This window comes from Patella vulgata, chromosome 9 (assembly GCF_932274485.2).
Source record: "Patella vulgata chromosome 9, xgPatVulg1.2, whole genome shotgun sequence".
NCBI lineage: Eukaryota > Metazoa > Mollusca > Gastropoda > Patellidae > Patella > Patella vulgata.
Genome location: NC_065887.2, coordinates 30,090,795 through 30,234,973, shown reverse-complemented (window position 1 = coordinate 30,234,973; position 144,179 = coordinate 30,090,795). Strand labels below are relative to the sequence as shown.

The 144,179-nt window shown below is 34.8% G+C and overlaps 8 protein-coding genes across 12 annotated transcripts in view; 5 read left to right on the top strand and 3 right to left on the bottom strand.

The window, feature by feature from the left end:
* LOC126831636 (uncharacterized) overlaps positions 1 to 5,379 on the bottom strand; it is a 12,008-nt gene extending 6,629 nt beyond the window's left edge. Inside the window, exons 1-2 of one of the 2 annotated variants that reach the window (XM_050562226.2) lie at positions 5,044 to 5,379; positions 1 to 4,753 (exon numbers count right to left, since the gene is read on the bottom strand). The exon at positions 1 to 4,753 is cut by the window's left edge and continues 1,966 nt beyond it. In XM_050562226.2, coding sequence (XP_050418183.1) covers positions 1 to 4,202 — 4,202 coding nt within the window. In that variant the 5' untranslated portion in view covers positions 4,203 to 4,753; positions 5,044 to 5,379. The other variant, XM_050562227.1, reaches the window with a different exon arrangement.
* Positions 5,380 to 20,699: 15,320 nt separating this feature from the next.
* Positions 20,700 to 44,406, top strand: LOC126831652 (beta-1,3-galactosyltransferase 1). Of its 2 annotated transcripts, none has more exons than XM_050562266.1 (2): positions 20,700 to 20,794; positions 41,981 to 44,406. In XM_050562266.1, the coding sequence occupies exon 2, from the start codon at positions 42,103 to 42,105 to the stop codon at positions 43,192 to 43,194; it is 1,092 nt and encodes a 363-aa protein (XP_050418223.1). In that variant the 5' UTR covers positions 20,700 to 20,794; positions 41,981 to 42,102; the 3' UTR covers positions 43,195 to 44,406. The 2 variants fall into 2 exon arrangements, with proteins under 2 accessions (XP_050418223.1, XP_050418218.2); XM_050562261.2 differs by lacking the exon at positions 20,700 to 20,794 and adding an exon at positions 20,937 to 21,043.
* Positions 44,407 to 53,984: 9,578 nt separating this feature from the next.
* LOC130010313 (beta-1,3-galactosyltransferase 1-like) lies at positions 53,985 to 56,398 on the top strand. The gene has a single exon (XM_050562269.2). The coding sequence runs from the start codon at positions 54,095 to 54,097 to the stop codon at positions 55,184 to 55,186; it is 1,092 nt and encodes a 363-aa protein (XP_050418226.1). The 5' UTR covers positions 53,985 to 54,094; the 3' UTR covers positions 55,187 to 56,398.
* A 2,217-nt stretch (positions 56,399 to 58,615) lies between these two features.
* Positions 58,616 to 79,549, bottom strand: LOC126831649 (formimidoyltransferase-cyclodeaminase). The gene is made up of 13 exons (XM_050562257.2): positions 79,385 to 79,549; positions 73,327 to 73,510; positions 71,761 to 71,889; positions 71,474 to 71,568; positions 70,638 to 70,817; positions 70,233 to 70,370; positions 69,570 to 69,701; positions 68,639 to 68,827; positions 67,742 to 67,903; positions 66,191 to 66,234; positions 65,313 to 65,451; positions 63,570 to 63,665; positions 58,616 to 63,009 (listed from the first exon to the last, which is right to left on the bottom strand). Exons 1-13 carry the CDS (start codon positions 79,436 to 79,438, stop codon positions 62,923 to 62,925), a joined length of 1,629 nt encoding a protein of 542 aa, XP_050418214.1. The 5' UTR covers positions 79,439 to 79,549; the 3' UTR covers positions 58,616 to 62,922.
* A 50-nt stretch (positions 79,550 to 79,599) lies between these two features.
* Positions 79,600 to 105,318, top strand: LOC126831646 (zinc finger MYND domain-containing protein 11). The gene is made up of 14 exons (XM_050562253.2): positions 79,600 to 79,721; positions 81,313 to 81,550; positions 82,360 to 82,430; positions 84,269 to 84,418; positions 87,184 to 87,264; positions 89,074 to 89,260; positions 90,121 to 90,179; positions 91,785 to 91,862; positions 93,565 to 93,757; positions 94,703 to 94,944; positions 95,973 to 96,077; positions 96,715 to 96,900; positions 97,135 to 97,320; positions 98,396 to 105,318. The coding sequence occupies exons 2-14, from the start codon at positions 81,337 to 81,339 to the stop codon at positions 98,516 to 98,518; spliced, it is 1,875 nt and encodes a 624-aa protein (XP_050418210.1). The 5' UTR covers positions 79,600 to 79,721; positions 81,313 to 81,336; the 3' UTR covers positions 98,519 to 105,318.
* A 3,736-nt stretch (positions 105,319 to 109,054) lies between these two features.
* LOC126831647 (uncharacterized protein C10orf67, mitochondrial) lies at positions 109,055 to 125,579 on the bottom strand. 2 transcript variants are annotated; one of them, XM_050562254.2, is made up of 19 exons: positions 125,422 to 125,579; positions 123,054 to 123,174; positions 122,562 to 122,653; positions 122,333 to 122,384; positions 121,813 to 121,887; positions 121,160 to 121,339; positions 120,565 to 120,600; positions 118,784 to 118,925; positions 118,281 to 118,339; positions 117,885 to 117,950; positions 115,132 to 115,197; positions 114,156 to 114,263; positions 112,898 to 112,989; positions 112,684 to 112,749; positions 112,274 to 112,361; positions 111,560 to 111,622; positions 111,110 to 111,248; positions 110,396 to 110,480; positions 109,055 to 109,738 (listed from the first exon to the last, which is right to left on the bottom strand). In XM_050562254.2, the coding sequence occupies exons 1-19, from the start codon at positions 125,544 to 125,546 to the stop codon at positions 109,663 to 109,665; spliced, it is 1,731 nt and encodes a 576-aa protein (XP_050418211.1). In that variant the 5' UTR covers positions 125,547 to 125,579; the 3' UTR covers positions 109,055 to 109,662. The 2 variants fall into 2 exon arrangements, with proteins under 2 accessions (XP_050418211.1, XP_050418212.1); XM_050562255.2 differs by lacking the exon at positions 120,565 to 120,600.
* Positions 125,580 to 125,640: 61 nt separating this feature from the next.
* On the top strand, positions 125,641 to 127,794 carry LOC126831654 (60S ribosomal protein L17). Its single transcript, XM_050562271.2, has 2 exons — positions 125,641 to 125,820; positions 127,307 to 127,794. Exons 1-2 carry the CDS (start codon positions 125,709 to 125,711, stop codon positions 127,750 to 127,752), a joined length of 558 nt encoding a protein of 185 aa, XP_050418228.1. The 5' UTR covers positions 125,641 to 125,708; the 3' UTR covers positions 127,753 to 127,794.
* An 8,380-nt stretch (positions 127,795 to 136,174) lies between these two features.
* Positions 136,175 to 143,568, top strand: LOC126831638 (uncharacterized). Of its 2 annotated transcripts, none has more exons than XM_056103134.1 (2): positions 136,175 to 136,233; positions 136,396 to 143,568. In XM_056103134.1, the coding sequence occupies exon 2, from the start codon at positions 136,829 to 136,831 to the stop codon at positions 142,946 to 142,948; it is 6,120 nt and encodes a 2,039-aa protein (XP_055959109.1). In that variant the 5' UTR covers positions 136,175 to 136,233; positions 136,396 to 136,828; the 3' UTR covers positions 142,949 to 143,568. The 2 variants fall into 2 exon arrangements, 1 of the variants encoding a protein (XP_055959109.1); XR_008789194.1 differs by lacking the exon at positions 136,175 to 136,233 and having other exon boundaries at positions 136,240 to 143,110; positions 143,273 to 143,568.
* Positions 143,569 to 144,179: the final 611 nt, after the last annotated feature.

Here is a 144,179-nt window from a genome sequence, read left to right as displayed (position 1 = left end):
TCTTTAACTTTACTGAGCAATATTGCTTTAAATCTTAAACATAAGGCTATCACTCGTTTGGCTTTAAACCAGTCTGAAATGTGATTCAAACGAGAAAGTTCAAAACATGGTTTTGCATTTGTAGCTAAACTCTGTACCTTCTTAAGTTCAGGATCATCAGAAGATATATTTACATGCATTTCTTCAGGATTGTCAGATGTACTAGGTAATTGTGATTTCCATAAAAAGTCTGGTCCGATGAACCATTTAGTCGCATTGAGCTCTTCTGCAGTAACGCCCCTTGATGCTAGATCTGCTAAATTATCTTTCGATTTAATGTACCTCCACTGAGTAGGATTACTTGACTCTCGTATCTGCTGTATACGATTCGCAACGAACATTTGAAATCTTCTTGCATCATTGTTAATATAACCTAACACTACTTTACTATCTGACCAAAATACTTCAGTTAAATTACTATAGTTCAATTCACGTCTTAACTGCAAACTAACTCTTACCGACACTAAAGCTGCAGCTAATTCTAAACGGGGAATTGTTATTGGTTTAAGAGGTGTCACTCGAGATTTACTCATTACTAATGAACAAGATACATTGCTATTATTGTCAATCAATCTCAAATACGAACATTGTCCGTAACCGAACGTTGACGCGTCTGAAAAATGATGTAATTCATTTACCACAATATCACCAAAGTCTTTGGGTTTATAACAACGTTCTATTTTCACGTCTGCAAGTTGAGATAAGCTAGATCTCCATTTTTCCCATCGGAATCTCAATATATCCGGAATGTCACTGTCCCAATCGTTATGAGCTCTACAGAGTTCCTGCAAGATTTGTTTACCAACTAAAATAACTGGCGAAATAAGTCCTAACGGATCATAGATCGAGGAAACAGTTGACAAAATTCCACGTCTGGTGAGTGGCTGATCTTTGAGACATATACGAAACTGAAAAGTGTCGGATTCAATGCACCACTGTAAACCAAGACATCTCTCAATAGGTGAATCTTCGAAGAAAAGGTCATGATTCTGAAGAACCTTTGCACGATCCACAACCGGAACTGATTCGATCACTGTGTTAGAATTTGACAAAAATTTATGAAGTCTCAATCCGCACTTGGCTAACAGTTTTTTGGTATTTTCAATCAGCGAAATTGCTTCTTCGTCAGTTTTGACTGACAACAAACCATCATCAACATAGAAATTATTTCGCACGAAATTAGCAGCTTCTGATCCAAATTCCATTTCAAAATCATTTGCAGCTTGCTTTAGCCCAAAGTTCGCACAACCTGGTGACGAGGTAGCACCAAATAAATGCACAGTCATTCTGAAATCGGCAGGCTTATCATCTCCCTTATTCCACCATAAAAATCTGAGAAAATCACGATCTTGTTTTTCCACATTAAACTGGTAGAACATTTGCTCAATATCACACATAATGGCTACATTCTCCATTCTAAATCGACATAATACACCGAACAAACTATTGGTTAGATCGGGCCCCTTTAACAAATGATCATTAAGCGAAACATCCTTAAATTTCGAATTACAGTCGAAAACGACTCGAATTTTACCAGGCTTTTTTGCATGATAAACTGCATGATGTGGTATATACCAAATCTGTCCAATATTACAAAGTTCATGCGCAGAAATCGGTTCGGCGTAATTCTTTTCGATAATCTCATTCATGAATTTACTGTAATCTTGCTTAAAATTTATGTCTTTTGTAAAACGATTTACCAAAGGTGTCAAACGATTTTCTGCCACAATGCGATTATTCGGAAGCGTTGGTTTAGATCCACGGAAAGGTAAAGGCATTTCATAATGACTGTTTTCATTTAAGCGAATTGATGAGTTCATCTTAAGTACAAATTGATTATCTTCATGAGAACAACCAGAGTCATTATTATTACGATCACTGAAGTCTATCTCCATCATTTTCAGTATGTCAACAGGATTAATAATTTCTCGGATGTGTGTTTTAAAGGAAACAACAATATCACTTGAAGTTAGTGATTGTTCTGATTTATTATTACATGATGTTCGAACTTGAAATGTCTGACTACTACAGCCTATTGAATCCAAATTTTCTGACGCACATTGATCTATAATGCCAACTACACCCCATCCTAAGTCAGTTCTCTGGGCGTAAGGACCATTTCCCGAATGAGGTATTACTTCTCTAGGTGTAAGAGCTTTAGGACAATTATAACCTATTAAAAGGGCAATCTCGCAATTCAGAATAGGAGGAAGTTGATCTGCTATACAGTGTAAGTGAGGCCAACGTCTAGCCATGTCGGAATTAGGAATATGACTTCTATTCGCCGGCATTATTCTTCTGGAATAAACTGGAGGTAGATTGATGATTATATTACTGTCATATCCTCGAACACACAAACCCGGAACTTTACAGCTATTTATTATCTGATTTTCAGCAGTCATTGTTGAAAGTGAAAGCTGGATTTGTTGTCCATCAACACCAAGAGAATCTAACAAAGTGTCTAAAACAAAAGTATTGTCCGACTGAGTATCAAGCAATGCATAAACTAAACGTTCTCTGTCTTCAAAGGATATCCACACGGGTACAATCATTGCGCTTTTATTACCAACGTCGTACCAGTCAACTTTAATACTATGCGCAACGGAAGACCTTGCAACTAGATCGTTTCTTTCCGGAACATCACCATGAAGAGAAGTTGGGTGCCTTTTATGACAGATATTACACCACAATCTGCCTCGACAAAATACTGACATGTGACCCGAGCTTAAACAGCCAAAACACAGGCGATTATTTGCAATGTACTCCTTTCTATCTTTCAAATTCTTCTTTAAAAATTCAGAACATGTGTCCAAGTGATGCTGACCTTTACAAACGGTACACGGTTTTCGTTCGGAGCGATTAAACTGACGATTTTCACGAGTTTCCAAAGCATGAGCCGTTGCAGCTCTCCTAGGTTCATATGGATTACTTCGATTTGAGTTTGACTTATAACTACAGGACGTAACTGGATCGCAAGCGATATCTGCCTCTCTTGATAAATATTTTACAAATTCCCTAAAGGGAGGAAACTGCTGATATTTCTGCTTATAGTCGTGCACGATACGAGCCCAACAATTGACTAAATAATCTGGTAACTTAATCAAAAGTTTCTTATTTTCTCGTGGATCATCGAGAACTTTAAGACTATCAATAGAGTTCATACCAGATTCACACTGTCTGAGAAAGTCTGCAAATTTTCGAAGTGCCAAACCATCGCGAGGATATATCTTCGGCCAACTTTCTAGCTTGTCGCGAAAAGCTTGCGAAATAATAAAGGGATTACCGAATCTTTCTTCTAATAAGGACTTTGCATCTTCAAAGGCGTTATCAGTTTGTAATAAAAAGTAACTCTCAACGGATTCACGTGCAACACCACTTAAATATTTTTTAAGATAAAACATTTTTTCGACCGGTTGAATATTCTTGTGTTCTATCAAAGAACGAAACCCAGATTTCCATGTTGGATACTTCAATGGATCGCCAGAAAATATTATAGGTTCAGGAGCTGGCAATTTACTTAAATTAACTTGTTCTGCAAACATTTTAGCAATTGATGATAAAGTTTCATTGTTACTAATGTTACCACCACAATTTTCCACTGAAACTTCAGTTGGCGAATATCTTGAGTCAGGAATGTTATTAATGTAACTTTGAACATATTGATTTACATCTTGATTAGCAGCAGGTAGAGGTACATGTACAAAATTACGTTGACGATCTTGACGCGCATTAATTTCAGGAGCATTGTGACTACATGTATTATGACGGCTTTTATCAGATTCACTACTGTCAGTCAAGACACAACTGTCTTCTCTTTCAACTTGATCTAAGGCTTGAAGTTTAGCTTCCGCCATATCCAAATCTCGTATCATCTGAATACGTGTAAGTTCTGACTGTTTCCTGGTTTCTTCCTCTAGATATTTGAGTTTTACTTTAAGTGCAGCAGCTTCAATAGCTATGTCAGCTTTTACAGAGTGCGACCGCGATGCAGCACTTCGTGTTTGAAGAGATCTCTTTGATGAAGAATGATGAGATGATTTTATCTTGTAGGTATCATTACCACCGGATGCCATTGTACTTGTATATAATTTATCCGAAATCGAAATCACCGATAATATACTGCTTATTAGAAATATTGTCAATGGTAAAGTTGCTGAATACATAACACCAGTCTCTTCTCAGTATGCGATATGAAGTGTCTACTCATATAACGCAAATGAATTAAAAGTTCGCCTACTTATAAACGAATGTGAATAAAGTTTTCACTGTAACAGCATGCCTCTATCGCTGAAGCAGCCAAATAATATTGACAGAGGAATGATGCTCTGCGGACGAATACTCTGAAGTCAATGCTTTCTACACTGAAACATTTAGCGAAATATAAACAACGACGTGTAGTTCTTCAATGTAATAAACTTTATATATTAAATAACAGCTACAAATATAAACAGTTCACACATCAGCTTACACAAATCAGGTCGCATACGCATGGGCCTACATAGCCTAATGAGAGAATTCGAATACGGATGAATTCCTCTTTTAATTCTGATTATAATCAACGTGCTACATATTATACTGAAGACATCATGGCTGAATATTACTCATTACTGACGATGCTGAATAATACTTGATTACATGCTGAATATTATATTCTGAAGCTTTCACTGAATATTACATGTACATTCTGAAGATTTCACTAAACATTACGTGAAAACTGAAATAAGAAAAATACATCGGATTACCATGCAGTACTGATTGACTAACTTTAATGACAACAATGAACACAACGTAAACAATACGTAGCCCTGTTCAAAGGCCAAGGACGATGACACTGACAGACGACAGCGGACGACAGCGCTGTCTCCACGAATTATAAACCTGACTTAATATGACTAAAACATTGCCTGGCAAAGCACACAATAATACTGACATGTACTTAAACATACAATAAACATATTAGCATACTATAAATATATAAATTATGTGTTTATAAAACGTAATAACCTTTTTGACTTCACCCCTTTCCCGATTTCATGCATTTGGCTGCCATGATGATCTACGAAAGACCACGTATTTTGAGGGAAGCTTATTAGGTAAACATAATAAACTTAACTAAATGCCTATAATCATAATTTGATTCCCTGAATAAATATCTACATATTTAATACTCAAACTAATAATATATAAACTATGATATTATACAAGCTTAAGACGTAAAGGCAAAATTAAAGAGAAACAACAAACAACATCAATTAATTCTCCCTTTAATAGGAAATTAGCCGACAAACAGCCAGTAGACAAAGTTAGCAATCGGAACACTTCGTCTATCGCACGACTACCGTTACAGTTAGTAAAAGGCCCCAGCCTGTAAAAAAAGATTGCATGTCGTGTAAATATTTATTTTGGTTTTTTTGTAGGTCATTTTCAAATAAATTCATCAGCATATTATTCGTTTTAAATAAATATAAAACTTTTATGAGAAACGATGATTATCAAAGAACCGTAAGTGCAACTAATGTTTTATCGTTTGGTTGAGCCTTTTACTAACTGTAAGGCTGGGGCTATTTGCCACATGTGGTAAGACAATACGGAGACTATTTGCCACATATGACAAGTCTCATTTCATGTGGCACGGCTACAGACCACAATTATCAACCGATTTCAATGAAACTTACAGATTATAATAAGAGTATTGATATCTCAAACTAGCTTTCGGCCACTTCCGGTTAACGGTTTCCGAGATATTAGGTTACCACACATTTCATGTGGCACGGCTACAGACCATAATTATCAACCGATTTCAATGAAACTTACAGATTATAATAAGAGTATTAAGAGCTCAAACTAGCCAAAATTTCGGCCACTTCCGGTTAGCGGTTTACGAGATATCAGGTTACCACACATTTCATGTGGCACGGCTACAGACCACAATTATCAACCGATTTCAATGAAACTTACAGATTATAATAAGAGTATTAAGAGCTCAAACTAGCCAAAATTTCGGCCACTTCCGGTTAGCGGTTTCCGAGATATCAGGTTACCACACATTTCATGTGGCACGGCTACAGACCACAATTATTAACTGATTTCAATGAAACTTACAGATTATAATAAGAGTATTAATATCTCAAACTAGCCAAAATTTCGGCCACTTCCGGTTAACGGTTTCCGAGATATCAGGTTACACACATTTCATGTGGCACGGCTACAGACCACAATAATCAACCGATTTCAATGAAACTTACAGATTATAATAAGAGTTTTAAGAGCTCAAACTAGCCAAAATTTCGGCCACTTCCGGTTAGCGGTTTCCAAGATATCAGGTTACCACACATTTCATGTGGCACGGCTACAGACCACAATTATCAACCGATTTTAATGAAACTTACAGATTATAATAACATTAATATCTCAAACTAGCCAAAATTTCGGCCACTTCCGGTTAGCGGTTTACGAGATATCAGGTTACCACACATTTCATGTGGCACGGCTACAGACCACAATTATCAACCGATTTTAATGAAACTTACAGATTATAATAAGAGTATTACGAGCTCAAATTAGCCAAAATTTCGGCCACTTCCGGTTAGCGGTTTACGAGATATCAGGTTACCACACATTTCATGTGGCACGGCTACAGACCACAATTATCAACCGATTTCAATGAAACTTACAGATTATAATAAGAGTATTAATATCTCAAACTAGCCAAAATTTCGGCCACTTCCGGTTAGCGGTTTACGAGATATCAGGTTACCACACATTCCATGTGGCACGGCTACAGACCACAATTATCAACCGATTTCAATGAAACTTACAGATTATAATAAGAGTATTAAGGGCTCAAACTAGCCAAAATTTCGGCCACTTCCGGTTAGCGGTTTACGAGATATCAGGTTACCACACATTTCATGTGGCACGGCTACAGACCACAATTATCAACCGATTTCAATGAAACTTAGAGATTATAATAAGAGTATTAATATCTCAAACTAGCCAAAATTTCGGCCACTTCCGGTTAGCGGTTTCCAAGATATCAGGTTACCACACATTTCATGTGGCACGGCTACAGACCACAATTATCAACCGATTTTAATGAAACTTACAGATTATAATAACATTAATAATATCTCAAACTAGCCAAAATTTCAGCCACTTCCGGTTAGCGGTTTACGAGATATCAGGTTACCACACATTTCATGTGGCACGGCTACAGACCACAATTATCAACCGATTTCAATGAAACTTACAGATTATAATAAGAGTATTAATATCTCAAACTAGCCAAAATTTCGGCCACTTCCGGTTAGCGGTTTACGAGATATCAGGTTACCACACATTTCATGTGGCACGGCTACAGACCACAATTATCAACCGATTTCAATGAAACTTACAGATTATAATAAGAGTATTACGAGCTCAAATTAGCCAAAATTTCGGCCACTTCCGGTTAGCGGTTTACGAGATATCAGGTTACCACACATTTCATGTGGCACGGCTACAGACCACAATTATCAACCGATTTCAATGAAACTTACAGATTATAATAAGAGTATTAAGAGCTCAAACTAGCCAAAATTTCGGCCACTTCCGGTTAGCGGTTTCCGAGATATCAGGTTACCACACATTTCATGTGGCACGGCTACAGACCACAATTATTAACTGATTTCAATGAAACTTACAGATTATAATAAGAGTATTAATATCTCAAACTAGCCAAAATTTCGGCCACTTCCGGTTAACGGTTTCCGAGATATCAGGTTACCACACATTTCATGTGGCACGGCTACAGACCACAATTATCAACCGATTTTAACGAAACTTACAGATTATAATAAGAGTATTAATATCTCAAACTAGCAAAAATTTCGGCCACTTCCGGTTAGCGGTTTCCGAGATATCAGGTTACCACACATTTCATGTGGCACGGCTACAGACCACAATTATCAACCGATTTCAATGAAACTTAGAGATTATAATAAGAGTATTAATATCTCAAACTAGCCAAAATTTCGGCCACTTCCGGTTAGCGGTTTACGAGATATCAGGTTACCACACATTTCATGTGGCACGGCTACAGACCACAATTATCAACCGATTTCAATGAAACTTACAGATTATAATAAGAGTATTAAGAGCTCAAACTAGCCAAAATTTCGGCCACTTCCGGTTAGCGGTTTCCGAGATATCAGGTTACCACACATTTCATGTGGCACGGCTACAGACCACAATTATCAACTGATTTCAATGAAACTTACAGATTATAATAAGAGTATTAATATCTCAAACTAGCCAAAATTTCGGCCACTTCCGGTTAACGGTTTCCGAGATATCAGGTTACCACACATTTCATGTGGCACGGCTACAGACCACAATAATCAACCGATTTCAATGAAACTTACAGATTATAATAAGAGTTTTAAGAGCTCAAACTAGCCAAAATTTCGGCCACTTCCGGTTAGCGGTTTCCGAGATATCAGGTTACCACACATTTCATGTGGCACGGCTACAGACCACAATTATCAACCGATTTTAATGAAACTTACAGATTATAATATCATTAATAATATCTCAAACTAGTCAAAATTTTGGCCACTTCCGGTTAGCGGTTTCCGAGATATCAGGTTACCACACATTTCATGTGGCACGGCTACAGACCACAATTATCAACCGATTTCAATGAAACTTACAGATTATAATAAGAGTATTAAGAGCTCAAACTAGCCAAAATTTCGGCCACTTCCGGTTAGCGGTTTACGAGATATCAGGTTACCACACATTTCATGTGGCACGGCTACAGACCACAATTATCAACCGATTTCAATGAAACTTACAGATTATAATAAGAGTATTAAGAGCTCAAACTAGCCAAAATTTCGACCACTTTCAGTTAGCGGTGTCCGAGATATCAGGTTACCACACATTTCATGTGGCACGGCTACAGACCACAATTATCAACCGATTTTAACGAAGCTTACAGATTATAATAACATTAATAATATCTCAAACTAGCCAAAATTTCGGCCACTTCCGGTTAGCGGTTTCCGAGATATCAGGTTACCACACATTTCATGTGGCACGGCTACAGACCACAATTATCAACCGATTTCAATGAAACTTACAGATTATAATAAGAGTATGATTATCTCAAACTAGCCAAAATTTCATGTGGCACGGCTACAGACCACAATTATCAACCGATTTCAATGAAACTTACAGATTATAATAAGAGTATTATTATCTCAAACTAGCCAAAATTTCGGCCACTTCCGGTTAGCGGTTTCCGAGATATCAGGTTACCACACATTTCATGTGGCACGGCTACAGACCACAATTATCAACCCATTTTAACGAAACTTACAGATTATAATAACATTAATAATATCTCAAACTAGCCAAAATTTCGGCCATTTCCGGTTAGCGGTTTCCGAGATATCAGGTTACCACACATTTCATGTGGCACGGCTACAGACCACAACTATCAACCGATTTCAATGAAACTTACAGATTATAATGAGAGTATTATTATCTCAAACTAGCCAAAATTTCGGCCACTTCCGGTTAGCGGTTTTCGAGATATCAGGTTACCACACATTTCATGTGGCACGGCTACAGACCACAATTATCAACCGATTTTAATGAAACTTACAGATTATAATAACATTAATAATATCTCAAACTAGCCAAAATTTCGGCCACTTCCGGTAAGCGGTTTCCGAGATATCAGGTTACCACACATTTCATGTGGCACGGCTACAGACCACAATTATCAACCGATTTTAACGAAACTTACAGATTATAATACGAGTATTAATATCTCAAACTAGCCAAAATTTCGGCCACTTCCGGTTAACGGTTTTCGAGATATCAGGTTACCACACATTTCATGTGGCACGGCTACAGACCACAATTATCAACCGATTTCAATGAAACTTAGAGATTATAATAAGAGTATAAATATCTCAAACTAGCCAAAATTTCGGCCACTTCCGGTTAACGGTTTCCGAGATATCAGGTTACCACACATTTCATGTGGCACGGCTATAGACCACAATTATCAACCGATTTCAATGAAACTTACAAATTATAATAAGAGTATTAAGAGCTCAAACTAGCCAAAATTTCGGCCACTTCCGGTTAGCGGTTTACGAGATATCAGGTTACCACACATTTCATGTGGCACGGCTACAGACCACAATTATCAACCGATTTTAATGAAACTTACAGATTATAATAAGAGTATTACGAGCTCAAATTAGCCAAAATTTCGGCCACTTCCGGTTAGCGGTTTACGAGATATCAGGTTACCACACATTTCATGTGGCACGGCTACAGACCACAATTATCAACCGATTTCAATGAAACTTACAGATTATAATAAGAGTATTAATATCTCAAACTAGCCAAAATTTCGGCCACTTCCGGTTAGCGGTTTACGAGATATCAGGTTACCACACATTCCATGTGGCACGGCTACAGACCACAATTATCAACCGATTTCAATGAAACTTACAGATTATAATAAGAGTATTAAGGGCTCAAACTAGCCAAAATTTCGGCCACTTCCGGTTAGCGGTTTACGAGATATCAGGTTACCACACATTTCATGTGGCACGGCTACAGACCACAATTATCAACCGATTTCAATGAAACTTAGAGATTATAATAAGAGTATTAATATCTCAAACTAGCCAAAATTTCGGCCACTTCCGGTTAGCGGTTTCCAAGATATCAGGTTACCACACATTTCATGTGGCACGGCTACAGACCACAATTATCAACCGATTTTAATGAAACTTACAGATTATAATAACATTAATAATATCTCAAACTAGCCAAAATTTCAGCCACTTCCGGTTAGCGGTTTACGAGATATCAGGTTACCACACATTTCATGTGGCACGGCTACAGACCACAATTATCAACCGATTTCAATGAAACTTACAGATTATAATAAGAGTATTAATATCTCAAACTAGCCAAAATTTCGGCCACTTCCGGTTAGCGGTTTACGAGATATCAGGTTACCACACATTTCATGTGGCACGGCTACAGACCACAATTATCAACCGATTTCAATGAAACTTACAGATTATAATAAGAGTATTACGAGCTCAAATTAGCCAAAATTTCGGCCACTTCCGGTTAGCGGTTTACGAGATATCAGGTTACCACACATTTCATGTGGCACGGCTACAGACCACAATTATCAACCGATTTCAATGAAACTTACAGATTATAATAAGAGTATTAAGAGCTCAAACTAGCCAAAATTTCGGCCACTTCCGGTTAGCGGTTTCCGAGATATCAGGTTACCACACATTTCATGTGGCACGGCTACAGACCACAATTATTAACTGATTTCAATGAAACTTACAGATTATAATAAGAGTATTAATATCTCAAACTAGCCAAAATTTCGGCCACTTCCGGTTAACGGTTTCCGAGATATCAGGTTACCACACATTTCATGTGGCACGGCTACAGACCACAATTATCAACCGATTTTAACGAAACTTACAGATTATAATAAGAGTATTAATATCTCAAACTAGCAAAAATTTCGGCCACTTCCGGTTAGCGGTTTCCGAGATATCAGGTTACCACACATTTCATGTGGCACGGCTACAGACCACAATTATCAACCGATTTCAATGAAACTTAGAGATTATAATAAGAGTATTAAGATCTCAAACTAGCCAAAATTTCGGCCACTTCCGGTTAGCGGTTTACGAGATATCAGGTTACCACACATTTCATGTGGCACGGCTACAGACCACAATTATCAACCGATTTCAATGAAACTTACAGATTATAATAAGAGTATTAAGAGCTCAAACTAGCCAAAATTTCGGCCACTTCCGGTTAGCGGTTTCCGAGATATCAGGTTACCACACATTTCATGTGGCACGGCTACAGACCACAATTATCAACTGATTTCAATGAAACTTACAGATTATAATAAGAGTATTAATATCTCAAACTAGCCAAAATTTCGGCCACTTCCGGTTAACGGTTTCCGAGATATCAGGTTACCACACATTTCATGTGGCACGGCTACAGACCACAATAATCAACCGATTTCAATGAAACTTACAGATTATAATAAGAGTTTTAAGAGCTCAAACTAGCCAAAATTTCGGCCACTTCCGGTTAGCGGTTTCCGAGATATCAGGTTACCACACATTTCATGTGGCACGGCTACAGACCACAATTATCAACCGATTTTAATGAAACTTACAGATTATAATATCATTAATAATATCTCAAACTAGTCAAAATTTCGGCCACTTCCGGTTAGCGGTTTCCGAGATATCAGGTTACCACACATTTCATGTGGCACGGCTACAGACCACAATTATCAACCGATTTCAATGAAACTTACAGATTATAATAAGAGTATTAAGAGCTCAAACTAGCCAAAATTTCGGCCACTTCCGGTTAGCGGTTTACGAGATATCAGGTTACCACACATTTCATGTGGCACGGCTACAGACCACAATAATCAACCGATTTCAATGAAACTTACAGATTATAATAAGAGTATTAAGAGCTCAAACTAGCCAAAATTTCGACCACTTTCAGTTAGCGGTGTCCGAGATATCAGGTTACCACACATTTCATGTGGCACGGCTACAGACCACAATTATCAACCGATTTTAACGAAGCTTACAGATTATAATAACATTAATAATATCTCAAACTAGCCAAAATTTCGGCCACTTCCGGTTAGCGGTTTCCGAGATATCAGGTTACCACACATTTCATGTGGCACGGCTACAGACCACAATTATCAACCGATTTCAATGAAACTTACAGATTATAATAAGAGTATGATTATCTCAAACTAGCCAAAATTTCATGTGGCACGGCTACAGACCACAATTATCAACCGATTTCAATGAAACTTACAGATTATAATAAGAGTATTATTATCTCAAACTAGCCAAAATTTCGGCCACTTCCGGTTAGCGGTTTCCGAGATATCAGGTTACCACACATTTCATGTGGCACGGCTACAGACCACAATTATCAACCCATTTTAACGAAACTTACAGATTATAATAACATTAATAATATCTCAAACTAGCCAAAATTTCGGCCATTTCCGGTTAGCGGTTTCCGAGATATCAGGTTACCACACATTTCATGTGGCACGGCTACAGACCACAACTATCAACCGATTTCAATGAAACTTACAGATTATAATGAGAGTATTATTATCTCAAACTAGCCAAAATTTCGGCCACTTCCGGTTAGCGGTTTTCGAGATATCAGGTTACCACACATTTCATGTGGCACGGCTACAGACCACAATTATCAACCGATTTTAATGAAACTTACAGATTATAATAACATTAATAATATCTCAAACTAGCCAAAATTTCGGCCACTTCCGGTAAGCGGTTTCCGAGATATCAGGTTACCACACATTTCATGTGGCACGGCTACAGACCACAATTATCAACCGATTTTAACGAAACTTACAGATTATAATAAGAGTATTAATATCTCAAACTAGCCAAAATTTCGGCCACTTCCGGTTAACGGTTTCCGAGATATCAGGTTACCACACATTTCATGTGGCACGGCTACAGACCACAATTATCAACCGATTTCAATGAAACTTAGAGATTATAATAAGAGTATAAATATCTCAAACTAGCCAAAATTTCGGCCACTTCCGGTTAACGGTTTCCGAGATATCAGGTTACCACACATTTCATGTGGCACGGCTATAGACCACAATTATCAACCGATTTCAATGAAACTTACAAATTATAATAAGAGTATTAAGAGCTCAAACTAGCCAAAATTTCGGCCACTTCCGGTTAGCGGTTTACGAGATATCAGGTTACCACACATTTCATGTGGCACGGCTACAGACCACAATTATCAACCGATTTCAATGAAACTTACAGATTATAATAAGAGTATTAATATCTCAAACTAGCCAAAATTTCGGCCACTTCCGGTTAGCGGTTTACGAGATATCAGGTTACCACACATTTCATGTGGCACGGCTACAGACCACAATTATCAACCGATTTCAATGAAACTTACATATTATAATAAGAGTATTAAGAGCTCAAACTAGCCAAAATTTCGGCCACTTCCGGTTAGCGGTTTCCGAGATATCAGGTTACCACACATTTCATGTGGCACGGCTACAGACCACAATTATCAACTGATTTCAATGAAACTTACAGATTATAATAAGAGTATTAATATCTCAAACTAGCCAAAATTTCGGCCACTTCCGGTTAGTGGTTTCGGAGATATCAGGTTACCAAACATTAAAATCTTTATCCCCATAGGATTTCAGTTTAGCTTGTGGCACAACTAATGAGTGTGTATTTTGTGAGCGAAGTGGTCGATCTGTTTGATATGATTGAATGAGATCCGTGGGGTAAGGTGGAGAAAGGTCATGTTGACGCATACAGTATACACCAATGTTAAAATCTTGAAAGTTATCCGGGCTCCTATTGGTAACTCATGTAAGGATTTTAGGATTGGAGTCATGTGAGAGTATTTTTGTGTTCTTATTATTATTCTGGCGGCGGTGTTTTGAAATTATTTTGAGTTTTGCAGACGGGTTTTTGGGAACTCTATTCAAAACACTGTTACAGTAATCGAACCTCAAGATGTGTGTATTGAAAATTAGCAGTAAAATTTGTTTTAAGCGATCGTGGCGTAATGGCAGAACCTATGAAGATCGCAAGTGGTTCTGAAGTTTGGATTTGATGTTGATCAGTGATAGAATCTTTGTTAATGGTCTATTAAAAGTTGATAATGGAGTTTTGACATGACTAATAGTTATTGTTGTCTTTGGTGATCACACACAGATGTCTCTGAAATAAATAACACAGTATTTAGTAATCTTTTGTACCATTGTGTTCTAATTAGCTCTTATTTGTGCCATCAATAATAGTCTACAAACCAAAACAAAGTTTAAGCAGATACATTATGCGCAGATCCTATTCTAATCCTCGCGCAAATAAACTATAGAACCAATGCTGCCTAACTTTTCATTGTCTTTTATAGGGGTAATCTTAATATTTTGGAGTCCGTTATACCTCAGCCATTTGTTTTGAATGCGTATTATACATGTAAAATGTGCATTATTATGAAAAGTTATTCCGATTAGTATGTAAGGTGTTGTAAGAACGTTTATGCTAATCGGAATATCTTCATAGTGTAAGTTGTTCATGTTACATGCATGTGGTTGATATATTAAAAATGGTGGTGGTTGTTGTTTCCAAATACGCCTGATACTTAATTTTGTCGTGCAATTCGGACACGGCTTATCCGTTTCACTGCCCAACTGATGCCATGTTTCTAAACTTTTGAGAAAAGCCGAGTCATTGGGGGAGGGGAATGGTTTTATTGCCACTGCAGTCTTTCCGTCAACAAATTGTTGAACAAAATTACAATCGGGTTGAGAGCAAGAAAATATTTCTGTAGTTTGAAACATGAAAGTGAACTTCGAAATAAATATTTCATATTCACTTCCATACAAATCAACTGATATTTGGCTAGAGTCATGTTTTCCAAAGAAATGATACTTACCCTCAAAATCCAAACCTTTAGAGAGCAACTCAACGCTTTTAAGCAACCTCTGTATTACAGCCTGGTTCGTCTCTTCAAGTTCGAAAGATGAGAAGTCAGTCATAACTTTAAAAAAACATGCCCTGTTACACAAAAATATGGCAAGAAAATTATCAATAGTACAAGTGTTGGACAAATGAATCAATTGATTCCATTCATTTACCCCTCTCCCTCCCCAAGAAGGCAGATTCCCAGTCGACTCCTTAGTAATGAACCCAAAGTCAGATGGAGATGGGTAGTTTGGCATACTTTCTGGAACTGCCGGCACAAGCTTGTTAAGGGGGGTTATGCTGATATGTCGAAAACCGCTAACCGGAAGTGGCCGAAATTTTGGCTAGTTTGAGATATTATTAATGTTATTATAATCTTTAAGTTTTATTGAAATCGGTTGATAATTGTGGTCTGTAGCCGTGCCACATGAAATGTGTGGTAACCTGATATCTCAGAAACCGCTAACCGGAAGGGGCCGAAATTTTGGCTAGTTTGAGATATTATTAATGTTATTATAATCTGTAAGTTTCATTGAACTCGGTTGATAATTGTGGTCTGTAGCCGTGCCACATGAAATATGTGGTAACCTGATATCTCGGAAACCGCTAACCGGAAGTGGCCGAAATTTTGGCTAGTTTGAGATATTAAGACTCTTATTATAATCTGTAAGTTTCATTGAAATCGGTTGATAATTGTGGTCTGTAGCCGTGCCACATGAATTGTGTGGTAACCTGATATCTCCGAAACCGCTAACCGGAAGTGGCCGAAATTTTGGCTAGTTTGAGATATTATTAATGTTATTATAATCTGCAAGTTTCATTGAAATCGGTTGATAATTGGGGTCTGTAGCCGTGCCACATGAAATGTGTGGTAACCTGATATCTCGGAAACCGCTAACCGGAAGTGGCCGAAATTTTGGCTATTTTGAGATATTAATAATGTTATTATAATCTGTAAGTTTCATTGAAATCGGTTGATAATTGTGGTCTGTAGCCGTGCCACATGAATTGTGTGGTAACCTGATATCTCCGAAACCGCTAACCGGAAGTGGCCGAAATTTTGGCTATGCTGAGATATTATTAATGTTATTATAATCTGTAAGTTTCATTGAAATCGGTTGATAATTGTGGTCTGTAGCCGTGCCACATGAATTGTGTGGTAGCCTGATATCTCCGAAACCGCTAACCGGAAGTGGCCGAAATTTTGGCTAGTTTGAGATATTACTAATGTTATAATAATCTGTAAGTTTCATTAAAATCAGTTGATAATTGTGGTCTGTAGCCGTGCCACATGAAATGTGTGGTAACCTGATATCTCGGAAACCGCTAACCGGAAGTGGCCGAAATTTTGGCTAGTTTGAGATATCATTAATGTTATTATAAGCTGTACGTTTCATTGAAATCGGTTGATAATTGTGGTCTGTAGCCGTGCCACATAAAATGTGTGGTAACCTGATATCTCGGAAACCGCTAACCGGAAGTGGCCGAAAGTTTGGCTATTTTGAGATATTATTAATGTTATTATAATCTGTAAGTTTCATTGAAATCGGTTAATAATTGTGGTCTGTAGCCGCAGGGCTATTTTGACATTCTTGCTTACCACATGTGGCAAATAGCCACTGCCTTTTTTACAAGCCCCTAGAAATTGTTAACGATAATCCGTGAGCTGCACGTTGACATGCTTGTCGTAGATGGCAATACCAATTGATAAATTAGTGCGTACAAGGCAAAGTTTTTTTGTGGAAAATATAAGAAATGGCAACGAACAAAGCGGGATAATTAAAGCTGATTAACTGATAATCCCAATGTTATTACAGTATGTTCAAAGAAACCTAACGGTTCTTTGGTGGATGAGGAAAAACGTGAGTTGTCAATCATCGAGAATGGCGGCCGTGTGTTGATTGCAGTTATACCGTTTCACGAAAAATCATTAGCAGTGGTCGGTCAATCAAGCTCGTTTACTATTTATAACGCAAATTTTTCGTTTCGGTTAAAACAAAATATACGTCCATTTTAATTGGCCGAAGGATGTGTGACTAACAGAAATATGACGGGCGGACAAACTGACCAAACAGTATATTTCGAGGTATTTGAGGTAAGCTAATTTAATATTATATCATAACTGCATGTGCATACTTGTGTTTCTGTGTGATTAAATATTCAAAAAATCATTCTTAGGATACAGCCTCGACACCAGTCCGCCTTGAATTGCAATGTTTGTTTTGTGTTCTGGGCGCCATTTTGAAAAAAACTGACATGACCTATATAATACAATCCAGCGACAGTGCAGTCAATTTCCTTTAAAAGGGAATCCGAATTTGTTAATTTTCTGCAATATCACTTCGGCGGTAGCGGACGTTAAATAAAGCTATTTCACGTACAAAGACCTACAATAAATTCCAGGTGAATTGGGAAAAATATTCATGTATTTTCTTGATGAAGAGTAGCTATTTCAATTTGTAAATGCCCAGTCATCTTAGACAAATAATAATTCCAACTTCAAATCAGTTGTATTTATTCAAATCATACTATGAATAATTGTATTTTTCCACTTGCATAATAAAAACTTGACTTTTATTATTTTATTTCTTCAGGCCAAGAACATGGAAAATTGGTAATTGCCTTGTATCACTGCTAACTATAAGGCACAGGGAGCCTTGGGCAGAAATGATAATAATATGGTTCTCAGATATGTTACTGTGTACAGACTGAACAAAAAATATAAATACACTTGCTATTACATGTACATTGTATCATTGGCAATAATAAGATCCAATTTTACTTTTTAGTTACACTGTTAACCACCAATAGATGACAATAAATCATAAAATGTATTCAGCTCGACGTAAGACTTAAATAAATAGTTACAGTTGGTTTAACTTGAATAGAAGTTTTAATTATCTATGCTGCTAATATGCATATATCACCTTGTAGCTGAATCACATTACATATCTTTTTAGTTGATGTTCATATCGTCTTACGTATTTGTCAACATCAAGGTGACCTTGTTCTATGTCACATTAGCCTTTTCAGACTTGTTACCACGAATTTACTCACCACACCCTCGCATAGTTATGAATTTATTGTTTCACTTGACTAAAGAAACATTTTGTAGGAATGTATGCTTTTATAGATTGGACACTTGTTTGCAATATCATTGTCGGTGGAAACTGGCACTATACTTAAAGAATGACTGAACAAATAGCGGAGACGGGGTTTCAGCCGGCTGATTTAAATTATTTCTTTAAATACAGTAAAGCTTGAAATATGTCAGTTTTCACTCTTTAGAATGTTTTTGTAAATAAGTTTTTATTGTAGTTTCCGTGGCGTATTCCCAATAAGCGTTAGAAACAAAGATATACACCCTTAATCCCGGTGCCGATAAATGTTGGGTTGTGTGGAACATGCTAACAAATCTCGGGTACGATATATGTTTGATTCTGGTTGAAAACAGCATGAGAGCAACATGATTGTTTTCATTGGAGATGAGACGCAAATATTCAAAGGGGTCAGACAAACTCTAAACCAACCGCGTTCCCTTCACTGAGTCCCTTCAAAGGAGGCCCTGTCTGTCTACCTGTGGAATAACATGCATTTGTATCTGTTAAATTTTTGTGGTAGACAGATTGATATTATTTATATAACGTCTTACCCCAAACAAATTGCAAAAGAAACCATGAAGTTTCTGAGAGCGATATTTCGTAATTAGTGTGCTTTAATGGTGGGAGAATAAATAATTTCTTTTTAAATTTTTCAAACACAAACTGGTCATATATAAAATAGCATTTTCTGACAAGACCAGCGATAATCTCGTAAGATATGACTTTTACTATGTCTATTAAATGGTTTTCCACGTCTCTTCAAGGTCACCGTCTTGCGCCAAAGTCGTGAAACGCACCGTCTGGGGAGTTGTTGGGGCCTGTCTCCCCCAGAAAAATTTCTAGAAATTTCAAGTCGGTCTTGCCTGGCCGTGAATACGGCAACCTGAAAGTGGTCGATTTTAATGTAGACATCTGAACTCCAATCAACAAATCAATCAACCAGGCTGTTGTCGTTGCATTCACATGACACCAGACGTGTCACCGATGAAACAAATATGCCTGAAACAAATGTCGCTGTTAGTGCGACCCATTTGTGACAATTTCAAGGTCCCAAATAATAGTCCTTTTTTACTATTAATAGTAATTCAATCAGTAAGTGCTATTTATCTTATAATAGTCGTCTTGGCTTTTACCCGACATTACACAAAACACCAATGGTAACTGTCGGGTGGTCTCTCCTGCAGTCTTAATGAAGGCGTGGATGGAAAACAGCTGTGACCATGGCTTGTTCACCACCCGAAAAGTTGCATCCATATACCAAGTTTTTGCGCGTGCGAGTAGTTGCATCTGTCTATCAGTACAAAAAATGTGATGGCGCCTTTCCCCAACTTTTACTCTTTTTTGATAAAATCCCGGTGCACTATGATCGATGAAATCTTCGTCAAGCTAAAACAAAAAATAAATAAAAAAGCACATTTAATTACATGTTAATAAATAAATAAAATTGTACATTTAATTACATGTTAATAAATTCTTATATACATGGGTATTTAATTGCATGAGTACTTACGCTTGACGACACGTCAGTGGGATCTTTTGGTCGCAGAGTCTGTCGGGTTCTTTGTAGCGACCTTACAAGTGCTGCCATGGGTGGTCTGCTATGAATGGCATGTTTTATGCAATGCGTCTATTCAGAGTAACATACCAATCTGACGTTTCTTTTGCTGCTTAGTATATTTGGGGAATTGCAGGTGAAGGTAAAGTTACACTAAATATTGAATATAACTATGACAACACTTTCGACTAAGAACGTCTGGCTGTGCCATCGCCTGTTTGGCACATGGACCAAGCAGGCGATGGCACAGTCAGGCATCCCTAGTCGATATTGTTGGCATACATGTAGTTATATTCAATGACACCGTTGACTTAATTTGCAATGCACAACACTAGTATTGACAACTCTGAGAAGTGTTATATAACTTACATATTGCACGCGCCCGGATAATAATAAAATTATTAAGTAGGCGAATGTGCAGCTACAAAGGCAACTCATATGTAACCAACTGCAGTAATATATACATATATGGTGGATACGTGAACAGGTATATTCTACAGGTATAATATAATTACGTTTAATCAATATTGATTCTACAAATGGAACAATTTCCTTTAAGGTTATTTCATGCAAAATTAATATGTTAACGAATTTTCAATATAAACCTGTAGGGAATAAAATTGCCGTATAGATTTCACTCCACTTCTGCCCTGACAACAATGTAAACATTCAACAGTGCGCGCTTTGTCATTTGTGGATGTTCGGTTGGAACTGTATCTTACATTTTAGGAATTATATACATGTAAAAGGTAAGCAATATTTGGATTTACTTCGGAGAAAATGGCGAACCAAACCAATAATTTTCAGACAAATATGCAAATCGAGATGTTTTTTTTTTTGTTTTTTTTTACCTGTATCCTTGAAGGTTGATTTATCTTTTTACATTTCAGTTTTCTATTCGGCTTACGTTTTGATTAAAATTATTTACTGTAGGCAAGGAAGACTACCTATTTTGGGGGGTTTCCACTCATTTCACTATTCAGGTACATCGTTCAAATTATACTACAAACTTATATATGTATTTTAACTGTCAATATACAAGTCGCATTAAGATGGTGACAAATCTATTACTGTTTGCAGATAAGAGCTGGGGTTTTCGACATTAGTCTGTTTTATTTTTGAATACGGTATTATTTGTATGTAGTCCTATTACTGGGGATAAAGGTATTTCTTTAACTTGTAAGATGTTTTTGAGAACTTTAATCAATATCGGGTCTCTTAAGACTGAATATTACACAATAAAAAATGATTAAAGTAGCTAAGTCTCTAACTCAATATCATCAAAAATCTTCGACATTGAAAACACGAATTATTTGTCAATTCAAATCAACATTGGTCTTATGATCTTACAGGGAAAAGATGGGCTTCTGATATCCAATATTCAAGACAAAATAAACATTTTACCATTGGTACACGAATCGTGTACCATAATGCGTTTCAGTGCCATTTGGAACAAGGGACTCAAAGAACGAGGCTAGACATATTCCACAGGGTCATGTCAAATGGTGACGCTATATTCTTATCTGGAGAGCATGCCCAATAAATACCATCGGTTTAGACTATATTCTTATCTGGAGAGCATGCGCAATAAATACCATCGGTTTAGACTGGAATAACATCTTCAATTGAGACTTCTGGCGTATTTCGCCGAACATAACTGATTAGAAATTACAGTAAAAACAGAAATGATTGAATGTAAATCAGTTTATAAAACATTCATATTACATTATTATATGCGTTCCGACCCATTTGTGTCAATTTCTAGATCCCAAATATTAGCGATTTAGCTCCTTTAAGCAGAAAGGTTAAAGGAGATACCCCAGACATTAAAATGGCTTCACATCTTTGATCTGGGTCAAAAATAATATTGTCGATGTCATGAATCTTAAAGGGACTATCCCGATTTTAACAAAGTCTCAGAAATAAATGTTATCTAAATTATTTATTAGACATTAATTACCTTATCCAGACCATAATCAACTCTCGATGGCATCGGATTTCTCCGATATTATATAGATTAGAACAGTTCAGCCATATTTTAATTTAAGTTAAAAATGGAGGAGCGAGACTTAGCTTCGAACAACCAGTACGGTGATTGAAATTATTGCATACGTCTTGTCAAACTTTTAAAGGCTAATATCTTTTCTCGCAATAGAGTAATTTGAATGAAATTTTCAAATTATTCATTTTACATTATCTATTTTTGAACTATTATAGCAAGGATGGCTACCTCTTTATCTAAATTTTACATAACGTATCTTTAAGCGCCAAAATATAGAGGAGTGGTGTATTTGCCTTGTCTCAAAATTTCAGCTCAAAATATTGAGTCGTCCCCAAGAACAAGAAGATGAGTGGCGCTTGTAGCCCAGTTACTGGTTCAAAGGGTATATATTATTAATCGATTAATTTGAAAATTCCGATGACGGCTTCCTATATCGCCATACTAAAGGTGTTTTAAATTTACGACCAAAGACAAAGCGGCAAATCTCAACGTGCTATAACCTGACAATGTGTACAATAATAATTTATTGTCCTTCCTTGTATGGAAGGGGATCGACGCCACATTAAAAGACATGTAAACACGAGTAGAAGTTACTATGTCAAAGTGTTGTTTTGATGATTTTTCCATGTTCGATTTTACAAAATAGAAAAGTATTGTCCACTAACGAAAAAACACATGTACAAATGCGCCTTGTAACGTTTGTATTTTCTACATCTGATCTTTCAACTGTTGTAATTTCTACTAGTGCATAATCGACATATGTAACTTCGACATCGGTATTTTCTTCCAATGTAATTTCTCCACATGTCACATCCATCAAGGCGTGGTTCCGATTTTAGCCGAAGCTTGCGTCATAAAAACAAAACCTCCCTTCAAGTAGTCTCGGTCATCCAGACAATATGGCTCCTCCGCGATAGCTCCCTCGACTAACGGGCTTGGATGACCGAGGCTACCCTTCGAGGAAAGTCATTCCTACTACCAGAAAGTTGCATGGGGAGCATCAATAATTTTTAACGGGCTTGGATGACCGAGGCTATGCATTCAAAATTATATTGTTTTATGCTAAATTTTAATACAACTTTTAATAGTTTGCTTTCTTTGTTATTTTTATGTGTCTTGAATTCACCATTTCTGGTGTTCATGTCGTTAACATAATTTTGAATGCATAGTTATAGTTTCGAATAAAGAACCTATAACTATGCATTCAAAATTATGTTAACGACATGAACACCAGAAATGGTGAATTCAAGACACATAAAAATAACAAAGAAAGCAAACTATTAAAAGTTGTATTAAAATTTAGCATAAAACAATATGTTAGTGTTAACTTCCGTTAAAAATTATTGATGCTCCCCATGCAACTTTCTGGTAGTAGGAATGACTTTCCTCGAAGGGTAGCCTCGGTCATCCAAGCCCGTTAGTCGAGGGAGCTATCGCGGAGGAGCCATATTGTCTGGATGACCGAGACTACTTGAAGGGAGGTTTTGTTTTTATGACGCAAGCTTCGGCTAAAATCGGAACCACGCCTTGATGGATGTGACATGTGGAGAAATTACATTGGAAGAAAATACCGATGTCGAAGTTACATATGTCGATTATGCACTAGTAGAAATTACAACAGTTGAAAGATCAGATGTAGAAAATACAAACGTTACAAGGCGCATTTGTACATGTGTTTTTTCGTTAGTGGACAATACTTTTCTATTTTGTAAAATCGAACATGGAAAAATCATCAAAACAACACTTTCATATGCTGACATAGTAACTTCTACTCGTGTTTACATGTCTTTTAATGTGGCGTCGATCCCCTTCCATATCCTTGGGTTGTTTACCGAACATTTAGAATCTCGTGCGTCTATTATGAAAATATAAAATAATCGAAGAATTCTCTTTCACGTGAGCGGAAATTTCAATAGTGTATCCATGGCTATAGCCACAACAAAATCCATTTTATGTTGTTCCGCATAGCAACGAATTGAAAGGGAGTTACTATATATAATTATAAATTGTAAAAAAACCAACCCCACCAACATCATTGGATTATTTAATCAATATAACAACCACTCAAGGGGTATTGACATAATAAAATGGCTCAACGACCGTAGGTTATCGGTAGCCTAACAAGTAAACGGAAAAGAGGCTTGCAAATGGCCAATAAAGCTTTTGATTATATAAATCTGATAAAAAATAAGGAATCAAAGGGGTTGTTTAAATTGTAATAGATAGTCTTAACGCTAACGTTTTTGAATGCAGACCAAATATCCCTAGCAATATTACAGTCGCATAAAAAGAGGGTTTAAAATAAAAAGAAGCTAGTTCAAACAGCAATTGATAATTCTTTTTGCACCAATATCGTTTATCAAGTACTTTTACCGTATCGGTACATCGGTACATGTCTACATGTACATCATCAGCCTATGATATGCAGGTAATGAAATAATTATTTTGAGCAGACACCGAGTACACCAAGAAATGTTCATCCTACATTACAAAACAAAACCTACTATAGGTCGGGGATCAAAGGTCAGATAGAGCCCTTTTCGTGAAAACGACCTGTCAAAACAGACAGTGTTTAAATTTGAAAAGATTTTTTAGAATACTTTCTGAAAAAAGCTAATGTAATCTTGAATGCTAAGTTTCGCCCTTTCGTCAAGTTTCTTTAATTATTCGAACAAAACTAAGCATATAAAATAATATTAAAAAATAGAGCAAACGGCTTTGATAAATAGGCCTACTGAAAAATATATATTTGCATGTTATTAAAGCTGTATATTATCAATCTCCGTAGGACATTTTCATTGTGCGGACGGTCATCGTAAGAGACACGGTATTCTGTACAGGGTTGAATTTTAAAAATTATATAAGAATCGAATAGCATGCACGCAATTATTAAGAGTCATACACGATATCAATAGTATTGAAAAATAATAGGACAATTTCATATGCGGTCATCACAGTGAACGTTTTAAAGTTTCGCAGTGAATGATGAAGTCGTTCCCGCTATGATCATTGCATTGGTTTTGGCTGCAGACAGGGATAGGACAAAATGGAAGACCCGAAGCATACGAGGAACCTTTGGAAATGGTAACACCATAGCCCTGACGCAGGGCAAGTATTGATGATTCGTCAATAAAATAGTTAAAAAGGGCATTATGGGAGATTAGATTAGATAAAGAGTTGACAGTTCTCGTTATAATAGTTAACCAGCGGCTGCCAGGCAGGATACGCCCACATTTTGCAAGAGATAGATAGAGAACAAGCTAAAACAAAAAGCGATTTTTCGTGCAATCAAGGACCATAATTCAGGAAGTTACGATCCGATATGTGCGAATATTGACAGGGACTATAATCTTTGGGTTATAAAGATATATTTCAAGTTTCATCAAAATCGGATCAAAACTGTGACTTCTGGAGGGTCCACAACATTGATATACCATATTTTTTTTACACTATTTGCGTACAAGGGGCGGCCTTTTTGTCCGGCAGTTTTGGTCCGATTTTCACGAAATTCGAACTCAACCATCATTACGGTGTAACGGTGATATAATCAAATGGAATTTGAAATCGGATAATAATTGTGATCTCTAGAGGGACCACAAGCTAAACACGCGATTTTTCGTACAATCAGGGGCCAGAATTCAGGAAGTTACGATCCGATATGCGCAAGTATCGAAAGGAACCATGATCTTTGGGTTATAAACATGCGTTTCATCAAAATCAGATGAGAAGGTACACAACCCTGATACAAAATATTTTGACACTATTTGCGAACGAGAAGCGGTCATTTTGTCCGTCAGTTTCGATCCCATTTTTACGAAATTCGAACTCAACCATCCTTCGGGTGTAACGGTAATATATTCAAAAGGTTTTTTTTTTTTCAATCGGATGAAAATTGTGACCTCTATAGGGTCCACAAGCTAAAAACGCGATTTTTCGTACAATCAGGGACAATAATTCAGGAAGTTACGATCCGATATGCGCGAATATCGACAGGAACCAAGATATTTGGGATATAAACATGCTATCCATGTTTCATCAAAATCGGATGAAAATTAAGCTCTCTAGAGGGTCCACAACCTTGATATACAATATTTTACACTATTTACGTACAAAGGGCGGCCATTTTGTCCGGCAGTTTTGGTCCGATTTTCACAAAATTCGAGCTCAACCATCATCAGGATGTAACGGTGATATACTAACACGGTTTTTAATCGGATGAAAAAATGTGACCTATAGAGGGACCACAAGCTAAAAGCGCGATTTTTCGTACAATTTCAAAAATAACATTAAACTATGACTAAGTATAATGTATTGTCCACGTAGACTCGATTAAAAACCTAGCGAAAATTAGTGAGTATTGCCACTGGTTGACAGAATCTAGAGTAGTGAACTTTTATCCCAATTTTTATATTTCAACCCGTTTCTCACCTTGGTATTATATCTACTGAAAGAGAATCGGTTTCCGACGAGTTATTTGCCACGGGGTTAGAAATCGGAATCAGACCAGTTATTTGATAATCTCGATAAACGAACATGGACCTTACAGCCTTTAGACATTATACTTAGCTTAATGTTAGTTTTGAAATTTTTTCCATGTTACAGGCGCCTGTGCTTTCATGAGCAAGTTCAACGTTCCAGCCATTTTATCTAATAGTCGGTCATTATTCTATTCAAAAATAATATCATAGTAAAATAACCCTCTGTTTATATAGCGCGATATACTAAACCAGAGGTTTCTATTGCGCCTTTTTAAGTTTTCACTATTGATCAAAGGAAAACGCCTTTGTAAACAGGAAAGTTTTTTGTGAGCTTTAAATGCATTTAAAAGAGATAAATATCGCTAATATTTGGGACCTAGAAATTGACACAAATGGATCGTAACGCATATAATAATGTAATATGTATATGTCATGGATCCCACCGTGACGGAATTACATGGTACCCCTTATTGTGCAGTCTTAAACGTACAGTGAGGAAATAATACAGTAATAGTATATTCCAATGGAGGGGGGGGGGGGGGTATAATCTGAGGAATGATCAAAAATCCAGTTGGATTCTTTACATCAGATGCATTTTATGAAATAAGGTCTATAGCATTATGTGAATTACCCACTTTGACATTACCCAAATGAAAACTATGTGTGTTTCATTAAATCTGCGAATCAAGACATTTTATACCGGGAATTTTCGAATATTAAAAAAAAAAAAAAAAATATAAAAACAAATCATCACATTGCGCTTCGTTGCGCAAAACATGCGTGGCGTAATTACCTTTCACATTGTGATGGAATTACAGTGCAGAAATTTCGTTACGCTGAATATAACTGATCACCAAGGGCGGTGGGGGTCCTATTTTTCGTGTCTGTAACACTGCGTGTTTCACCGATGTACTTGGCATTATACTTTCTTAGATTCCGGATTACAGGTGTAAAACGCCAATTCAACTGATCCATATGGTGTGTATAAATCGTACCTGGAAATGTTTAAAGTTCAGTGAATAGGTAATCAAGTACATTTCATCTTTGAAGAATATCAGCACCAGTCATTGTAAGGATATTTATCTGATACTTTACGTCTTGGACAATTTAACTGCTTCAGTAAAGGTTTGTGCATCGTACTGTACCACCGATGCTCTGGCCATAATCAGTCTGTAGACGATACGCTTGACATTTCCACCTATTCCATCTTTCCATATACAAAACCTTTTAATGATAGAAAAGCAGCAACTGCGTTCTTGTAGTTATTGCTTGCAATGGCCTAAGAAAGCTTCTCATTTCGGTAGGTGATCATGCAAGTTGTAAAAAAAAACGTTGCTTCTAATGCGCGGATTGGATCTCGTCTTGCCATGGCAAATCTGACATTTTTCTTTCGTTCCCTATCAACATTATGAGTTGCATAATCCACCCAATCTGACTTCAATTTTTCTTTTCACCTGCTGTCTCTCTGCAGCAGTTTTGGCTATATCTGAATGATTATATGAATCTATATAATGGAATGAAATTTGAATTACGCCTAAATAAAATTATGGAAGACTTACTAAATGCTTGAAGTTCGAAAAAGGTATGTAATTTCGTCACGAAATAAACATGTAATTCGGCCACGATGGGAAAATGTAGGCTAATTCGTCGCACATAAATTTGGGAGTTCTATTTGTGATGAGAGAAATTTTAGAACATACTTCAATACTGACATGTGTTCCCACATAAAGATATGCCCAATGTTAACATTTTGAGAAAATAATATCATATTTAGTGTGACGGAATTACACCAATCAGTGAAAATGTAGACAACTTTTATCATTAACCAAATCATATCTAATCACTCAAATCTCATTAAATTGTATCAAACATAATGGGTTAAACATAAAGAAAACACTGATGTTAACATACCTATCTCATCTGTTGTTCCAACCAGCTTAAAAACGTCAAAAGAAAGGACTCCGAAATTTAGCAGAAGCGTGACGTCATCGCGCGTGCATGTCGGCTGTGACGCGTCAAAATAAAAACCCAGCTAATATTGGTCGCTTAGAATGATAAACGTTACATCAGATTCAAAATTATACGAAATTACAAAGTTCAAAAAATTCATACTCATGTCTCTATAATCGTGGAAGTCATGATTTACTGATTTACATTCAATCGTTTCTGTTTTTACTATAATTTCTAATCCGTTATGTTCGGCCAAATACGCCAGAAGTCTCAATTGAATGGCAATCTCTAGCGTCTGGTTATTCCAGTCTACACCGATAGTATTTATTGCGCATGCTCTCCAGATAAGAATATGCCGTCAACGTTTAACATGACTTGTGGAATATGTCTAGCCACGTTCTTCGAGTCCCTGGTTGGCACTGAAACGCATTATAGTACACGATTCGTGTACCAATGGTAAAATGTTTATTTTGTCTTAAATTATATTTAATATCATAAGCCCATCTTTTCCCGGTAAGATCACAACATAATTGGATAATTATGTATTGTTCAGAGACTCGAATGCTGTAAAAATAATTAGACTTGGATTAAAACCCCAATTGTTTATAGGTTACCAACCAAATAAACAATTTAGGGTATATAAGTACAGTTCACATTCGATTCTCCAAAACAGTACATTACACCATTCAACTGATGTTGTTCTCTCATTTTAAGATAAGCGATTTCTACTTCTTGTTTTATTTCTATGTTTTACTTGTTTTTATTTCTATGTTTTACTTGTATTTATTTTTATGTTTTATTACAAACATTGTATAATCATTTATTCAAAATATTTAGTATTCCGTTTATATGCATAATTTACCTGTAAGGCAATCGTTCAAGGCGTGTTCCTAATAGTATGGGTAACGTCTAATTTTTTCATCACTGCTTTTATATGTTGCCGATTAATATTCGGGACGAATATTTTTTTAAAATCTGGGAGTATTATAGTAGGGTGAATTTGGACTCAATAGTAAATGTTTAATACGTCGTGCTAATCCGCACAGTATTACTTAATTAAGTAAATTATATTTTAATGGATCTTAATCCACCTTAATTACCCACCATTTATATCTACTTCATATTGTCTTATATATTTCATTAATCACCTGTCTCCAGTATTCTTTGTTTTAAACTTTAAATTGAGCTTATAAATCATAATTAACGTCTACGGGCTATAGCGTTTAATTACCAGGGTATATTGTTTGTAGATTTATAGGATTAATGCCCTAGGCGATGCATGGGGATATATAGACCCAAATGACAGAATTTGGAAAAAGCTTGCGATATTTGGATATTTGGAGACATAAGTTTATGTCAATTCCAATATCCACATTGGAGCTTATTTACTATTAAGCATTGAACCAATAATTGCTATATTAATTGTCTGTTGTGAAATTTGTTGATTACTGTTTACCAAAAGAATATAGAGAAATATTAACAGCCATCAACAGTCTTGTCTTCATTTCATCAACAACAGAGATTCCAGAATACACAAGAATTGCACTTGTACAATATTATTACTCCCAACAGGATAATTAAAAGAAATGTAATAATAGGTCATTTATCTATTTTGATTCATACAAAGGGACCATTTTATGAATTTAAAATTCATATATTGGGATAGCTTAGCGGGTTTGCTCCTTCATATGAGTGTTTACGTAACAGTACCCAGAGATTTAAAAAAAGAACCACAGATATTGCATGATAAATAATGACCATTTAAGGTTTAGAAATGACTGTTCGACCATAATGGAATGTTATTTCCACCTTATAATAACTTTGAATGCACTGTTTATTCCCATTACTTATAATAACTTTGAATGCACTGTTTATTCCCATTACTTTTAAAATTATAGATGAATTATCAATTGGCATAACTCGGATGGAAAATAACAACTGTTATATCTCTACAATTTTAATTTCTTGATTTAATTATTTACAATAATTTTTATTCAATCTATGAATTAGGTATTAAACAAACAAATAATAAAAAAACCTGTTGCCAAGCTTTCATCAAAATAAATGCTGGATTTTTTCGTTATATTGGATGGAAATGTAGTAACGTTATCAATAACTGGATGGAAAATAACGTTATCAAAAATGTAATGGATATAAAATAACGTTATAAAAATATGATGGATGGAAAATAACGTTATGATAAATTCTAATGATTGAAATGGAAACAAATTCCACGTAGATTAGATGTGTAAACGTGATATAGAGCGAAATAGCAGAATAGCAGACATCGTCCGTGAGCTTCGATTTGGACGGAACCAGGAACCCGGATGTTTACATTCTGAACAGGACAGGTGCGCCAGCTTCAAAAATCGAGCGTTACTATTTTGCGAAACGGGTGGAATGTGAAAACATGAGGAATTGATAGATTTACCGATGTCGCTTTTTTGTTTGCTTTATTCTCCCCAATGGCGATCTTATTCGCTTCCGTTTTCGCGAAAAACCGTTCCTTGTGAGAAGTTACGAAAAAATTTGGAATGCATTTCATCCGAAGTCAACGTTATGTGTTTGCGGATGGAATGAACTGTAAGTGACGTTCGACATTTTTTTTTTGGTGCAAAAATAACATGAAAATGATTCCCAAGATCGGTATAAGACATACTTTATGCCTAATTCTACCAGATTTTACCAATGTGAGTGCACTTATTGTAAAATATCAACGCTTAGACACTTTACAAAATGTCGAGCGTTACGTTGTCGTCTCGGATGGAAAATGTGAAAAAAATATGAGAAAACTGAAGGAAAGATATTGTTATTTTTACAGTGGCTAGAGACCGTGGTGTTGTCCTAATTCAACACTTAATCATTATTAAACAATTTTATCAAGATAATTCAAACATACACTAAATTGTTGCTGGAAGTCTGAAGCCTTATCCAATGGCTACTATTTTTCGAGAGTTTGGCTCCATCCAAATTATGAGGGTTTCCAATTGTTTTTTGAGAAAAAACAATATGTAATTTTCATGCAGGTATTCTATATTGTATTTTCTGTCTCACATCCCATGCATCAATAAGGAACAATAACAAAATAATAACAAATATAAATATATTTTTATTTTCAACATGTTGACTGCTATGTTTTGTCCCTTTACGGTGCAAAGAGCCAATTGCTGTCATATTTTATTTCGGTGGGATGTACCAGTCCCGTCAAGTAGATTGTACACCTTTATGGGTCTGTTATAGTACATATTTTGATATACATGTATTTACTTATCTTCATTGATTAATTGCTTTAAAGTGGATAAGTTAATCTTTACTCAGAACCTTGATCGTTCTAATCTGGACGCACTGTCTTATCTATTTACCTTTTCTACACAACAATCTTAAAATAATTTAATATTACTTAACATGCATCCTAGTCATTGATTTAGTATGTACCTATATTTGAGTTACGTCTCAGTAACGTAAATATGTTAATTTATATCACATTTTGTATTATATGGTTAACCCTTATCATGTATATGTTCAAATAATTCTAGTGTAATTATTATTAAGATATTAAGTTGGCGATAGCGACTGGGTATAAATATAAGAGACGAAATACGAACAATTATGTTCATTCGTTAATAAACCCAGATCGACGTCAAAAAATTAGTACTTATGTTTCTTATAGATTAAAGCTTCTTGAATAACAATTATTGTGAGAGCGCTGTGTGCTTCGACGTATTAGAGCTACGCACCCCCCAACATAAGAAATCTTAAAATACGTCAAGCACACAGTTATGATGAAAATACAGATTTCAAGAATAATTTAAACTTTTTTGTCTTTTTCATATTGAAAATAATTGCCCCTGTACCCGCTTCAGCAAAATTTGTAAAACTTAGAAATAATTTTGTGGATACCCTAACCAAACCCAAATCATCTATAAAATATCATAAAACAAGAAATTATTTTAAAACTTAACGACTTGGGCCCGAAAGGGTTAAGGAGCTAACGTTTATAATATTGTAAGGCAGTGAATTCAATAGTCACCTCATGTAGTTTCGTTCTTATTCTATCTTTGAAATGAAATGGGGTTTAAGGTCCTACTGTGCTGCTCCGACAGGGCTAATGAAGACGTGCATACGCCATACCGTGCGCTCTAAGGAAAATTTTGCCCGGGCAGTGGCACTATTGCCTACTCTTACATCAAATTTCAACTGCCAAGGGATCTTTTACGTGCACGCCAATGTATACACGAAACCGTGGTTTTTCGTCTCATCCGAACGACTAGACAGCCGATCTGGCCAGGCCCTCCGTCCTGCACCAATGACAAGGGGAAACCACGTCGAATGCTGGGATCGAACACGCTACCAGGCTAGTGAGTCAGCGTCTTCTTACCCACTTAGCCACCGTGCCCCCCCCCCCCATATCTTTTAAACCCACTCTCGTGGCAACTTAGTGACACCGCAAGACTGAAATTTACTTTTATTTAACCTTAAAATCCAGCGGTTAGTTGCCGCCTTAGTAAGTTTAGAAGTTAAAAATTGTTGGTAGCTCTAAATACGCACAAAATAATTGAGACCGGCAATTAACTGAACGAAATGTTTCTGCGTAATCTTGATTAACCGGACTTGTCTGATTAAAATAAAATTAAAGTACCGGTCACAACACTCGAATTTAATCTTTTTAGGGCGTGTGACGTGTGCTCTGTTTTGGTTGTGTATTTTTTTTATTTGTCTGTGATAATTATTGGAAACATAATAGGATTATTGCAAATAATATTTACCGTCTACAATATAAGTACGGTAATGCTTTTTGCGTGTATATGGTCAACCGCCAATTTCTCCGTTATTAGAATGTTTTAAAGTAGCTAAGACTCGATCTAACTCAGTATCATCCAAAGTCTTCGACATTGAAAACACGAATTATTTGTCAATTTAAATCAACATTGGTGTTGTTATCACATCGTGAAAAGATGGGCTTCTGATATCCAATATTTAAGACAAAATAAACATTGGTAGTAATAAGGTACTCGAAGAACAAGGCTATACATATTCCACAAGTCATGTCAAACGGTAAGGCAATATTCTTATATGGAGAGCATGCGCAATAAATACTATCGGTGTAGACTGGAATAACTAGACGCTAGACATTGCCATTCGATTGACCCTTCTGGCGTATTTCGCCGAACATAACTTACTTGAAATTCGAGTAAAACAGGAAACGATTGAATGTAAATAAGTTTATATACATTCATATTACATTATTATATGCGTTGCGACCCATTTGTGTCAATTTCTAGGTCCCAAATATTAGCGATTTAGCTCCTTTAACTATTGTCTAGTCCATTTATAAAAATCAGCTGAGAATTGTAAATGATAAATGTCACTGATATTTTGAATTGTTTAGTTTCATCTCTCGTGTTTAAAAAATGAGGACTGCGCATGCATTCAAGCGTTAAATTTATCGTCATTAGGCCTAGAGAGAGAGAGAGAGAGAGAGCGAGAGAGAGAAGAAATGTTTTTCAACGTCCACTCGACACAAACTAGGTCATTTCGGGACTAACATATGGTTTAATTTTATTTCAATAATTCGCTTGCGCGTAGGGGTCTTTAGCAGTGGGGGGAAACCGAAGGACCCGGAGAAAACCCACGCGGTTGGACAGGCGACACTACAAAAAAGTTACTAGCCTATAACTCCCTTAATTTCCAATTAGGCCTACACTGACCCCAAACTGTACTGCACATAGCTTAACATAATATAATAAACCAATTCTCATTGAAATAAAGGTGAAACCTTACTGTATAATTATATGATTTGATTTAACCCAACTGCTATGCGAAATTTTTGTTCAGTTGAAATGACCGCCGTACCAGAATCACATGATATTATATCACTCAAAAATACAGAAAAACTGTTCGGTATGATAAAATTAAGATTTCTGTGTTCCACTCTTCACTATTTGTAACATAATCACTTATTTCCATGCAAACTATGATGATATGTGTTGAAAATTTTGCAACTGAACTTAATTTTACTTGCGTAAAGCGTCGAATAGTGTATCAATTACATAACTTACTTGAAATTCGAGTAAAACAGGAAACGATTGAATGTAAATAAGTTTATATACATTCATATTACATTATTATATGCGTTGCGACCCATTTGTGTCAATTTCTAGGTCCCAAATATTAGCGATTTAGCTCCTTTAACTATTGTCTAGTCCATTTATAAAAATCAGCTGAGAATTGTAAATGATAAATGTCACTGATATTTTGAATTGTTTAGTTTCATCTCTCGTGTTTAAAAAATGAGGACTGCGCATGCATTCAAGCGTTAAATTTATCGTCATTAGGCCTAGAGAGAGAGAGAGAGAGAGAGCGAGAGAGAGAAGAAATGTTTTTCAACGTCCACTCGACACAAACTAGGTCATTTCGGGACTAACATATGGTTTAATTTTATTTCAATAATTCGCTTGCGCGTAGGGGTCTTTAGCAGTGGGGGGAAACCGAAGGACCCGGAGAAAACCCACGCGGTTGGACAGGCGACACTACAAAAAAGTTACTAGCCTATAACTCCCTTAATTTCCAATTAGGCCTACACTGACCCCAAACTGTACTGCACATAGCTTAACATAATATAATAAACCAATTCTCATTGAAATAAAGGTGAAACCTTACTGTATAATTATATGATTTGATTTAACCCAACTGCTATGCGAAATTTTTGTTCAGTTGAAATGACCGCCGTACCAGAATCACATGATATTATATCACTCAAAAATACAGAAAAACTGTTCGGTATGATAAAATTAAGATTTCTGTGTTCCACTCTTCACTATTTGTAACATAATCACTTATTTCCATGCAAACTATGATGATATGTGTTGAAAATTTTGCAACTGAACTTAATTTTACTTGCGTAAAGCGTCGAATAGTGTATCAATTACAGCCGTAGATAAGAATTATCTCGGCTAAAAATTGCAGCTAGACAACCCTGTTTGGGAGATTGGAGCAAAGCATGGAGGTGTATATGTTACAGTCAATCTGTGTAATCAGTCATTTCGTGTAATGACTAAACGAATCAGTCATTTCGCGAAGAGCCTGTGAGCACAAGGCAATACGTGTAATGACTAAAAATTCCAGACATTACACGAAATGGCTAAACATCATGGGTAGACATTACGCGAAATGACTGAAGTACTGTCAAACCACAAAAATTCACTGTAAAACATTTATTGACTTCACATCCAACGTTAAATCATACATTGCAGAATATTAATTATAACGAAATATTAATTCTTTTAAACAAAATATTAATTTACTGAAATGAAATATTAATTCGTTGAAATGAAATATTAATTTCATCACAAAAGTCTTACTGTCAAATTACTTTTTAAAAAAAATCCCAACTGGTTCATCACTCAAGTCACTTGTTTTTGCAGAACAGGCTGCTATGACAGCTGCTGGAGCATTTGATTTTCATTTTGAAGCATTTGCATCTATTCGTCCCGCATCTCTTGGAACCTGCACAATTGCACCGGACACACCCCTGTCCACTGCAGCTGGATTCTTTATGTACAGCCTGACGAAGTGTTACCGTCTTTGTAAGGTCTACATCAGATTCATTAAGTAACTTTTGGGGACACAAATCAAACTGATTGCGTGAAAACTTCCCTTTTAGAATTCCTGCTTTCACACAAATGGTGTACATATTATTCTCATCGCGGTCGATAATTATTCCTAGAATATTACGTGGATCACCACGACCCCTATCCACTAGAGGGATAGGTACAGCTTCGTTGTCTCCCACTTGGCCAGTGGCTAGTTCCACTCAACTCCTCTTGACCATACGCTGAGCTTGTATCATCTGAGCACCATTTCTTTCGCATAGGATGTTTTGCAATCGGGCATTGAGTAAATCGGAGGGACCATTCCCCTGTTCAATTGGGCTAGCTGGAGGTTCAAAGTCAAAATCCAGACAGGTAGTTTGTGTAGTTTCCTGACTGGTAGTTAGTGTCGGTTCTGGACTGGTAGCTTGTCACAGTTCCTGGCTGGTAGTTTGCGTCGGATCCTGACTGGTAGCTTGTGACAGTTCCTGGCTGGTAGTTTGCGTCGGATCCTGACTGATAGTGTGTGACGGTTCCAGACTGGTGGTTGAGTCTTGCAGACTGGAAAATGCGAACAATAAATCATCCTCACTTTTCATCCGTTCAATAACCTCGGTTGGCAAAGATGATGATGTTAAGCCAACTTTAGCTTCACATCCAAACATAGCGGCATATGGTGATCGTTTGATTCCAGAATGCAGACTGGAATTTTTCTGGAATTGTACAAATTTTATGCCCACAGACCAATCATTTGTGTTATTATCTTCCATCCAAGCAACAAGCATATCCTTTATGTCACCATTTGCCCTTTCCACAGACCCTTGACTTTGAGGGTGTCGAGGTTTACCATGAACCATGACCAGTCTGGGCTGCACCAGCTTCAGTTCAGAGATAACCTCGGCTGTAAATTCACTTCCATCGTCGCTCTGGAGGATCAATGGGGCATCCTAGAAGACGAAAAGTATCCAGTAAATGATGGGCAACCCCAGCAGCACGTTTTGAGATGCTCGTAGAATAACAAATTTGGTCAAGTGGTCTTGATAGACCATGATCCACTTGAATGAATTTTGGGCCATGGACTGCATATCAATCAGATGAATTTGTGCACGCGAGGCGAATTCTTTTGTTAGAATGGGACGTACCACCACACCCTTGGTCCTTGGGCGCTTGCGTTTCTTCTGACATTCCTGGCAGTACGACTTGAAAATTTCAAGAGCCTCCCTAGTGATGTTAGCATACTTTTTGTTGACCTCTTTGGCCATTCGATCACGTCCACCATGTGAGCTCGCTTGACCACATCATATGTGTCTTCTATACTGACATAATATACTGGATCCTCATCTTGGGTGGCACGCTTTTAGATGAGTTTCTCAACATCACCGTACTGCAGTATCTCAAATATGATACATTTTTAAAAACTATATTTAAAAGATACTTAAACCATGCATATATGTTATGTTTGAAAAATACACCCCAGACCCATCCTATATTCAAAAAATGCTGACAGAACAAAAACATGTATAACTAGATCGGCCAGGCAGATATGAAAGCTTTCATGTTTACGGCCACTTCCTGTCACATGTCATGGGTTATATAAAAATATGAAAAATAAAAAGAAATGACTGACACTGGCATTGCTGTAATATGATTGACTTCCAGTTCCAGACAAATCGAGCAAACCGTCTAAAATCAAGACGAATCAGAAAATGAAATGAAAATGGCGGGAAAATATTGAAAAAAGAAATGATATAATGACAACATCCATAATGAAATAGACAACTCTTTCAGAAATTAAACACAATGATTAATGGATAACTTGTTTTGAAGTATTGACAATGATTTTATCAAGTTTTTAGATACACAACCCCACAACACCCTGAAAGAAGATTAAATTTAATTAATATTGTCAGTGAAAATAATTGTTGATACATGCATAAAGAATTAACATACTTTCACTTAAATACAAACACCATTTGAACAAAGACTTTACCAATCATTAATGGTCCCCTAGAGGCCGGGTAATTAAATCAGTGAGTATTATTTACTCCGGATGCTATAGTGATTCCTTCAGATGGAAATCACATCATTCATCTGGTACCATCCATTAAACTAAAAACAGGTTATTAGAAGGGCAGGATTTAACCCTATAAGTTCATTAAATTCCAATAAAAACAACCATTCTACAGACCCAATGCCAAGAAAAGCGAAATAAAAACTAAAAACCAATATTAAATGGGTTTTTTTAAAGTTTATGTTGTAATTTTATGTGTTACACATATTGCCTGATTTGCAAAATCTGCAATCAGGCATTAAGTGTAAAAAGAAGGTAGGAATTTTAGCCATTTCGTGTAATGTCTGGAATTTTCAGTCATTACACGTATTGCCTTGTGCTCACAGGCTCTTCGCGAAATGACTGATTCGTTTAGTCATTACACGAAATGACTGATTACACAGATTGACTGTAACATATACACTTCTATGGAGCAAAGTCTCAAACAATGAGCTATATACATAGAGTTATAAATAGAAGTTTATATTACAAATCTATGCCTATATATAACATTTATACATCACTGGTTTCAAACGTTAATGTAACCAAGAATCATAACTCGTTGTGTCACATTCATTGAATGTTAATTGTTTTCAATGGTATTAAGTAATTGGACTGGAAATACACAGGTGGTAATTCTATGGAATTACTATTTATTACGACACGTTCAGTAATAAACAGTAATTTTATTCCATATAATTGTGACCTGTGTGTAGGCCTATTGCTTTGAAAACAAAGTCGTATAGATAGACGTCATTTTTGCTGTAGAATTTTTCATTAAAGGGGTAACGTCTTGTTCGAAAACGTTGGGAGTGGTAGAATATGACATGCAGGAATTAATAATATTGGTAAAAACGGGAATAACTTCGTCTAAACGGTCCTCAAGAACAGGAGTCGGAACAGGATCTAACGAACAAGATTTGGGAACAGAAGATATAATTGGGTTTAAAACAAGATTCACTAACGAAGTGAACATTTTCTAAATGAACATAATTGTCTAACTTATCAAACGCATGAGTATTAAAGTCAATTGTTTTATTTAAAACATCAAGTTCAGTTTTTATTTTCTGTATTTTTATTTGAAAGTAATTCGAGAATAAATTCGCAAGTTCGATGTCTTTATCATTGTCCGGGAGAATAGTCTATTCAGAATTATGATCCAAAAATGTATTCACAACTTTATAGGTCGTTTTGTCTGCTGTGTCTGTCAACATTTTCTATTTTATCAGAGTAAAATTTAATTTTACCGTCTTCAATTAATTTATTCACATTGGTTCTCGTTTTATGAGGCAAAAATGAGTCCAAAATTTCAGCAAGTTTATAGTGATACTGAGTTGGTTTCTTCGTGAACCTTATTATAATAAGGTCCATGGTTTCTCAACAAATTGAACTGATTGTTCTTTGTAGCTTATTCGACATTTGGGCACCATTAATAAGGAAATATAGTTTTCCTCTGAGTCTCTTATATAAGCAGGCACATGGATTAGTTAAGACAAGATCGAGAATATGTCCACAATTATGAGTTGAAGAAGAAGCGTGTGAGAGATTTGTTATTCAACATTTCACAAAGATCAACCGCGATTGAGTCATTGGAGTCATCAACATGAAAATTAAAATCCTCCTAAATAATAGTGCGATAAAATTTCCTTGAAAAGAAACTGTAGGGAACAATCCAAAATGCTGTAAGGAACAATCCAAAACGTTCATGACGGGCGAACTTAAATATAAGTGCTAAACCTCCTCCACGTGAATCTGTGTGTCAATGTTGTACAGAATATCCATCGGTTACTAAAGCTGCGATTGTCGATGAATCCGAAATGTCATTATGTGCACGTTTCAGTTATTCTACATACATCAATTGAATGTTCAACAATATAATCAGATAAAATTGTCGTTAATTAATCCCAAGGAAGTTGTTAAAACTGACGCTTCATTTGCGACCGCCTTTTTAATTTATTATTTTCTGTTTTATTCTAAAGTTCTTATTTGTTTGTTAACTTTGATCGAGTTTAGGGTGAACTGGATAAGATTGTTATGATTAATGTTAGTACTCACTGGATTAGTGTTTAGGGGATTATAATATTAGGTTGTCAGGACGTTTCTTGATTTGTTCCCAATTTATAGGAATAGTTCTAGGATTGTTCTATCATTTCTAATAATTTCATTAAAACTTGAATCTTTATAACCCACTGTTTTCGCTCCTCACACCTCTGTAAATGAGGTTTAACGTCCTACTGTTCTCCTCTGACTGGGCTAATGATGAAGGACACACGCCATGCAGTGTGCTATGGGGGAAATTTTGCCCAGACAGCGGCACTACGGCCTACTCTTATATCGAATTCCAACTTTCAAGGGATCTTTTACGTGCACGCCAATGTGCACTTCGGTTTTTCGTCCCATCCAAACTACTAGACAGCTGTCCTTGCCATGCCCTCTGTCCTGCACCACTGGCAAGGGGGAACAACGCCGGATCTATTATTAAAACACGAGACTGGGTTTGAAGGTTATTGTTATATACTATCTGTAGGGGTTATTTCAGTTCTATGAAAGGTGCTCTGTTTAATATATTTGAAGCGTTAAACAAATGGGGGACGGCGGATATAGACTAATTAGGTACGCTGCATTATTCTACAACTTTCTTAAATTGACTCACTGACAGGTCTGCCACTATCCGTTTCTGGAAGTGTGTTACTGTTGCCCAGCAATCTGGTGCAGAGATTAGTCCAATTGTATAAAACAAGGTTGACGAAAACGGATGCCCAAATGAAACACTTATCTAAATATGGTAACGGTCCGCCATAAACATTTTATATTAATTTTAAAGAGCGCGATTATATTTGCTTCGGGCATCATTTAGTATTCTCAGAAGGAGGTTCTTACAGTCTCCTCGGCTTAGAGGCTTGGATACAGATATCATACGGGGTTCCTAGAGAGACATTATGGATGTTATAAAGATATATAAACATAGTTATAACCACAGAGTGTTCCAAAGTTAATTTATTATTGAGTAGAAAAGTACACAACGTGGAAATCCTACCGAGACACAGGATTGTGTCACCGTCCGTTTTCTAGAGAGAGAGAGAGAGAGAGAGAGAGAGAGAGATGGGGTTTAACGTCCACTCGACACAATCTAGGTAATTTCGGGACTAACACATGTTTCAATTTATTTCAATAATTCGCTTGCGTGTTTGGGTCTTTAGCAGCAGAAGGAAACCGCAGGACTCGGAGAAAACCCACGAGGTGAGGTTGGACAGGCGACCCTACTCCTTGTCATGTACAACCGGGGAATCGAAACCACGCCAGTTGACTCAATAACAGACCTTATGATACAGCGCGCACGTGCTAACCATTCCGCCATCCAACCCCCCAGAGGCAGTGGACTGGTTAATTGAGAATATTTTGGTCTCGAACCACCAGTGATATAGTCTGTTATGAATAATCAAACTAAATAGACATCAAAACAATCCTCAGTCAATCTTGATTCTTGATCTCTGACATTAATTTAGTAATTTCGAACAAATTAATGTTTCAAGCGGTCATATATGGAAATGTAATATGAACGTATAGAAAGGAACTATATTAACATATTATCAACTGCTTTTTTTTTTTTTTTTCAGAAATAACAACGGAATCGGTTGAAGGAAATATTTCTGGGCTGAAAAATCTGAATTGTGTAATACTAATAGTGCTACTGTGATCAAAGAACAAGTGGTTTGATAAGTGTAGGCGCACCACCATAATGGCGTTAATGGATTCATTCTTTCAACTTAAGACTTACTTCGTAATTGTCAGTTTCATAACTGTGTTTGTAATATTGAATCTTCTGGGATCTATGAGATATATCTATGCATACAAAGAAATTATGAAAAAAATAGAGATGCCTACCTCGAGTAGTATGTACATATATTTGATGAGTAATTCACCCATAATTAGTGATAAAAAGGTTATGCTCAACTACAATATAACATCAAAGACCGCGATGGCAGTGGCACCCACACCAACACCCAGGCCTAATAACTGCACGGGTTGTTTTCAACACAATTTTAAATATATGATATCAAACGAAGCCGTGTGTAACGTTAAGGGAAATAACTCAGTGGAGCTGTTTGGGTTTATTTTTACCATTCATTCAAATTCTGAACAGCGAAATGCGATTCGTAAAACATGGATGTCATTTGCAGGTAACAATACCTCAAACGTTCGTTATCTATTTATGTTGGGTAAATCCTCAAACGATGAATTGAATAAGAAAGTTGCGGAGGAGGCGACCATTTTTAATGACATATTAATGGAGGATTTTCACGATTCCTATCAGAATTTAACTTACAAGACAATGATGGGATTTAAATACGTCACCAAATTCTGTAATCACACAAAATATGTTTTAAAAATTGACGATGATATTTGGCTCAACATGCCTTCCCTTCTGAAACTGTTACAAAAGGAAGGCAACAAACTTACCGCAGCAGTTGGTGGTGCGTGCCACGCATCCGCTGGTCCAATTCGAAGTAAATCATCAAAATGGTACGCCTCTTTTACGAGTTATCCGTCCAATTCCTATCCAGGTTTTTGTTCCGGGACCGGATATGTTTTAAGCGCCAATGTTGCCCAAAAAGTCTACGAAGTATCGAAAAACGTACCTTTCTTTCATCTGGAAGATGTGTATGTGGCTCTGTGTATTAAAAAGTTGAACTATAAATTGATACGGTTTTCAGGATTTCTGAAAGGTTGGTCGAAGAACAATTTATGTGCTATGAAATCAGATGACACCAGAACTTGTCATCAAGTCCCTCCAAATATTTTAACATCTGCTTGGGCAGCGGTGTGTTAATAATATATTTTAAAAAAAATCATTTTTTAAAAGGAATTATATTAAAACCTATATCTATTATGCAACTTCGCACTGACAACTTTTGTAAGAAATAAATGCTCACAGGAATTGTTCTTATCGTACTAATTTGAATTTAAAATATGGATTCATCAATAAATTCGAGTAATCCATTCTTGAATACACCATCCTAACAATAAATGAAGGTATGAAATCCGATTTAGCGTCCTACTTTTCTGGGCCAATCAAGACGGGCATACAGTGTGCTATGAGGGACATTTTGCCCGGACAACGGCGGAACGACCTACGCTTATCTCGAATTCCAACTGCCAGGGGTTCTTTTACGTACACCAATGTGTACAAGTGGGCCTCGGTTTTTCGTCTAAGCTGAAGGACTGGACACTGTCATAGTTAAATACCCTCTGCCCTGATTCGTTGATCTCAGGAACTGTTCCCGAGATCAACGAATCATATGCGTGTGGTAGGTATACTCCAGTATCCCGGTTGAGTTCTGGCTGGTTTCTTCTGATGTTAACTAGTTTTAAAACAGTGTTATTTTTAATCAAGTCCATAAGTTTATTGATATGTCAAACAGATTTTAATCTCGATCAAATGGTATTTTATTTTCAATTATATGTATAACTGGCTGGTTTCTCTAATGTTGTTTATTAACAAAATATGTATGTAATGCTTGTCTATATTTATATATTTAACTATAATCTATATAATGTGTATGTGCTTGCCATTTTAACTTTGTATATACACCCCTTTGCATTAATATTATGTATATATATCATTTAGGGAGAGGGGTTTTACATTGGCCTGTCCCATTCAGATATCCTGAATAAAATATTGTTTTGTTTTTGTTTTTTTATTAAAATAAATAAATAAAAGAATTAGAAGCAAACCTTTGATAAATAAATAAGTTTGAATATGTTTTTAGTCCAAATATATCACCAAATTACATAGCGCGTAGTTCATGATATTATTTACAAACAATTACTATAGGACACAAGTCTTCATTTGCATCTGGGACAGGACACGCATTTCGGATGTTTTGCTAATTATCTCTTAAACAAATTTGCTCCTGTGGATAAGGATATTTTTATTTTCACCTTCTTAGGAACTTAGATATTTAATTTTCTTTGCACAACTTAGATTTGTAATTCTTATAGCCGTTCAATATTTTCAGAATTACTAATTATCTCGAACCAGTCTTTGGTATTGACATCTGACAGTCTTAAAAATTCGACAAATAATGTAAACATAACTTATTTTAGTTTCCCAAGTGTTCCATCCTAACTCAGCAAGTTTACATAATATTAAATATATATTTTTTGGTGATCAGTGTTGGCTGAAAAGTTCTAAGTCTGTCTGTACAAAGTTAATGGTTTCCATGTATTTTTCTACATAGTCCCCTTCGAAGTGTACATGTGTTTGCCAATGATGCTGCAAGGCCTGGATGCCGGCCTGGGAGAAATTTTCTTTACCCACCCTAAAAAAGTCGTTCACAGCTGACATGACGTCATCATTACTAGGACAATGACTGAATTTTGGATTCTGGCTACAAATCTGGCCCCCAAAAATTTATCAGGAACTGCTTCAAAACGGCGCAGATTGTCATGAAAGGTCAGGAATCTGACACGTTTCTGATCCGCAGTCGAGAAAAAATGAAATGAAATTTGGTTTAACGTCATACTGTTCTGCTCCGACTGGGTTAATGAAGACGGGCGTCCGCCATACAGTGTGCTATGAAAAAAATTATGCCCGGACAGAAGGCGCTACAGTCTACTCTTATATCGAATTCCAACTGTTAAGGGATCTTTTCGTCCTATCCGAACAACTATACGTTGTCGCTAGCCAGGCCAGAAAATCAGGGATCGAACACTCGACGTCCAGATAAGCGAGCTAACGTCTTACTCATTGAGCCACGTGGCTCTCCACAGTCAAGACCCTTAGCACCCTTCTTGCAGAAACTTTTGTCATTCCTAACTCGGCTATAATCAGGCCCGTAACTAGGGGGGGGGGGGCGCAGGGGTGGGTGGGGTGAAAAAATTGTCGAACTTAAAAAAAAATAGATATACATTGTCCGTCAATTTTACAGCACCGTTGAGAGACCCCCCCCCCCCCTTTAGTTGCTTTGAGCTAGTTAAGACCCTGGGTATAATGTGCTCAACTCTCTTATGGGAGATGCCCACAACACGGGCAATATGTCGAGTGGTCAATCGTCGACCAGCCATCATCTGTCATGCACCAGGGTAATGCTTTCTTGAATGATTACTGTTGATGGCCTTCAAGGACGAGGGTCCTTAAATTCCACAGCCCACTTCTTTACTGTAACATTATGTAAACATATTTGGTCCAATTTGGAGCTCTGTTTAAAGTGTACTGATATTGCTGGAACAGAAATTCTATTACAGCAGTGTTAAGTGGGATTAGCTCTAATCAAACGAAACACTGCGATGAGTATGCCGAGACCTTGACTTTGAACCTGACTTCAAATTTCCCATCGAGCTTGGGGCCTTTGCGCTTATGTCCCACACTGATCCGCAGTGAATATTTGCTAGGCTGCTACAATCACTGATAAGGATGACATCGATGCGGCTTAATGAGCCCGTAATATTAACTTTTTTCCTGCGACAAATTAAATTCTAAAACATTTTTTTTATGTATTGGAAAAATAAATAAAGGCGTTTGACGTATTTGTAGGTAAAAATTATTTCCTATTTAGTGTAAATGGGTATTAAAATGACTAAAATGCAGCATTCTCTCCGAAGCAGTAACGTCTTATGTAAACAATGCACGCGCCATTCAGCCAATGATTGACGCCGCGTGCTTGTGACGGCACGTGTTAAGGCTGTCATCTTTGACAGAGATATATTACTAGACTCGTAATTCTCTGTGAAACAGATTGCTTATGTCCCGGTTGAAAGCAGATAAGATACCCTTCAGAAAAGATGATTGGGTAAAATAAAATTCAGTCAAACTAAACAATTCTAACAGCACATCGTGGGTATTTTTAACTTTCAAACTCTTCGACAACTTAAAGGAAATAATAAATAGCTATTCTTTGGCACCTAGAAATAGACACAAATGTAATATAAATGGGGGGGGGGGACTATCCCATTTCCTATAGGATGAAATTCTATAGTATTGCTACAGAGATTTGGGGGCCTGTAGAAAATAATGGCTTCAAATATTCTACAGTTTCTGTAGTGCAAATCCTATATTTTCTCCAACAGATTTATACTAAAACTTTCTATAGGAAAATAATATATTCTATAGACTTTTTATAGTGTTACTTATATTCAAATTAAGTCGTGTTTGCAATGTCAAAGACAAGTGGATGCAATCATGACCTATAATACAAAACTTCATTCAAATATGGATACAGCAAATCCTGATATTAAAGAATAAAATAAGAAAAACTCTAAAGTTTTAATTTATTTATTATGTAACTATATTAAAAATGGTAATGATATAAATTTGATATAAAACTAACTTATTAATGCTAATACTTTATCCTTTATGTCTGAAAACATCGATCATAAAGCTGTTCCCTAAAAATATAGATCAACATTTTATATGACATGTTGATAAATCACATGGATTAAGATAAATTGAGCAACATCAACAATTTTATGGAATAATTTAATTGCAATAAGAACCACTTACTCTCAACACCCGAGTCTATCCGAAGCCCTAATCTCTATGAATCTTGACATATAAAAGTTTCACTACATGATATGCAGAATTCTCCATAACCTAACACAAGGCTCTGAATGATACATTTGGGATGGTTTTATGATATTTTGGACAGGGTCAAGATGCTGTAGAAATCTTCAGTCTAAATCATTTTAATATATTTTTTAAAGATGCATTATGTAATAATAAGATAAAAACTGTGGCCATTCTTGCTATAAAATTATATAACGAAAAAAGGAATATATTGAAAATTTCATTCAAATTACTTTATTCTGAATGAAGTTATGAGTGTTGGAAGATATAGCCCAGAGCAGCAACAGTACAGGACAAACAAGACTGTTTTGATTATCCATTTTATCATTAAATCTTTAAATCTCGCAGGAGTTTTAATCCATTTAAATCTCTACCATCCGATGGGCTAGAGAGTTGATTATGGGCTTGTCATGTTAATAAATGTCTAAATAATAGTTTATATAACATTTGACAGGTGATAGAGAGAGAGAAATGGGGTTTAACGTCCACCCATAACAAACTAGGTCATTTCGGGACTAACACATGGTTCAATTTTATTTCAATAATTTGCTTGCGCATAGGGGTCCTTAGTAGTGGGAGCAAACCAGAGGAAACCCAAGAGGTTGGTCAGGCGTTCCTACTCCTTGTCACGTACAACCAGGGAATCGAAACCCCCACCAGTTGACCAGGCGATAAAGAAAGGCGATAGGCAGTTTTAGTTCTTACATAATGCATCTTTAAGCAGCTGAACAATATATTGAAAACTGATCCAGGAAAGTATTTTCCTGTCAAGTGTTATGTCATGTAAGTAACGGTTCCCTCAATAGTAACTACCCTATGTCACTAACATGTTAAAATTACAACAAGCAATAGAAAATGGAAAATATAAACTGATGAACAAATTTAAGATCAGAAAATTAATTATTTGTAAACAAGAAGTTGAGATCATTCCTTATATGCTATAGCAGTCAATGAGATATAAAATCAATGAGATATCTATAATCATTGTTACAAATATAACAACTTTAACAGAATAGCTTCCCTGATCATCTCAATAAATAAACTCAGTGATCTTCTACATTAGGTAGGGTTCAGGAAAGTTTAAATATTTTTTTTTCTGAAAAAAACCCCCTCTCCTAGCCTAACAGTAATAAATGGTAATTTAACAGCAAAATATATTTTGTAACATTCTCTATCAGTATTAACATAATTTGGAAAACATAACTATACCTAACAAATTGGCCAATTAAAATAAAAAGAACCTTAATGAGCATCAGTAAAATTCACTATTATTTGTATATTATTGCAAAAATATACATATCAAAAGTTATGGTGATTATAAAATATACTGTATTAGGCCTGGTTCTCAGACAATCCTTACCAAAAATCTGATGCTGGAGGGATTCATTCAATTATTTTTATAGATTTAGTTTCTGTAACCAGGATAAAATATTTACGTGCAGTAATTAATGAGCCTGTTTTTATTTTCTTTTTAAAAGTGAGGCAGTAGTATCTGGGAACCAGAATAGTTTTATATATGGCCTTATAACTCATCAATATATTTCAATATAAATATTTAAGGCTTGCAGGATATCACATTTAAATAATTTTTTAGATAGGCATAAAAGACGAATCTACTTTTTCAATTACTTCATTAACAACATTATTACAGAAAGCAATTTAAGTTATTAAAAGCATAATTCATAGAGAATCGGTAGATATGCCTTCAATATCACAATGTAAGCAAATGCACTGGGATCCTAGTTAAGAATCATTTCAGTGCAACAAAAAAACAATAACTTAATCTGAATACAAATATCTATAAATGCATCACACATAAAGACAGTACAATTCTGCCTGTAAAAAGTAAATTACATCTATTAGATAGAACTGGTAGAAGTCTGAACGGCCCCAACAGTGGCAGTTTAGTTCTTTAGGGACAACTATTAAAATTTAGCTTCCTATCTTTGTGTACAGAAAAACATTCAAACAAAACATTCTTTGCTGCTTTTAGCTAAAAATGTTTGAGGCTAATGAGGCTATTTATCATGATGCCAAAGCAATAAAACAGATTGGTTTGGCCCAAATATGAAACCATTGAAATTCTGCAATATGATATAAATTACTCTGTGTCTATCAAATAAGTTAAATATGTTCTATTCTATCTCTAGTCACTTAAAGATTATTAAGTTATTGCATACACAACAGAGACTTCACATTATTAGTAATTATGCAACAATTTAATGTTTTGTAATGTAATGGTCAAATTTAATCAGCTGTAGAACCCAAATTGTATTGTGGATTTCTATTACAAAATAATACAAAATAAAGGATTAAATTTTACATTATTAAATTATATAAGGAAGAAAAAATATTATACACCTTTTTAATGAGATAAACCAAATACATATGTTAACGAATAACTATACTAATTGGTAATAATACAGTATCTAATCACATGTATTAAAACATACGACTTCTAGTTACTAGCCAAATATTTACTCATAATAAAGAAGTAAAAGTTAAATTAAAATATATATAAAAAAAAATAGAATGACTAGTGAATACTGTATATTGTCAGCAACATTCTACCCTGAAACTCTGTCCAAAGAATTTCTATTAAAGCTCTTCAACAAAAACAAAAAGTTAGAAATTAAAATACATATAATAAAAATTTTGATAAAATCATTTAAATCAGAGATTTTAAATGTTTTCAGTTTATTTAATTAAAACTCAAAACATTATTAGTTACATTCATTTGACTAAATCTGCATTATATTTACAGTATCTCAAATATGATACATTTTTAAAAACTATATTTAAAAGATACTTAAACCATGCATATATGTTATGTTTGAAAAATACACCCCAGACCCATCCTATATTCAAAAAATGCTGACAGAACAAAAACATGTATAACTAGATCGGCCAGGCAGATATGAAAGCTTTCATGTTTACGGCCACTTCCTGTCACATGTCATGGGTTATATAAAAATATGAAAAATAAAAAGAAATGACTGACACTGGCATTGCTGTAATATGATTGACTTCCAGTTCCAGACAAATCGAGCAAACCGTCTAAAATCAAGACGAATCAGAAAATGAAATGAAAATGGCGGGAAAATATTGAAAAAAGAAATGATATAATGACAACATCCATAATGAAATAGACAACTCTTTCAGAAATTAAACACAATGATTAATGGATAACTTGTTTTGAAGTATTGACAATGATTTTATCAAGTTTTTAGATACACAACCCCACAACACCCTGAAAGAAGATTAAATTTAATTAATATTGTCAGTGAAAATAATTGTTGATACATGCATAAAGAATTAACATACTTTCACTTAAATACAAACACCATTTGAACAAAGACTTTACCAATCATTAATGGTCCCCTAGAGGCCGGGTAATTAAATCAGTGAGTATTATTTACTCCGGATGCTATAGTGATTCCTTCAGATGGAAATCACATCATTCATCTGGTACCATCCATTAAACTAAAAACAGGTTATTAGAAGGGCAGGATTTAACCCTATAAGTTCATTAAATTCCAATAAAAACAACCATTCTACAGACCCAATGCCAAGAAAAGCGAAATAAAAACTAAAAACCAATATTAAATGTTTTTTTTTAAAGTTTATGTTGTAATTTTATGTGTTACACATATTGCCTGATTTGCAAAATCTGCAATCAGGCATTAAGTGTAAAAAGAAGGTAGGAATTTTAGCCATTTCGTGTAATGTCTGGAATTTTCAGTCATTACACGTATTGCCTTGTGCTCACAGGCTCTTCGCGAAATGACTGATTCGTTTAGTCATTACACGAAATGACTGATTACACAGATTGACTGTAACATATACACTTCTATGGAGCAAAGTCTCAAACAATGAGCTATATACATAGAGTTATAAATAGAAGTTTATATTACAAATCTATGCCTATATATAACATTTATACATCACTGGTTTCAAACGTTAATGTAACCAAGAATCATAACTCGTTGTGTCACATTCATTGAATGTTAATTGTTTTCAATGGTATTAAGTAATTGGACTGGAAATACACAGGTGGTAATTCTATGGAATTACTATTTATTACGACACGTTCAGTAATAAACAGTAATTTTATTCCATATAATTGTGACCTGTGTGTAGGCCTATTGCTTTGAAAACAAAGTCGTATAGATAGACGTCATTTTTGCTGTAGAATTTTTCATTAAAGGGGTAACGTCTTGTTCGAAAACGTTGGGAGTGGTAGAATATGACATGCAGGAATTAATAATATTGGTAAAAACGGGAATAACTTCGTCTAAACGGTCCTCAAGAACAGGAGTCGGAACAGGATCTAACGAACAAGATTTGGGAACAGAAGATATAATTGGGTTTAAAACAAGATTCACTAACGAAGTGAACATTTTCTAAATGAACATAATTGTCTAACTTATCAAACGCATGAGTATTAAAGTCAATTGTTTTATTTAAAACATCAAGTTCAGTTTTTATTTTCTGTATTTTTATTTGAAAGTAATTCGAGAATAAATTCGCAAGTTCGATGTCTTTATCATTGTCCGGGAGAATAGTCTATTCAGAATTATGATCCAAAAATGTATTCACAACTTTATAGGTCGTTTTGTCTGCTGTGTCTGTCAACATTTTCTATTTTATCAGAGTAAAATTTAATTTTACCGTCTTCAATTAATTTATTCACATTGGTTCTCGTTTTATGAGGCAAAAATGAGTCCAAAATTTCAGCAAGTTTATAGTGATACTGAGTTGGTTTCTTCGTGAACCTTATTATAATAAGGTCCATGGTTTCTCAACAAATTGAACTGATTGTTCTTTGTAGCTTATTCGACATTTGGGCACCATTAATAAGGAAATATAGTTTTCCTCTGAGTCTCTTATATAAGCAGGCACATGGATTAGTTAAGACAAGATCGAGAATATGTCCACAATTATGAGTTGAAGAAGAAGCGTGTGAGAGATTTGTTATTCAACATTTCACAAAGATCAACCGCGATTGAGTCATTGGAGTCATCAACATGAAAATTAAAATCCTCCTAAATAATAGTGCGATAAAATTTCCTTGAAAAGAAACTGTAGGGAACAATCCAAAATGCTGTAAGGAACAATCCAAAACGTTCATGACGGGCGAACTTAAATATAAGTGCTAAACCTCCTCCACGTGAATCTGTGTGTCAATGTTGTACAGAATATCCATCGGTTACTAAAGCTGCGATTGTCGATGAATCCGAAATGTCATTATGTGCACGTTTCAGTTATTCTACATACATCAATTGAATGTTCAACAATATAATCAGATAAAATTGTCGTTAATTAATCCCAAGGAAGTTGTTAAAACTGACGCTTCATTTGCGACCGCCTTTTTAATTTATTATTTTCTGTTTTATTCTAAAGTTCTTATTTGTTTGTTAACTTTGATCGAGTTTAGGGTGAACTGGATAAGATTGTTATGATTAATGTTAGTACTCACTGGATTAGTGTTTAGGGGATTATAATATTAGGTTGTCAGGACGTTTCTTGATTTGTTCCCAATTTATAGGAATAGTTCTAGGATTGTTCTATCATTTCTAATAATTTCATTAAAACTTGAATCTTTATAACCCACTGTTTTCGCTCCTCACACCTCTGTAAATGAGGTTTAACGTCCTACTGTTCTCCTCTGACTGGGCTAATGATGAAGGACACACGCCATGCAGTGTGCTATGGGGGAAATTTTGCCCAGACAGCGGCACTACGGCCTACTCTTATATCGAATTCCAACTTTCAAGGGATCTTTTACGTGCACGCCAATGTGCACTTCGGTTTTTCGTCCCATCCAAACTACTAGACAGCTGTCCTTGCCATGCCCTCTGTCCTGCACCACTGGCAAGGGGGAACAACGCCGGATCTATTATTAAAACACGAGACTGGGTTTGAAGGTTATTGTTATATACTATCTGTAGGGGTTATTTCAGTTCTATGAAAGGTGCTCTGTTTAATATATTTGAAGCGTTAAACAAATGGGGGACGGCGGATATAGGCTAATTAGGTACGCTGCATTATTCTACAACTTTCTTAAATTGACTCACTGACAGGTCTGCCACTATCCGTTTCTGGAAGTGTGTTACTGTTGCCCAGCAATCTGGTGCAGAGATTAGTCCAATTGTATAAAACAAGGTTGACGAAAACGGATGCCCAAATGAAACACTTATCTAAATATGGTAACGGTCCGCCATAAACATTTTATATTAATTTTAAAGAGCGCGATTATATTTGCTTCGGGCATCATTTAGTATTCTCAGAAGGAGGTTCTTACAGTCTCCTCGGCTTAGAGGCTTGGATACAGATATCATACGGGGTTCCTAGAGAGACATTATGGATGTTATAAAGATATATAAACATAGTTATAACCACAGAGTGTTCCAAAGTTAATTTATTATTGAGTAGAAAAGTACACAACGTGGAAATCCTACCGAGACACAGGATTGTGTCACCGTCCGTTTTCTAGAGAGAGAGAGAGAGAGAGAGAGAGAGAGAGAGATGGGGTTTAACGTCCACTCGACACAATCTAGGTAATTTCGGGACTAACACATGTTTCAATTTATTTCAATAATTCGCTTGCGTGTTTGGGTCTTTAGCAGCAGAAGGAAACCGCAGGACTCGGAGAAAACCCACGAGGTGAGGTTGGACAGGCGACCCTACTCCTTGTCATGTACAACCGGGGAATCGAAACCACGCCAGTTGACTCAATAACAGACCTTATGATACAGCGCGCACGTGCTAACCATTCCGCCATCCAACCCCCCAGAGGCAGTGGACTGGTTAATTGAGAATATTTTGGTCTCGAACCACCAGTGATATAGTCTGTTATGAATAATCAAACTAAATAGACATCAAAACAATCCTCAGTCAATCTTGATTCTTGATCTCTGACATTAATTTAGTAATTTCGAACAAATTAATGTTTCAAGCGGTCATATATGGAAATGTAATATGAACGTATAGAAAGGAACTATATTAACATATTATCAACTGCTTTTTTTTTTTTTTTTCAGAAATAACAACGGAATCGGTTGAAGGAAATATTTCTGGGCTGAAAAATCTGAATTGTGTAATACTAATAGTGCTACTGTGATCAAAGAACAAGTGGTTTGATAAGTGTAGGCGCACCACCATAATGGCGTTAATGGATTCATTCTTTCAACTTAAGACTTACTTCGTAATTGTCAGTTTCATAACTGTGTTTGTAATATTGAATCTTCTGGGATCTATGAGATATATCTATGCATACAAAGAAATTATGAAAAAAATAGAGATGCCTACCTCGAGTAGTATGTACATATATTTGATGAGTAATTCACCCATAATTAGTGATAAAAAGGTTATGCTCAACTACAATATAACATCAAAGACCGCGATGGCAGTGGCACCCACACCAACACCCAGGCCTAATAACTGCACGGGTTGTTTTCAACACAATTTTAAATATATGATATCAAACGAAGCCGTGTGTAACGTTAAGGGAAATAACTCAGTGGAGCTGTTTGGGTTTATTTTTACCATTCATTCAAATTCTGAACAGCGAAATGCGATTCGTAAAACATGGATGTCATTTGCAGGTAACAATACCTCAAACGTTCGTTATCTATTTATGTTGGGTAAATCCTCAAACGATGAATTGAATAAGAAAGTTGCGGAGGAGGCGACCATTTTTAATGACATATTAATGGAGGATTTTCACGATTCCTATCAGAATTTAACTTACAAGACAATGATGGGATTTAAATACGTCACCAAATTCTGTAATCACACAAAATATGTTTTAAAAATTGACGATGATATTTGGCTCAACATGCCTTCCCTTCTGAAACTGTTACAAAAGGAAGGCAACAAACTTACCGCAGCAGTTGGTGGTGCGTGCCACGCATCCGCTGGTCCAATTCGAAGTAAATCATCAAAATGGTACGCCTCTTTTACGAGTTATCCGTCCAATTCCTATCCAGGTTTTTGTTCCGGGACCGGATATGTTTTAAGCGCCAATGTTGCCCAAAAAGTCTACGAAGTATCGAAAAACGTACCTTTCTTTCATCTGGAAGATGTGTATGTGGCTCTGTGTATTAAAAAGTTGAACTATAAATTGATACGGTTTTCAGGATTTCTGAAAGGTTGGTCGAAGAACAATTTATGTGCTATGAAATCAGATGACACCAGAACTTGTCATCAAGTCCCTCCAAATATTTTAACATCTGCTTGGGCAGCGGTGTGTTAATAATATATTTTAAAAAAAATCATTTTTTAAAAGGAATTATATTAAAACCTATATCTATTATGCAACTTCGCACTGACAACTTTTGTAAGAAATAAATGCTCACAGGAATTGTTCTTATCGTACTAATTTGAATTTAAAATATGGATTCATCAATAAATTCGAGTAATCCATTCTTGAATACACCATCCTAACAATAAATGAAGGTATGAAATCCGATTTAGCGTCCTACTTTTCTGGGCCAATCAAGACGGGCATACAGTGTGCTATGAGGGACATTTTGCCCGGACAACGGCGGAACGACCTACGCTTATCTCGAATTCCAACTGCCAGGGGTTCTTTTACGTACACCAATGTGTACAAGTGGGCCTCGGTTTTTCGTCTAAGCTGAAGGACTGGACACTGTCATAGTTAAATACCCTCTGCCCTGATTCGTTGATCTCAGGAACTGTTCCCGAGATCAACGAATCATATGCGTGTGGTAGGTATACTCCAGTATCCCGGTTGAGTTCTGGCTGGTTTCTTCTGATGTTAACTAGTTTTAAAACAGTGTTATTTTTAATCAAGTCCATAAGTTTATTGATATGTCAAACAGATTTTAATCTCGATCAAATGGTATTTTATTTTCAATTATATGTATAACTGGCTGGTTTCTCTAATGTTGTTTATTAACAAAATATGTATGTAATGCTTGTCTATATTTATATATTTAACTATAATCTATATAATGTGTATGTGCTTGCCATTTTAACTTTGTATATACACCCCTTTGCATTAATATTATGTATATATATCATTTAGGGAGAGGGGTTTTACATTGGCCTGTCCCATTCAGATATCCTGAATAAAATATTGTTTTGTTTTTGTTTTTTTATTAAAATAAATAAATAAAAGAATTAGAAGCAAACCTTTGATAAATAAATAAGTTTGAATATGTTTTTAGTCCAAATATATCACCAAATTACATAGCGCGTAGTTCATGATATTATTTACAAACAATTACTATAGGACACAAGTCTTCATTTGCATCTGGGACAGGACACGCATTTCGGATGTTTTGCTAATTATCTCTTAAACAAATTTGCTCCTGTGGATAAGGATATTTTTATTTTCACCTTCTTAGGAACTTAGATATTTAATTTTCTTTGCACAACTTAGATTTGTAATTCTTATAGCCGTTCAATATTTTCAGAATTACTAATTATCTCGAACCAGTCTTTGGTATTGACATCTGACAGTCTTAAAAATTCGACAAATAATGTAAACATAACTTATTTTAGTTTCCCAAGTGTTCCATCCTAACTCAGCAAGTTTACATAATATTAAATATATATTTTTTGGTGATCAGTGTTGGCTGAAAAGTTCTAAGTCTGTCTGTACAAAGTTAATGGTTTCCATGTATTTTTCTACATAGTCCCCTTCGAAGTGTACATGTGTTTGCCAATGATGCTGCAAGGCCTGGATGCCGGCCTGGGAGAAATTTTCTTTACCCACCCTAAAAAAGTCGTTCACAGCTGACATGACGTCATCATTACTAGGACAATGACTGAATTTTGGATTCTGGCTACAAATCTGGCCCCCAAAAATTTATCAGGAACTGCTTCAAAACGGCGCAGATTGTCATGAAAGGTCAGGAATCTGACACGTTTCTGATCCGCAGTCGAGAAAAAATGAAATGAAATTTGGTTTAACGTCATACTGTTCTGCTCCGACTGGGTTAATGAAGACGGGCGTCCGCCATACAGTGTGCTATGAAAAAAATTATGCCCGGACAGAAGGCGCTACAGTCTACTCTTATATCGAATTCCAACTGTTAAGGGATCTTTTCGTCCTATCCGAACAACTATACGTTGTCGCTAGCCAGGCCAGAAAATCAGGGATCGAACACTCGACGTCCAGATAAGCGAGCTAACGTCTTACTCATTGAGCCACGTGGCTCTCCACAGTCAAGACCCTTAGCACCCTTCTTGCAGAAACTTTTGTCATTCCTAACTCGGCTATAATCAGGCCCGTAACTAGGGGGGGGGGGGCGCAGGGGTGGGTGGGGTGAAAAAATTGTCGAACTTAAAAAAAAATAGATATACATTGTCCGTCAATTTTACAGCACCGTTGAGAGACCCCCCCCCCCCTTTAGTTGCTTTGAGCTAGTTAAGACCCTGGGTATAATGTGCTCAACTCTCTTATGGGAGATGCCCACAACACGGGCAATATGTCGAGTGGTCAATCGTCGACCAGCCATCATCTGTCATGCACCAGGGTAATGCTTTCTTGAATGATTACTGTTGATGGCCTTCAAGGACGAGGGTCCTTAAATTCCACAGCCCACTTCTTTACTGTAACATTATGTAAACATATTTGGTCCAATTTGGAGCTCTGTTTAAAGTGTACTGATATTGCTGGAACAGAAATTCTATTACAGCAGTGTTAAGTGGGATTAGCTCTAATCAAACGAAACACTGCGATGAGTATGCCGAGACCTTGACTTTGAACCTGACTTCAAATTTCCCATCGAGCTTGGGGCCTTTGCGCTTATGTCCCACACTGATCCGCAGTGAATATTTGCTAGGCTGCTACAATCACTGATAAGGATGACATCGATGCGGCTTAATGAGCCCGTAATATTAACTTTTTTCCTGCGACAAATTAAATTCTAAAACATTTTTTTTATGTATTGGAAAAATAAATAAAGGCGTTTGACGTATTTGTAGGTAAAAATTATTTCCTATTTAGTGTAAATGGGTATTAAAATGACTAAAATGCAGCATTCTCTCCGAAGCAGTAACGTCTTATGTAAACAATGCACGCGCCATTCAGCCAATGATTGACGCCGCGTGCTTGTGACGGCACGTGTTAAGGCTGTCATCTTTGACAGAGATATATTACTAGACTCGTAATTCTCTGTGAAACAGATTGCTTATGTCCCGGTTGAAAGCAGATAAGATACCCTTCAGAAAAGATGATTGGGTAAAATAAAATTCAGTCAAACTAAACAATTCTAACAGCACATCGTGGGTATTTTTAACTTTCAAACTCTTCGACAACTTAAAGGAAATAATAAATAGCTATTCTTTGGCACCTAGAAATAGACACAAATGTAATATAAATGGGGGGGGGGGGGACTATCCCATTTCCTATAGGATGATATTCTATAGTATTGCTACAGAGATTTGGGGGCCTGTAGAAAATAATGGCTTCAAATATTCTACAGTTTCTGTAGTGCAAATCCTATATTTTCTCCAACAGATTTATACTAAAACTTTCTATAGGAAAATAATATATTCTATAGACTTTTTATAGTGTTACTTATATTCAAATTAAGTCGTGTTTGCAATGTCAAAGACAAGTGGATGCAATCATGACCTATAATACAAAACTTCATTCAAATATGGATACAGCAAATCCTGATATTAAAGAATAAAATAAGAAAAACTCTAAAGTTTTAATTTATTTATTATGTAACTATATTAAAAATGGTAATGATATAAATTTGATATAAAACTAACTTATTAATGCTAATACTTTATCCTTTATGTCTGAAAACATCGATCATAAAGCTGTTCCCTAAAAATATAGATCAACATTTTATATGACATGTTGATAAATCACATGGATTAAGATAAATTGAGCAACATCAACAATTTTATGGAATAATTTAATTGCAATAAGAACCACTTACTCTCAACACCCGAGTCTATCCGAAGCCCTAATCTCTATGAATCTTGACATATAAAAGTTTCACTACATGATATGCAGAATTCTCCATAACCTAACACAAGGCTCTGAATGATACATTTGGGATGGTTTTATGATATTTTGGACAGGGTCAAGATGCTGTAGAAATCTTCAGTCTAAATCATTTTAATATATTTTTTAAAGATGCATTATGTAATAATAAGATAAAAACTGTGGCCATTCTTGCTATAAAATTATATAACGAAAAAAGGAATATATTGAAAATTTCATTCAAATTACTTTATTCTGAATGAAGTTATGAGTGTTGGAAGATATAGCCCAGAGCAGCAACAGTACAGGACAAACAAGACTGTTTTGATTATCCATTTTATCATTAAATCTTTAAATCTCGCAGGAGTTTTAATCCATTTAAATCTCTACCATCCGATGGGCTAGAGAGTTGATTATGGGCTTGTCATGTTAATAAATGTCTAAATAATAGTTTATATAACATTTGACAGGTGATAGAGAGAGAGAAATGGGGTTTAACGTCCACCCATAACAAACTAGGTCATTTCGGGACTAACACATGGTTCAATTTTATTTCAATAATTTGCTTGCGCATAGGGGTCCTTAGTAGTGGGAGCAAACCAGAGGAAACCCAAGAGGTTGGTCAGGCGTTCCTACTCCTTGTCACGTACAACCAGGGAATCGAAACCCCCACCAGTTGACCAGGCGATAAAGAAAGGCGATAGGCAGTTTTAGTTCTTACATAATGCATCTTTAAGCAGCTGAACAATATATTGAAAACTGATCCAGGAAAGTATTTTCCTGTCAAGTGTTATGTCATGTAAGTAACGGTTCCCTCAATAGTAACTACCCTATGTCACTAACATGTTAAAATTACAACAAGCAATAGAAAATGGAAAATATAAACTGATGAACAAATTTAAGATCAGAAAATTAATTATTTGTAAACAAGAAGTTGAGATCATTCCTTATATGCTATAGCAGTCAATGAGATATAAAATCAATGAGATATCTATAATCATTGTTACAAATATAACAACTTTAACAGAATAGCTTCCCTGATCATCTCAATAAATAAACTCAGTGATCTTCTACATTAGGTAGGGTTCAGGAAAGTTTAAATATTTTTTTTTCTGAAAAAAACCCCCTCTCCTAGCCTAACAGTAATAAATGGTAATTTAACAGCAAAATATATTTTGTAACATTCTCTATCAGTATTAACATAATTTGGAAAACATAACTATACCTAACAAATTGGCCAATTAAAATAAAAAGAACCTTAATGAGCATCAGTAAAATTCACTATTATTTGTATATTATTGCAAAAATATACATATCAAAAGTTATGGTGATTATAAAATATACTGTATTAGGCCTGGTTCTCAGACAATCCTTACCAAAAATCTGATGCTGGAGGGATTCATTCAATTATTTTTATAGATTTAGTTTCTGTAACCAGGATAAAATATTTACGTGCAGTAATTAATGAGCCTGTTTTTATTTTCTTTTTAAAAGTGAGGCAGTAGTATCTGGGAACCAGAATAGTTTTATATATGGCCTTATAACTCATCAATATATTTCAATATAAATATTTAAGGCTTGCAGGATATCACATTTAAATAATTTTTTAGATAGGCATAAAAGACGAATCTACTTTTTCAATTACTTCATTAACAACATTATTACAGAAAGCAATTTAAGTTATTAAAAGCATAATTCATAGAGAATCGGTAGATATGCCTTCAATATCACAATGTAAGCAAATGCACTGGGATCCTAGTTAAGAATCATTTCAGTGCAACAAAAAAACAATAACTTAATCTGAATACAAATATCTATAAATGCATCACACATAAAGACAGTACAATTCTGCCTGTAAAAAGTAAATTACATCTATTAGATAGAACTGGTAGAAGTCTGAACGGCCCCAACAGTGGCAGTTTAGTTCTTTAGGGACAACTATTAAAATTTAGCTTCCTATCTTTGTGTACAGAAAAACATTCAAACAAAACATTCTTTGCTGCTTTTAGCTAAAAATGTTTGAGGCTAATGAGGCTATTTATCATGATGCCAAAGCAATAAAACAGATTGGTTTGGCCCAAATATGAAACCATTGAAATTCTGCAATATGATATAAATTACTCTGTGTCTATCAAATAAGTTAAATATGTTCTATTCTATCTCTAGTCACTTAAAGATTATTAAATTATTGCATACACAACAGAGACTTCACATTATTAGTAATTATGCAACAATTTAATGTTTTGTAATGTAATGGTCAAATTTAATCAGCTGTAGAACCCAAATTGTATTGTGGATTTCTATTACAAAATAATACAAAATAAAGGATTAAATTTTACATTATTAAATTATATAAGGAAGAAAAAATATTATACACCTTTTTAATGAGATAAACCAAATACATATGTTAACGAATAACTATACTAATTGGTAATAATACAGTATCTAATCACATGTATTAAAACATACGACTTCTAGTTACTAGCCAAATATTTACTCATAATAAAGAAGTAAAAGTTAAATTAAAATATATATAAAAAAAAATAGAATGACTAGTGAATACTGTATATTGTCAGCAACATTCTACCCTGAAACTCTGTCCAAAGAATTTCTATTAAAGCTCTTCAACAAAAACAAAAAGTTAGAAATTAAAATACATATAATAAAAATTTTGATAAAATCATTTAAATCAGAGATTTTAAATGTTTTCAGTTTATTTAATTAAAACTCAAAACATTATTAGTTACATTCATTTGACTAAATCTGCATTATATTTACAATTTTTCTAAGGAATGTCTGTTTCTTGGACTAGATCTCAATACTGAAAACGAAGGATTTACAGATTGTTACTTACATTTTGATTAGAAGTTTGAACAACAAAATGTCAGAGACTTAGAAATTTTAGAAGGTTGGGCAAGTGCATCATTAAGAGTGACTGGTTAATTGAGACTGCGTAACACTAAAAAGGAAATGAAAGTGACTATATAGGCCCACAGTTAAATATCTGCGACTGACTGTTGTGAATGGCAGAAGATACACAACAATCAATCATGTATCGTTATTATTAATATTCAAAGCATACAAGAGTAGCTTACTTCACAATCTAATCAAAATCAAATTCTATTTTTGCTCCATTTTTCGGAATGGTCACTCCATTAACAACTAAGGACATGTTTAAGAAAACTGTGTTCTGGGCCTGTGACAACAGCATTATAATTCCCTTGAAAAGATTTCATGGAATTTTCTGTACCATCGTTTTAATTGATAGGTTGATTATATAAACGAATAATTTATAAAACATGAAGAAATATTGACAGAGATCATTTAGCCAGGAGTCTTAAGTTTTTTGTCTTCTGACTGCATCTACCTTCTAAGGCTGGGCTCTCGTTTGAACATTTTGTGACATACCCTACACCTGTTAGTCAATTTGCATGCTAGAAAATTCAAATATTCAACTAATTATTTAGGTGATTTAAGGTTTGTAGTCTATCTACCAGATAGGTTTATACCATAAAACAAGAAATTAACATATATAGAAGTAAGACACTGATTAGTAGATAATTACATCATTATGTTATTAATGACTAATTAATAACAACTGATTACTCTAGGGGTGTTAAGTTCATGCTTATTTTTGGAGGGTTACTTTCTACACTATATCTGACAGAACTGAAATTAATGTGACTGTTGATAGGTTGTCACTTCGAACAAAACTAACGCAAAACATTTATCACAAAGATATAACAGATTCAACCACAGCAGCATTAATGATCAGGATTATGAAGGATAAAAATGGCCAAAAACAGGCATAAATTAACGTCAATAATATAATATGTATGCCAATTAACAATGTCTAAACAACAGCAAAAAAAAAATCATGTTTTAAAAACATTAAAAAAAAAATTCTCAATTAACAACAATTTTGATAAAAACAACAAAACAATCATTGGTTTTGAAAGTGAACAACTTTTAACTTAGGTCATCAAAAGCGTGGACTATAATGCGTATTAGTGAATCTATGATGTTCTTCCATCAAGAATTTTCAATATGGCAACACAGTTCTCTTGAGCAGTCTTTAGAGCATCATCTATTTCTGCCTTGGTCTTAAATGTAAGAATTACAAAATCATTATTTAAAGGGGGTGGGATTAAAAAATTTTATCTATATTCTTAATATAACATATTTTAATACTTATTGTATATTTTTTCTCACAAGTTTCTTTACTTATATTATTTGAATGGCATTTAGTAATTGGGACACAATCAATTAAAACACTATTTATAGATAACAATTACTATGGTTTAAAGAAGCTAAATCTCTATTCTTTGGCACCTAGAAATGGACACAAATGGGTTGCAACGCATATAATAATAATTACACTCGAAAGCATTCTGACATGCAATTTGTGTGCCAATTTTAAAATTTTCATTTTGTCTTAAATATTGGATATCAGAAGTCCATCTTCTCACGGTAAGATAACAACATCAGTGTTGAGTTAAACTGACCAATAAGTTGTATTTGCAAATGTCGAAGACTGTAGTAATACACTGCGACATTTCAGCAAGATTTCACAAGTTGTTATCAAGCATATAAAACACAAATAAATAGTTGTTACTTATATTCAGATTAAATCTACAAATCTATAAATAAGTTATTTTCTTACCTTATTTTTGAACTCTTCGTCTGTTATTTCATCAAGATTTGTAGATATGTTGTAATAAGTACCCCAAACTGCTGTTTCTAAATTACGTACACCCACCTAAAATGGATTCCAAATGGTAATAAATGAAAACAGATTTTCTACCTACACTAGTGAATAATGGCTACCGGTATAAATGAGTAGAAGCTCTTGTGTTCTTCATAGAAGGCCTTTTCATCCTTATTTTTGCCTTCTATTCAAGAAAACATACATTACCACAAACTGATAGAATTGGTATTCTTAGAAAGATAACTAAACATTTAATGCTACCAACCATTTGTTAATCATATCCATATTTTGATGTTTTTCATGTAGAAGACAAACTGCTAAATGAAAGACTAGAGGCTGTCAATTAATATTTATATCATATTGATGTTCATTGTATTGACTTTTCGAAGAAGAATGAGGTAAGTTGAAGGATTATGAATGACCCTTTACTCCCTTTACTCAATTACTTGACTAGGCAAAGGTTTGGTGCCACAAAATTAAATCATAGTGCTGCAATTACTTTTCAATAATTCCTGATACTCTCGACTGATTGCCATTAAAATTAATGTAGTTCTAAATCTTAATCTTTATCTCATCATAGGAACAAAAGAGATAATCTCAATTCATATAATATTTATTATGAAGACTAAAAGGGAAATGTTCTTGATGTAATAAATATTTTAGTCTATTTACCTATGAAATAACAGTATAGCATTCCTTTTTTTAAGTATCAAAGCCACAGTGGCTAAGCGGGCAAGACGCTGGCTTGCTAGCCTAGAGGTTGCGGACTTATTCCCTGTGTTGGCTCACAAGGACAGCTGTCTTGTCGTTCGTATGGGATGAAAAACCGAAATCCTGTGTACACATTGGCGTGCATGTAAAAGATCCTTTGGTAGTTGGATATAAGAGTAGGCCTTAGTGAGGGTGTCGGGACAAAATTTCTCTCATAGCACACTGTAATCTTCATTACCCCAGTCAGATCAGAACAGTAGGACGTTAAAACTCATTTCATTTCATTTTTTAAGTATCACATAGGGGATTCTCGAATGAATGTTCCAGAATTGAATTCTCTCAATCCCCAAGATAGTGACAATTGAGTGAAAAAGGGGATTTCGGGCTACAACACATGCTTCGACTGCATAAGAAAATATCTTAACCAACCATGACAGCTGTAAAATATTCGTTGTGTTTAATTACATCACGATTCTACTCATACCACCTCCTTTGTCGGGATTAACAGAACTGTGACAGGACTGAATTCTGTGTCACACTATTGCAATTCTGTCAGTTAGGTACGTTCTGGACTGGCAATCAAGCACTAAAGGGAGACAATCTACTATTATCCAATCTGATTCCAAAATGTAAATGACGATGCGGTAGGCATATTATTCATTATAATCAATCGTCTTCTGAATGCATGGTGTATATTGAATTACAATGGTACCATTGTTACATTAGCCAAATCATATTATAGCTGTCTGAATTTCACAGTATTAATGTGTCATGATTACTGTCTGAATTTCGCAGTATTAATGTGTCATGATCACGTTTGTAAATATCAATTTTTTAACAAATTCTTTACCATAAAATATTTTTTATAAACTTGATACTAAAATTAGACTTTCAATAAAATTTGACCTTACAGTGATGTACAGTGCATACAGCCCTATAGTCTCCTTGGATGAAGTCTAACATGTATTATAAATGACAATGATTTACCTGTAAATCTGATTTACAGTTGATATTACCAATCTCTGATAATTCTTTTAAAGGTGCCCACAATGATGTTACAATTCTAGCTACACACAGTGGTACTTTAACAGCTGTACTCAGTCCCTGTTGTAGAGCTTTCTGTCGTCTGAAAGAGGATACAAACTCTTAATTCATTTTATTGTGAAAAAGAGCAAAATCTATCTATTGATTGTAAAATAACTCTTACTAGAATACATGTATTCACAATATTCCACCACTATATATAGAACTACAAATTACCAGAAATTGTTGGAAAAGGTTTACTAGTCTCACTCACATCAACATTGGATATCAATTTCCAACATATCTGATAACTCTTGCACTCAAGATTCTACATGGTGAGAAAAGACAATAATTAGATATTGTTCACATTCAATATAAATTTCAAGATGCTAGAATGGTAACTTTCATCACTAGAGTGAATACAAGCTTCAAGATCAAAAACATTAGAAATTTTGAATCTGGACTGTTCATAATAAATTGTGGAAGAAGGATGAATAGATAGTATGGAGGCAATACAGATCACATAATACTAAGTACAGGAGGACAGTACTACATGTAAACAAAACCTGCGGACAAGACAAACTGCATAGACATTGCAAGAAATAAATGACAAATATCAAATAGAGTGAATGTATCCGGGGGCCAGCAGTCATCATTTAGTCATAGTTCAAACAAAGAACTGTTCCAAGTAGTAATTTTCCCTTGTACCTTATACAACAACACAGATTGAAAGTGGACTATTTTATCTTACTGTCCAACAGTGATTCATTGTTATTCGTTACGGTATGTTTTGCAGTATGGTTTACTTACTTAGATTTGATAATAATACATGTAGTACTTACTCATTTGTTTCTTCCTCATTACTGTGAGGTAATTTCATTGCCAACTACAAAAAATTTAAACATTTAACATAAGTTAGCCAAGTTCAAACATACTACAATATTAGATATCCTCTTAGCAATTGAAACATTTTTTTATCACCGGTATTTAAAATCAAATTAAAGTTCAACCCAAGGATAAATAATTTGAAACATTTTTCAACTGTATTTTGTATCACCCTCTTGTCTGTTCTATTTTGTATCACCCAATTGTCAGCTGTATTTTGTAATACCCACTTGTCAGCTGTATTTTGTATCACCCACTTGTCAGCTGTAATTTGTATCACCCACTTGTCAGCTGTAATTTGTATCACCCACTTGTCAGCTGTATTTTGTATCACCCTTTTGTCAGCTATATTTTGTATCACCAACTTGTCTATTTTGTATCACCCAATTGTCAGCACAAATTCTTTTATGAGTGGTATTCCCCCGTGAGTCCTCGTCATTTGTACAGCAGTTATCTCACCAGGGTTGGTGAAAAAATTATTGAAGATAGCAAAAATAAATATTTGATCATGATATTGCAGAACATTTTACATATGCAAGTAACAAAGCATATCTACAAGTTTGTTACAATCTGCTTGAAACTTTTGTTTCCAGTCTCCCCTAAAACAATTCTTAAATGGTCGAAGAAAGGATGCACGGTTGGGAGGAAAGTATACCACTAGTGTTAAAAGTGGTCGAATCATATAACAATATAAACAAACAAAATAAAAAATGTTAATATCACAAGTTATAGAAACAGTATGATAAAAATAATTTCAATAACATTCTTAAATAATAAAAAATGTAACAAAAAACAAACGAAATGTCTGAACATTACATACTGACCTCCCAAAACTGAAATATGTCAAAAAAACCATATTTCTTATTCAAATATTTCTTATACCAATTCACATCATTTTACCTATGAATTATCAGGTTCGTTCCTACTTGTCGGGTCTGGCAAGGACAGCTCTCTAGTCGTTCGGATGGTAGGGAAATCTGAGGTCCCATGTACACATTGGCGTGCATGTAAAAGATCCCTTGGCAGTTGGAATTTGATATAAGAGTAGACCGTAGCGCCGCTGTCTGGGCAAAATTTTCCCCATAGCACACTGTATAGTGTATGCCCATCTTCATTAGTCCAGTTGGAGCAGAACAGTAGGATGTTAAAACCCATTTCATTTTATTTTACCTATGAATTATAATAGTAATAATTTAACCCTGTTTGTGCGCCAAATTAACCATTTTACTGAAATTGACCCTTTATAACTGGAGGAAGACTTCTTGACATTAGTGACAGACTAACACATGACACAATTATACGGAATACAAATTACTTGAAGGATTTATTTCTGGTGAAGTATCGACAAGGCTTCTCTCATCTTTATCAAGAATTTGCTTGATAAAGACAGAACACTCGTCGAAACGTCGCCTGAAATAAATCCTTATTACTTATAATTAAATCATGTGTTCTTCTCATCCAGTTACTAAATGCCACGTAAACAATAAAGTAACTTGGACCGTATTTACCATATATTCACTAAAAGCAGCAGCATCAGCATCAATAAAGGGAGTCAAATCTTTCATGCCTTTATATAGAGGTGGAATGAGTTGTCTCATCTTGGTATCAAGATCAGCAAACTTTTTATTACCATATGTCAGGAATCCAACCATAGCACCAAGAGCAGCTCCCTGCAAATTTAAAAAAGATGGGACCATAAATTAAGATCAGCAACAATGCTTACGTAACAAAGTGCTCTACTTATTCATGAGATTTTTAATAGGGCATTTACAGACCTGAGATTGAAATTCAAATACTGGTATGATCAACTTGGGGTTAGCATGGTATTTTTTCCATGTAAAATCAAAGGGACCACAGTGGATAAACGTAACTGAAATGGGATTTAATGTCCTACTGTTGTGCTCCGACTGGGCTTATGAAGATGGGCATACGCCATACAGTGTGCTATGAGTGGATAAACATACATGTACTGTTCATTGTTTATCAATGGGTTTACTAGCCTTTGCAATCAACTATATAGATAGTGTGAGTTTTTGATCTGTAATTTTGAAGAGAGGGTTCCTCGTCCACTTTTAGGACTAATATATGTGTTAATTTTATTTCAATAATTCGTTTGCAGGGGTCTTTATATAGCAGTGGAAGAAACCCCATGAGGTTGGTTAGGAAACCCTACTCTTTGTCATGTCCAAGCTTTGGGTCGAAACCATGCCACTTTACTCATTGACAGACCAAATGATCAAAAGTGCAACACATTAAACAACTCAACCAACCAAACTCCCTAACTGAAAAGAGTATGGGCAAAATAAACCTTGTGAAATGTTGGGATTTTGTTTGTCATATGGATACATTTCCTTGTCAGTCGTTAACCCTATTAGTATTTTATACATCCTTAATCATATACATACCAATGCAGCAGACATGGCTGCTACAGAACCACCACCTGGTGTTGGTGACCTTGACCCCACAGTTAATATAAAATCTTTTACTTCCATACTAACAAGTGGACCATCAGTATCACTATGTATCATATACTCTATTATTCTTTCTTTGGGACTAAACGCTCCAACAGAATTCAAACCTAGTCTGTTGATTACCTAAAAATTAAAGAAAGCCTATAAGATGGGACAGGAGGTGATGAAGAAAGTTTTCATAGTTGGACGAAACAGTGGTTAAATGATAGAATGAAGTAGACACAGATATTTAAATGTAAATTTAACACATAAAATAAAAATATAAACACTTGACACCAATATCACATAAATCTGATTAAAATGATATAGTTTCATGTGTCAGATGCTTTAAATATTTCTCAATTTTCTGATTACGATCAAACGCAATATAAACACATTAACACATCACTAAATGGTTCACTTTAATTGACAGTACAATACAATTAACATGTTGACTGGACTGTACTGTCTCTTGAATAATATTCTGGAGAGAAACCTATGTGTGTGATTGAGGGTTGTTGACGTTTTAGCAAAGAAAAAAGTGCTGTCATTTTAGAGATTTCCAAAGGATGAATTATTACAGAAAGAGTGGGTTGCACTTTGAATTATGTGGATGTTTATATCCAGTCCCCAAGTTCTAGGCAGTTACGATTTAATTTAGGTATATCAAGATGGTGTCATTTCAAGAGTTTTCGATATAGTCTGCCAGCTGCCAAAAAGTCATTACCGAATGAGTAAGTTCAGACATAGACTTCATTTCAATGGTCCTGTTATAATTTTCATATCTGTAATTTGTGCAATAAGTTAATAAATTTACTGTTATATTATTGATTCACTAGAGGTAGGACAGAAGAAGGAAATTAAAATAAGCTTTTAATATACTCACCAGTCTTAGTTTTTGGTCTTCTTCCAAAATAAAGAGATTTTCTTTCTGTATAAAATAATTAGCAGTTGCTAACATAGCCTGTAATGGCACTAATCCTACAATCTGTGACCCAACTACAGCTAAATTTAGTTCCTGAAAGTAGTAACACGACATGAGATTTAAATTTACGGTTTATGCCTGTTCCCCAATAAAATCCTTCAATAAAACCAACCACCAATAATTGTTATCAAATGTAGAATTATTAGTGAGCTAATAATGCTCATTACCACTGCTTTGGGAATACAGTTCAACTCTAGGATTATGTGTGACTAGGAAATGGGTTGCCTGAATGAGTTTTCTCCAATTTTTCTGGAGTAAAATAGAAATGTATACTGAGAGAAATGTTAACCATTTATTATTTCAGGAATGGACATTTAACTCCATATCTTTCTCTCTTAAAAGTGATGGAAAATTGTGTCACAATTAAAATTATATAGTACTGTTAATCCTAAAAAGTATTCAAAGTTTAAGTCTATAAATAAAAGTAATACCTAACACTTTGAACTTTTTGACTGTTTAAGTCATATGCTGACTGCTGTTTAAGTCATATCTAATTTCAAAATTTGGTGGGATTAAATCCTTTGAAAACATTTGTCCTTAACTCCTTAATGTAAAAAGACTTACTTCAGCATCTTTATAGCATTCTTCATAAGCTACATGTAAAGGTGTAACTTCATGATCTGTTAAATTCATAGAAACTTGAGCTAAATTAGCTTCTTCCATGTACCATCCAATAGCTTGTAATTTCTTTAATCTACCAGGCTATATGGAAGTAAAAAAAGACAAACAATACAGCACTCAAATCAGATACAAAACCCTCAAAATTAAAGTAATTGCCAAATTCAGGTGTTTATTCATATTGGCATGATTTAGTGTGTAACAGGAATTTTAAAGAGCAAAATAATCCCTGTAGACATCTAACAAAATTCCAAAACATAGGAAATTCTGTGCCCTGTCCAGTTATTACAGCCAGCCACCCTTGTCTCAATAGTTTCAGTCATCTAGCTACTGGTCATAAATACCATCTACCTGATCTTTGCTGCGCCCCTGTTCTCGAACATTTAGTGCTATTCTATGAGCTTGTTCTTTTGTTGCTAGGAGATTGATATTATATGCTATCAGGAATTTTCTAGCCCCCACTGCAGTAGCTCCCCATGATGGTACAAAATCTGTTGGTCCTCCATCTGGCTTCCAATCTGGTTGTCGTAACTAAAATATAAAATTTAATGTAATTTTAGCCTTAGCATAAAATGTATAAGCATAAGATAGTTCTTGTAAGTGAAAATTCAACAATATCAGAAAGAAATACAATCTGGTTAAAACATAGATCCTATTTCGTTTCGTTTTTATAGTTCAAAATTTTGTTTTACTTGTCTTTACTACACTTGGATCTGGAAGAGTTGTTATTTAACTCGTGTTCTGAATGGTGTCAGGGATAAGCCAATGAAATGGTCTGTTACGACGAGCTTTAGGCGTGTTTTTCACGGAACTGTGGGTAATCAACAATGCTGATTGGTTAAACAAATGTCTGACGGCATAGGGTCATAAGTCGGTCTTTTGACCCCTGACGTGACCTATCGCTATAACTTGTCAGATCTTCATGTAGTGTAGGCCATCGAAAGTATAAAAAAACGAAACGAAATATAGATCCGTATTTTAATTAGATTGAAAGAAATAAAACTTTAATCAAACAGTTAAATGCTGAGGATGATGGTTTTTTTTATTAACCCTTTGGCTCTCTTAAAACTGTCCAAAACTAGTGCTCCTGAAATATATCACCTTTCTCTAATTCCCTTTAAAAAAACGGTCTAGTCAATATATACAATTTACATGTACCAATTTTGTAAACTTGCAGTCTAACTTACCTTTTCAATAAGACCTTCATATTCTCCTGATCTTATTTGAGGTAAAGTGTGTCGGAATTCACCATTTTCTTTGGCTGCATCACCATATAAATAAGCTGAAAATATATCAAATATAACTTGTCTACGACATCACTGTAGATATAAGCAGACCTTAAGCCTGACACACACACAAATACTGGGAGGATGAGAATACAAACAAATACCCTAGAGTAATTCTAAAATAAACTTCATGTTTAAATGGGGGCTTTGTCATAATGTATTATTTTTCGAATACCAGTACTACTTACTTGGTACGCCGAGTTCATTTGCCAAGCGATCACAGAATTCTTTAGCACATTCAACACAATCTTCCATTGTTGTATCTTGTACTGGAATAAATGGACAGACATCCATTGCACCCATACGTGGATGCTCTCCTGAAAATAAAAAAAAGCAAACTGTTGACTTCTGCTGGTTGATTTCTATAGAAATGCTGTTCACAGCTAATTGTAAAATTAGTGTCAACAAATTTCAAAAAGTATGTTTTTGAAAAATCAATTATGAACTCTGTACTAAGCTTAAAGATGCATAATGTAAAATTTAGATAAAGAGCTGGTCATTCTTGATATAATAGTTCAACAATAGATAATGAAATATGAATATATTGAAAATTTTATTCAAATTACTTTATTCTGAGTGGAGTTATAAATGTTGGAAAATGTAGGGTTGATTGTTTAGTAGTGTAGCAATGGTACTGGACAAACGAGATTAAGTCTTGATTATCCATTTTACCACTAAATCTTTAAATCTTGCATGTGTTCTAATCCATTTAAATCTCTGCCATCCGATGATCTAGATAATTGTGGGTTTGTCATATTGATAAATGTCTATAATATAATAATGTAATCTGAATGTATATAAACTGATTTACATTCAATCGGTTCCGTTTTTACTGTAATTTCTAATCAGCTATGGTCGGTGAAGTACGTGAAGAGTCCAAAATGAATGTCCGTTTTTGACATCTGTTTATTTCAGTCTACATGGATAGTATTCTTCTGTGGGATATGTTTAGCCTCGTTCATCGAGTCGCTTCATAACAAATGGCGCTCAAAAGCATTCTGGTACTCGATTCGCATGCCAATTTGAAAATTTTCATTTTGTCTTAAATATTGGATATTAGAAACCCATCTTTTCACACTCTGCAAATCAATATTGGATGGAGAGAGTGAAACTAGGTCATTTCCAAACTAACAAATGGTTCAATTTTATTTCAATAATTCGCTTGCACTTGGAGGTCTATAGCATTGGGAGGAAACCAGAGGGACCAATTAAGATAACCCACAAGGTTGGACAGACGACCCTACTCCTGTCACGTTCAAGCGAGGAATAGAACTCACTCCACTTGACTCAATGACAGATCTAATGTTTCAACACGAACATGTTAACCACCCCAAAAAAAGAATAAGTGGACTTCCTAAATATTATCAACTAAGGTGGGTTTAATGGTCGACATTTTAGTTAGATTAATTGATTTTTGATTTTGTGTGACTGACAAAACGACCACTGTTGCAAATAAAAACATTATGAACAAAAGTTTCTTTACATGCCATTAACTCCCTCACCATGTAAATAAAATGTAATTAATATTGATGAATATCCTATTCAAGCCACTTAAACAATTTACAAATCGTACATTTTTATTTCAGCTATGTAGATTTCTCTCCGATTTTGCAAACAATCTAATTTGAACATACATCATGTCAAATCTAAAACAATATTTTTATCAAGTGACCAAGACCTCCAAAGCACTTCATTCCTCTTTAAAATATTTCACAAATCAATCTTTTTTTGAAAATTCCAATAGCAATAATTACCTTGATGAAGTCTCATGTCTATTAAATGATATGCTGCTCTCGCTGAGTTTAAAGCACCCTCTATAACAGCCCCAGGACTACCCACGAAGGTATAAACTGTTCTATTGGTTGATATACCTGGATCAACATCCAATAAACTACATCCTTCTGTGTTGGCTATAGCACTAGCAATCGCCTCAATAACCTGAAAATATCATAGAAATTATATTTATTATTTTTAAATACGACTTTTATATTACGTATATAAAAAGGGTCTTTTTCTATAAATCTGAAAATGTTTGAGAAAACAAATCTCATGACAATGGCAGTAAGTCAACAAAAATATGATGCACAACTATAACTTTCGAATGATAAAGTTCAGAGGTCCTGGCGAGGAACAGTGTTTAGTAATTTGGATGGGACAAACAACAGTCTATGTTCTGTGTACATATTACCATCTATGCAAATAAGAGTAGGACATAGCAACAATGACCAAGCAAAATTGCCCGCATAGCACATTGCTTGATGTATGCCCATCTTCATTAGCCTGTTTGGTTCAGAAAAGTAGCATACTAAACCTCATTTCATTTTATTTTCCACACACTGCAGATCAGGAAATTGGCTTCATTATTGTCTGCATATATGTTATTCCTTAAGTGCCAAGATTACACTTTACAGATAGTGTACCGAACCTTACATTATCTTAAGACTTGATAGATTTAACTAATTTACTAAATTTTTTAGTGAAATCTATTTCTATATGTCTTATATTGTGTAAGGATTATGAACTAATTTAGTAATTATCAAAGAATGAATCAAGAGGATTAAAGGCTAAAGGACAGAATATATCAAATCGTTAAAATTTGATATATTAATGCCATAATAAAAACTTTCTTTAAAAATTAATCACAGCATTATTTCTACAAAATTTGATTTCATACATGTACATTTATTTCATTTCACTTTCATAAAAAGCTTGATCCTTAATCAAAGTTTAACCAATTTCTTAAACAGGGACAACAATAATTTTGCCTGAATATTTTTCCCTATCATAGGCATACAGGCTTGATGAATGTTAGAGGGGCAGAACCTGAAATGCCCAAAAAAATTTCAGGTTACAGAAGGTAGCTTCAGTCATCTGGGAGAGGCCAAGGAGTCCCCCCTCCACCCAAAAAATTTGGGAAATTTGACAGCCACAAATGCGTTTTCTTGCTATTTCAGCACATGAATACAGCAACTTCAAAGTGATCTAATATACCCTAGGTGCATGACTCGAATACCAACCGATCATTCAGTCCACGGAGGCAGGGCTGTCAGGAGAAAATTTTGAAATGTAATTGCCGCAAACCCGTTTTCCAGCTATGTCAGCCCGTGAATACAGCATCGTCATTGTGGTCCAATATAGCCAACCTTAAGTGGCTGACTTGAATCCCCAACAAGCAATCAATCTTCTCGGTCTACCGGGGGCCTCGCTAACCCCGAGAAAATTTTGAAAATTTAACCGCAGCAAATACGTTTTTCTGCTATTCTGACCCATGAGTTAAGTAACTTCAAAGTTGTCCAATCATTTTGCAACCGAAATTCCAATCTATGGTGACCCGAATTCCAATTATCCAATCAGACTGTTGCATCTGCATTAACAAATGATATTTTTATCGATGCCCGGAAAATGTCACACAAAGTAGAGAGAGAGAGAGAGAGAGAGATAGAAATTGGGTTTAACGTCCACTCTCCACAAACAAGGTCATTTCTGGACTAACATACATATATGGTTCAATTCTATTTCCATAATTAGCTTGCACGTAGGGGTCTTTAGCAGATGATCTATATTTCAGGTGTTCGCACTAGCTTTATTTACTGGTTGCTAAGGATAAAACCATTCTTATTTCAAAGGTTCAAGGAAGAGTATAGAATTTAGAGCAAGAATTTCTTTACTATATTGATTTATTGATTCCAAATTCCTCACAATCAATCCATTCTGTTGTTCAAAAGTTTCAGCTAAGAGCTAATACAATCAACTTGTACATGAATTAATTCTTAATAGCTCTACCGAAATTTCCTGTACATTATACCACTAGTTTTAAGACAATACTGTTATTCATGATGCTTTCAGATTCTGGTAGTCTGAAAAACCAGACTTTCTTGCCCTGTCATTTTCTAAAAATAATTGTGCATTGCAGAAGGTGTGCAAGGCTTCCCTAAATTATACATCTGTCAAGTACAATCATTTAGCTCTTCAACATTACACCACTCAATCACCATTTAATAATATAATTTGAAAATGATGGTCATGACTTAGAAACAATAATAAACAATCTACATGTATGCTACAATTTTAAAGTAGCTAAGTCTCTAACTCAATATCATCCAAAACCTTCGACAATGAAAACATGAATAGTTTGTCAATTTTAATCAACATTGGTGTTGTGATCTTACCGGGAAAAGATGGGCTTCTGATATCCAATTTTTAAGACAAAATAAACATTTTTACGATTGGTACACGAATCGTGTACCATAATGCGTTTCAGCGCAATTTGTAACAAGCGACTTGGAAGAACGAGGTTAGACATATTCCACAAGTCATGTCAAACGGTGACCCCATATACTTATCTGGAGAGCATGCGCAATAAATACGATCGGTGTAGACTGGAATAACCAGACGCTAAGGATTGCCATTCGATTGAGACTTCTGGCATATTTCGCCGAACACAACTGCTTTGAAATTAGAGTAAAAACGGAAACGGTTGAATGTAAATCAGTTTATTTACATTCATATTACATTATTATATACGTTGCGACCTATTTGTGTCAATTTGTAGGTCCCAAATATTAGCGATTTAGCCCCTTTAAACACTGATATTCCTGGGAAAAACTCTATAGACTCAAATTCATGCAAAGATTTTTCACAGAGTTACTTCACCCTGACACTGAAACCTACCAGCAACAGAATGTTTTGTTTTATCAGATTATCATATTGATACATGTACCGGTATTAACTACATGTATTATTAGTTTGAAGACCTTTTAGACAGAATGCACTCTATCTATATTTAGAGGAAATCATAGTTTATTATCAAATCCTTATCTCTATAATTTATAAATAGGTATACATGTACAATAAGGTAAACCTTACTGAATTAGTATTTATCAGTAAACTTATCTGTTTACATGTATGATCTAGTTCTTATTTTATATGCCCCTACACAATATGGAAGAAGGTTGCTTTCTGTAAATAAATGGTGATCTGTGCACATACATTCTCTCAAAACATACTTCACACTCCAACCCCATTCAGAAATGTATTACTATTAAGGTAATTAATGTCTATCATAATAGGGATATTGAGATTTCAGACACGGATTGATGTAATTAGTTGCAGTTTATTAAATGCTATATAAATTATCAAGACCATAATCAACTCTCTAGGCTATCGGATGGCTTCAATCTTAAGTAGATTAGAACGGTTTGGCCATTTAATGATTTAATTTAACCAGCGGTTGCCAGGCAAGATATGCCAACATGTTGCAAGAAGCTAAAAAAAAAAGTGATCTTTTTGTACAATCAGGGGCCAATATCCAGGAAGTTACGGTCCGATATGCATGAATATTGAAAGGAACCAAGATCGGATAAAAACTGTGATTTTTAGAGGGTCCACAACCTTGGTATTATATACTTTTATACTATTTGCGTACAAGTAGCAGCCATTTTGTCAAGCAGTTTCAGTCCGATTTTCACAAGATTCAAACTCAACCATCATTAGTGTGTAACAGTGATATAAACGTGTTTCTTTTTAAATCGGATATTAATTGTGACCTCTAGAGGTTCCACAAGGTAAAAAATGTGATATTCCATACAATCAGGGGCAATAAACCAGCGAAGTTATGGTCTGAAATTGTGGATGGACATCTGGACAGACAGGGGCGACCACAATATATAGGTCACATGAAAATGTGGACGTATTAAACTGGGGAAGTGATGCTGCTAAGTCTCAAATAACCACCACCGTGGTGACAATAATATCTTGTCAAAACTACAAACACTGATAACTCCGCTCAGAATAAGGTAATTTGAATGAAATTTTCAATATATTCATTTTGTGTTATCTATTTTTAAACTATTATAGCAAGAACAGCCAGTTCTATATCAAAATCTTACAAAGTGCATCTTTAATTTCCTTAGGGTGTTAACAATAAATTGGACACAATATTTATGGTATTGTGCATGATATGCTTCGCCTCCACAGATAAAATTACAGGCAACAAAACACCCTATAATTAATCTAATTTTGTGCACAGATTTTAATTTAGTACCGAAAAGAAATATACAGAAACTTATTAAATATACATCTGACTACAGTCATTTGTTTTCAATCATTCAGATTAATAATCCATGTTGACAGGGGCAGACTGGGTAGCTCTGGGCCCTCGGTCCAACTGGTTTCCTTCAGGAGGTCCAATCAGGGGTCATAACCCTGTCCGATCTACGCATATATCAATTGGAATTGAGATTTCAAGTTTTGTCAAAATCGGATAAAAATTGTGACCTGTGTAAGTGTGTATATATAGAGTGTCCACAAAAAAACCCAAAATTTGAATGAACCGGTGTCACGTCATTTGGGACTCACGTCATTTGGGACTCAACATAAACGACATTTGGGACTCAGTTGACGACGTTTGGGACTTGATTGGCGTCAATTGGGACTCAACACAAACGACATTTGGGACTCAATATAAACGACAGTTGGGACTATTTATTTATGAGATATATAGTAACAGCTGTCTTAGTTGTCTTTCGTTTTATTTAGTTGATCGGCGATTGTTGAGACCGCGATTAACACTGCTAGTTCTCCTTTGTTTTGTTTTATCTGCGAGTATAAAACTTGACAATAATATATTGTTGAAAATTTGTGTTTTTCTTTTATCAAATAGTAAACGAGCTTGATTGACCGACCACTGCTAATGTTTTTTCGTGAAACGGTATAACTGCAATCAACACACGACCGCCATTCTCGATGATTGACAACTCACGTTTTTCCTCATCCACCAAAGAACCGTTAGGTTTCTTTGAACATACTGTAATAACATTGGGATTGTCAGTTAATCAACTTTAATTATCCCGCTTTGATCATTGCCATTTCTTACATGTATATTTTCCACAAAAAAACTTTGCCTTGTACGCACTAATTTATCAATTGGTATTGCCATCTAGGACAAGCATGTCAACGTGCAGCTCACGGATTATCGTTAACAATTTCTAGGGGCTTGTAAAAAAAGATTGCATGTGTAGGTCATTTTCAAATAAATTCATCAGCATATTATTCGTTTTAAATAAATATATAACTTTTATGAGAAACGATGATTATCAAAGAACCGTAAGTGCAACTAATGTTTTATCGTTTGGTTGAGCCTTTTACTAACCACGTGTTTCATGTTAATAAATATTTTCTTTTGTGTTTTGAATTGGCCTATTTCTAATAAATTATCCCGAGTCCCAAACGTCGTAAACCCGAGTCCCAAACGACGTATACCAAAGTCCCAAACGTTGTATACCCGAGTCCCAAATGTCGTGGTCATATTTTTTTGAGTCCCAAATGACGCGAGTCCCAAATGACTTGAGTCCCAAATGACATGTAATCAATGAACCTACACACTGACCGAAGCACGGGTTAGCGGACATCAGAGCCCCAAAACAACCCTTTTACCTCAAATAATTAGTAACTAAAATATTTTGGACAAATAATCGACCTGAATCGAGGTCTAGCTGCGGGTGTTTTTAAAAATGTTTTGACAAAATTGAAAATAAAACTAGAAAATTGTGAGTGGAACTGTGGAATAATTCATGATGCCATTCAATTCATAGCTTATTAAAATAAATCATCGATAATATAGACGTATATATGCAAGTCCAAGCCAATCCTGCATGTAAATTGTAACGTAAATGTGTAATGTGAATGCAATCAGTATCATTGATTGAATGAATCCGTGAATCACATTCACAACACAAAATCAACTGACTAGACTAAGCAACAAACCAGAAGCGAACAAAAATTGGAATACATTTTGCTAAACAGTCTTATTACCTCTTTGTTTCTGCCTTCAGAGAAATTTGGTACACATTCTATTATTCGTGGCATAATTAGTTCTCAGTTTAACGTTTCTCTTCAACTTTTCAGTGAGTTATTTACAAAATTTTTAGCAGGTGTCAACCACTTACCAGTTTCTCACTGCGTTATACGTCATCACGCTTTGCGTACCTACCCTAGCGATTTTTATGACGTATGAAATTACTGCGTAAAACGTAAAGCGCATCGTCCATCTTGGCTTGTTTTCATCCGAAAAAATGGACATTTACTTTTATGTATTTTGTTTGTTTCCGTTGATGTAGAAACTGATTACACATTCTGTATACGGTAAAAGGTAATTGTCCCACATTTGCAAAATGATTTTTACAAATCTATAGTCGTATCTTCTTTGGGGAGGTCGGTGCTTGTCGCCGAATCGGCGTCAATAAATTTGTTATTTGCATTGCATTTCATTTTTCGTTCCTGTTTCAACTGTCGTGATTGACGGTGTTGTCACTCTTAGACTTTCCAACAATTGATATTATGCATACCATTCGTTACTTACAATTTGTTATCTAAATACTTTAGGTGGGTGCTTTTCATTTGGTGTAAACTGCAGGGACCTGGATGTCAATTTTCTAAGCACCAAATACATATATTTAATCTTCTTCATGTCATCATCATGCAGTAGCCCACATGCTGAACATGTCATGTAGGCCTACTTTCAAATCGGAACTATCAAAACTACTTTTTCTCTTCTAATAATGCTTCCAACCTCGTGGGTTTTCTCCGGGTTCCTCTGGTTCCTCTCACTGCTAAAGACCCCTACGCGCAAGCAAATTACATGTATTGAAATAAAATTGAACCATATGTAACTGTAAGAAGACCTAGTTTGTGTCGAGTGGACATTAAACCCCATTTCTCTCTCTCTCTAATAATACTCCCAAGATTCATGAGTCTATATTTGGGGCTTAGAATAACTAATTAACCTATGGCATGGAAATCGAATCGTGCAGCAATATATATCACTATCAATCACTCAGGTTTTTTTTTTTTATGGAGTTAGTTCAATTCTCAGAATAATGTAAGGTTCACAAAAAGCATGAAATTTCAGATCCAGCTCAAACTCAAAGAACACGTGACATAAAATGAACACATGAAAATGTGGTTGTAAATTGCTGTTGCCCCCGTCCGTCCGTCGGTCCGTCCGTCCATGGACAATTTCTTGTGAACACTCTACAGACTACATTTATCAACCAATTGTTTTGAAATTGATATGTTGTTTGCATTAGTGAGATGAAGAAGCCTATTTAATTTCAATAACTTCCGTTAATTTCTTCTGGAGTTATGGCCCTTGTTTCACTTTGTTGTACCTTGTAAATGCTCTAACGACAAAAGTTATTATCCGATCTGTATGAAATTTATATGTATCATTTAAATTAGTAAAACGAACAAGCCTATTGAGTTTCAGTTATCACCTAAATTAGTGAAATGAAGACGAACAAGCCTATTGAATGTCAGCAATTTCCGTCAATTACGTCTAGAGTTATGGCCCTTGATTTACTTTGTTGAACTTTGTGAACTTTCGAACAACAAAAGTTATCATCCGATCTGTATGAAATTTATATGCATTATTTGAATTAGTAAAACGAAAAAAGCCTGTCGAATTTGAACAATTTCTGTAGATTGCTTCCATAGTTACAGCCCTTGTTTTAGTTTATAGAACCTTATGAACCTTCAAACAACGAAAATTATGTCATCTGTATGAAATTGTCTATTAAATTCCCCTAATTACCTACAAAAGAATAAATATGTGACAACCCTTGTCTACTGCTCGGACGATTTAGCTGCTGTGGGCGTATGTTTTGTTGCCTGGCAACCTATCTTTGTTTCTTAAAACATGCATAAAAATAGTTACGTTGCAGCTCTCTTGTTTTGTTTTGCAGGAATTAAGATCTTATTAACTCAAAATGTCTCAACCTGTGAAAAGGAGATATTCTTCAATATTGAGAGCTAAACAGTTGCTATCTGGAATAGCTTTCATTCGCCAGCAAAAACAGATACCAAATTTAAAAAGAATCTCAAGTTATATGCTTCGAGAACATGATGTGCATGAGCCTGAAGTTCAAAAACAGTTAAATTTAGCAGTTAAGGATGGTCTTATCATTCACTATACTGCAATAGGTAATAAGTTTAAGAAAGAAATATTTGCTTCTATAATTTATCAAACTTCTCTCACCTTACAAAAAGCTATTTATGTTAAATATTTAAACTGACATTTCCTGAGCTTTCCCAAAGCATATTTTATTTCATCCCACTCTCAGAAATACCAAGGCGTTGACAGAGAATAAGCTTACCAGTACTGTTATTTATAACATGGACAGGAAATCTTCCTTTATTCTTTTCGTTGAAAAAGCAGATTGTTTTCCCTCTAGTAGTAGTAGATTGGGTGGAGCTTAACCGTGCAATAACTAGATATGTTCAATGTTATTGCACTCTTTTGCTGGTTTACGCTAATTTTAGTAGAAATAATATCTATGGGTTTTCTGTCCAATAACAACAAGCATGTTGAGCAGGTGTCAAGGTTACATGTACATTTATATAGCAGACGACATGTAAGTACATGTAGTTCCATTCTTTAAGATATAAGAGTGTCCAGCAATATAAACGTTGCAAGTTACGGAAGCACCTTAACTAGAGGTACCTTAACTTTTCTCAATTGCATACCGATTTGAGGTAAAGACGTACATGTAAGTGGAAAATTCGGATCTTTAGTTGAAAGGAAATCAATGAATATGGCCTTGGCTTATTGTTTTAAAGTGTTATGGTTGATAATTTGAGGTGAACACTCCACACTTAATTTAGGTTACAGATTTAAGTTACAGAACAAAAATATGTACCAGTACTCCTAATTGGTACTGTCACATTTATTTCTTGATTTACCACATTCTTTTGTTACCGGCATATGTGATATTGTTTCCATCTTATTTCAGGTTCAAAGGGTTCAAAAACTGGTGTTGAACAAGAAGGCTATAAAATTCCACAAGTTGATGACTCAGAATTGGTAATATACATTTATTTTATTTGATGTGCAGAAATCTAGGAGAACATGTAAACTTACATGTATACCATGGCACATGCTTGGCGTGATACATACATGTACATTGGTGTTTTTGCTATATTTATAGAATATGGAAGTGCTGTAGATACAGTGTTTAAAATTCGGCAAGAAAAGTTGTAAGCCAACAGGACCTGCTGGGACAGGTTTAAAAGTTAAAATATGTATTCAATATTGATTGACTGTTCACATTACAATTTTAACTTTTGAAAGATTTAATGTTTATACTTCGTGTATAGAAAGAAAAAAATCATTCCTGCCCCGACTTGATATTTTTATTTTTTCTGTAATAAATAAATATTCACTTGTAATAATCTTGGTGATTATATGTAGGTCTACTTTATGGTACTGACAACGTATCTCGAAATTCCATTCTCATTGAAATCTGAAGATTAAAATGGCCCTTCACATTCTCCGAAAATTAACAGAATATATTGTGCATATAAATGAAATGAAAATGGCTTTTAAGGTCTTACAAAACACAGATTAACATGTCTTACATTTCAATGAACTTATAAAATTTGCTGTCCCATAGCAATAATCATTTGATTTGTTTCCATCACGTGTGAAATGATAGACCGTGACCTCTTTCAACATGAAAGTAAACTATCAGTGCTGTTTGGCAGACAACACATCATTTTTTATCATTATTAAAACTGACCTGATGTCACACGTTGGGATAGCCCATATTTATGGAATGATAAACTCTTTGTTATTCTTCCTATATGACATATTGCACGTGCCTGATTTCGAAGACTTGGGTTTGCAGTACGGTTGTGAAATCTTCATTAAAGAAAGACTTGATAATCAAGTCTGCTATTAAATCACGAGAGTTGGAAATAATGGCAGGAAAGGCCACTCGTTTTATCTTGCTGGAATTATATTGTTAACCGTAGTTAGGCTTTCAGGGAATTTTCAACTGTTGTTTTCCAATTTTATTTTTACAAGACAAAGGTCTTATATCACGTGAATGTTTATTCTTGGACTCATGGCAGTACAGTAGATGGACTGACCTAGTTTAGTAGCATACGTGTTTGGATATCTCCATTGAAGGAATATAATATGCCGGATTATGCATGTGTATTCAATATCTGATAAAGACAAATAGGACAGTAAGTAAGGCAGACTATCAGAACACACACTCATCTATTCCATACTTGATCAAAATGGTTAAATAATATCCTCCCGAACTCTGGGAGCGTGCTGATATTTGCAAGCACGACCTCACTCCTACAACGATAATTTCTTTTGGTGGACAATTTTATTTTCATTCCTGGTAATGAAATACTGTTAAATATCTGGATGAAATATATTTTGGATATAAATAGGCTATGTAAATATTTTCAAAGGAGAATTTGATAGAACCATGAACAAAATATCCATGACAAAAACAGTCGGCTCACAGGTTCCGACTCTCCATCTTAAAAATAAAAAGATGTCGGCCCGTCCAGTTATTTATCGGCGACGGACCGATGTAAATTTTAAACACTGTGTAGATAGTGCTGGACATTGTTGGTTCTGTTTTGAAATGCATTTCACCTTAAAACTGCCTGTTATAGTAGTTGTGGATAAACTTTGATATGAAAAATAGAACAGAGAGGGTTTTGCAAGTTAGATTTTGAATCATACTGTTGTATATTTTGATCATGACATTGAATCAGACAATAAACTAAGATATGGTCTACTTTACTAGAATAATAAAAGAGGATTTCTGGAAATAGGAACCAAATGAATGGATATTACAAAGTTGATGGACGGTAATTTCAGACCCTTTGTTGTTACAGGATGATGGACATGATTGGTATTGTTTTGAATGTCATCAAGGTGGTGAAATGTACGAATGTCAGGATTGCTGGCGAGTATTTCATGAGGCTTGTCTTCCTGAAGACTCAGATAATCAGCTTGGATCAAAGTTTTCATGCTATATTTGTCAGGTGAGTGTGGATGATTTATTTCATGATCAGAGATTCAAGCCCATTTTAGTGGGTATGGATGCATGAGTGATCAGTGTGAGATTTGTTTCTTGCATTACTGACTCAGGATGTTAAAGATGCATTATAAAGGAGTTAATTAAAATCTGCATATTACAGATTTTTTTTCTGGATTCGAATCTCATATGAATTATTATTTAGACATTTAAAAATTTAACAATGGATAATCAAGACTTTCAGACATATATTTGTGAAAATTCTTTGGGATTATTTTAACAAATTTATGCGTCTATGTGAGATTATATTGTTATTATCCAAGTCTGTCTATTCACAATTCTTGAAACACTAGTCAACAGTACAGAATGTTTTAGATTTTATTTTTGAAACTTGCTGGGATTGTTCACTTTGTCAAAATTCACTCAGTGATTTTTCAGAGATGATTGCCCTAATAACTTGTAAACGCTTTACAGTTCATAGCTTTCTAATCGTCACTGAAACCGTGTATGAGGTTTTGGCATGTCATAAGGAGGACAGCTATTGAAATTCAGATTTGTACATCAAGTTTATTCAGAATTATGGCCACTGTCACTGTATAAAACGTATAATAACATGATTTCTTTAAGTCCTTGTTTCACAAAGCTGGTGGTGGACAATACCGGTATTTGTTGACTGGCAACATTATAGTATTGATTAAAGATACATTATATGTGAGATTTAGATAAAGAATAGACAGTTCTTGCTACATGTATACTAGTTCAAAAAAAGATAACGAAAAGGGAATATATTGAATTTTCTGTCAAATTACATTATTCCGAGCACAGGGATGAATGTTAGAAGTTTTGATGTGAATAGCTTAGTCTCATTGCTACCATTGTTACGATAATAAACAAAGTCACGATTATCCATTTTTGATTTAAATTATTAAATAATAATTGTGTTTCAATCCATTAAAAATCACAACTATCCAATGATCTAGAAAATTGGTTTTGGGATTGCCATGTAAATATAATTTATATAAAATTTGAGTCCAAAATAAAGACCTGAAATAGGCAGATTTAGCTCTTACATAAAGCAACTGTAATTATCAGTTTATATCCGTGTCTGGAGTATGAGTTTTAATGAAGGACCTAGCTGCACTTTGGATTCAAGGGAAGTCCTTTTGACCACTGCTCTTACACTTTTTGAACACTTGTTATGCTCTAAAATAATTCTTACGGAACTTTTTATGCCCCACCTCCACCAAGACCCCCACCCCCTGTCAGCTTTGAGATAGATAAGCCAGCTAGAATACCTTTCCATCGTTCCTGAAAGTAATACTAAACTTATGAATGACAGTGGCGGGCTACGTTTTAATTTAATACAATAATAGATATCTTGAAGCCTGAAAACTCATGCTTGATTTTTGTGTTGATACCTTTCTCTTGATGTTCTGTCTCTTGATTTTGTTTTCGTCCCTCCACCCAAACAACCTGTGGATTCATAAAATCTAATTTCTTTGTTTATGTCTTTATATCCACCAGGATAAAGAGGTAAATAGCTTAAATCTAATTTGCATGTTGCTTTGCTAGTTCCTTGGTTTGTTGTGATTCCTATTTTAGCTTTCTAGAATCTTCTTGAACTCGGGTGTACTACATGCTTTATTTTTTAAGATGGAAATTAGAACTTTTACTAAGCACTTAATTAAAATACTTCAGGAGCCATGTTGGTTCAGTAAGTAAGACACTCACCAACTCGTTCTTGGGTTAGATTTTCAAGCACGATTTCTCCTGGTTAGTAGAGCAGGATGGAGGGCCTGCTATGGAACAGTACTTAGTTGTTCAGATGGTCTGAAAAACCAAGGTCCTTTGAGAATAAAAAAAAAGTAGGCCATATGCCAGCTTTAATCCCCATTTCATTTCGAAATACTTCATTTGACGAGTGTTATATGATGGATTTATATGGTAGGAATTCAGTACAATATAATGGACAGTAAATATGATAGTAAATTCATAAAATAAATTTTTTTCGAGAGAAACAAAATTCCCCCCACACATTTGACACATGTTACATAGAAATAAGAAGTAGTTTGTCTCTGAAAGGCATTTCTGAAGAACACTGTAAAAAGGTAACTGTATATTTCATTTGTCAGTGACTGCTCAAGATATTGAATTACATTTTATCAATAAATGTTTATACTAAAACACTGAAATTCTGTGTCACTCAATAACAAGTCTATCAGTTCTGAATTCTAAATTGACAAACACATATTAACAGTTTTGGTGAAGTAAAGATTAATAATTTCTTTTTGTCTGTTATTATTAGTACATTTGATGTAGTGAGCATGAGCCTAACATCTATCCTTTGTATTCATACTCTTTCTTTTCTTTTCCATATTCTTTCTGTTTCTTATTTGTTTCAATTCTTTGTCAACTTTAATTCTTAAGGGCTATTGCCAGATATTTCATCTTTGGTGGTTATTTTGACAAGCTTTCATTATTGTTTAAGCATATTTGTATGCCTTTATTCTTTTCAGGGGGTCATTCGTGTGTAGTGTCTTAATGGACATAATAACTAGATAGATAGCTAATACTGATATTTGAATCAAAATTAAACAGACTCCCTTATGAAGTTTGGTTAATTGTTAATGAATTCTCCATTTGTTAAATAGAAAACTTCAAAATTGCAATTAAAATTTGCCACGTATTATTATCAGATACTTTAAATTTGTTAAGCATAGGTCTTTTGATAGTCTAGAATAAAATATTTCATTTTAATTTCAACTGTTGTAGGCTGGAAGAGCTAAAAACAAACTGAAAAGGAAAATGTTGAACACCTTGCTAAGTTACACTGTTCTTAGACTTAAAGAAAAGGTAAGTAAAGTTGATCCTTTCAGTGTTAGGCATGTTTGACACAATAGCAGAGTGACAGGTCAAGTCAGAGTTTCTAGTATGTCAACTTGGGTACTTGTACTGTTATTGAAACATGAAATTATTGCTTGTCTGTTAATAAAGCATTAAATTATTGCGTGCGTATGTTAATTAAACATGAAATTATTCCATGTATGATATTAAAACATCAATTTATTGTTGTATGTTATAAATGCATGAAATTCTTGCTAATCTGACATAAATGCCAAATTGCAAAGACCCAATGTTCTATATGTTAGGATTCCCCACAAATAAATATACCTTACTAATTTCATTTGAACCAATCAAGTAACAAAATGGTTTTAAGCCAAAGTATGTTCTGGTTCCCAGATAATGTTGATTCACTTCAAAAAATAAAACATAAAAACATGCACATTGCCATTGATTACTGCCAGGGATCTTAATCGGCTGTTTTTTGTCTGCTTTAGCCGCTTGAAGTTCAATCAAGCTGATTGGTAAAACAATAAACTGGCCACTAGGGTATCATAAATCAATCTACTTTCGACTAAATTACAACGGGTCAATTATTACTTGTTAATTAAGTATTCAGTCAACTTGCTTGTCATACCTTAGTAAGAATCGGCCATGTGGTTCATAATCCGAGTAATTAGCACAAGTAACGGTAATTTTGATAATCCGGTAAAAAAAACATAAACACGTTTGCTGTTATTCATAACAGGTCCAGTAAGTTGCCTTAAGGAAATATATAGGCCACGTGGGAATCGAAGGAAGACGATACGATCTCGGAATGGATTGTGCATCTATCTTGCTCCTTTGACGGTCCGTATGAATTCCAGGTGTACCGGTAGATATTAAAATAATAATTGGATCATAATTTAATGATTTCACTGACCAGTTGAATATAATCCTCGGACAGAACACCGAATACACTGAAAAACAGTCATTTATTATTGTGAATCTCCAATGCCGAATATGATACGTGACATCGGTTAGAATTAGGTCAGTAAACCAGCGATGCTAGTTTTAGTTTCAGATGGCGTTTACCGTTATGATTTTTTTATTTTATACTCATGCTGACAGATGCTTGATTTTTAAATATTGTCATTATTATTATTAAAAGCTGTATGGCATAGCCGTTTCAATTATGGTTGTCATGTGATTACTGTACCTTGTGTCTATCATGGATGAATGAATAAAAACATTTGCAAGTTACATGATAGAAAAAAACCCTTACAAATTGTGTTATGAAGAAATACCATGGTGCCGTATCAACTTATATCCATCGAAAAATACGAATACATTAATTTATTCAGGAATATTATTGACATGAATTTCAAGCCGGTACGTGAATTATTTATATATATAGATAATTTTCCAAACGGGGAACCGGTTTGTCATTATAGGCTATTTGTGGTAATTACATACAGTAGAAATAGAATACGATATTCCTCATAAAAAATTACCAAGAATTATTTTTTTTGATGTCTGGTTATATTAAAGTCTGCTTAAAATTTTAAAACACAGTTCCTACCCGGACCTCATTTGACCCAATTCCGCCCGATTCCTTTCAAAATGGATTAAGAACCCTGATTACTGCCCATTCATATTTCCTGTGGTAATTAGTTACTTTTGGTAAATAAACTTGAATTCAGCTCAGCATACTATAAAGTTTAGATAGGGAACATGAGAATTAGTAGTGTAGGTAAGCAAATTCCTGTAATGTTGATTAATCTCCGCCCCACATTATAATTTATTTTTATGTGATCTTACTGATATATTTTACTATTGCAGACGCGAGAGTTACATCGTATAGCATTAAAAGAGCCTGATACAGAAATGATGTTTGAAAGGTTTGTTTATAAAAATATGGATTTGAATATGATGGAGGAAAAAGTATCTAATCATAAATATAAGTGCCTTGAAGAATTCCAGGCTGATGCTCAGACTGTTCTACATGCCGTCTTTGTTGTCTATGGTGGTAAGATAAAATTTCATTGACTAGTCTAAGATATGCACTATCTTTTCAGGGGCAATCATTTTAGACATTGCATCCTTGTTCCATGTGTAAAATAACCCAGAGGACACATAACAGTCCGACCGTTTGTTGTGTAATAATTAATGGAGATACAAGCAGAAAGAGACAAAACTATTTATAGCGAAAGAGGTTTCCCGCACCTAGATCAGTTGTTGAATAAATTAAGACGTCGTACACATTGGTCACATGATCCACAGTAAACAATCATGGCTGCCTACAGCATCAGTTTCATGTTGGACAACATACCCATTTTACTCAAAGATATCACATGACTCCAATTAAATCATGTGACCAGAAGGAATTCCCTCTACGGCAAGATTATCTAGTTCTACCAGCACTTAATTTCTTAATAAAATTACATGTCAAGGCTAAAAAATATAAATACTTTAAGATACATTCCGTTGATGTTGGAGTCGCTCAGTAATGTTTTGCAGAGTTACAGCACCTGTTACCAAAACCTTGTAAACACTCATCAGTCGATCACATTCTTTTAGATTAAGTTTTCAAACTTGCTGGGATTGATATTGCAGAGTGACTGCCCCTGTCAACAAAAGCTTGCAACTACGCAACTACTTTATTCCATAGCTATTATATCGAAAGTTGCAAGACAACCTGATACCGAAGCCTTGTAGGCGCTGTTATTGTTGCTATAGTCCTAAGAAGTAATGCTGTCGAAATTTAGAGCTGTTCAAAAAAATTTGACATGTTTACTTTCCCTGTCACTGAAACCGTGTTAACACTCTTTTTGAGATTTTTTTCAGTTTAAGACATGTCCAATTATTTTGTTCATTTCTATGTTACAGAAGAAAAGGGTGGTATAACAGAGTTAGCTAGAATAATGGTTAAAGATTGTAAATATGATGTATGTATTCAATTCATTAAATATAGATTAATATTGTAATACATGTGATGTCAACTACCTTAAATTTCGGGGATTGGGTGGCCGAATGCTTTACATGTGAGCTTTAGATCATATTGTCTGTCATTGAGTCAAGTAGCATGGATTTTCCATGCAAAAATGTACTTAAAATTGATTATTAAACACTCAATTAAGAAAACAAAATATAAACATGAACAGTAGGTAATCTCTCGGCTTTGTTTAAACAGAGGCCTTTCAAAAAATTTGGCGATTATTATAGTTACCGTGGACTTATTTTGACCATATACCATTTATATTGTTTTCGGAGGATATCTTTGTAAATACTGAACATAATAGAAAGATTTTTTGTTGTATAAGTTTATTCCTTTTTGAAAATCAATGTTCACAATATTATAGTTTGCAGGGGTTTAATATTAATAATCCTGAATATGATGGTCCAAGACTTTAAAAAGACTTGTTTATTTACTGAAATACAGTTATTCCTGTACAAATGAGGACTCATATTCAGTAACTTCCCATTGTAAGCGACCTGCACAAAAAAAACCCTGATCATTTTTAAGACAAGTTTGACTCTATTCTATTATCTATTGAAATGAAATGAATGAAATGAAATGGAGTTTAACGTCCTACTGTTCTGCTCCTAACCTGGGCTAATGAAGACGGGCATACGCCATAGAGTGTGCTATGAGGGAAATTTTGCCCGGGCAGCGGCACTATGGCCTACTCTTATATCGAATTCCAACTGCCAAGGGATCTTTTACGTGCACGCCAATGTGTACACGGGACCTCGGTTTTTCGTCCCATCCTAACGACTAGACAGCTTTCCTTGTCAGCCCCTCCGTCCTGCATCACTGACAAGGGAGAACCACGCCGGAAAATCTGGATGAACTTTCTCGGCCAATGCAGGGATCGAACACCCGACCTCCAGGCTAGCGAGCTAGTGTCTTACCCACTTAGCCACGTGATCCCCAAATAAGACTTACTACGTGACTAGCTTTCATCATTTCCCTTCATTATTGGCCTCTCTTGATGTATTCCAATAACTTGTAGCCAAATTATTTTATCAATTATGGTCCAGATTTTACGGAAGTAATAACTTTATCAATTGTTATACATGTTTTGTTCAAAATCAAACATAATGCCGTGGGGTTGGATGGCCGAATGGTTAGCATGTTCGCGTTGTATCATAAGGCCTGTCATTGAGTCAACTGGCATGGTTTAGAATCCCCGATTGTACGTGACAAGGAGTAGGGTTGTCTGTTCAACCTCATGGGTTTTCTCCAGGTCCTCCGGTTTCCTCCCACTGCTAAAGACCCCTACGCGCAAGCGAATTGTTGAAATAAAATTAAACCATACGTTAGTCCCTAAATGACCTAGTGCGTGTTGAGTAGATGTTAAACCCCATTTCTCTCTCTCTCACTCTCAAACTGAACATTATTTTGATTGCAAACTAATTTAAGGAATTGACTTTTAAAACTCTGTATTTTAAAAATATAGGGTTTGTTGTATACAGAATACTGTAAATAGCTGGTATACTCCCTACAAATGTTTGTGTATTATTCATTATGTTTTATTGTTGTTTTTTAGCTGGAAGAAATTCGTCATTGTCACAGATGTTATTATTTGTCAAATGCAAAACCACAACATTGGTTCTGTCAACCTTGTGTAAGTTTAATATACATACATATTTCAGAATTTTAATTGAATTTCTATTCCAGCTGTCATAATATTCTGGTTAATTGAAACTATTTGGCTTATAGTATACAAATGAAATATTAATAATTTTAAATAAAAACAAGAAATTGATACAAAAAAGTAAATTATTGTGACCTACATCCAGTAGAATTAATTTTAATCTGTAACACAAAATGAAATATGGCTAGTCTGCAAGTAGATCAGCAATATATCGTCAAATATAGCTCCCCTTTAAACAGTAAACTAATCATAGATGACTAGCTAATCAATACTTGGTATTGCTTGTTTTTGTTAGCTGAATATTGGGAAAAATATTGAAATGACCTTAGTCCGTCCTTCCTTCCACGTTTGTCTTTATATTTTGGTGCATAATTTAGGAACCACTATTGATATCTTTTCAAAGCTTTGTATGCACATCTGCCTATTATTATAGTTGTGTCTTCTAGTTCTAGTAATTAGAAAATTCTTGGTTTAATAATTTTGATGCTGCGTCGAACGAAGTTAGAGGGGGATATTGAAACAGGCTATGTCTGTCAAAGTTTCGTTTCCAGTGAATATCTCATAAACCATTTAAGATATCTTTATGAAACTGTGTACATACTTCAACCTAATATAGTAATTGTGCCTTATGCTAATTTGGAATTTCTCAAATTTAATAATATTTGTGTTTCCACAGAAACAAATTTGACTTAGTTTTTATTACGCAATTTTTATTCTGGAGCATATCTCATAAACTATTCAAGATATCTTTATAAAACTTACTACATATATTAACCTACTACAGTAGTTGTGCTTTGCTAATTAGAAAATTCTCTGATTTAATAATTTTTGTGTTTATATAAACAAATTTGACTTATATTTATATACAACTTTTATTTTGGAGAATATGTCAAAAACCATTCAAGATATCTTTATGAAACTTTGCACAAACATCAACCTTTTATAGTAGCCTAGTTGTGCCTTTTGCTAATTAGAAATTTCTCAGATTTAATCATTTTTGTTGTTGTGTTTCCATGGAAACAAACATAACCCATTCAAGATATCTTAATGAAACTTTATTCCAGAGCATATCTCACAAACCATTTAAGATATTTTTATGAAACTATGAACACATTGTAGTAGTTGTGCCTTTTACTAATTGGAAATTTATTGTGTTTCCATGGAAAGAAACTTTGTACAAGAACATAACCTAATTTATAATTATTGTATCATTTCCTCACTGAAACAAATTTGATTTAGTTATTTGTATACAATTTTTATAGTACACATATGTGCCTTTTGCTAGATAAAATTTCTTAAGATTTACAAAGATTTTGTGTTTCCATAGAAACAAATGTGACTTATTAATTTTTGGTATACCATATATTTATTCCAAAGCATAACTTGAGCAAACTTTGTACAAATATCAACCTAATTTTTGAATTTCAACCTAAACAAATTTAAAGTAGAATAAGTGGGATACATGTACCTGATTCTAATTTACTATATATCTAACTACTAGTAATGGTTGTTGATTACCTATAACTCAGAGATTATCTATCCCTGTACCTTCTAAAACATGTCCAAGGGCACAGGATGTTTGAAGTGATTAAAGCATATCTTAACTTTAAATAATATTTTCAGCATGTAGTTTTCATGTATGTATTTTACTGTAGAACATCTTGTCTTATAGGATCCTCCACATGAGCTAGTTTATGCTAAACAGAAAGGCTACAGCTATTGGCCAGCTAAAATTATCCAACACTATGGAGACAAGTGTGATGTTAGATTTTTTGGAGCATTCCATCAGCGAGCTGTTATACCCACAGAATATATTCGGCCAATTAACGCCAATCTTAAAACAATGAGTATCAAAAAAACAACAGGTAAAATTAAAATTTGTATTTTTGGATGAGAGGAACAATCAGAGGACTTAAGTAATCTGCAAATTAAAGATGCATAAACATATTTTATTTCAGTACTCTGTTAATTTTGACACAAGTCTGGTTTATTGGAAGATTATCTCTTTCTCAGTCTTTCTTGTTCTAGAAGATTTTGTTATAGTAGGCCAACAATCTACTTGCTCCATGATTAGTAGCACATTATATTAAAACACAATTTATATGGAAAACAATCACTGAGTTTATTCCACACTACGTTTCAACAAGTTTGTCTTGTCGTTCTCAAGTAAATAATGACAGTGTAATGTATAAAGTGTGTTTTGAAATTATATATTCAATTACTAAATGTCGTATAAGGATTTAGTAGCATATTATATTCAAAAGATGGCCTTTAATATACCTCGGGTGAAAAAACAAAACACTGGAACACAGTGATATAATTCAGAATTGCAGTTGATAATCTTGTAAATTACAATTCTATTATATTCATGGCAGTAATGTGTGCTATATCAAATATAATATGTATTGTAATGTCTGTTGATCACGCATAAGATATGGCTCACAAACCAGGAGGTCTGAATGTTGGCTGAGAAAGTTCCCCAGGATTTTCTAGGGTGGTTTCCCCTTGCAAGGAACAGCATCTAGTTGTTCGGATGATAAGAAAAGCTGAGGTCCTGTGTTCACCATGGCGTACACATAAAAAAAACCCTGTCAGTTGGAATTCAATTACTGTTCAGGCAAAATTTCCATCATAGGGCACTGTATGACATATGCCGTCTTCATTAACCTAGTCGGAGCAGAAAGGTAGGAGGTTAAACCCCATTTCATTTATTTATTCATTCACATCAAATAAATTACTAATGAGTAAGGTTCACATACGATTGTGAAAGCTTTTTATTGAGCTTCTAATCCGTAAGTATATTCTTTTAGGTTTTACAAAATCTATGAAAGAGCTTCAACTGCATCAACAGTTAGTAGAGGAAATAGCATCAAAAGCTTCAGATAGTGATAAAGCTTCAAGTAAAGATGAAAGTAGTGATGGAGATGAAGAAGATGAACCAGAAGTGGAAGAAGAAGAAACCATGGAAGTAGAAGAGGAAGGAGAAACAGATAAACAACAAGTAACGTCAACCAGTGTTCAACCACCACGTAAAAAACGAAAAGTTTCTAAGGTATGGACAATTTGTTTCTCCGCTTGAAGTTATTTCTCAGAGGAAACATGGCTTGAGAGTATCCATAACAGAGTTCTCATTTAGATTTGAAAATTAAAATAACCTGAATTGAGCATCATTTGCATTTTTACAGAAAATACAGTAAACTTCGCATAGATTGGATCTAAGTGGACTGACAAATTTTATCCGAGTTAAGTGAAGATCCGAGTTAAGTGAAGATCCGAGTTAGCCGAAGACCGAAATTCAATCTTAGCTTCATTAGAAATAAACTGCAAGAGCTGGATAATAATTGATTCAAAGACACATTTCAAGCTTTTGTTCATATGTGCGAATAGATAACTTCCGTTTTGGTGCAAGTAGATAACTTCTGTTTTGTCGCCATCTTTGAAAAATTTCCTAAATTCTATTATTGCATCGCGTTAAATAGGTTGATTTGAGTCAAAGTGATAGGGGAAAGTATTTTGGGCTCTGTGCATGGAATACCTAACTGCGTTTTAGACCATCGGGACGAACATTTTGATCCGAGTTGAGCAAAGATCCGACTGAGGAAATCTGACTTACATGCAAAAATTATATAAGAAAAACATGCAGGATCAAAGGGTCCAAACGATTTTATCCGAGTTGAGCAAAGATTTGACTTATACGAATCCAACTTATGCAAAGTTTACTGTATATTAAATTTCTCACGGCTGATATAGACTCAAATTGAGTTTTTAATATTTAATTGAGAGATCAAACATCAACACTATATAATCTCCCTGCTTGGATTCAAAAACTCATGCATGATAGCAGAAGAAATAGATCTCTCAGGTGAAAAACAGTACACTAACATCAATTCAGGAGGAGTTGTCATGGTTAAATTACACCCAAACTGTCTGAGAAGCACTAACTTTCGAAAGTTGATTAGTGTGAAACTGTAATGGAACAAAATTGTTCAATAGATATTAAACAAATACGACCCACGGTGTTTACCTGAAGCTTCTGTAAATGTAAAGGATGTCTGATAAGTTTAATGTTTTGTCTTTCAGGCTGCCTCCCCTGAATCATCTATTATTGTTACATCAAGTGAAGATAAAATAGCTCATTCTCCTCCAGTACCTACATCAACTATAGCCTGTCAAACACTTAAAATAGTAAGTATTATAACCTTCTGCTCCAACTATTTATAGAACCCTATTATAGATAAATAATGATCACACAGCTACTAGAATCAACTTTTAAAGCTACTTATATATGCCACCGTTCAAGCGCTATATCAAGTTTTATATTTCATGATATCATTGGTGAAGCCAACCTAGCAAATGTCAATTGGAAGTGGTAAAAACCCAATGGCATATTGAAACATCAGGTAATTAAGGGTACAGCCTGAATAGTGGGAGGGCGGTTGTGGGACCTAGAATAGTTGTCATCATTACTTCTATTCTTTATGGGGGTTGGATGGCCGAATGGTTAGCATGTGCGTGCTGCATCAGGTCTGTCATTGAGTCAACTGGTGTGGTGTCGATTCCCTGGTTGTATGTGACAAGGAGTAGGGTCGCCTGTCCAACCTCGTTGGTTTTGTCCAGGTCCTCCGGTTTACTCCCACTGCTAAAGACCCCTACTCGCAAGCGAATTGTTGAAATAAATATTGAACCATATGTTAGTCCCGAAATGACCTAGTTTGTGTTGAGTGGAGGTTAAACCCCATCTTTCTCTCTCTCTCTCTCTTGTCAAATGATAGTCTGGTATATTGAAGTAAGATTGCTGTTATATTTTTTGTTTCCATTTTAGAAAGAACATTCTAGAGCAAGTCAGACAGATGAAAGTCAGTTTAAAGATAAAGCAGAAGTTACTTCTTGTGATTCCAAATTGTGTAATTGTAAAGAAAACCAGAGTGCCCTGGAAGAACTCCGCAAAAATCTCCTCAAAGAACATTCTAGTGAAAAAAGTGAAGCTTTACAGGAACTCTCCGAAAAGGTGAGACTGTTCAGGTTTTTGTTTGTATAAACTCCATCCTATATATTACGTATTACAATATATTCATACTCCTGTCTGTCTGTTGATCTATCCACTGGGCCTTAGTAACTTGTTGATTAATTTACTTTACCTGATAGGTGTCTAGGTGTTCACCAGGAAGCCTAGAGGTATGTCATTATACATCTGTATCTCTAGCTTCCATTAGTAAGCTAATTATTACCTCAATATTTTTAGTTATTAAAAAGTTTTGAAGAAGATAAACAGCAAGCTGTGTCCAGGACTATGGCCAATACCAAAGCAGAGATAGAGAGAGTGAAAAAACAAGCAGAAGAAAAATGCAAAGAAAAATACATGGAAGAAATGAAAAAATTAGCACAAAAACATAAAGATTCAATATCACAAACAAAGAAAAAACAATGGGTAGGATTTTTGTTAGAATAAACAAATTTAAACATATTATTTAGAGGGTCCGAGCCAACTGCACTGCGTACATGATGACCATCAGGTCCTGATATCACAAACATGTGTTTATATCTGTAACTGACATCAATATTACAAGCCCTGGATGTAACAATGTATAACATCTCATTTGATGAATAACAAAGAAGGTGACACACTAGATAACAAGCTAGTTTATCTATGTGATCCTTATTGAGCCTAGGTGTTGTATCGTTGTGTCCTTAAAGATGGGTTCCCAGCAAAGTATTTATCGGGTGGTTATTTCCAATAAAAGTATGGTAATTTTGGTATATATGGAAAGTAGAGATATCCAATCTTACTAGAAAAATACTGGATTCCCCGAAAAACAATCATGGAACGTATACAGGACAAAAATGTAAGGGTTCCCCTACTCAACAGCCCGATGATTAGGAATTTCTGCACGCGTGATGTCAAAGGTCACACGCGAACATTGAGTGCTTGATGGACAAGTTGATAAACTTTATGAAGAGTTAGACGTACAACACTTTCTGAGATAAAAATGACGGAAAAAGACGCGGGTAGTGGATAATCCGAGAATTTAATTAGGATTCGATATTTCTAATAAATAGTAAGCGATTAAAGACAACATCGTCTTATGTATGCAATGAATTCTCCTCTGACTTCTAAGAGAGGTAAGTCACGTGACGCAAACGTGACCTGGTTTGATCAAATTTTTATAGCAGGACATTCCTTCGCAATTACAATGTTTGAGAAGGATTTGAAGCAAAATTATGACAAATTAATTAGTTTGAATATGTTTTTAGTCCATATATACCATTAAATCACCCAGTTTGTACGCGGGAACCCTTCTTTAATATAAACCACTTTATTCTTGTAATCCTATCTACTTGCTTACCAAATATATTAAATCTGTGGGGTTGAAAACAAATTATCGCGCAATGAAATAATGGATTTATAGTTCCTGAAAGGGAGATCAAAATCAGAGTATCTTTTGTGCCATTATACAGGGGGTAACAATAAATGTAATGTTGATATATTTTTTTTTTTTTGGCAGTGTTTTAACTGTGAAGAAGAAGCTATGTATCACTGTTGTTGGAACACATCATATTGTAGTGTGAAATGTCAACAAGAACACTGGCACAAAGAACATAAACGCATCTGTCGTCGCAAAAGATGAAGAATAAAAAAACAAAAAAACCTGCATGTGAAGCTAAAGACACAAGTGTTGCCATCGTTTAGATTACAAACTTTTAAAGTGATGGTGTGATTCTTGTTATTGTTACTGAAAAACCAGGCATCTTTCGTGTATGATGTGATGCCACTTTAAATCATTCATCTTATTGTGCTTGTTAATTAGAATTCCTCATCGTCATAACTTGGTCTCCTTGTGCTCATCATAGTCCACGCTAAATTAATTGATATGGTCAATATTTACGCTATGGCTAACTCTTAACCTTTAAAACAAAGCACAGGTAAACCTGGTAAATATTTATGCTATATCTAATTCCATCTAGGTCTAAAACAATTCACGCCATAAATATTTATATCTAATTCCATCAATGTTTAAAACAACACACCTGGTAAATATTTATAATATTTATGCTATGTCTAATTCTATTAAGTTAATTATAAATCAAAACACCCGATAAAAATTTATGTCTAAAAATGAAAATATGGGTCCTGTACCTGCGTCACAATTCATAAATTTAGAAAAATGTACTCTCCTTTTGTGATTATTTTCAACATTAGATCAAATAGCACTTCATTAAATTTAAGGGGTTTTTTTTTCTGATTTGAAAGCACAAGCAAAATTTAAATCCATGTGGTGGAAACAGTAAATTAAATGATAATGTAAATTGTAGCATAGTTTACTACTTGATTCACTAACATTTGCCAAATAAATCAGTGTCTTTGAACCAGCTATTTATTGACTATAAATAGAACTTCTTTTATACACTTTGACCAATCATATTAGACTGTCAGTGAATTTGACTAACTCCACATTTCAATTTACCAGGCAGTCAGTTTGCACCCATTAAAATCTGGTATATCAAAGAATTTAACCATAGTGCACAATAACAACTGTTAATTTATAGGTGTTAAAACAAGCACTTCAAAATTGTTTTTATGTAGAAATTAACCAATTCTTCTGAAAAAAATATTTTGTTGAAATGATATAAATGAAATATGCAAAAAAAATGATTAGCTGTTAAACTTTTTAAAGTTAGAACCGCATCTTAGATATTTACATCCTAAGAAGTCACATATTTTGTTTAAACATCAAAAGTAAATGTATATTAAAGGGGCATTATGTAAGATTAGATAAAAAGTAGAGAATGAAAAGGGAATATGTTGAAAATTTCAGTCAAATTACTTCACTATGAACCGTGTTATTGCCGATACAATTACAATGTAAACTTGATTGCCATTGCTACCGATAATAAACAAAGTCTCGATTATCCATTTTTACTTTAAATCATCAATCATAAATGGTATTTAAATCTATTGAAAATCTAGACTATCCGATGGCACCAAGAGTTGATTATGGTCATGGTGAGTTAATTAATGTATAATTAATAATTTATATAACATAAGACGTGCAATAGGCAGATTTAGCTCTTGCATAATGCCTGTTTAATTAAAAACTAATGTTGATTCATTCATTGAGTAGTTGAATTAATGATCACAAACAAACATTCAAATGTTAATTGAAACTAGTCATATACATGCTATATCACCAAAACAATCCATGGTGTAGGAAAAATGGTATAGGATTCGCATTTCAGCATTTAAATATAAATAGAGGCATATTATTCACAATTCTACAAAACGCTATCCACCATTTTATAAAGCAATTCATTAACTGAGAAATATTCATCAAGGTGTGTCAATCATATTCTATAATAGTCTATAATTTTCTTCCTTATTTTCCCCCATATATACCGGTAGCTATTTTTTGTTCTGTGTTGGAACTTCCAAATTGTGGAATTGCGCGCTTATCCCTCATCTACGAGAGACAAAACCTGCTTGTTGCTGGAAAGCTATCTAGCTGCAAAGAATTTGGTATGAGTTGAGATTATTAGTAATCAATTTTCAACTTCAAATTCGAACTTTTGAAGGTAGTTATTCCATGGTGGGAAATAGAAAACAAGGGAGGTAATTGTGTTATTATTTCCGGTGTGAAGATTTTTAAGTGTGAGAAAGATCGTATAATAGTGAGTTGACAACCTATTGAGCAAAAGACATAAAAATAATTATGTTTTGACTCTCTTAGAAAATATGAAATTGTAACTTTAAGGCAATACAGTCAAAAAAGGTTTCTATTCGGTTCATTATTCACAAAGTTATTGTGAGTTGTCAGCAAACTGATTAAAATACAGATCTCTTTCGTTTCGTTTTTTTTTTTTATACTTTCGATGGCTGTCACTACATAAAGATCTTACCGGTTGTAGTGGAAGCTCGCGACAAGTGTCATACGAGCGACTTTTGATCGAATGACGTCAGGCATTAATTAACCAATCAGCCTTGATATTACCACTCACCAAGAACTCACCATAACAGATCATTTCATTGGCTAATCCGTAACATACCATCTTTTCAGATCCTAGTGTAATAGACAAGAAAACATGAAATTTTGAACTAGAAAAACGAAACGAAATAGGAACTGTGTTTTAATCAGATTGGCGTTGTCAGCATTCAGAATTGTCTGCATAGTATACAAATGGACATCTTTCTAATCCGTTAGAAACTAAGCCAAGATATTATCTACGGTTGATATTTTGATTTCATAATTAAAATGATCAATTTGACTACATTTTAGTGTGCATTAAGCCATCAAAAATTGATATTGCTGACGATTGGCGGCTTTAAATGAAATTAAATAGCTAAATTTACAGTCATATCACATTATAAGGATTTAGACTGATGAATGCAGAAATTTGTCAAAGAGGAATTGATTGTCTCGCTTTACACATGTAGTAGTATCCTCATTCTTTACTTCATTCAGTGTACAAAGTCCATTATGGTATGCAATCATTTATTTACACCACATGGAGATTTCATAATGGTCAATCAGCCATAACCATAAGTCAAAATGCAGTACATGATTTTGGAGTATAAAAGATATCATGAATAATGAAGCTGGTCATTTGACCAAATAAATATCAGAATACTGTCACCTGCCGTTTTGAAGATAGAGATTGGCTTCTTTTATTGCTTATTGTTTTTATGAGCACAAAAAATGTCTTTTTAGTGTAGGGAAAGCAGAAACTAAACTTTGATCTTAGATTTTGGTTGATTTGCCATCATGAAATTTATGATATTTTGTATCATTTATTGCTAAATAGATATATGATTCTGTTAAATATACAATAACATCATCATTACCATATTTATGTTGGGGAAAGTCACTCATCCTCCTTTATCGATGTATATTTTGTTTGTTTATATATTGTTTGTTATTTTGTTCTTTGTGTATATTTTGCTTGAATCTGAATTATATATTTTGTTTGTATATGTATTTCCTATTTCACATATGGAGTAAAAATAATGGCTCTGAATAGGAAATTTTGTCAGAACTCCAGTTTTATCAAATTGAAGCCACAGAAATTTTCCATTAGTTTTTCACTTTTGCTGATCAGTCTTTTCTTTAGAACCGAATAAGGTTTAAGCTTTAAAGATATATTTCTTTTATATATAATAGATAATTATATTTTGTATGAACAGGAAAAGTAAAATTAAAGACTCATACTTAATCTCTGATTTAATGTTGAACACACTCTTTTGAATTTATTTTAGTTGTATCGATTAGATGAGTGCCGATCTATTCACAGGTCTGGTATATTTGTAATATACTTCATTAAATATATATCATTGAACAATGCAAATGATTTTCCAGATAGTTTTGATCGATAATCGTACGTAACTAACGTACGAAAATTAAATGGTAGCTGGCTCTTTTTTTTCGCACGTATACAGTGAATGGCCATTTTGCTCAGTAATCCCAGCCAGAATTTGGCTATTTTTTTAAAATTGCGTTAAAGTTTTAAATTTTTGTTTAGAACTGAAAAAAATTAACTTTTAGTCAATCCCCACGCTAAAACCATTAACATAATTTATTGTGTATATCTGAAATAGACACGACCGAAGCACAAAATAGTGCCAATATGCTGACATCAAATCTAGAGTTGTAGCTGATATTACTTTTGTGAAAAATCATTGGAAGAAGCGATAAGACATTCTGTACGGATTATACAGTCCTAAAGGCTGCAAGAAGGCTATAGTTTACAATGTAACATTGTGTCTTGTAATGTTGATAATGATGGTGTTTACATTTGTTTGTTGATGTGACCTCATGACCTGTGACGTTTAGATAACGTCATATGGATATCATGGCTATTCACTGTGTCAGAGTCACTTCTCTGCAGGTAGGGTGAGTCTGTCGTTCAGATTGATCGATAATTACACAATAAAGGAATATATCTTTATAACATAAATTTTGTAGACTTTTTGCTGAAGGGCCTATTAAAAGTATATACTTTGTTAGGCCAATGGATATTAAGAAAATTCAATAATCACCATTTGTGTTCTGATTTAAATTGTAGAAGTAGTTTTCATATTGAATGTTGCAGTATAATTCGTATATCAGGAAACCTTTTTCGACAATATTATGTATCTCCTCCAAACTGTCCCTAAATAAATACCTTTTACTTCTTCAAATTTCGCAGCACCCCAACTGTTACCATAAACTTAAATCTAAATATAGGTTTATGGACATAACCTACAGTAGATCTGTGTTCTATGTCAGATTTTTATATGCAGTTTAAATTTTGTATACATGTAATTTATATATGGTCCCTGATTATAGGGCAAAGACTATTGTATATTTTGAGTATTATTAATGCAGATGTTTGTGATGGGGCACTAATTTAGCAAAACTAATTAATATTTATTGAAATGCTGTTTTTGATAGCGCAATAAACACCATACAAGATTTTTTAAAAATAATATATCGTTTGAGCTTTAACAAATATTTAAAGACGAGTTACATCAATCATAATTAAATCATCTAATAAAACCCTAAAACAAATATTTTTAATGATTATTTAGTATTAATAATTTAAATCATGACCAAAATTGTGTAATAAACACTTAATTAGTAGGTCAGAGTTTCAACTGTTTCACACACAAAAAAAAATTCTTTCTGAGAGTATATTTCCATTGAATGTCAAGACAATAAATTATGGACCAAAATTGAATAGTAAGCCCTCGGTAAATTAATTTAATTATTAGAAGTTTTGCCATTTGAATATCAATGTCAATATTGTTGCAGGTTGTTAGTAACTTTATAAACTATATTGCTTATCAACTGTTTAATTTTGAAAATAATATTTATTGCATTCTGGAAACTAGCTCTGCATTTTACAGAAAACATTTGTTATCCCAGTAATTTTTATTTTAAGATTTTATCAAGAAATCAACATTTTTTTAATTTTTTTTTGAATATTTAATTTTATCATATCAGCATTTACAAAATAAATGATATGGCTGTGCTATTTGATAGGGGGTTAAATATATTAGAAATATATAAGAGATTTGGGGATAATTGTTTAAGAAGATATTCATTTATAAGGTACAATGTCAATGTAACAGAGTATGTTAACTTATTATGTAATCTAGCTTTTTGATGTATATTTATTATTCCTATCATACAATTTTTGTATCGTGTATTTTGTATATTTTTTTTTCTTTACATATAGAAATTATTTTTTCAGCTTTTAGTTTTTTTTCCTGTTAAATGTGAAAATATGTATGCAACAACTGAAGAGTTCTTTTAAGAAATGGGATAATTCCATTTCCGATTTTGATGAAAAGTGTCAGTGACATCAATAATTTTAAAAAAAGTAATTCATTTGATTGTCCAGTAGAACGGTAAGAATTCCCCCAATTATGCTCCCTGTACAGTACTTATGAATTGATCAACTACCATACTAAGAATATTCAATAGCAAGTTTTCACATTTATAGAAAGGAAATGGGGTTTAATGTTTATTCGTTTGTAGGATTTTACGTCTGCTTCCACCGTGGATGATATTGCAGACAAAGGGGTTTAACGTCCTACTGTTCACATTTATAGAACAAATTATTGTCCTTTTATGCTCAAATCAATACCACATATTATGGACCAGGAACTCACTATAAAGTCATTGCAGCCATCTTAGAATTGTGGTATATCAAAAATCGAAATCGGTCAATTGATGTGCAATTGTCCAAGGAACAATCATGCCAAGTTTCATGTCGATTGCACATGACTTGTTGAGACCGTAGGCTATTTTTGAAGAGCATCTCACTCAAGAACAACGTGATGAGTTGCATTCGGGGACCAGGTTCTGGTCCAAAAATATTATTGGAGTCATTTACAATCATGCTAATGCAATCGGTTTGTTTAGAGTTTTTTTTTATAGCACCTCTTATTTTTTAAATGCATGATCACAGTAAAAAAGTAAATTCCAATATGTGTGATAAATGTACTGAAAATATACTTGATTTTGAGAAGGTGAAGATAAAAATGGTATTTATCAATTTTAGAAAAGAGCTCTTCAGCTATTCTTTTTGCAATACCAGTATATTGTGGGGTTTAAACATAACGATTTCAGATTAGTTTATATTTCTGATAAAATAGGGAATTAACTGTCACTGTCCTGTGTTGTGTCTGTGTTACAAGACAAAAATACTACGATTATTACTAGCTGTGGGAACTCCTTAAATAGGAGAGGTGTCATCAAGTCAAGAGCAAGTCAATATTCATATACAATGTATATGTGGTTGTCTTGTATAAAGTAAATATATCTTGATTGTGTTTAAATGTGTGTCCTATATTGCCATCATATGCTGATCACGATAAAAGATTTATTTGTTTAGAATGTTAAATTCTGTTTATGTTTAAAACAATAAAAACAGTGAAAAAAATAAAAACAGACATGATGTTGATTTTTTTTTCCTGGGGAGAGTTCTTTCAAGTGTATTTAGTTCCTATCAAAAGTAGGGTGTCATTTCTGTATTATGATAGTTTTAATATATTGTTTGAACAAGTAGTGAAACCAAATTTCGTTGATTAAACATACATACATTATGCAAGAGCTAAATCTGCCTATTGCAGGTCTTTCTTTAGGCCTGAAATGTTTTATAAAGTATTAATTAGACATTAAAGGGTGAGGAGGCTACCCGAAACATGCTTTCTGTGTAGGATAAAGCATGAGACTGTGGTTAGGCTACACAAAATAAATTTTTTTGTTTTTCGGGCAACTGACAGCTGAAACTGTAGGGGGGGAGGGCGGTTTATTTTTTTTTTTATCTCATTTATGGCTAGAGGATGGTGCAAAATAAAATTTGCCTATTGTTGAAAATTGTTTGGGCGGGAGGGCGGCCTTGTATTTTTTTTTTTTTTTAATGAGAAAGTCATTACTTGTCTACGGTTTTGCTTTCAATTATATATTATACATACTTAGAACATAAACCCAAAAATCAAGTCTACTTAAACACTGAACACTGACTGAAAGGAAAATAATTTTCATATTTAATTCACGTAATGTAGCTTACTAATGGTAATGGTGACAACCATAATTGAAATTGGTTTAAAATAAAATTCCGTACGACTATTAATAGCCGTCCATAATAACGACAATATTTTAAAGAGTAAACCTCTGTCAGCATGTGTATCAAAAATAATCATCACGGTAAACGACACTGCGATCTAAATCTAGTATCGCTGGTTTATAATGATTGACCTAATTCCAACCAATGATACGTGTCATCGGGATATGACTGTTTCTCAGGTTATTCGGTGTGTTTCTCAGGATATTCGGTGTTCTATCTGGGGTTTATATCGAATGACTATTTAAATTTAACTAACAATTCGTCAGTAAAACCATCAAATGTGTAATCCAATTATTATTTTCCGGATTATCAAAACTACCGTTAAATGTGCTAATGACCCAGATTCTGACTACGGTATGGTGACTATCATCGTCTCGTATTCGTAGCCACAAGTTATAATAATTAACCTGTTCTACGATTCATTGTTTTATAAGTAGGATTTTTTCAAACATGGACCGACTGAAGCCGGCAATAATGAGCCGATTAAGATCGAATAATTGGAATACATTGCATTGTTGTCAATGAGTATGACTTTCGATGTTCAACACGAATCAAATTCTAGTTCACAAGGGGAGGTAATTAAAATCACGTGATACAAAAATGGAGGTTCTTTCGATATCAATAAAAAAAGACCCGTAAATGAGCGTTTACATCTGAATCAGTTTAATACATTTGAATGGATATTCACGTATGGGGCATGTAGATACATGCGGCATATTTTTTTTATGACTTGCTTATCGATGTTCGGGCGGGCGTTACATATTTTTTATTTTTCATCAAGACTAATAAATAGGCCGCACGCGCAACCAATTTTGCGTGCGGGCGGTGCCCGAGAAACAACTTATTTTATTTGTGTTGCCTTATGCTGGGGAAAGAAAGACTGAAGAAAATAACCTGAGGTCTTTCTTCTCCAGCATAACCTAAGTCGAGGACTTTATCTTGCTTATAAACCGTCTATGTTTACATTTTCGCAAAATAAGAATATCCAAGAATTCCCGTAAGAAAAACCTTAGATCATGTTTTCTTATGGGGAAAAAAACCTACCCTGGAAGAATAACCTGTTACAGGTTTAAAGAAAAACTTTCAGAAAAATAACCCCAAATTCCCCTGTATATATCCAAAGCCGCCTCCTACTTTCAGACCTCAAGTTATTCTGGGCATAGAATATACCCCAAAGATCAAAGAGATTTACCGTTACAGGTTTTTAAGAAATTCTAAAGCTGGTGAATTGAAGATGGCACAAGTAGTAAGGAAATGTAATAAACAAGGGAAAACTAACATGACATTATAAAGAAAGAAAAAATTGTTGCCAGGGTAACACATGTTTTGGAAAAAGTATGAAAAACGTAGGTACACCATATCTCTGGCACTATTAAAGATAAATGTCTTGTATTCGGACTGCTTATTCTTTAATAACCCGCTTATTCTTTAATAACCCCAAAACCAGACAGAGAGTTTTTCTCTATAATTTTTATAGTTTCTTGGAAAATGGTGTTTAAAACATTTTGTCTCACCACAATATTTTGTCTTTGGAGAAATGTTTTGATAACTTTTGAAATATTAATGATAATTCAAATTGCTTTCTGTCTGATTCTGTGGTAGATATTAGTTTACATATCCTGCAAATTTGGCGAAGATATCTCAAGTAATTACAGAGATATAGTGTACTTATGTTTTTCATAATTTTTTCCCAAAAAATGTGTTACCCAGACAACAACTTTTTTTTTAATGCTAGTTTTCCCTTGTTTATAATATTTCCTATCTACTTGTACTATTTTCAATTCAATAGCTTTAACATTTCAGAATAAAATTTTTCAGATAGCCTCCCCCCTTAATTGATCCAGACCATTATCAACTTTTGATGTCATTGCTAGCCTGCGATGTTTATTGGATAAGGTTCAGATTCGCTGTTCAACTTCCACTCATGATTTAATCATGAAATGGATAATCGAGACTGTTTTTATCATACCGATTTAGTAATGATGATCGAGGCTAGGCCGAACATTCAATCACTAAAGTCTTGGTTCAGAGTGGATCAATTTGACTGAAATTTTCAGCAGATTCCCTTTACAATCTAGTTTTTAACTATTATAGTGAGAACTGCCAGCTCTTTATCTAATCTCCCATAATGTATCTTTATTAATGAATGTTGGAATTGCATCCAAGAACCTGATCTAGCTGTATCCTGAATTAAATAGTGAGGTTTGTTTTATTTATGAAGCTTTCAAAAATTCTAGAGCCATCATCACATATGTGATAGAACTGGTTAAACACGTTCCAAATATAATTTTAACACAGAGATCATTGCAATAAATTTCTGCTCACTGATAATTCCTTCAAGACCAAATGTTGTTATATGAGACTGTGGAATCTAAATGTCATTTTTCATCTTCAATCACGATGTTGAATCGTGATTCTGACTCTGCACCTTCATACTTATTGTGACTCCTTTTTTGGCTCAAATACAGCATCTTGGAATTATTTTCAAAATCATCATTAAAATTTCAAAACTTATCATCAAAGATCTATTCTTGCAAATCACATTTGTTTTTCTGAGATTATGTTTTGGGTTTCAACGCCAAGACTAGTAAGACAAGTCATTGTGAAAAATACATAGGCTACTCAACTTTCTTCTTTGTGTATATTTGGAACGTGCTGAATCAGTTCTATCACATATGTGAATAATGACGGACAACAATATTGTCCTTTAATGAGGGAATATCCATTGAAAGCAACTAGGACACTCAAGAGTAACGTGGTATATATATTCAGGTGTAATGCAGGACACTTTGTGGGCGTAAACCAGAGAATCTTAATGAAACCACGAGGTTAAGGAGACAACTCTAGTCTTTGTCATATACAATCAGAGGATTGAACCTGCATCCTGGAACTAACTACACGTAAAAACATCTGATGGGCATGGAGTCATTATTTTCTAATGCCATCTGGCATAGTCCTTATTGAAACCACTTCAACTTGTTGCTTACAGTACTTGAAACCTTTTTTAACAGAGAACTCAAGCTTACACATAAATTCAAAAAACTTATATTATCATAACATAATCAATAAATCATTTTATTTACATATCACAGAGTAAATCTTTTATAACATATTAAAATATAATGCTGTTTAGGTTTATTGAATATTTAAAGCATTCACATATTTTTGGCTGTTCAAATAAATATGATAAAAAAAAAGTTTGGAAGTGGAACAATATTAAAGATTTCTTGGGGATTAAATTCCCCCCAAATACCATTTTGTTTAATTAAATTAGATATTGGGTGTGTCATGGCTCAATACCCTCAACCCCTAAATTAATAGAGTTACTGTTTTGTCTTGAGCACAGTTTTGGCAACAATAGTCTTTAAATATATATCAAATGTCAATTAAAATATATACTGTAAGTTTGATAACGAATTCATAGAGCTGGAATATTAGATTACTCCAACATTTAGAATATCAACAGATAAACTTGAGATTATAAGACAGAAAGTATTGAGTTCCAATGACCATTCAAATGTGATACCAGGACTTCAATATAAAGCTGTCAGCAGCATTGGTCACACAAAGGCTATATAGCCAAGTTAATGGTAATTTACAAATGATTATTCACATAAATTGTACAATTAAATGCTGTATATTGATATCTAGAGACAAAATATTAAACTTAAGCAGATGGCAGAATAACAACATGTGATACAGTTGATGGGCGGCCATCTACATCCTCACTTTCTGCTGCAGTCCTGGTTAAAAAAATGAAAAGAATACAGATATTTCATTACATGCAAAAGAAAAAAAAAACTGATTTTGAACTTGTGCTTTTTATAAAATTTGACTAGAGAGCTGGTTGAGTAGGTAGAGATAGTTGATACATTAAATTTCAGTCAGGTTGAGATATACAAGAGCAGATTAAGTATGTAGAGATAGTTTATATAATTACCTGAGAGCAGGTTAAGTATGTAAAGATAGTTTAGGTAATTACTTGAGAGTAAGTTAAGTATTTACAGATAGTTTACATAATTACCTGAGAGGAGAGCAGGTTAAGTATGTAGAGATAGTTTATATAACTACCGGACAGCATGTTGTGTATGCACAGATAGTTTACCCGAGAGCAGGTTAAGTATGTAGAGATAGTTTATATAATTACCAGAGAGCAGGTTAAGAAGAGATAGTTTATGTGACAGAATATAATGTAGAGATAGTTTATATACTTATGAGAGCAGATTATGTAGAGATATTGTTTTACCTGAGAGCAGGTTGAGTATGTAGAGATAGTTTATATCATTACCAGAGAGCATGTTAAGTAGAGATAGTTTATGTGAGAGGAGATTAAGAATGTAAAGATAGTTTATATAATTATGAGAGCATGTTGAGTATGTAGAGATAGTTTATATCATTACCTAAGAGCAGGTTGAGGAGGAGCAGGTAAAGGTTTGACATCAACAGGAATATCTTGACCATCTTCATCAGACATGATTTGATTTTCTAAAAAAAAATGTATTCTTCATTTTTATGAAAATGTAAAAAAATTCAGTCTGGAAAGGAAATTTAGTCTAAAAAGCTATCTTATATCCAGTAGAGTTTCCATATTGAGAATCCCGTTATGGTAAAAAAAAAAGACCTTTAGAATTTTTTAAATCTGCAAGTGTCTAGTCAATGAGATGGTGCTTTCCCTTTTGTTTAACACATAACAAATCTTTTGGCAGTTGTAATAAAAGGACAAAATTCTATTCCCTCACATTGGAGGTGTAACCATAAAAACAGACATATGTTATTTTCATAATGACCCAAGACAGTGTTAAGATACATTGCACACCAAATGGTCACACTCCTTACACCAAAGCAAAATCTTAACAAAAGTTAACATCTGACATATTATGGTTCAAATGATATCAATAAATAATCTATACTAATATTTGTGACTGTCGTTTGTCTGTCTGTTCGGGGTTGGCGGCTACACTAGGTCTGCCCCGAGTCTGAAATTTGGGGTATAGGGGTAGCTCGGACCGGGGAGTAACATAGGCCAGGTGGTGTTAGTCTACCACTTCCAGTTTCAGGATTATGACCCCCGAGCAAAGCTGGGCATTCTTCTAGTAAATATATAAAATACAAACCTTCAATAGAGAGTATAGTTGTTCCTCTACCACTAGGAGCTGATACAGTATAGGATATATTATCTTTATCTCCTCCGGCATTCTTATCTCCCTGGTTACCATTACTACGACCGCTTTTAATCTGTTTAGGAATATCCGGCTTTAAAAAAATTAACGAGTATCATTAAATGTTTTCTCATTTCCATATGTATTCTGAGTTTTAAACGCTTTAATACATTATAACCAAGTCAGGTTATATGTATGTAGCCAAGAGAGAAAGTCATTTGGCTGGTGATCTGAAATGTGTTCTCCTTAATTTGCAAAAATCAAAAAGTGCTCTCCTAAATAAATCTCCTCCAGTTTGGACTAAGTAAGAGATTAGGTAAATAAGGAGAGTGACTCCTTTCATTTATAAGGCAGAGGTACTATAGAAACTTGCTACAATAGCTGGAGATAAAATACAGTACGTACCAGTGGTTTTCTACTATTACTTGATGGTATTCTAGCAGGAACTATACCAACTGGACTATCAACCTACAAATAAACAGTTATACAGGAATAAACATTATAATTACCTAATACTGTTGGATTTATGCTCAAAGATTCTTACTTATTAAATTTTTTTTCACGCAGCACCATGCAATCAGCAATCACATGACATTCAAATGTCATGTGATATGTATGGCATTTTGAAATCATGTGATTTATGTTACGTCATTGAGCGGTATATCTTGTTCGAGCTAAAACATTCTTTTGTCATCGTTACCATGTTCGTTGTCTGTGGCCAAAAAAACCAAAACTATTTGTTCTGTGTTTTTGTTCGCCAACATAAATGTTCCATCACTATTAACCCCCTACACCACATCACTCTACTGAAATTACAGTCTCATTTTTCAATTTATATTTTGAGAAAATGTTATATATGGTGGGGGGTGGGGGTCCAATATGATTTAAGAATGTTATAGAATTATGACATTTTATCAAATTCCCCACACCTGTAATTAACAATAACAAATGAACTATAAAGTTATCCAATATTCTGAACACATTTTTCCTGTTTAATTTGCACAAGCTTCGTTACCCTTAAATATTGAGTTTATGTGATTGTCACAGTTTGTGAAATCGAGAACCAAATTTCTGAGGTTTCAAGTGAATATCCCCAGCGAGTAAGACCGTTTTACTTACAGCATAACTAACAGCTGCATGATGTAAATTAGCTGCTTGTCTTTGTAATGTTTGACGTAAATAACTTTCATCTTTTAAAGCATGTAAACTAAAATAAAGAACAATCATATTATTATATGTAAAATAGGAGGGTAACGTAGGTTAAAGGGTTAAAAAATACATACTGGGCCCTTATTCACGAAAACTTAAACTAAGTTACAACCGAGATTTTAAGAAATACTGCAACTTCATTGGATATATGCAAATTGATTTTACTGGTCCATACAGTAAGTATAGTTAAACACACAAAAGAATTACTATCTCATATTAACTTTCAATTTTTTTCCTCTTATATCCAATAGGAACTTAAGTTATTTCCAGATTCTATAACAAAAGAAAGAGTCCTATTATTAAATATTTTGCTAGCTTACCTTTGTTGTAAAATGGTAAATTTCTTCTCCCATGTTCTATGTATTCTTTCTATTTCTTTCTTTAATCTGAAAAAATAGAAATATAGTAAGTAGAGTGTTTTTAAGATAAACTTCATTAACAGAAAACACATTCAGTTTGATCTTGAGAGAGATTTTTCAATTAATCCACATAAAAATAAAGGCCTTGTTTGTCATATTTCAAATCGCGTTATACCTTGATATTTCCTCTTTAAGAGCAGATTCATTGGTGGGATTAACAACTTTTTCTACCTCCGGTTTTGTTTTAGCAGGTATTTTCAATTTTTCCTGAAAGAAACGTAAAAGTTAAGCTGAATAATTATTATATCTAGGCTTCTGAGAGTAAAGTAATGAAAATATTTTTATCTAATTATGCCACGGACCAGGGTCCTTATTCACGAAAACTTAAATTAAGAAACAATCGAAATTTTAAGAAATACTGCAAGTTGATTGGCTGACCAATATGCAAATTGGATATATGCATCACTGACAAGGCGAACTCTCCAAACAAATATGAAGTGGAATCGGGTGTCCCAGAAAGAGTAAACATATCCTGCTTCGTGCACTACACCCTAGGACTACACCCAGAAAGAGTAAACATATCCTGCTTCGTGCACTACACCCTAGGACTAAGATTTCAGAAGCCTGCAATCGAAATTTTAAGAAATACTGCAATTCAATTGGCTGACCAATATGCAAATTGGATATATGCAAATTGATTTTACTGGTCAGCCAATCGAATTGCAGTATTTCTTAAAATTTTGATTGTATCTTAGTTTAAGTTTTCGTGAATAAGGGCCCTGGTTGTGGGATTCCCTTAACAAAGAAGCTGTTATATAATATTATAAGCAGTAGGTTAGTAAAAATCGCATTATGATAAAATTATTACTGAGATTAGATTTTAAAAAATATAAGAGCTCTCCAAACAAATGAAATGAAATGAAATGGGGTTTAATGTCCTACTGTTCTGCTCCTAACCTGGGCTAATGAAGACGGGCATACGCCATACAGTGTGCTATGAGGGAAATTTTGAACGGGCAGCGGCGCTACAGCCTACTCTTGTATCGAATTCCAACTGCCAAGGGATCTTTTACATGCACGCCAATGTGTACACGGGACCTCGGTTTTTCGTCCCATCTGATCGACTAGACAGCTGTCCTTGCCCCGCCCTCCATCCTGCATCACTGACAAGGGGAACTCTCCAAACAAATATGAAGTGGAATCGGGTGTCCCAGAAAGAGTAAACATATCCTACTTCGTGCACTGCACCCTAGGACTACGATTTCAGAAGTCTTATCGACATGATAAAAGTTAACTGCCATCCACAGTAAATTAGACAATTCTTCTAACACAAAAGCAGCTAGGTGTGCTCACTTTAAAACATAACCCATGTCATTTTACAAATAGTTATTGCTTTACATTGTCTGATGCTAATTCTCTAAAAATCTGTATACCTTCATTAACTGTTCCTCTAATAATTTATTTTGCTCCATTAACTCTGTGATTCTTTGACTTTTCATGGCTTCAGCATCTTTAGCCTCCTTTGCGGCTGCGGAATTAATCTAGACATAAAAATAAAAAGTAAACAATCCATCATCAGGACCAGTTTTTTTTTTAAAAAAAACCCAAAAAAACCCACTATGACCTCTGTAGTGTCCCACGCTAACATGCAATTATGCCCGAATAAACAATCAAATTTAGTTTTCAAAAATTTTGTTGAAAACTCTGACCTGTATAACATTTCACAAGATTACATAAATCTGTAATTTTAACTGTATTTCTACTTTGACCCAAATAATTAATTTAAAATATTCCAGCGAGAAGTTTGTCCTGTGTTTCACAAGTTTCAAAAGTCTAAATGTGACTTGAATAACTCCACAAAATTTGTTTAAAATTTATGACAGGAAAGTCTTGAAATTGATAGGGTTCTTCCTTATACCATAATGAGCTGAAAAGAATCTGACCTGTATCATGTTTACAATATTTTATAAATTAGCAGAGAGAGAGGGAGAGAAATGGGGTTTAATGTCCACTCGACACAAACTAGGTCATTTCGGGACTAACACATGGTTCAATTTTATTTCAATAATTTGTTTGTGCGTAGGGGTCTTTAGCAGTAGAAGGAAACCGGAGGACCAAGAGAAAACCTGGGGAATTGAAACCACGCTAGTTGACTCAATGACAGACCTTACGATACAGCGTGCACGTGGTAACCATTCAGCCATCCAACCCCTCCTTTGATAGGGGTCTACCTAATGACAAAATAACAGTTTCTATCAATTTTTTTTTAAAAGAAAAGAGGTCAGACCTTCAGAGTGGTCACAAGAAAAATTGGACGCACAAAGGTGCTGACAATATAGTCCTCATTAACTGTGGGCATATAAAAATTGTTACATCACCTTAGAGTTCAATATCTTGAAAATTTCTTACCTCTTCTTTGGCTATTCTTAATTTTTCTTCCAATAATTTCTCCATTTCCTTTTTCTGTCTATCAGCCTAGATAAAAGTAACCACCAGATATATAAGACTGTACTTTTAGCAACAAATAGATCAATTAATATAATAATAACTTCAGGGAGGATCATAAGACTTTCTGTCCTTTGTTATCGGTCTACCATTTAAATATTAGTGTATAAATTGCATGTATTTTGTGATAATCTTTAAACCCATATGGCCTATTGTCTGCTATAGAACACTGTTCAAACAAAGAGAAAGCCAACGAATGACCATGTTGCCAATTCGACTTATTTAACATCTCACTTATCGTAGAACAGGCATTAATTTTTCTATTAAAACTTTTTTGAAATAATATATGTATGCCTTTGGATGTAACAAATCATATGATTAGTCATTCAAACAATGATCTTCTTAGCAAAGAAAGTGGTTTTGTATGATATAGTCAGTGGATATCAATCCATCAATACCATCATATAAGGAAAATAAAAGAATAAGCCAAATTATCCCTGGAAGATTATGAAAGGGTTGTGTGTTCATCTGAGGAAATCTCTGTACTAATATGAGTTTTAAAAATGTTCATAAATCAGCAATTAATTCACACACAAATCATGCCAATTTTCAAACATTGAGATTATAATGAGCACAGGGTTATATAGTGCAATCAATTGTAAGATTCAAACTGAAAATAAGTTTATATAGTGCAATACAAACTGAAAACAAGTTATTCTGAAACATAAATTATCCAATTACATTTGGGATTATTTATTTCAAGGTTAAATAATAACAAAACATAAAACTATCAACTTGTTATTTCCTTGCAACTGGTGAGAGTGAATATATAGAGGGACCTAAATACACATTCTCTGAAATGTTCAACATTACAAGAAAATTGTCAACAAAGTATGCAGAGTCTGTAATGCTGATTGTGTGGGGATTGATGAGAATCATTCACTAAAATTCAAAGAAGATGGACTCACAGATAATATAGTTAATGCAGCCACACGCACACATAAAATCAAAGAAATCGCACAGACAGGTGAATATATCATGGGAATGGAAAAGGGCTCTTGTTTATAAAACTTTTCAGTTGAATCAGTCTGAAAATTTAGAATTTTGGTCTTTCCTTGTCAAATGGAATAAAATTTCCATAAAGCCTGAAATACAGACTTTCACCTAATTTCCATAAAGCCTGAAATACAGACTTTCACCTATTATGTATTACATTTTTCTGAAAATTTGTTTCACCATAGGGTCCAATTAAATAAACTTGATGATGTATGTATTCCTGGAGTTTTAACTGAAAAGTTGAGCCCTGTGTAAATTAGTGAGAGTAATTAATAAACAGACATAGTGATTATTATATTGTGATAGAACAAAATTTGAAGTGAGATTAAACACAGCACAAACTAAGTGCTGAGAATAATCAAATTAAAGTGTGTTGAGAGTATGAAAAAATAAATAACCTCTTCCTCATCCTGAAATAAAATTATAACTAACAATGATCTTTATATTCAAAAATTCTTTCACTTGGCTCAAATTAAAATTGGTGGTTTGATAAAAAAAATTAAATTTTTTACTAAGCTAGTCTACCTACATTTTAAATTTTAGGTCCACAGATAGAACCACCCGTAACTAATCAAAATAACACATCAGATCAACACAAAATTTAGGCTGTCTGACGTGTTTTTATTTAAGTGCTACAATTATTAATGATAATCTATAACTACTTTTTAGTTGGCCATGTAGATATATGCTCTATTAAATATAGATAAAGATACATTAGTTAAGAGCTAAATCTGCCCATTGCAAGTCTTTCTTTAGGCTTCACATGTCATAGAAATTAATTAGACCTTTATTTACATGAAAAGCTCAAAATCAACTCAGTAGACCCTCGGATGGCTTGGATACAGCTTGGATTTAAACAGTCGTCCATTTAATAATTAAATCAATAAATGGCTGACTAAGGTAACGTTTACTGTTAATCACTGACATCACTAACGGAGACTGCCAATGAAAAAGCCTGCCAATCGACAGTACTGTAGCCATTGGGAATGTTACTTGAGAATATGTGGGTGGAGTCATTGTCTGTCAATCAAACGATCGGCAATTCTCGGAGACAGTGTGGAGACAGTTGATACATATTTCTAGTCCAAACTTCCAACAGTGCCAACTTCGTCCAGAATTTTCAATATTTTCTTTTTCCATCATCTATTTTTGAATTTTTATAGCAAGAATGACCAACTCATTAAACTCTTAACTAATGTATCTTTAACATATTATATATCTACATTTCATTTATGTTTCATCTATTAGTTCTATACATTTCATTTATGTTTCATCTATTAGTTCTATACATTTCATGTATGTTTCATCTATTAGTTCTATACATTTCATTTATGTTTCATCTATTAGGTCTATAATACTTATAAATTATTGGTGGAATGAAAATCACCTTTTTATCAACTGAAATGAAAAGATCTGGGCTAATTAAGATAAGATGCAATTAATGCAGTGTGCTATGAGGGAAATTTTTGCCCAGACAGTGGTGCTACAGCCTACTCTTATATCGAATGCCAACTGCCAAGGTTTCTTTTAAGTGCACACCAATAAATACACAGGAGTTTTTTGTAACCCATTCGAACGACCAGACACGGTTCCTGGACAGACACTAATTAAAATATATCATCATTACCATTATAGACTGAAAAGCACACAACAAAACTTACTGTTCTTTTAGTTGATGCTTTATCATTCTCCATAGATTGCTTCATTTCTAACTTGTCATTTTGTAACTGGAAAATATAGGACAGAAAAATAAAATCTTAAATAAAATGTTATACCATCTTGTCAGCTTTGAATTGTTTTCATTACATAATTATTTTATTCAAATTTAAATTACAAAGTATTCATCTTATCGCAGACTTCTACTACAAGATTTATTATTTTCTAAAAGAATAGGAAATTGTTTCGAAATGTTTGGATGTCAAGATAGAATTTTGAGTTGCAAAATAATATATATCATTCTCTTCCACAAAAGTTACGAGTCTGTCAATTTCTACTGGAGAATCAGGGGTTTTTATCGTGATGGTTCTTATAAAAAATAATTAATTCCTATTTCTAACCTGCATGACCAGATTCTTCTCTCTCTGTAGTTGTTCTTTCATAGCAGCTATCTCTTTAGCTGATTAATACAAATAGAAATATTGATCAATTTGAAATTTTAGCACACCTTTGGTTACCTTTTAACCATATGCATCTGAGAGTAAATGATTACATACAATCGTACATATGTTTGTTTTGGAGAGATCTATATTGTTTGAAAATGTTTGATTTGACGTAATATGTATTGATTTAAATATGCAGATCATTGTTTTTGGAGTGATCTAGATTGTTTCAAATTTAGACGATAGCCTTGGAGTGATCAAGATTCTCTCAAATGCCCCTCCTCCTCCTTTGGCCATCAAAGCTATTCTTTAATAGACATGCCGGCATGCCTGACTGTTTGTTTACAAACCTAGCTCACTGTTCGTTGTCCTTTCTAATTTCTCAAAAATAAACAAAATCATACTTGTGATAAAATACAATCATATTCACAAAGTTAACAATTAACATTTCAATATTTTACCTTGTTTGAAAACTTCTTCACTTCTTTTGTTGACCTGATCTTCGGATCGTTTTAATTTCTTCTCCGTATTTTCTAATTGTTCTCGTAATTCTTCAGCTTCATGATTTATTTCAGGTGAAAGAGAACCCAGTGACTCTTCTAACTGTTCAGAGAAAAGAAAGAGAGATACAAAATAATTCATTTCAATATTTCAAATCAGTAATTCTCTTTAACAGTATGGGAAAATGGAAAACCCACATAAAACTCACAATGTTGTGACCTCACTCCTGTGTCAAGTATAATTCCATCCAATTACCCATTAATTCAAACAATTCTGTGATACTACTTTAATGAGTGTATAAAGTTTCTACAATAAACTAATTTAAAAGTTTAACAAGCCAATAAGTCCACATTTATCTCAACTGCAAAAAAAAATTTGAAATGCCAAAACTGTTGTTCTTATGTAATTAGACAGATCCAAGTATAAAAAAAAATTTCATGAAGAACAGACTAAGACTGCAGAATCATATTACTTTATTTATCTAAGACACATAAAGATGATGGGGTAAAATCAATAGGAAACAATGTAAACTATAATTTTTGAACCAAAGCACTTCTGATTGTATATGGAAATCTTTAGATAAAGCGGGTGTTGAGAGATAGTTAGTAAACAAATTGACCTCTGCCTAATATTTTGCAACACATAATCAATAGTATATATATATATAGCATTCTCCATCAATAATCAAAATAACAAATATCAGATCAACCCAAATCAATACTTTATTCTTATCAAATAAAACAAAGAGGTTTAGCTCATTTACTTATTATGAAATCACCCCAAATTAAAAAGAAAATGTAATATCAGACAAAGCAGAAAATTACAGAAGTATTTGCATATAGGCTAATTACAGAGATGTAGAGATAAGATTCGTCTTTATACAATATGTTTTAAAACAAACCAGAAATTTGGAGCCTTTTCTCCATCTCAAACATTAATGATTAAGTCAGAATATACAGCAAGCATATTATATTTAGAAGTAAAGTAATTTCTTTGACCTCTACATCCCTGTTCACTAATAATAGGTGATTACTGCACACAGTTTAGAAATTATTGTAATATTTAAAATTAAATGTTGGAATTAGACAGACAGGAATTAGGCATACAGTATCTGTTATTGTGATCAGAATTAGATTTGGGCTGTATCTGTTATTGTGATTAACAACAGATAAGAATTAGACTTAGGCTGTATCTGTTATTGTGATTAGAGACAGATAAGAATTAGGCTGTATCTGTCACTGTGATTAGTGACAGATTTGTTATTTTGATTAGAGACAGATAAGAATTAGGTTGTATCTGTTATTGTGATTAGAGACATAAGAATTAGGTTGTATCTGTTATTGTGATTAGAGACAAAAGAGGGTTAAGTAGTAGTAGTATCTGTTATTGTGATTAGAGACAAAAGAGGGTTAAGTAGTAGTAGTAATCTGTTATTGTGATTAGGGACAAAAGAGGGTTAAGTAGTAGTAGTAATCTGTTATTGTGATTAGGGACAAAAAAGAACAATGTGTTGTTGTATAAGACACAGGAATAAGACTGTGATTGGAAACAGATAGGAACTTGGTTGTATATATTAATTTTATTTTAATTAGAGAAATATTGGAATCAGGATGTGGGTAAAGAGAGTAAGTAATTAAACAGCATTTGTTATTATAAATAGATAGGAATTAGATTGTATCTGTTATTGTAAAATTTAAAGATAGATATATATATTTATAGGTTATATAAAATATCTCTTTACCACCATTACAACAGATGAGGAATTTCTGCCTTGACTCTATAATAAATATCATTTGTTATCTACATATATCTACACTACAGTTATTAATTCAATGTAAGTAAATACATCTAATAATAAAACTAAATAAATCAATACACAAAAACCATTTTCTCCACTATACATATGTAAGGGATAGATGTGAGCTAGAGACATGAGAAAGTTTTTGAAACACTGACTTTCTAGAGTATGTAAGCTTATATCCTGATTATGAAACCTTCACGGGAGAGACAGCTTTGCTTACCGATTCATCCAAAAAACGATGTAAATTCAAGACTAAAAAGGTTCCCTAAATTATGTTATAACATTAACTTTTTTTAAGTGACCCCGAGCAATCCATACTCGCCGATTTTTCTCAGTCCATCCCTGATATGTGTAATACACAAAGTGTGATATAAAAAAATATACTCTATTTACTATATTAATACAAACTATGTATGTCTAATATAAATATATGATATTTCTGCATAATCTATAATATGTTGCCTACTCCAATATCTATCTATTGGCTCTATCACTATCCGTGTATTTAAAAAACAAGAACAGATTGTTTTTATACCATTTTATCATCAGATAGAGAAGCATTCTGTTGATACTGTTGTAACTGAAGCTGCAACATGTGAATAACTGCTTCATTTTTCTGTATCTGATTCTGAAGATCCCGGTATTTTTCATCTATTTTACCACTCTCTCTATCCTGCTTCTTCTTCTCTTTAGATATTTTTCTCTCTAAATTTTTCTGTAAAAATTGTTAAAATTCCAGATACTAAATTTGCATTATGGATTTTACCGAGTTTCATGCATTATGCGGATTTAGTGAAAGAATCTAACTTCCACTCAACACAAACTAGCTCAATATGTCATCAACATAATATTATGGTAAGCTTATTTTTCATTTCAATAATTCTATGTGAGGAGGAGCCTATTAGAATAAAATTGTAACATGTTAGTATCAAAATGACCTGTCAAGTGAACGTTCAATTTACAAGCCATAAAATTACAATTTTAAAAAATCTAACCTTAAAACCCAATACAATTAAATTTTAGTTTTTATCTAAATTTGGGATAATGCTTAAAAAAAATGTCATTCTTTAGAAAAAAAAATATCTTGCTATCTCAAGTCAACAAAATAGGTTAAAAGAAGACTAAAATGACTAGTGGGCAAAATTTTTAAGTGAATCCCTTGATTGATTTTGACAACCAAAAACTTACGTTATATAAAACTGCCACTCTAGCTATTGCGTCTGACAACTGCTGCCTATAGGCTTTACGAATCATCTGAATTCTCTGAAATATAACCAAAGATCCAGATATGAACAAAAATGTAAACAAAGTAAGTTTATAGCTGAATATGAGATTATTGAGCAATTAATTCCAGATAAGATGTTCGTCGGGATGTATCTATGTAGTGCACTGTGTGTTTGTGTTCAGAAATACTCGCTACTGATGTTCATTCATCATACTGCTCGATCCTTGTAGATCGTTTTGTGATTTGTCAGAAGGTTAAGCTTCATCCCTCAAGGCTTATCAAGTCCTAAATCCTATGGGGAAATAATCTTTCATACTTTCCAGGTTAACAATGTTGCCCACAAGATGTTTCTTGCCAGAATTTATTGAGGAAAGCTAATTAAAATCAGTCTCCCACAGATTTCAGGATCACTATAAAATATAAATATGACCGTGGACCTTATATACATGTATATAAGGTCCATGGTATGACAAATATGCCCACCTCATCGTGCATTTTTTCCAAACCAGCAACTTTTTCATTAATTCTACAATACCTGAAACAAAGAGTAATTGAAAAAGTTTCATATTTGTTTGCTCGGATATCTTGTTAGGTCTGATGATTTTCTGTTTAAAAAAATGGCCAATTTCATTTTGTTGCCAGCTACTGTATGCTTTTAATGATTATAATGGTGTATAAATAAATAATAATATTGAACAATAAAAGCACTTACAGATCAAGAGATTTTTCTTGTAGTTTTGATTCATAATCTGCCTGCATCACATGTTTTGTAACATTTATATCTTTTCTTAATGTCTCTACATCCTGTAAAATATACAATAAAAGTCAATGATAAGTGTAAATTAATGTCATTTTAATGTTGGATGAATGTAAATACAACTTTTTTAAAAACCAGTACATGTAGGATACATTCCTAGTTCCTACTCTTCCACACATTGTTTCTGACATAGGGAGCAAGCAACTACTTAATAAAATTTCAGAAAGATCAAATGATAATTGTAGTCTTCATATATTAACAATGTTTCATAATGAGGAATGTCCCCACAGTTGACAAAAATCATAGGGACGAATTTTTAGAAAGCTGAACAATCTACTAAGATTTCAGAAAGATCTTGTGGTAATTGTTGTTTCAAGCATGTAAACACAAAACTGTGGACAAATGGATGGGGTGACATTAAAATTTAGGCATATATAAAAAGCCTACCTGAAGCAAGATTTGAATGACCTCTGTCATTTCCTTCAAGTCAAGAACCTCGGTAACATCAGTTTGTGATCCACGATCCAAACTAAAGAAACCAATCTTCTGTTGGTCGGCAAGTGATGGTCTTTAAAAAGATGAGTAGAAAAATAAAACCATATATTAATTATTAGATTAATACAGGCAAGTAAAATATTACTTTAATAAATTGATAAAAGAAAATTTTTGCTAAAGCTTGACAAATGAAGCCTAGCAATGTGCTATTAGGCAGTATACTATTTTCTTACCTTGTAACATTCATGCATATTTTCACCACCTGCAGGAAACATTACCCATATGTAGCATTCTACTTTATAACAAATAAAACTCATTGTTTGTCCTTGAGTCTAATATATTTTTGACAAGATGATTAATTGATTGAGAATGGTTTTGGAACTTAAATTCTTACATGTTGTGCCTTTAATACTCTATTTTCCAGTGTGTGGACCCACTTAAACAATGCTTTTATCAACATACCTTGGTGGGGTTCCTACAGCAACAGATTTATACATAACAACCCCTTCCAAAAGAAGAGCTGGATTAAAATAATCCATGTTTCCTAAATCCATGTTTCCAGATTTTCCTGATAGTAAAATCTTCTTGACTGCTTTAACTTTTTATAGTTTTGACTAATGACGTAAGAACATAAAGACCTTCAGCATCAACTATTGTTATTGTTATGACAGTATCAGAGCCTCATTAATGATACACAGTATAGACAATTATCCTAACTTAAAAGATTATAACTTCTGCACTAGCCTATAACTAACTGTTTCAGTCCCTAACAATGCAGACATGCAAGAATTTTCTGAAAAAAAGGTTGACGTCTATCAGATAACAGCTATAGTTTTATTGTACACCTTTGATTTACTCTTACCAACTCATTTTACAGGGGTTGTGTTTTCGTCCCATCTACATAACTAGACACTGTTCTTAGCCAGGCCCTTTGTCCTGCACTACGGAAAGGGAGAAACCACACTGCAAAATCCCAGGGAAATTACTTGACCAACACCAGGATCAGTCTACATAATCAAACTGTATATTGAGAGGAAGATGGCCGACAACCGACATCATGACATTTTAACAGGACAATACAACATTTTTACGTGACATTTTAATGTTGTGGTGTTGGGTAAAAATGTCGTATTGTCGGATTAAAATGTTGTGATGTCAGGTTAAAATGTTGTGATGTCGCCTTATGAAGGGTGATACCAATCAGCCACCATACTGGCTGGGTTTTTTTTATACCCATATTTATAGCATTTTTTATAGCAGCGGACTAGTGAACCCCTCTCAAAAGGCCTACATGGCTTTGAAAGTGTTAAGAATTTCGCAGATGTTTTAATTTATTACGTGCCTTATATTTCTGAATGATTGATATATAACGCAAAGTGTGATACTACTGACAATCTCAGCTCCCAGGGACTAGGGGGAAGTTTACCATTCCTCTCTCTGGGGAATCGCGCCAGCCATTATAGCCTATGTCGGCAATTTTGAATGTCATGTGACGTGTCACTTCACAAAGATCCAAGATGGTGACTCAAACTCACATTTCTTCAGAAATTTTGCATATTTTAAGCTCATATCGCCAAATCATTGCGCCCTAAAAATAGTTCCTTGTAAATCATCAAATCGACTGTTTTTAGAATTAATTTTTGATGTCAAGATGTGGAAAATGTTCCTAGGATCATTAATATGTAACTCATGCGACGAACCGATGCCTAATTGTCGACAAATCAGAGCATTTCATTCATCGAACAAATTCAGCCAATCAGGAGCAAAACTGCAGACTGGGAGACGAGCTTACGAGCTGAATTCAGACTGATTAATGGCCGACGTGATTCCCCTGAGAGAGAAAAACGAACAGTAAACTTCTCTGTGGTCTCTGTGAGTCGAGATTGACTAGTGATACTGAGTGATAGATAGCCTAGAGACACTAGAGTCTCGACAGCTACTGAGCTAGGCCTAGAGCCTAGTGAAATGAAACAGTTATGTTTAGAATAGATAGAGCCTGAAACAGTTATTAGCTTCACTAGTATTAGTAAAGTTTAATCCTGACCCATTTTCCAAACAAAAATACATATGAAGGAAAGAATTATTCGATTCTACAAAAATTATAATCATTATTGATTAACTTATTATTATTAAATTTTTTTAAAATTTGTAGTTACAAATCAGCGCCATCTTTGCAAACTGTGACGTCATATCATATCATACGTCACGTTTTGCTTGATGACGTTCACATACGTTAAAAAAATGACTTGAGACATAGCAAAAAAAAACTAGGAAAAAACATAAGAAACTTAGATGGCGTAAAATAACCCAAATAAAATACCTGAACAAATCGATTTCATTCTGCCGAGTGCCATATATCTGAAAAATACGATCTTGGAGTTCTTGTTCAGCTAAATTGTACTCATGAAGACTAACAGTCGGAACAGCCACCTCCGACGACGCCATTATTGTTGTCTTTGGCAACACTACCGGAAACAGGTGCCCGTTAAGCGATTAATAATCGAGGTAGACAACTCTTCACGTATCCGTTAACTTGCGCACGCGCCTTGTCTCCTTCCTTTCCGTCGCCATCTTTTGAGAAGGATACACGTGCAGTGAGCCTTCGTCATGGTTAGATACTCTTCAGAACCCGATAATCCTTCAAAATGTGCGAAAGCACGAGGATCCTATCTCCGTACAAGTTTCAAGAACATGCGGGAAACCGCCAATACCATTAAAGGTAATAAAAAGTAGTTGTATCAGAAGCCGTAGCCCAGCCCCAACGTCATTTTTACTAACTCAGTCATACAACAAATGTGAAATAAACGCATAAGAATCTATTTATTATTTTTACTTCGGTCAAAACTTTCTGACATTATCATCTGTTTTGTCGCTGTATCTCTGACTGTTTTATGGAATGTGTTGATCCTTTCATTTGGGTATCAATATCAGAATTGATATTCTGAATAAATTCAACCACCAATGCACCATATTCCAGCCCATAAAAATAGCAGCTGAATGGTGTGTGTGTGTATGCGTTGTATCATAAGATCTGTCATTGAGTCGAGTAGCGTCATCTGTCCAACCTCTTGGATTTTTGTGGATTTTCTCCTGGTCTCTGGTTTTCCCCCACTACTAGAAATACCCCAACGTGCAAGAATTAGAAATAAAATTGAACCTTATGTTAATCCTGAAAAGATCTAGTTTATGTCGAGTGGACTTAAACACCATCTCGCTCTCTCTCTCCCACCCCATTGCCTTACTGCCATACATGTAAACCGAATACGAATGCTTATTGCTATGGCTGTTTCTGGGTTTTTGAATTGCAGAGTTTCCAGAATCCAACCATTTCACAAGAATGTTGCATTCATCACGCCACATAGTAAATAGGCCACTCAATTTCTCATTGTGAAGTTTTAAAATATTCAAATAGTGAATACAAATTTTGATGAACTGACATGGAGAGGGGAATTGCCAGGGCTTGCTGCAGAAAGGTACAAATACAATGTGTCTCATATCTCAAGATATGGGAGGATATTATGTACTTCTATCTGACGATAGTTTGAGTTTTAAACTTAAAACTCCATTCACTGAGCGAAAACTAGTATCCCACTTTTCTTTAAAAAATGTTGGTATATATTTAATTTACGCTATACCCTACTAAAATTAAAGTACATAATCTGTCCTGATTATCAGAGCAGTCAAACTGTTGCGAGGCAGACCTGTTGAATGAAGTCCAAAACAGGACGTATGTGTATAGATTACTATTAGTCAATGTATATGGTTCATGCGTGTGTAATGCAGAGTAACTGTGAGTGAACTAAACTGCTTGATTAATGTCAGAATTATTTCTGACTGACTAGTCAATAAGAAAGAAGACAACCAAATAGCATATCATTAAGATCACATCTAACTAATCACTCCTAATAAACAGCTGATTGTTTGATTAGGCTAATTAATTAATCATGACGACCTATTATTGGGTAGGCTAAAATTAATTACAAACCTTACTGATACATACAGAATACAGTGTGCAAGTTAAATTTATTATATTCTATCTTTGCTTAGGAAGAACTTTGGCTCTAACCTGGATGGTTACTGTGCATGCAAAATGGCTATTATTAGTCATGATCTGATTCCAAGCGTCACCAACAGATACTGAATTCAATCTAAATCTTCTTTTTAAAATCAATGTTGACCAAAAATTTCTGATGATCTATTTTCAGGAATGCCATTAAGAAGAGCATTACGTTACTTGAAAAATGTAATGGAGAAAAAAGAAATAGTTCCTTTCAACAGATTTAATGGCGCTGTTAGTAATCACGCTCAGGCCAAAAACTTTAAATCTACCCAGGGTCGATGGCCAAAGAAAAGTGCTGATTTCCTTCTTCAGTTGTTGAAGAATGCTGAAAGTAATGCAGAGTTTAAAGGACTGGACACCGATCATCTCGCTATTACTCACATGCAGATCAACATGGCCCCTAAAATCCGAAGACGACTCTACAGAGCCCACGGTAGAATTAATCCCTTCATGAGTACACCCTGTCATATTGAGCTCATTCTCACTGAAAAAGAAGAAATGGTTCCCAAGCCAGCTGGAGAAGATGAACCCTCCAAAAGAAAGGTTTCCAAGAAGAAGCTTGCACGACAGAAAATGAAGATGAGGGATTGATCTAACTAATGTTATCAAAACAATTAAAAAAATTGAAAATAAGCTGTGTCCAATTATTTTTAACCAAATCACATACAGTTAGGGCAGACTCAGTAAAGTAAGGCGCTGGCTCACTAACCTGATCTCGGGTTTGCTCCCGGGAATGGCGTTGTTACCCTTTGGCGGTGGTGCAGGACAAATGGTCTGGCAAGGAACAGTTACAGGTTGCACAAAAAACTAGATTCCTCGGGTTCCTCGTGCATGTTCCTTCACAGTTGGAATTTGAAATTCCCCCTCGTACAACACTGCATGATGCCCGTCTTCATTATCCCAGTCAGTGCATAAAAGTAGGAACTTAAACCCCATTTCATTTCTGGCTTCACATCACTGCAATAATTGAACACTTGCCATAAAAATATTCATGTGTAGTAATTCTCCGATCATCACATTTAGATGGTAAAAAAAGTCATGTATTGCCATCTCAGTTTGACAGGGTGTGTACAGTCGGAGATGAATGTACTTTAGTCAATGCTTCTGAGAGCTGGATTCTTGACTAGTATACCCCAGGGTTAAATCCTGGTGTAGCCCCGATATTTTCAATATTATCCAGCGGGAATGTGTCTTATTGTTTGGATGAACAAAAAAACCTGATCCATCATTGGCGTGCATAGAAAAGAATCCTGCCATAACATTTTGAAATGGAAAAAAAAAGTAGGCAGGATCGCGTATCGCTGTTGAAGACAAATTATTTCTACCTTGTAATTGCACAGGGGGGGTTGGATGGCTGAATGGTTAGCCCGTGCGCGCTGTATCATACAGTCTGTCATTGAGTGAACTGGCATGGTTTCGATTCCCCGGATGTACGTGACCTGTCATTGAGTCAACTGGCGTGGTTTCGAATCACCGGTTGTACGTGACAAGGAATAGGGTCGCCTGTCCAACCTCGTGGGCTTTCTCCGGTTTCCTCCCACGGCTAAAGACCCCTATGCGCAAGCGAATTATGGAAATAATTAAACCATATGTTAATCCCGAAATGACCTAGTTTGTGTCAAGTGGATGTTAAACCCCATGTCTCTCTCTTTGTATTGCACATATAAACATAGAATGCTAGGTTGCCAGGCAACGAAATATTAGCCCTCAACAGCTAAGTCATCCAAACAGTCCACGGAATTAAAACACTGTCCATCAGTAACAATCCATGAAGTAATCATTTGAAATGATTAAAATTTTTATTATCTCCTATTTAATCCCTGGACTCATAGTAGTTCAAAATTTAATGTGCTAGATCAATATTACCATGAGATCCCGGTGTTCTCCAAGAAAGTTCCCAGGGATATTACAAGGTGGCTCTGTGTCAGTTGTGCAGGAGGAACGGCATCTTAGTCGTTTGGATGCGACGAGAATTCAAGGTCCCGTGTTTGTACATGTTGGCCTTCTCGTAAAATGACCTTAGAATTGAACAGAAGATTAGGAGGCTGTTGGTGCAAATATTCCCAATATCACACTGTCTTCATTAGACTGGTTGGTGCAGAAAAGTAGGACATTAAAACTTAATTCTAGTTTATCCAAGTGGTAACATTTTATACAAAAGGTACTTGTAATAAGATATAACTTCAGCTGTTCAGGGTACAAGAAAGTTTATGCAGTGGCCGTTTCCATTCTCATAGTATCCTTTCATTCACATTTGTTTGTGGACCCTCTAAAGGTCACAATTTTTATCTGATTTTGACAAGACTTTAAATATAGGTTTTTATACGGCCACATTGAAATGTGGTCGTATATTGTTGTCGCCCCCGTCCGTCGGTCCAGCGTCCACAATTGCTTGTGGACGCTCTAGAGGCTAAAGTTAATATCCGATTGACTTTAAATTTATATACAATGTTTAAGGCCATGAGATGAAAAAACCTATTGATTTTCAGCAATTTCCAATAATTACTGCCAGAGTTATGGCCCTTGATCACTTCAAAAAAATCTTGTGGACGCTCTAGAGGCTAAAGTTAATATCCGATTGACTTTATATTTATACACAGTGTTTAAGGACATGAGATGAAGAAGTCTATTGATTTTCAGTGATTTTCGATAATTACTGCCAGAGTTATGGACCTTGATCACTTCAAAATATCTTGTGACGCTCTAGAGGCTAAAGGTAATATCCGATTGACTTTAAATTTATACACAGTGTTTAAGGTCATGAGACGAAGAAGTCTATCGATTTTCAGCAATTTCCGATAATTACTGCCAGAGTTATGGCCCTTGATCACTTTGAAAAATCTTGTGGACGATCTATAGGCTAAAGTTAATATCCGATTGACTTTAAATTTATACACAGTGTTTAAGGTCACGAGACGAAGAAGCCTATTGATTTTCAGCGGTTTCCATTAATTAATACCAGAGTTATGGCCCCTGATCACTTAAAAAAAAATCTTGTGGATGCTCTAGAGGCCAAAGTTAATATCTGATTGACTTTAAATTTATACTTTAAATTGATACACAGTGTTTAAGGTCATGGAAGGAAGAAGTCTTTTCATTTTCAGTGATTTTCGATAATTACTGCCAGAGTTGTGGCCCTTGATCTCTTCAAAGAATCTTGTGAACTCTCTAGAGGCTAAAGTTAATATCCGATTGACTTTAAATTTGTACACAGTGTTTGAGGTCATGAGACGAAGAATCCTATTGATTTTCAACGATAATTACTGCCAAAGTTATGGCCCTTGATCACTTTGAAAAATCTTGTGACACTCTACAGGCTAAAGTTATCATCTGATTGACTTCAAATTGATACACACAGTTTAAGATCTTGAGACGAACAAGTGAATTGATTTTCAATGAATTTTTATGACTTGAACAGCTAAATCCATGAGATTAAAAGTTTTGTATATACTAAACATTAGCATGGGGCAGAACTTTATAAAAACAAAACAAATTCTAATAGTTTTTTGATAATTACTTCATGAGTTGTTACTCTTAATCAGATTTTAGTGTATTATAAATGTTTTATTACCGAAAAAAGTAAAAATATGTGTCAACACTTGTTGACTCCCCGGACGATTTAGCTGCTGTGGGCGTATGTTTTGTTGCCTGGCAACCTATCTTTATCTAAGAGATCATGGTTCCTTTAAAATATTGGTATGTTTCTAGTTTGTGGACCTTCTACAGACTACCGTGTTTATTTGATTTGTGGACACTCTACAAGTCATAATTTATTATCCGATTTAAAATAGGGCTGGGGTAATGGTAATGGAATGTAATCATTACATTTTTTAAGTAATGGCCATGTAATGAGTAATGGAAGATTTCAAAAGTAATGGAAATGTAATTAATTACATTCCAAAAATCATGTAATGTTCTATTACATTTCAATTACTTTTCAATTACATTTTATGGCACATATAAATATTTCCAATATGACAAGCCTCAAATTTTAAAGCATCAAAGAAATAATTAAGTGTATCTGACACAAATTCAATTCATTATAATTTAAAAAAAAAAAATTTAATCAGATTTGACAAATTATAAGAAGAATAAGAACGCATTAAAGATACATTATGGGAGATTCGATAACGAGTTGGCAGTTCTCACTATAATAGTTAAAAACTAGATAACGTAAAGGCAATTTGCTGAAAATTTCATTCAAATTGATCCACTATGAACCGAAAACTAAGCAAATGAAATTTCTGTTTAGCCTCGGTCATCATTACTAAAGTCAGTACAATAAACAGCATAGTCTCGATTATCTATTTAATCGTTTAACTGAGAAGGAAAGTTATGCAGTAAATCGGCTCACAATCCACTTAAGATCGCAGGCTAGCGATGCCATCTAGAGTTGATTATGGTCTGGATAAGTTAATTAATATCTAATTAATAATTTAGATAACATTTCAGACATAGGCGTACGGGCTCGATGACAGTTAGGAGGGCAGAACCCGAAATGCCCGAAAAAATTTCGGGTGTACAGACAGCGGCGCCGATATTCCTCGAGAGGCGAAGAAGCAGAGGTCCCCTTGTATTGTAAACCCCCCCCCCCAAATTGTTTGAATATTTGACGGCTACAAACATAATTTCCTGGTATTTCAGCCCGTGAACAAAGCAACTTCAAAGTGGTCTAATATAGCCTAAATAAGATGGCTGACTCTAATTCCAATCAAAAGATCAATCGTTTACAGTCCACGGAGAAAATTTTGAAAATTTAACAGCCGCATACGCGTTTTCCTGCTAATCGAGTCTGTGAATACAGCAACTTCAATTTGGTCCAATATAGCCTACCTGGCTGACCCAAATTCCAAACAACCAATCAATAGTCGCGGGGTATGGGGGGCCTCACCCTTCCGGAGAAAATTTTGAAAATCTAACCACCGCAAATGCGTTTTCTGCTATTCTAGCCCGTGTAAGCAACTCCAAAAGTATTCAATGGTTTTGTAACCAAAATCCCATTCTGAATTCCAACCATCCAATCAGACCGTTGCAGCTGCATTCACAAATAATAATCGATGCTCGAAAAATGTCGCACAAAGTAGAGTGGCTCCAGACAAATTGTTTTAATCCATATTCAACTCAGTACAAATTTGTGGTATTCAATTAAAAGAAAAGTAAAATTAGTGTTTTATTAGGGCTCAATGACAGTTAGGGAAGAAAAACAAGAAATGCCCGAAAAAATTTCAGGATTACAGACAGCGGCGCTGGTTTTCTTCGAGAGGTGAAGAAGCAGAACTGACCTTGTATGGACCCCCCGAAGAAAATTTTGGAATATTTGACGGCCGCAAATGCGTTTTACTGCTATTCCAGCCCGTAAAATTAGTGTTTTATTAGATTTCGGGCACTTTATTTTGCCAAGTAGATGAAATTAAAAAAAAAAATTCACTTTACCCTTCTGCCCGAAAGTTTGGGGGGCACCTGGCTCGTACGCCTATGATTTCAGGCCTAAAGAAAGACCTGTAATAGACAGATTTAGCTCTTGCATAATGTATGTTTAAACATTTTCTTTTATTACTTTTTATGTAGGACCCTTTTTTAAGACACGTAACATAAAAAGAGGATTTCTGAAAAGATGTGTAATCAAAGATTAGTACTAATTTGCAGCCAATCACTCAATCAATCAATCAGTCAGTTAGATTAAAAGACAATAAATAGTCTCACTACTCTTTAATCTTAATTTCTAGGTAACAAGTGACAAACCAAAAAATGACCTTCAAGTATCTCATCATTTTTGGTTACTTAAAACTATGATATAATTTACCAGTTATTATACAATATATTATAGACAAACTATTTGTATTGATTAAAGATACATTATGGGAGATTAGATAAAGAGCTGACAGTTCTCACTATAATAGTTAAAAACTAGATAATGTAAAGGTAATTTGTTGAAAATTTCAGTCAAATTGGTCCACTATGAACCGAGATATCAGCTTTGTAAATTTTCGCCTTGTCTCGTTTAACATTACTAAAGTTAGTACGTTAAATAGCATAGACTCGATTATCCATTGTTTTGATTTGATTATCATTAAGCGTTTGCAGCATATAGGATTCTAATCCAGTCGATATCGAAGGCTAGCCTTGACATCGAGAGTTGATTATGGTCTGGATAAGTTAATTAATGTCTAATTAATAATTTAGATAAGATTTCAGGCCTAAAGAAAGACCTGCGATAGGCAGAATTAGCTCTTGCATAATGCATGTTTAAAATTTTTTAAAAATTACTTAAAAGAAAATACAGTTAATTAACTATACTTTTGATTAATTTTTCAAGTCATACAGTGAAAATGTCAGTTTTTGTCAGCACTGCCCATCACTATAAAATTTGCCTTGATGTGATAGTTGCTAGAAATCACAATTCATAAACAAATATCTATTCAGTGAATCGAGGATTATTTTGAGTTTGATTTTGTAGGCGCTTCATGGCAGAAAAATAAGGTTGTCTTTTTAATTTCTATGAAAAATGTTTTATATTTATATAGTCATAAAGTAATGGGTAATGGTAATTAATTACTTTCAATGTAATGGGTAATGGTAATTAATTACATTGCTAAAAATGAGAAAGTAATTGTAATGATTACATTTAAAAAGTAATGGTAATGTAATTAATTACATTGGCAATGTAATGGCCCCAGCCCCGATTAAAAATAGATCACCGTTACACTTTGATGAAACTTTGTTTATATTACTCTCTGAATTATGGCCCTTGATTGTATGAAAAACTACGTTTTTTACGCCCACATTTTCATGTGGACGTATATTGTCAAAGCCCCTGTCCGTCCGGACGTCCGTCCACAATTGTTTGTGGACACTCTTCAGATCACAATTCTTATCTGATTTCAACGAAACTTGAAATATAGGTTTATCTCCCTAGGATCTTGGTTCCTTTCAATATTGGCATGTATCGGACTGTAACTTCATGGATTATGGCCCCTGATTGTACGAAAAATCGCGTTTTTAGCCTGTGGACCCTATAGAGGTCATGGTTTTTATCCGATTTAAAAAAAAAACCGTTACACCCTATAACGATGGTTGAGTTCAAATTTCGTAAAAATCGGACCAAAACTGACAGACAAAATGGCCGCCCCTCGTACTCAAGTAGCGTAAAAATAGGATATATCAAGGTTTTGGACTCTCTAGAGGCCACAATTTTCTTCTGGTTTTGATGAAACTTAACATGTAAGTTTGTAACCCAAAGATCTCGGTTCCTTTCAATATTCCCACATATCGGATCGTAACTTCCTGAATTATGGTCCCTGACTGTACGGAAAATCACGTTTTTAGCTTGTGTACCCTATGTAATGACGTGCCGCCATCGGACGAAATGAGTGTGGACGTTTTAACTAAAACTAGATGTGGGCGAACTGTCCGTAGGCCGCTTAGGTTCGACCAATAATATAGCGGCATGCTTGACTTTTCTAGCCAATCACTGTTCATTTCCTTCTCCCTCCATTTTTTGTAAAACCATGCTTGTTTTGCTGTGTTTATTTTATTGTCCCCCGCCTTTCGAAGAAAGCAGGGGACTATTAAAATGGGTTCGTCCGTCTGTCTGTCTGTCTGTCTGTCTGTCTGTCCGTCGGTCTGTCCGTCTGTCTGTCCGTCACACTTTTTGGGACACAATAACTCTCTTCCTAATTGAGCTAGAATGTTCAAATTTGGTGTATGTGTTTATTAGGTCAATGCCTTGATGGAGTTCGAAGATGAGCATTTTCCGCTTAGGGTAAGCAGAGATAAGCAATTTGATTGGTTGATGCTTTGGGACACGATAACTCTCTTCCTAATTGGGCTAGAATGTTCGAACTTGGTGTATGTGTTGATTAGGTCAATGCCTTGATGGAGTTCGAAGATGAGCATTTTCCGCTTAGGGTAAGCAGAGATAAGCAATTTGATTGGTTGATGCTTTGGGACACGATAACTTTTAATTGAGTTAGAATGTTCAAACTTGGTGTATGTGTTTATTAGGTCAATGCCTTGATGGAGTTCGAAGATGAGCATTTTCCGCTTAGGGTAAGCAGAGATAAGCAATTTGATTGGTTGATACTTTGGGGCACGATAACTCTCTTCCTAATTGAGCTAGAATGTTCAAACTTGGTGTATGTGTTGATTAGGTCAATGCCTTGTTTCATACCCTGTTAGGGTAAGCAAAGATAAACAATTTGATTGGTTGATGCTTTGGGACACGATAACTTTAGTTCCAATTAAGTGAGAGTGATGAAACTTGGTGTATAGTTTCATTACATCAATACCTTGACTAAGTTCGATGATGAGCATTTTCTGCTCAGGGTAAGCAGAGCGATAAGCAATTTGATTGGCCGAGACTTTGGAAAACAATAACCCTCCTTCTAATTGAGCTAGAATGTTCAAACTTGGTGTAGGGGTTTATGAGGTCAATGCCTTGATGGAGTGCGAAGATCAGCATTTTCTGCTTAGGGTAAGCAGAGATAAGCAATTTGATTTGTTGATGCTTTGGAACACGAAAACTTTAGTTCTAATTAAGTGAGAGTGATGAAACTTGGTGTATAGTTTCATTACATCAATACCTTGACTAAGTTCGATGATGAGAATTTTCTGCTTAGGCTAACGAGCAATAAGCATTTTGATTGGTCAAACTCTTCTTCTAATTGAGGTAGAATGTTTAAACTTGATGTAGATGTTCGTCTTGACTGAGTTCAACAACTCTTCTTCTAATTGAGGTAGGATGTTTAAACTTGATGTAGATGTTCGTCTTGACTGAGTTCAATGATTAACATATCGAGCTAAAGCTAAGCAGAGATAAGCAATTTCCTGCTTTGGGACAAGATAACTTTGATTCTATCTAATAGAGAGTGATGAAACTTAGTGTATAGTTCTTAATCAGTTTGATTGCTTGATACTTTGGAAAAAAATAGATGTGCGATTAATTAATATGTGTCATCTATTTATTTGGGGATTTCGGCGGGGGACATCAGCCTCACTGTTGGCTTGTTAGTATTGGCAATTTTGACCATAATTTCACTGTGGTGAATTCTTTTAATCTTTAGGCATCATATGGTAAGAGTATTGTACTTTATTATGCATATTGTGATGTTAATTAGTGATTGTTTTCACGATTATGTACAATTTAGATTGTAAATTACTGCAGTAATAGTTTTGTTTAGAGCAACGATACCATTCTTCACGTCATTTGAAAATGTCCATTATTATTCATTTCAGATTGAAACCACTTTTGTCTTACACCAACACCACCATTTATCTTGTTGACTACTTACCTGTACCTACCTGTCGATACGAATCTTCATAATTAACCGCATGTTGTGCATTCTACTCACCTTCGTTGTCGTCGTTGAACGTTGTTATCGTCGTCATCGTCGTTTGCCAGTAGAACTTTATTAAGATTTGTGACATTTTATTATACAAGTAGTCATTATTAACGTTGAATTGTGAGAGTATTGTTACAGTCTTTGTAGCTGTTGATTAATAATAATTAAATTTGCCATTACAGTTTAAAACATTTGTTTGTGGATTTGTGAATTCATCCGAGTCTGCTCTTAAGAACCTGGTCAATTCTTGGTCGCAGATTTATTTTAATCATATGTCATTTGTGTTATCAGTCACAGTGTGCTGTGAATTGTAAATCATCAGTAGTATGGAACAACAAGTCTGTGGAGCAATGGAACAGAATCTTGCTGAACGGACTGCAGATTCAATATTGAAAAAGTACTCTGAAGAGCAAATTATTCAAGAACTTTGTGATTTGAACTTGAACGTAGTGTCATCCTCTAGAGCCAATTACAATACGTTACGCCAATACCTATTTGATATTATCCTAAAGCACCCTGACCCTGATCAGGAACTAAGGAGAATAAAGGCAAGGATTTTGAGTGAAAAGGCCAGGGCAACATCTGAGGCAGACAGACAGTCTTTAGACCCCCAGGACCCACCCCTTCGACAGGCCACTCCTCCTGCCAATATAGAGGAAGAAGAGCCAGGCGAAGAACAGCTTGAGGAAGATCATCAATTAAAATTAAATCCAGATTTATCTCCGGAATTTAAGCAAATGATATCCTGCATAGAGCAACTGAGGGAAGAACAAAGTAGACAAAGAGAAGACATGGTGGAACTACTGAAAACGTTGTCAGCGCAACAAAGTAGATCTCATCCAAGTTCTCCATCTTCATCCAGACATGAGTCTGACATTTCTATGGACCCTCAAGTCATAGATAGGCGGTACGAACAGTATGTTAGCAACGCCCATGCAGCTTTAAAGCGCCTTGAAAAGGAGCTGCAGGAAGATTCTATAGAATCAAATCTAGACTTGGCAGATGAAAAGGCCCAAGTTAACGTTGGAAAGCTGATTACATTTGTCGAACAGTGTATCTTTCCACAAGATTACTCCATGAAGAGAGAGCGGCAGTTACAACAAACTAGCATATTGGAGAAGGACTTCGACGAAGCTCATCGCCAAGCAAAATTAAGGATTCGTTCCTTACAGAAGAAAGAAGAACAAAGAAAACGTCAATCCTTTTTATCATCGTCGATCAAGGTTCCCTCCTATTATGGTGATGTACTAGACTTTGCTTCGTGGATATCTGAATTTGATCAACTGGTACATTTTAACGCAGATGTGCACGACCAAGGCAAGTTGAAAGCCCTTAAAGAGTCATTGAAAGGAACTGCGGCGTCCACATTGACAAACTTCGACATTATTGGTAAAAACTATACAACTGCCTACAATCTTGTACGGAAACGTTTTGGGAAACCTCGGCTACTTATTCACCATGAAGTAGAGTCAATAGTCAAAATACCAGAACTAAAGGACGACGCCACATCATATCGCAAATGTCTTGAACAAATGGAGACCAGATCCACGAACCTATCAACCCTAAAAGCAGACATGGAGACAGTGTTGGTTGGACTGGTGGTCCCCAAATTCACCAGGACATTAAGGATGTCATGGGAAAGACATTTAAAATCGCATGTAAATGATGACGCCTGTGCTTCCATGAGAGATCTGCTTGATTTCCTACAGGTTGAAACAGAACTACTTGAAGCATCTTCTAACATTGACAAATTGCCTTTCAAGCAGATCAATGAAAAAGCACAAAGAAGACAGAACAGCAAGCGACACATGGGATCTGCCCAATCTCTTGCCATCACGTCTAAAAAGAAAGTCAGCTCCCCGAACACATTGCCTCTATCGGGATGTTCTTTCTGTGCAAAGGCCCATGCTCTGGACACTTGTAGCCAGTTTTCTTCGTTGGACCAAAAAGATAGACTAATTCACGTGTTCACAGCCCGTATATGCCGTTCCTGTCTAGAACCATTTGGGGGACCTAAACACAGTTGTGGAAAAACTTGTCCAATCTGTTCGCAACGACACCATGAATTATTACATGATGGGTACCTGTCTACTCCAAGCAGAGGTCTTCCTGCCAAACAACCAACGCCAAGAGCAAATGTCACATCACCAAATCAAGTATCCTTACCTTCAGTTTTAGTGGCAAGACCTACATCTCCAGATGATGCTTGTGCGGCTCTCCCTGTTCTACAAGCTAAGATTACCTACAAAGAAAAAACGTGTATCGTTAATATTGGTATGGATAGTTTTTCAGAAAAGAGTTTTATCACTAAGGATATAGTGGATACATTACATCTTCCGGTTTCTAAAATGTCTCCATTAGTGGTGGCAGGATTTGGTGGTTTGAAGACTGAACTTCACGAGGCAACCACATTTGATCTTACTCCATTGCAAGAACTTCAATCTTCTTCCTTCAAGACAACTATTCATATTGACGCTATCATACGAGATGGTGATATCTGTGATCCTGTTACTCCTGTACATCTCCATCCCAATTTGGCAACTGTTTGTGAACAGTATCCCTTAGCACGTGCACCTCTAGACCAGTCTGTACGTATTCATGTGCTACTTGGAGCATGTCATGTTGTCTCCAGTATGAGGGTTGTGGCCCACTTAGACAAGGATGGCCCTTGCATTTTGTCAACACCCTTTGGCTATACCATTGGTGGTTCATACAGAAATACATCTTCACTGAAAACAAATCAAGTAAATTCCTGTTTAATATTAACGCCCAAGATTCGAATCCTGGATACAGAAGATGCTGGGAAGGATCCTACTAGTTTTGCCAAGAAAGAAGGCAATATACACCTAGAAGAGGACACCATTAATTTGGATAAACAGTTAGAGAGACATATGACTCTGGAATCTTGGGGACTAGGAACTCAGGAATGTACCACCTCAAATGAAGATGAGATGGCTATTCAGAAATTCAAGGAAAGCGTGTTTTTTGATCATTGCAGTGGACACTATGAAGTGGCCTTACCTTTTAGAGAAGAATCATTACCTCTGAAAGATAACATGGATGTAGTCCTGAAAATAATGTTGAGGACTGAACGTCAATTGTTGAGATCTCCAGAAAAAATGAAAATGTACAATGAGGCTATGGATGACTATGTCAAGAGAGGCTTTGCTAAGGAGTTATCAGAAGATGAAGTTAAATGGGCTCTTAACCAGGAACACATGTTCTTGCCTCATCACCCTGTTATAAAGGACTCTGTTTCCACAGCACTTCGTGTTGTTTTCAACGCTTCACATAAAGCAAGCCCTGAAGACTCATCTCTAAATGAAGCTCTATTACCTGGCCCAAAGCTCCAGCCAGATCTATGTCAGATCCTTCTTCGATTCAGAATAAACCGCTTTGCTGTGGCAGGCGACGTTACCAAGATGTTTTGCATGACCAATCTGGCCCCAGCTCATTGGAGGTATCAGCTTTATCTTTGGAGAGGAGGCGATACAACAATTTCACCAAAGATATATGCAATGGTTACTTTAATGTTTGGAGTAACCTCTTCACCTTATCTTGCTATACAAACAATGAGACATCATCTAGATAAGTATTCTCAGAGTTATTCGGATGAAGTGAATGAGATCAGAGAAAATATGTACGTAGATGATTTTCTCTTTGGTGGTTCTGATGAGGATCAAGTACAGGAACTCTGCCATAATTCTATCAAGATCCTGTCGGAAGGTGGATGGCAATTACGGAAGTTCTCATCCAATTCTCAACATGTCTTAGAATCCCTCTCACCAGAGCAGCGAATGACCAATTCTCTGATTAGTTTTGACGATGAAGAGAAACTAGAGGCTGGAATCTCCACAACTTTAGGATTGGTATGGGACACTAGAAGGGACACCTTTGGAATCAAAGTGATGGAATCCTTACTGAAGCCAGCCAAAAAGGTCACCAAGCGAGTAATTGTCAGTCGCTTTTCTTCAATATTTGATGTTTTCGGTTTCGTTGGACCTTTCACCCTTCAGATGAAGATCATTGTCCAAAAACTATGGAAACAAAAATACGATTGGGACGAACCAGTTCCTAAAGGAATTGAGTCTGAATATAGAATATGGGAAAGCGAACTTCACAAGTTGAATGAGATTTGGATACCAAGATGGACATACCTCGATCCTGCTGTCCTTGAAAGCCAGCTGTGTGGGTTTGCTGACGCTTCTTCGTATGCCCTTGGCGGGGTAATATTTTTGCGTGTTGTTGACACCACAGGAGGAATCCGTATTACGTTCCTAATGGCGAAGAGCAAGGTTGCACCTGTAAAAGCTGTTACAATTGCCAGATTGGAATTAGTGGCAGCCCTCCTACTTTCTAAGATGATCACCTTTATCAAGGAAGCTTTCACTACTGTAAATCCTGACGTTCATTTGTGGACAGACAGCTCCATAGTAATATCTTGGCTTTCAAGACCCAGTTACGACTGGAAGACGTACGTTCGCAATAGAGTCCAGAAAATTCAAGAGCTGACCAGTGGGTGTGAATGGCATCATATTCCTGGAATTGAAAATCCAGCAGATATCCATTCGAGAGGTTCGAATCTTTCGGCTTTAATGGAAAATGACCTTTACTGGAAGGGCCCTTATTGGTTACAACTTCCTATCTCATCATGGCAGTCCAGTACTCCAACCGATCCAGAAGAAGAGGAATTAGCACGGGAAAAAGCTAGTACAACTTCTACATCTCTTCTAGTTGAGATCACCCACTCCACTATATTGGATAAGTCCAATGATTATCACCGCTGTCTTAGGCTTGCGGGATTTATTCGGAGATGGTTAAATACTATTAAGCAGCGCAAGAGTTCGAGAATAGATTCCACCATCCAACATCAAGACACCACTGTGCCAAGTAATAGAGATCTTTTGTCTGAAGAACTTGAGCCTTTGTCGTCTCAGGAACTAAAAGAGTCAGAGGATGGGTTGCTACGTTACACCCAATGGATGCATTTTCCTCTAGAGTATGAAGCTCTAATGAATGGAGGAAAGCTACCCAAGGAAAGTCGTTTAACCAAGTTCAAACCCGTGTGGGATAAAAACCGACGTCTTATTGTTGCCCAAGGACGACTAACATTTTCAAACCTTCATCCTGAAGCAAAACAACCTGTGATACTTCCTTCAAAGGACAAATTGGTGGAATTACTTATTCTTCATGTACATCAAAGTAGATCCCACGCACCTCAAGATCATACAGTCAACTTGTTACGTAATAGATATGCTATACTGCATTGTAGACAATCTGTTCGAAGCGTACTTAGACATTGTGTGCAATGTCGACATTATAATGCCCCTCCTGTCTCACAACAAATGGGATCTCTACCAGAGTGTCGCACTGGCTCAATTATCGCCCCTTTTGACACATTAGGAGTCGATTATACTGGCGCAATAACTGTTAAAGCACCAGGCGGGAAGACTATTAAAGCCTACATTTTGATTGGAACATGTGCCCAGACTAGGATGTGTCATCTCGAACTCACAACTGGCATGAGCACAGAGGCTACCCTTGGGGGATTAAGACATATAATTAATCGTCGTGGTATGCCAAGAAGAATCATCTCCGATAATGCTAAGTACTTCATAAAGTGCTCTCAAGTTGTCAAGTCCGAGCTGCAACATTACGCAACATCTCATGGTATTAACTGGGAATTCATCGTTGATCGAGCTCCACACAGAGGTGCCTTCTGGGAAAGGTTAATCCGGTCCATGAAAGAACCCTTGCGTAAGATAATTGGTAATTCAATGCTAACCTGGGAAGAAATGTTGACCATTTTATCAGATGTGGAACGACACTTAAACTCAAGACCACTTACCTACACTGGATCTGATGTCAACAACCCTCGTTCCATCACACCAGCTCACCTTGCTTTCGGAAGGTCCTTGGAGCAGCTTCAAGAGGCTCCCGCAGAGTTAAAATCTTTGAATGACAGGTATCGTCTTCAAAGAGATGTTTTACAACAGTTTTGGGAACGTTGGGAGTCGGAGTATCTTCCTAACTTACTGCCTTTACAGAAATGGTATACAGAGAATGAGCCCCTTCAAGAAAATGATGTTGTCCTAATCACAGAGGACAATACCCGCAGACCACAGTGGAGAATGGCAAGAGTCATCGAAGGAATTCCTAGTCGCGATGGTATAGTGAGGACTTATCGTCTGCAGACCTCCACAAGTGAACTGAAGAGACCTGCTCAGCGGCTTCGGTTACTAGAGAAACACAGCCCAATTCCATTGATGGAGGCTGAGGATAAAAACTGTGCGCGTGACATTTCAAGTGCTGATGTTGTAGATCTCCAGAGAGATCTAAGTGGGGAGTGTAATGACGTGCCGCCATCGGACGAAATGAGTGTGGACGTTTTAACTAAAACTAGATGTGGGCGAACTGTCCGTAGGCCGCTTAGGTTCGACCAATAATATAGCGGCATGCTTGACTTTTCTAGCCAATCACTGTTCATTTCCTTCTCCCTCCATTTTTTGTAAAACCATGCTTGTTTTGCTGTGTTTATTTTATTAGTATTGGCAATTTTGACCATAATTTCACTGTGGTGAATTCTTTTAATCTTTAGGCATCATATGGTAAGAGTATTGTACTTTATTATGCATATTGTGATGTTAATTAGTGATTGTTTTCACGATTATGTACAATTTAGATTGTAAATTACTGCAGTAATAGTTTTGTTTAGAGCAACGATACCATTCTTCACGTCATTTGAAAATGTCCATTATTATTCATTTCAGATTGAAACCACTTTTGTCTTACACCAACACCACCATTTATCTTGTTGACTACTTACCTGTACCTACCTGTCGATACGAATCTTCATAATTAACCGCATGTTGTGCATTCTACTCACCTTCGTTGTCGTCGTTGAACGTTGTTATCGTCGTCATCGTCGTTTGCCAGTAGAACTTTATTAAGATTTGTGACATTTTATTATACAAGTAGTCATTATTAACGTTGAATTGTGAGAGTATTGTTACAGTCTTTGTAGCTGTTGATTAATAATAATTAAATTTGCCATTACAGTTTAAAACATTTGTTTGTGGATTTGTGAATTCATCCGAGTCTGCTCTTAAGAACCTGGTCAATTCTTGGTCGCAGATTTACCCTATAGAGGTTATATATCACCGTTACACCCTAAGGATGGTTGATTTCGAATTTCGTAAAAATCAGACCAAAACTGACAGACAAAATTTGCCGCCCCTTGTACTCAAATAGCGTAAAAAATATGGTATATGAATGTTCTGAACCCTCTAGAGGTCACAATTTTCTTCTGATTTTGATGAAACTTGAAATGTAAATTTATAACTCAAAGATCTTGGTTCCTTTCGATATTCGCGCATATCGGATCGTAACTTCCTGAATCCTGCATTCAATATTGGCATGTGTCGGATCAAAACGTTCAAATATATCACCGTTACACTAACTGTAATTTTGCCTGAGTTTGAATTTCGTGAAAATTGGACTATTTTCATACGCCCACATTTTCATGTGGACGTATATTGTCGTCGCCCCTGTATATTGGCATGTATCGGATCGAAACTTCATGGATTATGCCCCCTGTTTGTACGAAAAATCACTTTTTTAGCTTGTGGACCCTATAGAGGTCACAATTTTTATCCGATTTTGTTGAAACTTGAAATG

Coding starts and splice junctions, on each gene's coding strand:
- LOC130010313 (XM_050562269.2), top strand. CDS start 54,095: ATGGCGTTAATGGATTCATTCTTTCAACTTAAGACTTACTTCGTAATT.
- LOC126831647 (XM_050562254.2), bottom strand. CDS start 125,546: ATGGCGTCGTCGGAGGTGGCTGTTCCGACTGTTAGTCTTCATGAGTAC. Junction 111,249..111,559: donor GTAATAGTAGAAAACCACTG/GTACGTACTGTA, acceptor ATTTTTTTAAAG/CCGGATATTCCTAAACAGAT. Junction 109,739..110,395: donor CCTCCTCAACCTGCTCTTAG/GTAATGATATAA, acceptor TTTTTTAACCAG/GACTGCAGCAGAAAGTGAGG.
- LOC126831646 (XM_050562253.2), top strand. CDS start 81,337: ATGTCTCAACCTGTGAAAAGGAGATATTCTTCAATATTGAGAGCTAAA. Junction 89,261..90,120: donor CGTCTTTGTTGTCTATGGTG/GTAAGATAAAAT, acceptor TCTATGTTACAG/AAGAAAAGGGTGGTATAACA. Junction 93,758..94,702: donor GAGTATCAAAAAAACAACAG/GTAAAATTAAAA, acceptor ATATTCTTTTAG/GTTTTACAAAATCTATGAAA.
- LOC126831654 (XM_050562271.2), top strand. CDS start 125,709: ATGGTTAGATACTCTTCAGAACCCGATAATCCTTCAAAATGTGCGAAA. Junction 125,821..127,306: donor AACCGCCAATACCATTAAAG/GTAATAAAAAGT, acceptor ATCTATTTTCAG/GAATGCCATTAAGAAGAGCA.
- LOC126831652 (XM_050562266.1), top strand. CDS start 42,103: ATGGCGTTAATGGATTCATTCTTTCAACTTAAGACTTACTTCGTAATT.
- LOC126831638 (XM_056103134.1), top strand. CDS start 136,829: ATGGAACAACAAGTCTGTGGAGCAATGGAACAGAATCTTGCTGAACGG.
- LOC126831649 (XM_050562257.2), bottom strand. CDS start 79,438: ATGCCACGAATAATAGAATGTGTACCAAATTTCTCTGAAGGCAGAAAC. Junction 70,371..70,637: donor AGGGGCGCAGCAAAGATCAG/GTAGATGGTATT, acceptor ACTTCCATATAG/CCTGGTAGATTAAAGAAATT. Junction 68,828..69,569: donor AAGACCAAAAACTAAGACTG/GTGAGTATATTA, acceptor TTTAATTTTTAG/GTAATCAACAGACTAGGTTT.